The sequence below is a fragment of the Emys orbicularis genome, chromosome 14 (genome assembly GCF_028017835.1).
Source record: "Emys orbicularis isolate rEmyOrb1 chromosome 14, rEmyOrb1.hap1, whole genome shotgun sequence".
NCBI lineage: Eukaryota > Metazoa > Chordata > Testudines > Emydidae > Emys > Emys orbicularis.
The window spans coordinates 36,039,800-36,182,711 of NC_088696.1; the positions used below are offsets into that span (position 1 = coordinate 36,039,800).

At 45.2% G+C, this 142,912-nt stretch overlaps 4 protein-coding genes across 5 annotated transcripts; 1 reads left to right on the forward strand and 3 right to left on the reverse strand.

Moving 5' to 3' along the window:
• Positions 1-765: 765 nt before the first annotated feature.
• On the reverse strand, positions 766-41,597 carry AMFR (autocrine motility factor receptor). 2 transcript variants are annotated; one of them, XM_065416469.1, is made up of 14 exons: positions 41,373-41,597; positions 36,693-36,785; positions 33,041-33,205; positions 29,435-29,587; positions 25,457-25,497; positions 24,847-24,979; positions 23,893-24,026; positions 21,241-21,351; positions 18,835-19,025; positions 16,655-16,758; positions 13,953-14,069; positions 12,871-12,954; positions 4,358-4,542; positions 766-2,748 (listed from the first exon to the last, which is right to left on the reverse strand). In XM_065416469.1, the coding sequence occupies exons 1-14, from the start codon at positions 41,595-41,597 to the stop codon at positions 2,601-2,603; spliced, it is 1,884 nt and encodes a 627-aa protein (XP_065272541.1). In that variant the 3' UTR covers positions 766-2,600. The 2 variants fall into 2 exon arrangements, with proteins under 2 accessions (XP_065272541.1, XP_065272540.1); XM_065416468.1 differs by having other exon boundaries at positions 13,935-14,069.
• A 6,315-nt stretch (positions 41,598-47,912) lies between these two features.
• NUDT21 (nudix hydrolase 21) lies at positions 47,913-57,241 on the reverse strand. Its single transcript, XM_065416863.1, has 7 exons — positions 56,986-57,241; positions 54,695-54,895; positions 53,581-53,644; positions 52,133-52,222; positions 50,035-50,110; positions 49,144-49,258; positions 47,913-48,203 (listed from the first exon to the last, which is right to left on the reverse strand). The coding sequence occupies exons 1-7, from the start codon at positions 57,099-57,101 to the stop codon at positions 48,182-48,184; spliced, it is 684 nt and encodes a 227-aa protein (XP_065272935.1). The 5' UTR covers positions 57,102-57,241; the 3' UTR covers positions 47,913-48,181.
• Positions 57,242-57,531: 290 nt separating this feature from the next.
• On the forward strand, positions 57,532-72,900 carry OGFOD1 (2-oxoglutarate and iron dependent oxygenase domain containing 1). Its single transcript, XM_065416792.1, has 13 exons — positions 57,532-57,688; positions 57,832-58,025; positions 59,941-59,987; positions 62,668-62,768; positions 63,671-63,787; positions 64,400-64,491; positions 66,289-66,417; positions 66,872-66,985; positions 67,822-67,901; positions 68,047-68,339; positions 69,603-69,725; positions 70,796-70,854; positions 71,535-72,900. Exons 1-13 carry the CDS (start codon positions 57,532-57,534, stop codon positions 71,694-71,696), a joined length of 1,668 nt encoding a protein of 555 aa, XP_065272864.1. The 3' UTR covers positions 71,697-72,900.
• A 4,882-nt stretch (positions 72,901-77,782) lies between these two features.
• Positions 77,783-108,023, reverse strand: BBS2 (Bardet-Biedl syndrome 2). Its single transcript, XM_065416689.1, has 17 exons — positions 107,907-108,023; positions 99,355-99,582; positions 97,721-97,846; positions 97,366-97,428; positions 95,271-95,348; positions 92,231-92,335; positions 90,794-90,880; positions 89,327-89,462; positions 86,968-87,107; positions 86,015-86,159; positions 85,310-85,481; positions 84,087-84,216; positions 82,524-82,655; positions 81,603-81,740; positions 81,014-81,126; positions 79,424-79,572; positions 77,783-77,962 (listed from the first exon to the last, which is right to left on the reverse strand). Exons 1-17 carry the CDS (start codon positions 108,021-108,023, stop codon positions 77,856-77,858), a joined length of 2,166 nt encoding a protein of 721 aa, XP_065272761.1. The 3' UTR covers positions 77,783-77,855.
• Positions 108,024-142,912: the final 34,889 nt, after the last annotated feature.

Here is a 142,912-nt window from a genome sequence, read left to right on the forward strand (position 1 = left end):
CATTGGGGTATCCCCTCAGTTGTTGAAAATTATTTACCTCACAAAGAATTATGACATTGTGATTAGAAGTTATTTACATTAGAGGAAGGAGCCCCACACCATTTTAGCTTCCCCGTTTGACTAATTTGCATCCCCCCCTCATTTCAGGTCACTCAGTGTCCCACACTGGGGCCTCGGCAGGCTGAGAGATGGTCTTGTTCAAGTACAATTTATTGGCACCACCTGTTTACCTTTTCATGCCAGTGTGAATGTGCGAGGATCGTGTATAGGATGAGTTCCACAGAGGTAAATTACAAGAAGAATTTTGTACATTATATATCATAACAATTGTCCCTAGCAGGCAAACTGTACTAAGCAATTGACAGGCTGATGCTGTCAGAGAGCAGCGGCTTCCCAGTTGACTAAGAAATAAGGGATGGACTCTGCAGTAGTGCTCCCAGGCCTTAGTATATAGCGGGGTAAGGAGCCTGGCCCTCAGCGCATGCAGGAGTTCTGATTGGCTGTCCTTTTCCTGTGAGGTAGAGGAATGGAGACAGGCAATAAATCAGATGACGATGTCTCTGCAGACCCACAGCAGATATAGGAAACCCTTCTGCCTGGTTACAAGGAACTCCAGCTCCCCAAAGGCAGATAGAACGAACTCTTCCTCTCATATCAGCTTGCAATGGAAGACTGAAGAGCCTGAGATTTTCCTTGCACCTGACTTGTGTCACCATTTGAACCTGGGAATCTCTGCCATTTGAGAGAAGACACATCAAATCTTAAAACTCAAAATATCCTTTAATTGAGCTCAGACTAACATGAGGTTCAAAAGCTGCATTCTATGCAGCCTCCCTGGACAACACTCTAATCCTCCTCCATCACTTTCACGTTTGTAGCACTCATGGGTTCTAGCACCAACAGCTTCTGCACAGCTGAAATCATGAGAAATTCTCCAAAAGCCTGGAGTTGAGCAAATATGTTCCCTCTCCTTTTAGCAATGGAGGTGACCTTACTTTAACTGCTACACAAGACCTAAACCGGGCTACCTGTATAACAGCGATGCACTGGGAATAAGGAAAGTTGCATTAAAGAAACTTCAGGACAATTTCCAACACTGATCAAGAAGGGTGGGTTTTTTTTTTAATTTTTTTTAAACAATAAAACAAACAGCTGTGCTCTGAGCAAAACCAAATCTCTCTTACACACAAATATTTTAAAGTTTACTAACAGCATTGCAAGGTAAGGCATTCCAAAGAGATTTATCAAAATAAATTATCTTCACCAAAACATTTCTGCGATTCATCCTTTCATTAAATTCACTTAAATGTCCTAAAAACCGGCAGTAAAAAAAAAATTACCAATAATTCTAGATAATACTGGGCTCCTTCCAAAGGACAGTGATACTAGAAGACACTCCTCAAAACATTTAAAATTAAGCCACTGCCATGTAAAACTGAGCTATATAACCTAGGATTGTAGGTTTCAAATGTGTCTAAAGTCAAAAGGTCTTTAAATTTTTTGAGAAAAGTTGGGGGATTTGTTCACAGCTAACCTGAAGTCCAGCAGCCTTGATTCTTCTTGTGTCTGTACATTCGATTAAACTAATGGGTATATTACTACACAATGCAGGGTTAAAAAAATAAAAAGCAAGATACTGTAGCTATCACTCATCTCTTCAATAAAGTCTGATCCATCCGTGTATGGACCCTTCTTTGTATGTCACTCGAGAGACCAAACTTGTAGGTTTCAACTACATTCCACCAACATATTGTAACACTGATTTCAAACGTCTAATCTATTTGCCTTGTGACCCCTTTTTAGCTTTATTCTTCTCAGCCACCCATCTGCCGCTGGCAATGAAATGCATAGAAAAATAAAAACTCCAGGGAGTGAGCAGAGCTAGAAATGGGAAGCGAGGAGGAGCTCAGAAAGGGTCAAAGAAATTGTTTTACTGAGACCAACATGAACTAGCACCCCACTGTACAACGCATGCTTTACTTTTCAGTTTCGTAGCTAGACAGCTCTGACCATCCACTCTAAGAATTCGCTTCCCAGCAGCACGCTGGCCTGCTTGCTCCCACATTCCAGCATTTATCGAGGTCCGAGCAGGCCTATGTAACATTTTTAACTCATTCTTGATATGTACAGTAACTTGGCCGTGGCTGCCTGCTGACTTAAGATGGGGTTCACTGTGCATCTCAACACTTCAATTCTTTCTTCTAATACTCCCCTTGGATGATCTCAAGCTAAACACGCAAGCACCTTCAGTGACCTATGCATATAGCTGTTAATCTAGGCTGCAGCCTTTCCCTTGCCTCTGCCACGGGCCTGCACCTTATGCTAGCAGCAGAAATCACGCCCAAGCTTTAAAAACTGCATTTGTTTGTGAAGGGGAGAAGTGTCACATAGAAAATATTACCAAACGAAAGGTTAATCTGTCAGCTGTCCAAACACTATTAGACCACATGCTTTATACAGCAGAGAGGCAGCCAGCTCACTCATCAGCACAGCTAGCTGAGCTTGGAAGAGAGACTTCCTGCTGGTATGAAGAGTGCAGGGTTTATTTATTTATTTAAACATTGCTCATGAGGCGGCGGTGGTGGCAGCAGCAGAGTGCGCTAAGAGGTCTGTTGCAGCTGCAGTCTCCGTTCGGCAGCAGCGGCTAACATTCTGCGGCGCACGGTGACGGGGTCAGAGGCAGCACCCTCAGACAGGAAGGGGCTCTCGGAGATGGAGTCCTCATCGGAGCTTTTGTTTAAATAACGCCTACAAGGATAAAGGGAGAAGATGGTGAAAATAGACTGGCTTCTTTTGGCTCTGAAAAGGGGCCGTTCAGGGTTTACCATTCAGAAAAGCAAGGGCGGGTTAGGGAAAGTGGAAAAATACCTCATCTGCAGATCCACAAGCAGCATAAACTCAGACTCTTGCTATGCTGACCAGAAAGAGGACTATATCATCTACCACGCACTTTATATAGTTAACTTTATGGTTAAAGCACGGAACTGGGAGTCTAACGATCCAGGTTCTATTCCAGTTTCTCACACCAATTCACTGTGTGGCTTGGGGCAAGTGACTTAACCTCTCTGTCTCTCCATGTCCCCTTCTGTAAAATGGTGGTAGTACCTATCTCACAAGGATTAGTTCACTAACATTTGAGAGTTCTAGGAGAGCTTTGGATGGAAGGTGCTCTAAAGATGTAAAGTGTTAGATTATCAAAAATATACAAGAAAGCAGCTTCCAGAGATGACATCCTGCTGCATTTTAAAATTAGTGTTAAAAGCAACAGTTTTGAATCCAACGGATCTAAAGATACAAGAAGTGAACTAGTAGTTTTAAATAGGAAATAAAAAATAATTTGCCTCGCTGAGCAAAATTTAGGATTTGAAGGAAGATGTGTCTGGGGACAGGTATATTTGAGAACAAATTTCTCAAGAGACTCTTAAAATGCACCCACAAGTCTTCAGGCTATGTCCCATTTGAACACAAAAGGAGGTATTTAACATGCATACACTTCTTGCAGGCCCTTTAATGTTTTGCTTGTAAAAGGTTGGCACAGAAACTTGTTCAACAGAAATGAACCAAACACTAAAAAATAATAATAATAATAATAATAATCTTGTTGTATGGGACTCAGTCTCACTGGGCATCAACAACTGATGCTCACCTGGCATTTATCAGAATTTATCAAGCTTCACTAATATGAACAGAATGTATTAAAAAAAAAAAGTTCAATATGCAAACATTTATTAGCAGCCAAAAGAATCAGTTTACAACCAGTCACTATATTTTGTGGGGCAAGGGAGGGGAGTGGGGTTGAACGATGTGTAGAGTTTTTTGTAAGTGGTACCATAATTGACCTATGTCACTTGGTGTTTAGCAGAAACAAAAACTTGCTCGACACTTGAAAACAACTGTGTTTGACATGGGGTGTCAGACATAGTAATGTATGTATGCAGGCACAGCCACAGCCTCTGCTAGGAGGCAAGATGATAGTTTACTAGACTCAGCAGACTTGTAAACAATACTGGGTTCTCTTCTTTATAAAGGGCCTGATCCAAAGCCCACTGAAGTCACTGGAAGTCATTCCACTGATTTCAATGGGCTCTGGATAAGGCCCTAGGTTAGGAGTTTATATTCACATTTTGTTGAGAAATGGGCCTAAGTCATCACTTCACAACTGAGTTTTTGATAATGATGCTGTATTAGACAGAGTCCTGATCCCGCTGCAGCAGATACAGCTGTTGCTCTCACTGTATTTTGCATAAACACATAAAGATGGGGGGGGGGGTCAGTGGTTACAGTCCAGACAAAATCCACTTGACAAGGTACCACTCTCATTAAGTGGACAGTACTGTGTGTCAGGGATTGAACATACTTGCGAGCTTGCTGCAGCAGGTCTTCCTTCCGCTGAACTAACATACGCTGCCTTTCATCAGCTGACTTGGAGAAGCGACTTCCTCTGGCCTCAAAATCTTCTGTCTCACTGGGCTCTGCTTCCATTTCACTGAACTCCACCATCTCTTCCAGTCTCGGACTGAGTTCAAATGGCACTCTCTCCGTCTAGGATAAAGATAAGAAAGCAAAGAAGGAATTTATAGTAGAGTGTAAAACTTGATAACAGGGGGTTTCTATATCAGAACAAGCTACAGCCTTTCGGCGCTATTAATAAGTGCAGGGGTTTTCAAGGAATTTAAGGGAAAAAGGCGCCCAATTTAGGTAGCTAATTCCCTTAGGCTTCTTCACAAATTCCAGTCAGAATGTGCAGCAGGTCAAGTCAAAACATATTTAAAAAGCGTCAGAATTCTATAAAGCTGCAGCACCTCTAAGCTGTCAGATCATTATTTTGGTTGTGGATTCAGATAACAGACTAGCTATGAGATTGGTTTAATTTCCAAACGCAAAAATGTGGCACCTCTTGCCCTATTTAAAAATAAACAAAACAACCAACCCTCAAATCACAGCTTTTTACAGATGATTAAAAAGCCAAACACAAAAAGGTGCTGTAATGAAGGGTCTTGTCTGACCCACTTTACAGCACAGAAGCAAAAAATTCAAAGGCAAAGAGAGTTCACAGAAAATCTCTAGATAGGGCACAGCAATGTACTTCATACATTGTTTGTAGACCACCCCCAACGGCAATTCACTCTTGCTAAAACACGATTTCATGAGTACTAGCATTCACCAGTTCCTTGGGTCTCAGTCTCATGCCTTTAGATTTAGAATTCTTAGAGCCTATAGACCATATACACACAAACTGCCACTGACTTCAACAGTTTTCCAGGAGAAAATCTGCAGAATCAGGCCCCTGTTTTGTAACTGACCAACAAGAGTGTGATAAAGGTTATAAAAGGAACTCTAGCCCATCTACCACTAGTAGTTTGTTGTTGCATCTCTATTTCCTGCGTATCTTCAGAATCAGATCTTCCCTCTACTCTGTTACCTGAATTGTACCGTGTGTGCCTTTAACTTGTAAGCTCCTCAGGGCAGGAATTTCAGTCTTGGCATTCTATTTAGCATATTATACACACAACCTGTTGTAAAGGACTGTGTAAATTTACAATGCTAGCTAAGTTAGAAACCATTATATGTTCTGTTTACTGCAGAGTGAGCTGGATCTGCTTAGTACGTTGAACATGGAAGAGCAAATGCACCTCAGTGAAGCTACCTGTATCTGCTATCATTTATCAAACTCTTGATTAATGCATCCAAGTTGCCAAGAAATTCTATTGTAATTATTCACCGAAATATATAGGCACAAATGACAAAGCTAGATGATCAAACATCAACTGGAGATAGCATTTAAATATTATTTTGACTTGTAAACTGAGTAATAGCAACATTAAGCTCTTTTTTACAGTCACTCTTCTGATGATAAAGGCATTTTACTATATTTCTTGAAATCAGCAATAATCTCAATCCCTGAAATACTGCAAACTGAGAAATCTTGCATTCCACCATGGAGTGGGGGTATCATAATTAGATGAAGGTTTCTAATCATAGAGGATTGAAGTTCTGGAACAGCATTCCAAGGGGAACAGTGGGGGCAAAAGACCTAACTGGCTTCAAGACTGAGCTTGATAAGTTTATGGTGGGGATGGTATGATGAGGTTGCCTACAACAGCATGTAGCCAATCTGTGACTGTTGGTAGCAAATATCTCCAACGGCTGATGATGGGACACTAGATGGGGAGGGCTCTGAATCACTACAGAGAATTCTTTCCTGGGTGTCTGGCTGGTGGGTCTTGCCCACATGCTCAGGGTCTAACTGGTCGCCATATTTGGGGTCGGGAAGGAATTTCCCCCCAGGTCAGATTGGCAGAGACCCTGGGGGGTTTTCGCCTTCCTCTGCAGCATGGGTCACTTGCAGGTTTAAACTAGTGTAAATGGTGAATTCTCTGCAACTCTAAGTCTTTAAAATCATGATGTGAGGACTTCAGTAACTCAGCCAGAGATTATGGGTCTATTGCAGGAGTGAGTGGGTGAGGATCTGTGGCCTGCAACGTGCAGGAGGTCAGACTAGAATCACTAGATGATCGTGATGGTTCCTTCTGGCCTTAAAGTCTACGCGTCTATAATAACAGCACCACTTAGCTCTTACATAGTGCTTTTCATAGTTTAGTGTCATTATCCCCCATTTTACAGATGGAGAAACTGAGGCACAGAGCGGTGAACTGACTTATCCAATGTCACCCAACAGAGCTGGGAATAGAACACACTCTCCTGAGTCCAATCCAGTGGTTACACTATCTCTCCAGACAGAACTATTTCTGTTTTCCCCCAGAAAGAACTATTCCAGATAAACAGGAAAATCATCACAGGGACCCTAATTCTGCAAATTGTTTAACACTCTCCACTCTCAATGATTTAAGCTAAGCAGCCACAGCTCCTTGAAGGAAGCATTCACCACACCTTGCAGGACCGAGCCTTAAGATACAATAAATTCAACCCCAGAATTTTTCTTACCACCAAAATGCTTTTAATAATGAGCAATACAAGAAGAAAAGGTTGGGACAACTTAAACTAAATTCAAAGCTAACAATAGGTTGACTGAGTAATTCTTTTACTTGCAATACCTTGCAGAGTTTGTTATGTTAAGGGCTGGTCTACACTGGGGGGGGTCGATCTAAGATAGACGGGAACAGCGTAGCTGAAGTCGACGTATCTTATATCGACTTACCTTGGGTCCTCACGGCGCGGGATCAATGGCCGCGGCTCCCCCGTCGACTCCGCTTCCGCCTCTCGCCCTGGTGGAGTTCCGGAGTCGACGGGAGCGCGTTCGGGGATCGATAGATCGCGTCTAGACGAGACGCGATCTATCGATCCCCGATAGATTGATCGCTATCCGCTGATCCGGTGGGTAGTCTGGACATACCCTTAGTGATGGTGGCATATATTGGCCCCAATCTTCAAAGTCTCTAATGCAAAAGGACCCAGGTACACCAGCAACTACATCTTCATCTACAACCCTGCCAAGACACTTCTGGAAAGACTCCGATTACGAAGTCCAGGAGTAAGGGCATGAGAGCTGGAGATAAAGCGCTCTATGAGGTGACAGTTGTGGAATGAGCTTCCGGAGATCAGATTAATATAGAGGCTGACCACTTTCCAGGTACTCCTCTGACACAGCAGTTCCAGTATGATGATGGAATGTATTCTCCAAAGAGTCTCCTTGCTCAGAGAGGGAAGAAGAACAGAAATCTCCATGAAGTCTGCTAGGGTCTCAGCCTGGAGATTTAATTTACATGGGAAGCACTTAGATACGACTGTGACGAGAGCTACTGAGCACCACACATTCCGGAATCCAACCTTCATCTCAAAACGTGGCATGAAGGACTCCACTGCTTCCCACTGTAATTTGAGGGCACTGCACAAAGTTGTTGTACCGTATTTGATGACAGTCTTGGAGACATAAAAAATTAGTTGCTTGTAATAAGAGCTCTCTGAAAGCAGGATCCTCTAGTGAGCCCATTCTTGCATGCTGGCACAACAGTAAAGTTTAGAATCACCATTCTGATGAAGCAGCTGTGAACAGGACTGCAGAGGGTACATAAAGCTCCGTAAGCTTAGGACTGGGTTGTCCACAGCACGACTTGCAGGATTTCTGCAGAGGCTGTGGTTTGAATTCTCATGCATTTGGGAGAGTTTTCCAGCTTTTGCAACTGAGCAAAGTAGTCAAGGAACCTGCCTCGACTGTCACTGCTAACAAAGCATTCAGTACTTCACCCCCCTTGACAGATGGCCTACCAAAGCTCACGTGATAACTGAGTTGATGAACAATGACACAGCTAAACTGCTTTAAGTGAAGTAATCAGCCTATACTGATCATGTCCTATCATATCAGGTCAGCATAAAAAAGGAAGTTACTAGCTAGTGCTAACCATGGTAACTTCAAGAAATGCATTACCTGAGCCAACAGCCTAAGAGCTTTGGTATCATTTGCCATCCAGGCAGACTGCCCTGACAACTGAAATGCATCAGAGAGGTAATACATTGTTCATGGCAGTTTCTACAGCCTAGCTGCTATGACTCCAAATCATCAACTGCATCTATTTCAACATCCAGTTGTGCTGATGGTAGCCTGCTGACAGTATAAATCTCCAGTTTGGACATGTAAGCTGTAAACTGTGGAACGCATAGATTTCAACAGCTGGTGAGCAAAACAAGTCATTTTTAAACCACAGGGGACAAATCAGTGCACCCTTCTTGTTGATACCAATACCTTCGGAGCATAAGCAGCAATGCATCAACCAATCTGATGTCAACAGAGGCCTATCAAACATGAAACGTCAACAGCTAGATCACATAATGATGCTGCTACTGCAGCAACCTTAAATACCCTCTTTATGAAAACCAAGACATGACCTTCTTGGGCCATTTAACAGTATGGAGGGGTTTATATCATTAGCGGTCCTTGCATACATCACTCCTCCACCTCGATGTGTAACAGAACTCCGTGGTCCCCTCAGAAAGCCTTGGAACAAGTGAGCAACCTCACTTTCTTGGATCTCCAAGATGAAAGAATGGAAGCCCCCTAGAATGATCTCATCCACCTCAACCAGGGTCCACAGGAGAGTCACCACAAACCCACAGCCAACAGTCTCAAAAGATGAGAGCAGACCTAGAAAAATCAGTATGGACCCCCGCCTCCCGCCTTTTTGACCTTTACCCATGGCTAGGAAGTCATCAGCCAGTGAGACTTAGAATCTATGCCATACTGAAGACTAAAGCAAGACTTAAAAAAGGGGAGGGAAAATGAAAGTAACCGAGGGTAGAAGAATACCGTGCCAAAACCTTCTCCCTGTTACTCAAAAAATGAAAGCTGAGACAGGCAAGACCATCAACATCAAAAGTCTGTTCTTCGAGCTGGGGACCGACAACTGTTCTTGTAGGAAGCTGGTAACCTAACTAAAATCTCAGCCATTGTAGCATATGAGAGCGCAACATCCCAAAACACAATAATAAAGGTTATGACAAGCCAAAAGATCAGACCAGCACCCAAATTAAACCACTTCCACACTTCAGAATCAATTCCTCTTACAGATTTCAAGAGGAAAAAATTGTTAATTGCACTAGGAGAATTTGTGATGCCTGCCAGGGTTCTCTGTAGCACTCATCACCACAGGATCTAAACATTACCAGTGCATTCACTTCTCAAGGCATGTCAACTGTGCCATCAGAGGGTTTTCAGCTTTACCCTGAAATCTCACTATTAAGTCAGTTCCTAAAGATCTATGACAATCTCTTTAGAGAGGACACCTACCTTTGGAGACTGCATTAATTTTCTTAAACTAGGTCAATGGATTTTAATGTGACTGGAAGTATAAGCCTGAAGGAGCTGACTAGAGTCAGGGAGACATGAGACACTTCAACACTTTTTTGTTGGGCCAAGAGTGGAGAAAAACCCAAGAGGGAAAAACTACACAATGGTGAGGAAGGAGAGAGAAAGGGAGAGGACCATTGTTTGCACTGCTGATCTCACTTTCCATTTTGATATGATCCCACAAATGAAGCAAGCATGTCGCCTTACAGAGAGGATAAAGGCCTGGCCAGATTTTCAGGGGGAGCGAGCGATTTTGGGTGCACAGCTTGAGGCACCTGAAAGGATCTGATTTACAGAGGGCAGGTGCTCGGCATTTTCTGAAAATCTCCTTTGAAGTATTTCAAGTTGGGCACCCAAAATCACTAAGCCAAGATTTTTAAAAGCAACATCCCCCCTGCCTAAAGGACCTTATGCAAAGCAAATTACGATGTACCGCACGGGGAGAGGAAGGCTTACACTTCCCTAAGTCAGGAGGTTGCTTGTTTTCAAGTGTATTTTAGTGCCCTTAAAAAACAGGATATCCAATAAATGGAAATTCTGAGGGCTGGTGAGGGAAGGCGAGCCATTGTCAGAGAGGTTACACAGGCAGTATTTGGATAAGGAAGAGAAGGGTGTGTGATGTATGGGATGAAAGAAGGAAGGCCCAGGCAGAGGGTAGCACCATCAGAGCTAGAGAGTTTGCAGAAATCACTCTAAAGCTGTCACCCAATAGCATCAGGGAGGAGGCAGATGAACAGGCTGCTGTGTCTCGTTGGGCGTTTCCCCATGGTGCTCTGTGCCACAGGGTTTGTCTTTAAATTTAAATACTTGTTGGAGGTCTGAGTCCCACCCCTAGGATACCGCTGGGTATGTGAGTTGGCATATTACATTCCCTCTGCACTAAAGCAGCTTTTTAAACACAACATGAACCTCGTAAGAGCCACAAGCATTTCTATGTCTTTACGGATACACAGATATGGTAATGTGTGCTTCTGGCAAGATGTAGAGAGAGAAGGGACTGCACCCATAATGTACACGTTACCCCATCAAGCAAGAAACCACAGCTAAAAGGGGATGAACATAATCAAGAAATCCCTGCAAGACATGGCTATTCTCTCTGGGCCTACCACTCTGAGCCATGAAAGAATTAACATGGAACTGGACACCCGGACTAATAACCAGTCAGCAATCTGCCATCCTGTGTAGCTGTCCATGGAAATATAATACAATCATAGAAATGTTGCCTCAAGAGGTTATCTAGACCAGTCCCTTGTGCTGAGGCAGGATTAAGTAAACCTAGACCATCCCTGACAGGTGTTTGTCTAACCTGTTCTTAAAAATCTCCAAGGACAGGGAGTCACAACCTCCCTTGGCAAACTATTCCAGTGCTTAACTATCCTTATGGTTAGAAATCCAAATCTCCCTTGCTCCAGATTAAGCCCACTTCACACTACCCCAGCGTGATTCAAGCCTAACCTGATGGAAACACATATGGAAGTTGGGAATCTCCGTGGCCCATTTACTGGTTTTGGCCTCTAATAAGATTGTCAGAAGTGCTCATTTTGCACTGTGGATGCCTGTCCAGTAGGAAGAGGCTGGAGACCACCAACTCACTTCCCACAGCCATCACTGATAACTTTCAGTCACGATAGACCTGGGATGAAATTCACATCCAGTCACCTACAGGAGAAAAGGTCCCTAGATCATTATCCCAAGCCCATTACTAACTCTGCAAGTGAGCCGACACATCCTCCCCCAAATCAATATGCTCAGATTAAATGTTTGAATTGGGGTAAAGTTCTGTATTTTAAATCAGACCAAGAAGTGTGCCACTTTTTGAACTTGCACTTTCAAAAGCATCGCATATACATGCAACTTTTAAAGCTTTTCAGGTGGGTTAGCAAGACAGAAGATCTGCATACACAGATCCAGAATGTCAGTACAGAAAACAAAAAGGTTCAAGTTCAACACAAAACATTCAAAGCTAGAGCAAATTTGTAAAATGATGCTCCTGAACATGAGATGACAATCCTTTAAAAAGATTTTACTAACACACCAAAAGAAATCAGAATAACCCAAAAGAAACATGGGATGAGGTTTCCTTAAGTCACTCAAGAATAATCAAGTACTTTATAGCCAACTCCAGATTTTCCACCTCTGATTTTTCTTCCCACTTGAAACTCATGCCTGTACTGACCCTGTTCTATCTTCTACTTCAGGGCTTTAAATATAAATAAAACCCTATGCTACCTCAGGGTCTACTAATGGCAAACTGCTGCACCTTGCCTTTAAATTAGCCACAGCTGGGCTATTCAGATTATTAAAAACTGCCAGGGGCCAGAAGATGCTGTATCTGATGATTCATTCCCTTCTAAATCCAACTACAGAGGAAGGTAAAACCACTTCAGATCAGGGAAAAACAGAATCTTAAAAACCAATCAAATAAGAGACTCCAATCTTTCCTCCAAGCTTTAGTTTAGCCGACTTGCACCATTCTATTAACTCCTTAAAGAGGGAAAGAGATGTTTTTCCTTCTGCTTCTGGGGAAAGTCAGCAAAAGGAAGAGAGTTAACTACCTTCCTCCCCTTCCTCTCCCCCTGCATTTGTATCCCATTCACTCATCGGCACCCCATGCCCCCTAGATCTATCTCCCTCCCTGCCCTCCACAACCACATGAAAAAAAACCCATACCTGAAAAAAATCCACTCATTAAAGGGACAACATCCCCAAAGTCTCAGAGAAAATAAAGAGTGGAGCTCCCACCCTCCCCTTTAAGTGATCACTCTAAAGAATCCAGGGATAGCAAGAAACCCTGCTCTGCAACTCCCCAACAGCCTTCCTTCCTCAGACATGAAACAAGATGAAGAACTCCTTGAAAAACCATCCTGTCCCAGTCACATAAGACTACTGTGCTTTAGAATGGAAGCCTGACATTTTCTGTACAGGTGTCACCAATGTGCACCAGCAGCCCAGGCATTGTAATACCCACCGGCAGAATTTACTGGTACCCTATGCTGTTTTGAGTTCATTTCTCCGTTAATTTGGTTTCCTTTTACTATCGTGCTCCTGTGCTTTTTGTGCCAGCTTACCTGGGTAGCAGTTTCTGCTTCCTCCTGATCGGAATTATGCCTTTCCACTGGACTGTTTGTCGCAGGTCTAACACTATCTGGACGCTGCAATACAAGCATCACAGATTTAATAAGCTACATGAAATGCATAAATAAATACAAGGCAAGTTCTAGAATAAATTCAAGATCTGCCTTACACCCCATAACACGTTGGGCTTTCTTTAAAAAGATAAGTTAGCAAGAAAGAGAATACACATCTGAGAATGAGAGAGACAGAATGACAGCCACTTCCCCACACACACTGATTGAAGGTACATACCAGGTAACCCACCAGTATCTGATGTGTGCAGCACCAGAATTAGATATTCTTACTAACAGAAACGGGGTTCCCAGGTTGCTTTATTGCAGTCCACAATAAGTAATAAGACCTGGACATTATTTTGCTTTCTTTGTAATACCTCCGCCCCTCCAATGATATAGCTCAATCATACATCAGCAGAGAAAGCAGCTGCAAATGTTACGATGCTACAGCAACGTGACCAAGGAGGTGCTTTGTAACATTCTGAGCAAATTACCATTGAAGATGAATTTCTTATGTGTGTTTTTAGCACATATACGGTATTTTTGCTATATGACAGCGAAAAAATGGTGTATCTGTAGCTTAAAAAAAGCAAGGAAATTCCATGAAAAAGCTGGGTTAATACAACAATACATTTGAGATTTTATAGGCACAGAAGTTGAGATAATCGCAGTCACAAAACCCACAGGATCAGGATGCCAGTCAATTTTACACAGTACAGTAAGACATTCAAATTAAATCCTATCTTTAATACTAAATGCTATATTCTGTGCAAGGGCGCCTGAGTTAGGCTGGCAGTAGGAATTTCCTGACTTTTATGCAGGAGAAATCTGAACAATGATGTTGCATTAACCCAACATTTGATACTGCTAGTGGATAATAAACAAGGAAGAACTGAAGAATCAACGTTACATTTTCCTAGTTCGTTCTTAACAGTCTCATCCAGGTGATGAATCTAGACAATTGGTAAAGTATGGTCCTGTCAGAACATGATCTCATGACTGACCTGTGTTGGGAAAGGTACCTGGATGCGCCCCTCTAATATGTTGTCAGTTGTTATTTCTACTGAGCGTGTCAGCTGCAGATCCTGTAGAACTATATGGTAAGGAACCTGAGGGAACATCTCTTGAATCTGATGGGCCTGTAAAAAGCAAAATTTATAATGTGAAAATCTGCATGCAAAATGCCTAAAAAAAAAAAAGTCATAATGGAAGGTTGAAGGCCCAGATTTTCAGAACCGTGCATACATATGCCTAGTTTGAACCTGTAGTGACAGCAATTCCATTCCAGTTGCGGTAAATGTGCATGCAATGACAATAACTGCAAGAGCAAATTGGACACACCAGTTCTGGGTCTCTCTCGCTCTCAGAAAAACATCAGAACAACTGTACTGTTTGACGGCAACCTTGTGCATGTCCCATGTTCCCAGGAACAAGAGATGAGAAGCTGTAGCTGTCACCACTTTGGGAAATGCAGCAAGAAAAGTTACAGGAATAACACACTAGAGAGGCCGGTAATAACTTACATCCTGATGCAGAAAGATGAGACCAGGCTGACAATTACTTACAGAATGAGGTGAGATTCTGATGCCACTACAGTCAACGGCAAATCTCCAATTGACTCATATGGAGCCTGGATTTCATTATGAAACTTAGCCCTTGAAAGAATACAGGCTTCGAAAAAAACCTCCCATATACTCTTTTAATCAAGGTATTTTTTCATGAGTGTTTATACCATCAATATTTTAACTTTCAGTGACTGAAAATTAACTCAATGTTTAAGATTTACTATACTCGATCCCAGATTAACGCCAACATGGCATTGATAACCCAAGGGACTAGTAGTGTCAGTTTTAAATAGTCTACTCTCTCTCTCTCAAGCTGTTCAGGCTAGAAACGGATGTTTTATCATCATCTGAAAGCCTGAGAAAACAGCTTTCAAATGGATTAAAGCATGAGCAACTAACAATTCATTGGATTTCAAGCTGTTTAAATGATATACAACTGAAACAAAGAAAGGCAAGAGGGCAATCAAAATAATGTGCTTTTAAAGGTCCAAAAAGTCTTGATAAATGCCAGGGCTAAAAAACACCATGACATGACCAGTACAAGTGCTTTCAGGATCAGTAAACCTTTCCAATGCTCAGAAAGAAAGAAAAAACATGGCAAATGGTATGTTGGATAGTGGGGAGAAAACTAGGCACATACTGGATGGCACTTTCAAATAGCTCACAAAGCAACAACAGAGGTACAGTACACGTAACAACAACTTCCCTTTTTATTAATAATATATGGAGATATACCTATCTCATAGAACTGGAAGGGACCCTGAAAGCTCATCAAGTCCAGCCCCCTGCCTTCACTAGCAGGACCAAGTACCAATTTTGCCCCGATCCCTAAATGGCCCCCTCAAGGATTGAACTCACAACCCTAGGTTTAGTAGGCCAATGCTCAAACCACTGAGCTATCCCTCCCCCACGAAGCAGAATTTTGCTTAGTTTCCAATTTAAAATGCATAATGCTTGGGTTTACTAACACACTGGTCTTTTTCCTTACATTAGGCAATTTAAAGTACAATACTGAAATATATTCAAATATGCATGACCCTTAGACATTATTAGTCATCCTAAATATAACTTCCATCCTGTCATCCTGTTCAGAAAAAAAGAATAGCTGGCATCTGCTTAAATACTCTGTGCACATTTAACTTGAATAAAGTTATTACAGTCGATAGTCTGCAAACCCAAAAATATTCAAAAACTGTGGTCTCACCCCACACAGATTCAATAGCAGAGGTGGCACCGCCGTCAGGTCTTGTAGCAGGTAGATGTCATTCTTTTTACAAGATACACTGATGAACAATTGCTAATATGCTATGAAATTGGGTATCATACATAATTCAGGTTAAATGATTGTCCGATTAAATGAACTAAACACATTTTGTAATGTAATTTCCTTGACCTTTTCTATCATGTGCTATCTTTTATGCACTAATCAACAAAATCTGGTAATTTATAATCAGTGTCCCAGTCCTCAATGTGAATTAGCAAGGTTCTGCTGTACTAAAAGAGCACCATCTCATTTGTACGTGTTTGAACACAAAGCTCTATGTAAGTGCTCAGTACCATTAATAACGGTGATGAGAACTATAGTTCTAAAAGAAAAGAAACATACAGAGACGGTCTCTCTCTGAGAAGGACGAACACGGCTACAACACTACTGCAGAGATAGTTTTGTCAGTTTGAGGCCTGATTTTGCTACCACTGACGTCAATGGCAAAACACTCAGGATGCAGAATCAGAACCTTTGTTACTATGAACTGTGTGTGGAATGAAGTACTGGAGAGGACCATAAGAAGGCAACACCAAGCAAGCTCAGAGAAGCAGCTTTATGTCCCAATCTCTGAAGTCACACCAATCTATCTATCCTCATCCACTACATCTGTTGCAAGCAGTGCACAATGTTAACACTGACTTATGGTCTCCCCTCACTTCAGTTTCCTCCACTGTCCATTTATTTTCACCCATTAGCACTGCTAACATGCAAACCCAGCTCCAGACGACAACGGAGCTGCACCCACTTAAGCTAGGGCGTCTCTGGGGTGAAGCCTTGAGCTTGACACCTGCTAGAGATTTCAATGTCTCCACTCACTCTCAGTCCACACACATCCCTTTCACTCCAACACAGACTGGCAGGCATAGGAGTACAAGCTATTAATCGGTCTTACCATAGCATTGAGCTGTGAGTTGCTCGCTTGCGCAATACCCAGGATATTAGTAGTGTGCATCACTTCCACTGAAAAACTGGGCAACCAGCTAGCGATACGAGAGCCTGAGAGCAAGAAACCAAAAGGAAGGTCAGGCAGGAATAAAAGAGGTTTTCAGCAATCTGGGCTTTTCCATGTGTGTTTAATTCCATCATCTCGAATTACACAAAATGAATAAGGTGAATTCTATAATGGATTCCATTCTAAGCATGTCTCCCAAATGGGGAGAAAGTAGGAGCAAAGACAAACATATCCCTCTCACCATAACCGTCACTATTTGTTTGAAATGTACATATAAACATTTCACTAAACCAGCCACTACTGATCTGCAGCTGATCTGTCACAATATTTTTACTTTTAAACAAAAACCGGTCGGGGGCGGGAGGAGGGAGTGTTTAATAGTTTGGGGGCTATCAGGGAATCAACAGGACATGAACTCAGTTACAGCACCAGTAACCTACAGGTAAGTTCTAAGTTGTGGAGTAAAAATACCTGCTCAAAGACAAAGGGAAAACTCTAAGGTCAAATTCAGCTCTGGTGTAAGTGGGTGCAACCCCACCAATTTCAATAAAGATATGCCTGCTTATAAAGAGCTACCTTTGGCCCCTACTGTTTCACAATCATACTGCCGTGCAAAAGCCTGGAGCAATCGCGCTGAGTGATCCTCCGCCTCTTCCTGTGGCAATTACAGGATCAGGCCGCCTTGAGTATGGAAAAGGGATAAATCCTCATTCCCATTCCCTTCCTCATTTCTTATTTCTCTGATACTCAGTCCATGCCTTGCTCTAAGAGCAGCAGTTGCTGTCTCCACTGCAACCTCAGTGGTCTCTCATATGAGAATGTGGGGGAGGGGAGCTTCTACTTGCAAGTGTCCTTAGGAGAGACAAAATCAACCCAGAAAATGGAGACTGTGCAGGACGCTGTCCGCAGTGAAGTGCCTGGATGCACCCAACAGGGACCAGCCTTTCTTCTCTTGGTTTTCTTGATTTGAAAGATATGAGATTACAAAAACAGAACGGATAAATAAAGGTTCATTGGGTGACAGTGCAGCATCTGTTAGAAGGCCCAATCGCAGCTGCCTGCCAATGTGGACACACAATTAACTGAAAAGGCTTTAAAATTCCCCACAAGTGACAAAATTCCCCATCAGCTGGGGAAAGAAGGCATATGCTGGTGTCAAAGCTAACAAAAATTTGGAAGAACCTTTGCACTAATGAGCTTTTTCTGCACCAGAAACAGCTTTTGTACCAGCATGCTGAGGGAACAGCATGACCCAGGACCACTGAGAAGTCCATGTGCTTTGTGCATATACCATATGATATATTAATGAAGCCACCAGGACCACCTGATCAACTCTATTTTGAACGTATGCTTTTAGCTAAGACCAAACTTTCTTAGGCCTCTATAGGATTTCATATGACTCAGGTCTTGCAAGGCTCTTTCAAGTTTTGGCTGATAAATGGGGACTAGATGGTTAGTATAATTTTGGAGAAAGCCTTCAACACATGCCTGGTAAGATGTAAAACAGTCTTTCAAAAGCGGCCACTAATTAGCAAACAATTTGGGTAGGCAGACAACCCCAAACATTTCCTGCTCTGCCAATGGGAATGAGAATTTATGGAACAAACAACAGTTTTAGAATTGTTAACCCAGTAGAACTCTAAGTGGCTACTCCCTTTTCCTTGAGTTACATACAGGAGGAAGGGAGCTTTCAGAAGTCTCTATAGCTTTGGATGGTCTTAGAAACGTATGTTCAAACCTCTTCAGAGGTGTGACAAAAGCAAGCGTAGACATATCTGAGCTAGCTTTTAGCTAGCAATAGCTTCACAGTGAAGCCCGCCTGGGACCCTGGGTACATATTCGAGCAGCTAGCTTGTGCTGCTTGCTGTGGCTTCATTGTTATTGTTACATGTCACAACATGCTGCAGTCACACCTCTGACTGCAGTGCAGACATACCCTATGAACCGATAGTCACCTGTAACTAGGAGAAGGAACGGTCTGTCTGAGAAAGCTGAAAGGGAGAGGAAATTTTTGTACAGTTTAAGTTTATACTGGACCACAATGAGGATCCAGTTACACAGAAGGCTGCTGCTCTTCTGTTTTTCTGGATAATATCCACTGTAAAACCTGGTTAACTAACCATCAAAGTGGAAGAAGTGATTGTGCTGGTTCAAGCGAGGTCTGCCTTCTGCTACTGCCACAGGTACCAAGTTCTCATCTAGGTTCTCCCTCTGGTGGTCCTCCCTAACTCGGTGGTTGTCAGTGATATTGAGAGACATTCTGCAGGTGGGGCAGGATGTATCCTGTTCAAGCCAGGAACGCAGGCATGAGCTGACAAGAAACCAGGCAACAGAAAACCATAGTGAGCATATACCATTTGTCTGAGATATCAAGATCACAGGTGCAAAGAGAAGCTGCAGTGTAACAATCACACCTCACAATATTCTCTGCAACACATTAATATGTCTGATTGCTGTTCCATTTTACAGTTACCTGAAGTGATCGACTATCTGATTAGCTTCTGATGACCACATCACTTGATTTGTTTTCAGCTGAAGAAACCCAAGTGAAAGTGTTCCTACCTTGCTTTTATACCCATGCTTCCAGACAGACCCTCTTCATGTCTAGAGAAGCCTTGCACAGATTTACTTGCCCAAGTAGCCCAGAGCAAGTAAATTTTAGTTTGGAAGGGGAAGTCAAATGATCATCATCATAAAGAGCAGGTGAGTAAATTTTGTGGCTGTGGTGGTAAATCTTTTTAGCCAGGCTGGTCTGGAGTTATCATTCCAAAGAACTGTTCAAATTTTTCTTGAGACAGTTAACCTTACTTATATTATTGACAAGGGGCCTATTACTGTGATAATTTTATGGACTAAGATTTATTGATGCAAGCAATAATGCATTTATTTTCTAGATTCATGTACATCTACAACTCTTGGGGTCCCAGGACTTACAGGGATCCACTAAGCTCTTTGTCTGCTTTCTGATTCAGACTGCCTAGACTGCAATGAGAAATCACACAGAATTCAGAATTGTATTCTGTTGCAGAAATTCAATACAATTTCTTAAAACATATACTTAGTGCTCATATAATACACTTAATCAGAAGCTCTCAATGCACTTTACAGAGTCTCAGTATGTGTCATCCCCATTTTACAGACAGTGAAACTCAGGTGAAAGAAGACTTGTTCAATGTCAAACTACAAGTCAATGGCAAAGTCAAGAATATAACCCACTAGACTCAGTGCAAGGCCCTATTCCAGTGGATCAAGCTGTCCATCTACATATGATGAAGATGTATGAATAAATATCTAGATATGATGGTGATGAGCACACTAGTAACACTAAAGTAGATATAATGAAAATCTAGCCAAATACATCAGCTTACTCCTCAGAAGAATGTACCAAGAAGCATGTTAGTGGTGCCAATGATATAAAGTCATCACTTACTGTAGCAAACAAGTGCTGGATATTGTAAGACAGTGAATTCAAACAAAGTTCTAGTAAAAATTAAAGATGGGATTTTCAAAGGAGCATAAAGGAGTTAGGTATATAACTCCCAGTGAAATTCAATAGGATTTGGGCTAACATGATTTGACTCCTTTGAAAACCCAGCTTAAAGGCACAAGGCTGATCTTAACCATGTGAATCTGGGCTACCATCTCTTTTTGTACATCTTGCACATATGCGGACGCAGTTTATGATTTTGTGCGAACAAAAGCTATTCCACCACCTCCCAACTCTAAAAATAAAGAGCTATGCACTCCCACATATCTGAGAACAAGAACGAAAGCTTCATGTTTAGCTTGCTAGTAGCAAAAAAAAGGACAATGATGAGAAGAGATAATTAATTCTTAGAAGGTATCAAGGTTAATTTATTAGATCAGGTTTTTACACCTGAGTTTAAGTCATCCAATTTAACATGTTGCCTCACACACTAATTACCTGGCACCATGCAGCTCAGAGTAACCTGAGTTCAGAAAGAATGCAAAGATACCATTTTAGATACATGGAAAACAACTTTCTGAAGAGAGAGCCTCTGCTTCTCAAGTGCATGGCTGGTGATTAAATATTCATAGGGTTCTGTAGCTTTGTAAAAGGAGTTTCTGCATCAGCGACAAATTATCTCATTAGAGGCTTCATGGAATGCAAATAAATATTTATGAAAAGGTTTGCAGTGAATAACAACAAATTAGCCCCTGATCATAACCTCTGATTTGATAACTAACAGCCAGGAGAGAGCCAGGGAAGGAACTATTAGCAAAAGAAACATGATCATACAACACATGGACAAAGCATTTAACTGACCCTTCAAGTTAGTCAACAGGTACTTCAGAAAGCCCCTGCCTCCCTACCCAACTCCCGCTTTGTTTGTTTTAAGCACAAGGGTAAGGTGTTTTCTCTGGTTTTTCATCTACCACCCAAAAAATAATAAATCTTCTTGGAGGAAACAAAGGTGGAGACAGAGGAAAAAAGCTGAGCTTGCTCAAACCAAGCATCTATATACAGCAAGGTACTTTCTGCAATCAATTCGCCAGATACATACTTGTGGAAGAGGTGCCCACATGGGAGTTTACGGGCAGTCTGCATGGAGTCCCAGCAAATGGCGCAGTCATCATTATTGACAGCTAGCTCTTCAGGAGTTGCAACTGCAAACCTACAATGGGAACAGACAAAACAATGATCACATCAACCCCAGCACAGCTACACACCTAAAAGTTCTTCCATTAGAAACCCTCATTCATTGCACTAGCCATTCACTATGGGTTGATGTAGAGCAGTAGTTTGCAGCTTTTTCCATAACTCGACCACAGTTAGAAGAGAAGAAAGTTCTGGAGTTCATTGCATCGGTTTTGAGACCCCTGTCCAATCTAGTTATGAAAAGGGAAGGTGTCCATGGACCTCCTTGCTACTCCTCCAAGACTCATCGTCAGGCTGAGGACACACAAGGTATAGCATGCAGAGCCTTGGCTTAAGAATAAGTTATACTTTTTAAAACCAAATTCAGCTGTTTACATCAAAGTGGAAGTTCTTCTCTTATCTGGTGTAATCGTTTGTTGTTTCAGGCAATTTTACACTCCCCCATATACACTTTAAAAAAAGTTTAAGATAGAACTCTATGCAGACAACTAGTTTCTAGCAGCCAAGTGCAGAGGCTAAGGTGATGAGTGCCATAGGAAAGCTTTTCAATGAAATTAGTGTAGAATATGCTGTTTTGAAGATGTTAAGTGACAATCCACAGATAGGCATGGTGCAAATTTAAATTGGCAGTTTCATAAAGATTCTGGCAATATACTAGTGCTCTCACAAAACAGTCATATTGACACAAAACACTGTATAGACTAAGGGTCCAGTCCGTCACCACAAACTAGAACACCCCAGAAGCAATCAGAGTCATTTAGGTCCATAGTGAGGACACTCTGACTATAAGGAAGGAGTATCTGAAACACTTTTAGACTCAGTACCACCTCAATTCAAAAATTCTTTCAAAAAAATTAAGCCTACAAAAATCACTGATAAAAACAAACTAAGAATTTTATTGAAACCCACCAACGAAAATAAGGAAGACCATTGTGAAAAGCTCATGTAATCTTTGGTGATTTAACATCCTACAGGCACTTTTCCTATTGGTAATGGTGTGGGTTAAGGATGGAGCATCAGGCTTCTCTCTGAACATGCGTTAGCCCTGGAACCAGGGGTGAAAGTGAGGCGGTAGGGGCCGGTGCTCCGTACCGGTGAGAATCTGCACCGGCCCACACTCAGCCCACATTAAAGCGCTGCCGCGGCAGCCCTTTAATGTCCCAGCCCCTTTTGCCTCCCCTGTCGGCAGCCCTGCTGGTAGGGTCCGTACCGGCAGGGCCGCCGACGGGGGGGGGAAGGAAGGGGCAGCACTTTAAGGACGATCCTTTGCCGCAGCAGCACTTTAAGGATGGTCCTTTGCCGCAGCAGCTCTTGGACGTTGCTGCGCCCCCCCCCCCCGACGGCAGCGGGACGTCCGGAGCAGTGGCGTCCGGAGCCCCGGACCCTTTAAATCAACACACAGGAGCCCCAGGCAACGCGGGACAGGCGGCCTGGAAGGGCTGGCTGGGAATGCTGACCCCGCAGCCCCACCCCTTCCGCCCGAGGCCCCGCCCCTTCCAGAGGCCGGAGCCGCCTTGCCCCGTACTGGTAAGTGTCCTCAGTTACTTTCACCCCTGCCTGGACCTATGTTGATTTAAAACCGGATTTTACATTAATTTAAAACCGGATTAGTGCAAACCCCCACAACAGAAGTTCTTAAACCAGTTCACACCTTGTTTAAATCAATTTAGCTTTAATTGGTAAATTACCAACATTATGGGGTAGTATTAGTTACTTCACAGTTAAGATTGAGCAGAGCTATTTAAGATTTTGATTTAGCCTAAATCAGTAACTTACTGACACAAACTAAACAGTTTAACCTTGCTTAAATTGGGTTTCAGAGTGTCAATGTTAGGAGTTTAACTGGATTACTTTTAAAACATTTTAGTTAAACCAGTGCATTTCTAGCATGGGCAAGACCAAAACTTGACAACTGAGAGTTAAAACTTTGAAGCTCTTGCTCCATTCCTGATTCCAGTGTTTTAAAAAACACCCTGGTTTCACTGTAATTTGGTTACTGCTCCCACTGCTATAACAAAATCAATCTCAGATTTCTGTTAGGCCGAAGGCCTGGCCTACACTAGAAAATTAGGTCAGTTGAACTACATTGATCAGGGGTGTAAATCTCTCCCCTCTCCCTCCCCTCCAAGCATCATAGTTAAGCTGATCCAGGTCCTCGTGTAGACAGCGCTAGGTCGACAGAAGAATTCTTTCGTCGACCTAGCTACTGCTTCTTGAGGAGGTAGATTACCCATGTCGATGGAAGAATCCCTCCTCTCAGCGTAGGTAGTGTCTATACTGACCCGCTGCAGCAGCGGCGCTGTGCCCCTGTAGCATTTTAGGCGTAGACAAGCACTAAGAGGGGTCTACTTCTAACAGAGGGGATGGGGAAACAAAGAATCAGTATGATGACATAGTATAAGTGAGAAGACGTAACAGCTGGATTAGCAAATTTGTCTTTCACAAGCTCTTTATATTAACACATGGTAAATAATGCAACCCCCTCACACCCATTTGTTTATCAGGAGGCTCTTCAGGATCCAACTCAGCACTTTAAACTCACTCATCATTTGCTCACCTAGCTTCCATGTTTCCAACCACACGCAGGTAGTTCTTGTGACGACGGATTCTACGCTGAACCTCATGGAACAAATACCGCAGCTGCATAAAGATCACCAGGCTGGCCATCGACAACCAGATATTGCCAAACAGCTTTAAAACAAAACAAAACGGTGCTCAGAAGTGAATACCAAGACGCTAAAGAGAAGAACTGAAAAATAGCAGCAAATGCAATATACATCGTACAAGTCACTATGGCTAGCAAAGTAGAGCGTTCCAGTCTGAAGGGCTCAGAAAATTCCAATCTGGCTGTTCCAGAAAAACCCAAACCATTATCAGCTGTTCCACCCTCAGACATGAAAATTTTGCCTGTAATTTATGTTTTCAGAGAAACATTTACCCAGTCTTTACAACCTGGGGAGGGAGGAAAGCTTCACTTAGAAGATTATTTGTGACAATGGGAATTGGATCAGGCTCTTAAGAGCAGGAAGAAAGATCTAAATACAGAGATAAACCAATATAAGCCCAGGTTATTTTGTGTTCCAGGTTCAAATACAATCACAAGAACCACCTCCGGTTTACATTGTTAACACTACTTAGATAGTAAAGTATTTACAACAACAAAAAAGTTACATTCACTCCTGACCAATTTGATGTCTCTTGTTGGGGATGGAAATAATTTATTTTTCTTGATAATTCAAGCCTGACATTACTCAAGTACATATCAATTTGAAGTGAAACATCTGCGAAACATAATTATACAGAGAGCTAAAATACCAAAACAAAATGGCTTCCACGGAGTTCAATGATATAGGTAGAAACAATGCCTACAGAGCAACATTACATTTCCATCTCTTTACTTAAACACCTTCTGTGTAACGTTCAGTCCGTTATAAATTAAAAATGTGCATGGCCAGGTCACTTTATATTAAGACAATTCTGTTTACTTAGCACTGACTTCAATGTTACATACCAGCATGTGAATATGATGCATCAGGTCCAGTGAAAGCAAGGTTAGCTCCATGACAAAATCTGTATAATACACATACGTTCCCTTGCCCTCCCAGGTTCCTTCATGGTTGAGATCCCAGAGATGAATTACATAACTGTAAGAGAAGTCAAAGTTATTTATAAAAAAGTTTAGAAACTGAACTTGATTCTAACAACATTGTTTACAATTTTTTCCCTCTCCTGCTGCTGTTTCTCCTCTTTCCATCACACTTAGGTCTTTCTTATTCACCTGACTAATTAATCTCAATGATTTCAACAGCACTATTCATGATAAGCAAGGCAATCAGAATTTAGCCCTTGGTCTTGGGATATCTCAGCCTACTTTAAGCCCTGTGTGGTTATATTTGAGTCCATGCTTCAGATACACCATTATTAATAACTTCCTTAGTTGTATGCTCACTACTGTATTACTGATCTTTACTGAAAAATATGATCTACAATAAATAATCTCTGTCCCTCTCAAAAAGTCCCATTTGCAAACAAACAAAATAACTAAGCACCACCTTCGAAGTGAAGCACCTATCTGCACCAACATCTTGGCATGGGTATCACCTAAAACATATGCTACTTACCGTAAAATCACATGAGCAGTTCTCACTGTCACAAGTAGAGACTGTAAGGAAAAAAAGGTCAATCATTACTATAATTCCTCCCCGTTTTACAGATAGGGCTACTGAGGCAGGGAGTGGAAGCGACTAGACAAGTCACAGTGAACCAGTGGTAGAGCCAGGAATAGAACCAAGGTCTCCTGACTCCCAACTCTTCACCCCTGTCTTATCGACCATACTGCCTCCTTAAACCTTAATGCTCTAAAGCCCTGTCTATGCTGGGATCAGAACTTTGCTAGCTCCCTGCAGCCATACATAGCCCAGTTCTCATCCCACTGTGGGCAGGAACTAAGTATGAAGCTCAAGGAAACACACTGATGCTTATTAGTAGCTAGAAGTTTCAAGTGGGACTAAGAAAGCACCTCTAAGTCATTTTCATTCCTTTTGTTGAGGCGGACATAATCACTGCAGGAATAATTTCTGTCTCTAGTGTTATGTAATAGTAGATACAAGAACCTGCATAGAATTACATCTTGTACCACACTCCTCATTGTAGAATCTGAGTGCCTTCCAGTAGTGCATTAAGCAACATAACTAATGTATTTGTTCTTTCATCCTTTTCCCAGAGGTAGAAGTAAGGGGAGTATATTTTGTTTTGGGCTGTTACAGCTGCCAGGGGAATGTAAATGTCCTTTTCTACATTTAAAATTTCAATCACAGATTTGCATTAACCAACTATATAATATTTTGTTTTCAATGTAGCCTCTCTCATCCTGAAAGATCAGTGTGTGTTTATGGATTCTACATACAATACACAGATCACTTAACCCAACTCTCAATTGGCCAATTGGATTAATTTTGCTGTCCTTGCTGCCTGAGCACTGAAGAGTACAAATATCTTTACAACAAAGTGGTGAATTAAAACAAGATATTTAGACTCCATAGCACACAGCCCATCGTATTACAATTCTTACAGTAGCTAAAATATAGGGCCTAAACTCTTCGGGTTTTCCCTTGACAGATGTTTTCCTTATCAGGCATTTCATGCCATGTCCTGGCTTTGACATAAATCTGTGCTCAACAGTTTATCCATCCAGCAGATCTTATAATCATTCTGTTTCACCAGAAGGATTTAATTTGTGTGTTACATTTACTTTTGCTCATTGGCTTGCTCATAAATTTTCCCTGTAGCTAGAAGACCTCTTGAGAACAAAGTACAGTAACTTTTCTGTTTCTGTAGTTTGGTATGTGATTGCATCAGCAACGTAGGAAGGTTTAATTGTCATGTATGTGACAGGAGCAGATTGTGTGGCTGACGTAACTTTTTATGAAAGTTGGGTCCTGATTAGAACATGAGACGGTACTGAGCGATTTGTTGACATTACTTGCTTTCAGTCTGACCTGTGTATGTTGCTTGGATGATTTGCTGATCATAAAATATGAAGATTTCAGTCAGACAAATGGCTGTATTATTGTAAAAAAAATAATCCTAGAAATGTATTCCAAATGTATCAGACAGGGTGTTAACTTGAATGTTTTACTATTCACATGCAATATGACCAAACTACGGTTGCTGTCCGAACCACACCTGAATGTCCTGCCTTTCATATTTGAAAATTTCAACCCCGTGTTGCATTTATGTAATTTTTTTTTTTTAATTAAATTTCCTTTAACTGAAGAAAAAAAAAAAAGTCATGGGGAAAAATGGACTCATTTCACAGGATATGCTTGGTTGTGTATCTGGAGCATTGCACTTTAGCATTTGAAATGTTTATTCAGAAGCAACATACTGCCCTTTATAGATCATAGAATATCAGGGTTGGAAGGGACCTCAAGAAGCATCTAGTCCAAGCCCCTGCTCAAAGCAGGACCAATCCCCAGACAGATTTTTGCCCCAGATCCCTAAATGGCCCCCTCAAGGATTGAACTCACAACCCTGGGTTTAGCAGGCCAATGCGCAAACCACTGAGCTATACTTGCCAGGCCCTTTCAGAACACAACCTACTTCCCTTACCACATTCACATCCCTCCCAAAACTCATCTCTGTCATCCTGCTGAGAAGAGGAGGGGCTAGGCAACACAAAGAGAAGGAAGAAGCCTGGCTAAAACCTGAGAATCACATTCACATCACTGTACTGAAAACACAGGGGAATAAAGCTAAATCAATGTTTGCAAAGTCAGGAAAGAGACTAATAGGGTACTTTTAAAAATCCAATATAATTACATATACTCAAATGCAATATAGTTGGCAGTGTCCATTTTAAAGAGCATCAACTGGACTGTCAGCAGGAAAACATTTCAAAAGCCTTTCACTGCAGTTTTACTACTTTTTCCTTTAAGTTCAAGGATCACCACTGGATGTCAATGTTAGGAGGCATACAGAAAAGAACACGAGTGCATCTCCTGAGGCTCAACTTGCAGACACGCATGAGTAATTTCACTCACATGAGTACAGGCCCACTGAAATCGAACACTCTACTCATGCAAGTAAGTCCTGGCAGGACAGTGCCCCTGGTTTGTTAATCAGATGCCTAAGAGCTATATCAATTCATTTGACATCTGATTTTTCAGAACTTGTTTTTAAAAATAAATTGGTATGAGACAGATACATCTGTGTTTATCTCAGTGTTAAACTTAGGGCTGCAAATCATCTTTGCTTTAAGAGGTGGTAGCTATGATAAATCCTTTCAATGCTGCCTACTTTCGGCACAGTTGAAATCAATACATCTGTGTATGAGAAAAACTAATGAGCGTGCTTCTTGAGAAAGAGCAAGAATTAGCTGAGGTGCCTATTAGAATGAGAGAGGCAATGTTAGAAAGAGCTCAGCTATCAGAAACATTACTGTGACAAATCTTCAGTTCCATTTCACTCTACACGCCGTCTGGCTCATTTTTGTGTTCAGGTCAATCTTAGCTGAAACTTTAATACAAGTGCCAAATATTGAAATGCCCACAGCCCTGCAGTAGCTGCCTCTGCTCTAACTAGGTGTCTCCAACTATCCCCCAGAAATCCCCAATTGTTTCCTCGCTCCACTATGTCTGGCAGTACTAGATCCTCCTACTTCCAGCTTGGATTGATTTAATATTAAGATGGTCCAGATAACCACTATGTGGTACATGAACTAAGGAAAATATATACTTGTCCCACCCCTAATAAGTAAAGAATAAATGGAGAAATACAGGTTGAACCTCTCTAATCTGGCACTCCCTGGTCCAACACTCTGTGGCACAGGCGCCGACTCTGTGGGTGCCCCTGGGCTGGAGCACCCATAGGGAAAAAATAGTAGATGCAGAGCATCCACCGGCGCCAAGCTCCCCCCTCTGCCCTCCTCACCCAGCGCCTCTCACGCGCTGGCAGCCCTGCGCTTACCAACTGGCGTGGGGCTGGTGGCCAGGACCCCAGGTGGCAGCAGGGCCCCCAGGCGGGGGGCCACGCTGGGCGCAAAGCCTGGGGGTGCTGCAGCACCCCCTACACCCTTACTTCCCGCGCTTATGGAGACCCGCTGGCACTCTGTATTGACCTCCTGTAGTTCGGCAAATTCTCTGATTCGGCACCGGTCAGGTCCCGAGGGTGCCGGACTAGAGAGGTTCAACCTGTACTACATTGGAGAAATTGATTTAGATAACTATTCTAGTCCACATTGAACAGGAAAAATAAATACATTCTAACAGACACTTCACCTAATTCTTCCTGTATTTCTCATGAAGCGTGCCCATTGGTTTTTCTCATATACAGATGTCTTGATTTCAGCTGTGCCGAAAGTAGGCAGCATTGTATGGATTTATCATAGCTATCACCTCTTCAAGCAAAGATGATTTGCAGTCCTAAGTTTAACACCAGGATAAACACAGATCTGTTGGTTACTTTGCAATAGGACAGTACTTATTTTAATTCTTTCTGGCTGGAGACTTTCAAAAACCAAACTGCAGAAGCCCCCAAATAAACCAAAGTTAAGAGGAAAACCAAAGTGCAAATCAACTTGCATATAAAGTCCGTCTCACCTCTGCTGCCATGAAAGCTAGAGTGTGCATTCCATTCGTATAGCCGATAACGCCACAGATAACTGCTAGACCACAACAGGAGAGTAACATGGCAATCAGCAGAGTCAGGACTCTGACGTGGCTGCTCATTGGGGTGGTGGGAGAGAAGGAAAGCTAAAACACATAAATACAAAACAGTGTTAACAAACTGGTCCTCTCCCTGTTGCCTTCACCCACCACATATTCAATTGAACCTAATTACTTCCTGAATATAACCAATGTTGCAACCTCAACCAGCTAACCCAAGCAGCTATGAGGGCAGGGAGAAAGAAAAAAACCAAAACGCGCACATACACTCCCTAAGGCCTTGTGACTCTAGCTTTCATTTATATTCACAGATTTTAAAGCCAGAAGGGACCATTGTCTAGAGTGACCTCCTGCATAACTTAGGCTGCAGAACCTCACCGAGCAATTTCTGCATCAAGTCCATAACTTCTGTTTGAGCTGGAGGGTAGGATGACTAGGTGTCTGCTTTTCGACTGGAACACCCGGTCAAAAAGGGACCCTGGTGACTTCGGTCAGTACTGCCGACTGGACCATTAAAAGTCTGGTCAGCGGTGTACGGCAGGCTAGTCCCTACCTGTCCTGGCTGGCACCGTGCTGCACCCTGGAAGCGGCCAGCAGCAGGTCTGGCTCCTAGGCAGGGGGGCCACGGGGCTCTGCGCACTGCCCCCGCCCTGAGCACCGGCTCCGCACTCAGAGCTGGGGGCAGGGGCGGTGCCTGCAGGTGAGAGCAGCGCGTGGAACCTCCTGGTCCCCCTGCCTAGGACCTGGAGCTGCTGATTGTTTCTAGGGTGCGCATAGCACGGAGCCAGGACAGGCAGGGAGCCTGCCTTAGCCCTGCTGCGCCGCTGACTGGGAGCCACCCGAGGTAAGCCCACACCCCAACTCTGAACCCCAACCCTCTGCCCCAGCCCTGAGCCTGCCCCCCCCAAACCCTGAGCACCCTCCTACACCCCAAACCTCTCATCCTTGGCCCCACCCGAGCCCTCAGCCCCCCCTGCACCCCAACCCCCTTCCCAGAGCCCCCTCCCACATCCTGAACCCCTCATCCCCAGCCCCACCCCAGAGCCCTCCCCCCCTCCTGCACCACAACCCCCTGCCTCAACCCACAGCCCGCTCCTACACTCCAAATCCCTCAGCCCCACCCCCCAGCCTAGAGCCCCCTCCTGCACCTCAAACCCCTCATCCCCAGCTCCACCCCAGAGCCCACACCCCCAGCTGGAGCCCTCATTCCCTCCTGCACCCCAACTCCCGGCCCCAGCCTGAAGTCCCCTCCCACACCCTGAACCCCTCATTTCTGGCCCCACCGCAGAGTCTGCACCCCCAGTTAGAGCCCTCACCCCCTCCTGCACCCCAACTCCCTGCCCCAGCCCAGTGAAAGTGAGTGAGGGGGGAGAGCGAGCCACCAGAGGAGGGGGAATGTAGTGAGCGGGGGCGGGGCTAGGGTGTTCGGTTTTGCGCGACTAGGAAGTTGGCAACCCTACTGGAGGGTATGTTTTAGAAAGACATCTAGTCTTGATTTAAAGATGTCAAGGGATGGAGAATACACTACTTCCATAAGCAAATTGTTCCAATGATTAGTTACCCTCGCTGTTAAAAAATTGTGACTTATTTCTAGTTTGAATTTGTCTAACTTCAACTTCCAACACTGGATCTTGTTATGCCTTTTTCTCCTAGATTAAAGAGCCATCAGAAATCTCTCCCCATCCAGGTATTGGTAGACCATGCTCACCTTTTGATCAGAAGACTGAAAAATATTTCCTTTATATTATTTAAGATTACATATAATTTTAACTGAAAATTCTTATATGCTTTGCTTATAGATTATACCAAAAATAAAGTTATCTTAATTTAAGGATGAAACTCTCAGTCTGGGGTGTTTGGTTAATTATTAAGTTGGCTCACATATTTCATGCATTCAGTTGCTAAATTCATTCTTCTTTCCCCATTTGAGTTGGAGTCAACTTCATAGTCACACATTTATCAAGAAAAGTGTTATAATCCAGACTTTAATGTTTTCCTTCAGCAAGAAAGGAAGTCCCAGTACCAGAGCTCCTTTCTTAAGAACTCTCGCTCAAACGCAATAAGCATTTCTACCTTTAGAGTCTGCTCTCTCTTAGCCTTCTAGAAGATAACTTCAGTACACCAAGAACTGCTAGATAACCTTCCTGTTGATCTCTGGTTTAGTTATTCCACCCCACTCAATCTCATTTCACTCAAGGCCACTATCAAACTGCTGGAAAGGTAACCCTTCCTGGGTGGTGAAATGGGAAAAAAATGGGGAGTACAAGAGGCCTTAAAATATAGTTTGGGGTAAACCAGCGAATTCAGTCTGGCTCAGGCTTTTATTTAATGACACTGAAGCAAAGAAAGCAGCACGTACTTTATAGATATTTAAGTGTCTACAATTACTCAAGTACAAAGCTGATTTTTCTAATCTCAATAATAGTCCATAAAAAAGGAGAATTAAAGTGCTTGTCAGGTAACATATATTGTGGCACACACACTACCATGTGAAAGCTTTTAATTTTGTAATCTACATTATATCTCTAGTCATATGTCCAGCATAATAAACAGACCTGGCCCAGTTCGAGGGATCAGATTACAACAGTGTGCGTAAGGGTCAATTTGTTTATTTAACTAAAACTGAACTGACACTTCATTCATTTTAAAACCCCTATCAAATGTGCACTCCAATAACTTACTCAAAGGCATTGTTTCTCACTACTCTGCTCCATATCCTTGTTTAGAACCATCTTCGCTCTCCATAGTCTCATTGCTATTGGTGCAAAAGCCATGTCCTCTACAGCTCCAGCCACCTGGTACGGCCTCCCTGCAATCCTCCATCGCATTTAATTTCCCAGATGAAGACTGTCTTTCCTCCTCGCCTGAGCCTATTCACAGTCCCCCTCTGTGACTCACTATTTAACTCTCTAATCCAGATATCGTTTGGGATACAGTTTATAATATACAGTACATATAAAGATGCATTGTGTGCCATCAGTTCTTGATAGAGGCACAATGATCATAACTATTTCAAAGCATGAAAACTGCACAGAAACTATAAATACGCAGTGAAATCCAATTCCTTTTGCTCTATTCTTTGTAATTTAACTTTGAGAGATCAAAAAACTTTCAAACTACCCTCAGAAAACTACCTAACTGGGCATCAAACTGAGGGCGATTTTCTAGAATTCTTAGCTAAGGCAATTTGAGGAGGACACTTTTTTAAAAAGGAGATTTATAGCAGTAATTCTAGGCCAGGCAAGAACACACAGAGCTTTACATCTGAGGATCTTTCAGCATTTTATGAAAAAGGATAAATATCATTTAACATGGGATGACCATTTAAGATAGGAGAACTGTAGCAGGGAGGTTAAGGACCTGATATTCAGAGGTGCTGAGGATTTGCAGCTCAGTTTGAAGTCAATGGGAGACATGAATGCTCAACATCTCTGAAAAATCAAGCCCTAAGTGACACAACCAAGGCCACACAGTGAGTCAGTGCTGGCACTGGGAGCAGAACTCACATCTCCCAACACACAGGCATTAGGAAAAACTTACATATTCAAATCGATCCTTGCACAGCTGAACCATGAGGTGGAGAAACACAAGCCCAGAGAACCAGAGGCACCACATGACCACCTCTTCCACTGTCTGAACATTCAGCACACCAAAAATAAAGATAAACTTGTAGAAGATGAAATTCCAGAATTTGTCCTTGAGATGCTAAAAAGGAAGATATTTATTTCTGTAGGTAATCAAAGTAGTTACACAAAGCTCAAATACAAAATTATCCACCCCGGCTATTTTATTAATAAAAAACCCTATAATAATTTGCACTTATGCAGTTTCTTCATCTGACAATCACGACATGTCTCACAATTATTTAATCCTCATGACGCACCCATGAGACAGGGAAGTATCCGCATTTCACAAGTAGGAAACTTGCTACACAGCAAGTCAGTGGTAGAATGGGGAGTAGAAACCCCAATTCACATTCACTTGCATTACCTGCTACTATCATTTAGCAGTGCTTTAGAACAGTACTTACAAGTCCCATTGTGCTAGATATTAGAGAGAGTAAAAGGACAGTCCCTGCTCCAGGGAGCTTATGGTCTCAGTTGAGCTAAGAAGCAAAAGATGAGTGCAACAGATAATAGGCAGGAGGGAAGATGAAGGAAACAGAAGTATGAAAATGTGATAGGCCAGCTATAGGGACAGCTAGATGGGGATATTTTGTATTATTTTTAAAATAACAGGATATGAATAACACAAAAATGAGAAATATTAGAAATTCCTGCCATCAAGGTGGATGGATTTAAATCACCAATTTTAATGATTTGCATTTGTACTTTTTAGTTATTTTTCTAAAGAAGGCTGATTCCCATTGGTTGGTAGCCATTAAAACATGCTTATTTGCAAACAAATACAGCCTTTACACTAAATTTGGTGCTTCTTTTTGCTAACCAGGAGGATACACTATAAAAACATTAATTTAAGCAATTAAATTACTTAACTCACATTTATCCAGATAATTTAAAAATATAAAAATTAACTATGTTAGAAAATTGTGATTTTTTTTTTTAAACTTGGGATTTGTGTCAAGCTCTATTTGGATGGAAAGTCAAATACAATTAAAAATGCACAAAACCAACATTTTTTTAATTAAATAAAACTACCTTAACTGTGCTGGATACATAAGAAACACGTTTATCAAAACATGTTTTGCATCTAAAACTGATTTATTAAACAGGTTCTCTCTCTATGTAAACTATTTATCTTTAATTAGAAAATTGAACTGATTGTTTCTGGTCACCATGCCCTTCAAGATTTTAGAACTGGTAGATCTCATCCTCTCAAACCTAATTTTTGTTCATAGATTGGAAGAAGAAAACAAGCTTTCCTGTGTTTCCAATTCCCAATTGATTTCTTAACTTGAATGAACCTGTCACTGAACTGAACTTGAATACAATGAAATGAAGAAAATATTCTCTCTGCACCTGCAAAAGAGGCTACTGCTGTCAGTCAAAAGCTGCTTTAGCATGTCAACAAACTTTGGTTCCAGGCTTTTAGCCAGTCACTCCCACCAGCTCAATGAAGTTTGACTTTCTTTAAAACATGGTGACAAACATGTTCTAATATTTTTTTAAATTATTTTAAGTGATTTAAATAGATTATAGTAAATTTAAGCCTTAACATAGGTTATCATCCATTTTTATCCATGCTGCCTGTCATCTACCTAGCCTCCACTAGACACCCCTTTCTCTTAAGGTGTATTGACTAAATGATCTTCCTTTTGTACCACTGCAACAAGACAGTGCAGCATTGTAGATAAAGGTTTTTTTTACTATGTATTTCTACAGTGCTTAACACAATGGGGCCTTGATCTCAACTGGATCCTCAGTATCATAGCAATGTGGCTGCGAGGCTACCAATATTGCCATTTTCATTTCTGGATTGCTGGTATATACATATTAAACCTTTCTTCTGCCATTGTAGGAAATTAAGAGAAAGTCACAAAAATCTAACCTTCTAAAAACACTCAATGTATAAGATGCTTGGTCTCCAACATAATGGCTACATGCAAGAAGGGAGGAGATGAGCAACAGTGGGACAGGAAAATCATTCCCACACACATGCAATCAGACAGAAAGACAGTACACTGGTTAGTTACTACAGGATAAAAGCCACGGTACAATTTGCAGGGCATGGGGAGGCTTTATAGAAAAAAAAATATCAATCCTCTTTATAAAAACACAATGAAATCATCAGCAAGACAGCTAGAACAGGCTAATAATTCCTTCAGGGTGATCGCATTTTTGACCTACCAACATATATAGCCTGTCTTTCAAAGGAAGCTGTCAAAGTACATTTCAATTTTTAAAGGGACAGTGAACACACTAGAAACTAGCATTGACACTGCTCTGAATTCCATGTCCATATGGTCACCACAGACAACTGAAAAAAATCTAGCGCAAAGCCCTGGGAGAGTGCCTCACTTTTAAAGCATAGGCACTGCATTCAGAGGTCTTTAGGTTTGTGAATCACCAATATGATAGATTGCAAGAGATCTATGAACAAGTAAATAATAGTGCGCCATTTGCACTGCATGCCTGTTACATTAAAACTTCTATGGCTTAATTTTTTTCAATGACTGCATGTGTGTGTGTGTGTGTGTGTCTGTATATATATATAGAGAGAGAGAGAGAGAAAAAACATATTTTGAAGGGACACAGTCAACTTGATTTTTGAAAATTAATTTTCAAAATAACTCCATTTTCTGATAGAACAGGTTTTAAATAGTATGTCCTGAAATCTTTTTTAAAATCCTTTAAAAAATGTTTTTCCTGCTTCCTTGCTGATGTTTAGAAGAGGGGCAAGCCTAGGGCCAGTAACAAACGGGCTTGGGCTCAGCTCTCCTGCCCTCTCTGTGCACGTGTCTGCCGACTGCCACTGATGGGAAACCTCCTCTTCTTGCAGAGGCTGAAGGTGCATGAGAGTTATGTCATCATGGCAGAGCATGAGGAAAGAGTTGTAGCTGACCAGTACTAAAACAGTGAAATTGACTATGTAAAAAAGTACTGTCAAGTGCACAAAGTAAACTAAAATCAAAAATAGAGAATTGTTTTCCTCTAATTCCCTTTAAAATTAAGAGCACTTGTAAGCTCAGGAACAAAATTTTTGAAGGAAGTGTAATTTCTTAGTTGATAGGTGTCCTTTTAAAATAAAATAGCAGCTCACCAAAATTAAAGCTCCTCTTCAGAAACAAGCCAGAAGATTTATGGATGCTTATATATGAACTGAGTAGTTTACCCATAAGAGAACTGCAAAGGGCTTCTTGGTTTATTTTAAACTTCCATACATTTTATTGAATGTGCATTTTCAAAATATCAAAAGGGGATATCTCCAAATCATGGACAAATCACCTTCTAAGCTTGGGGTTAAAAAGGGAAGCAATTTTGATGGAAAGATGGGCAAAATCAATCTTACTTTTAAAAAAATCATTGTAAATCATAAGAGCTACATTTGTATCTCTAAAAAACTGTTAGGGTGCTAAAAGTTAATCTGTGCAACTCTCAGTATTCCCAGATGGGATATTAAAACCATTCACCTACCAAAAAAACCCCATGTGAAGATAAATAAGAGACAGATTAAGAAAACAAGTATCTGAGAGCAAGGCAATTCGTCTAGAAACCTCATATGTTTTACTTACCTGCTTCTCACTAACACGAAGAGGACCAAACACCGCACACTGGATTAGTTTAGCAATCAACATCAGGAAACAGCAGGCCGTATTTACCAGTACCTAAAAAGAAATTAAACATATTTTAGTCCTATTCATAAAAGAAAGCACTATATCTCACCCCCTTGTTATTGTGCAGTACAGTATTTGTTTCAGTTAGCCTGTAAAATATGCCCCTTCCTAAAGCCTAACTTCTAGGCACCGTACAGTAGAATACATGTCATTATCATTTCATTTGTGGAAACGCTGATCTGTGTCATTAAGAGCAACAGCATCATTATGCAGATAACCAAGCTACCACACCTAAATTTGCAAGGAAACTGATTTCTTTACCCAAGTTATCATTAATACCTTACATCATTAAAAATGAAATGTCAGAATTTGATTTTCTTTTCACTATTTATTTAGTTTACTTATTTTATCCATCTCAGCTTAGACAATAAAAACTGACTAGTCAAATTCACTTTTGTTCCCAGTAAATTTTACTTTCTGGTTTCCACTGGCTTTAAGCTTTAGCAACAGCTGATTTATGATGCCCCACATCATCAGGTCAGTGGCATTCAGAAATGATTAATGAGTCGTTCAAAACATTTTTAAATCTAAGAGCGTAGTTTAGATTAGCAATCATCATTTAACTGGACCGGTTTAACATATCAAAAACTTTTAAAACTGCATCAGATTTACCAGTTAGTACAAATTATTGTGAACATTTTCTAGAATAAAGTTCATAAACTTTAACATTTTAAAAATACAGTACTTAAAAGGCAACGAGGAGTCTGGTGGCACCTTAAAGACTAACAGATTTATTTGGGCATAAGCTTTTCTGGGTAAAAAACCCACTTCTTCAGATGCATGGAGTGAAAATTACAAATACAGGCATAAATACATATTGGCACATGAAGAGAAGGGAGTTACCTTACAAGTGGAGAACCAATGATGAAGGCCAATTTAGTCAGGGTGGATGTGGTCCACTCCCAATAATTGATGAAGAAGTGGGTTTTTTACCCATGAAATCTTATGCCCAAATAAATTTGTTAGTCTTTAAGGTGCCACCAGACTCCTCGTTGTTTTTGTGGATACAGACTAACACGGCTACCCATCTGATACTTAGTACTTAAAAGGGACACTGTCAATTTAAAAATCATATATGCTGCAAACAAATGTATATCTTATTATAAACACCTTAATAGATTATTCAAAGTTATCATTTTTAAAATCCATTTACTTTTCACTGTTTATGCTCTGACTTTTTGCTTTTCTCTCAGCCCAGACAATAAAAATCAATAAAGTCAGTTTCCCTTTTGCTTATAGTCAGTGTCATTTCCAAGTTCTTAATTTTGGAATATTTGCCACTCAAAACACACAGAAGAATACTCATTTGTTTAAAATACACTGTTTTCATTTGAACTTTTTTTTTAAATTGTGAAATATTTCCGTTAGTCTCAGGGTTGATAAAAATATGCTAGCAAATTTTAAATTTGGGGCCAAATTTAAATTGACAGGGTCCTTTACAAGGAATTATTTTTAAAATGATCAAGTTGTTTCCCTCCTAAATTACAAATGTATATTTTAGTTTCCAAAAAAAACATTTTACAGAAGCCATAAAAGCTTGGTTATGCCTGATGCCAACATGCAAGTCTAACTACACACTTGTCACAGGTAATGCTTTGCATAACATAGACATCAAGCAAAATTAGGCTCTAGGTTGGTCTGTGCTGAAATTTTCTAAATCTATCTCACCTTGATATTTAAATTGCTGAACACAAGTCAGAATACTCCAGTCTGAACATGTTCACAGTGACATCATTCATACCAGGCCTGAAAATCTAATAAATAAAACCTATCTGCTTTCTGGAACTGCGCCAGTTAAATCTCTCTGGGATTATAGCTCTTGACAGCCATTTCAATGAAAATCGTAATGAGTAGAAAATACTGAATCGCTTAAACTGTTTTCTCGGTTTTTTGCCAACCAATCCTTTTGATTAACTTTTGAACTATATAGGACACAAGAAGTGAGAAAAGAAATGATGAGAGGATACATCCCAATAACACAGCACTTTAAAGGGACACGGTACAATTTTTCAAAGCGCCTAACCAACTTGGGAACCTAAATCCCATTTTCTAAAGGGACTCAAGAGCCTTTAAATGTCTTTTGCACTTTTGAAAATTTACCCATAGTCAATTAAAAAATCATATATTGTTTACCTACAGATTGGTAACACCACCTTGGATTATTAAACACAAAGGAATTTAAAAATCTAATATACCCAGTCACTATTTATGTTCTTCGTTGATGTTTTTTTAATCTCAATAGGCACGGACAATGAAAATCAATGAAGTAGGGATAGTCTTTTTATTCTGTTTGTACAGCACCTCACACAGTGGGGTCCTGGTCAATGACTAGGGCTCCTAAGTACTATGGTAATACAAATAATAATAATAAATTGTAGTCATTTATAGTCACTTCCATTTTCAGGTTCTCATGCTGCATGTTTTGGTTTCTGACACTGCAGGTGATTTTTTTCTTTTTAAGATTATGGAAAGATTTCTACTCGCCGTAGGTTTTGCAAAATCTTGTTTTTACAACTTTCAAAATGTTGGGCAAAAGACATAATCCTCTCTTACAAACATTTATTACTGAGTATCATGTTTAATGTTTTGAATTGTCTCATTGGCTAATCCCAAAGCGTCACAGGCATAGTAAACAGTATTGTTTTGTAGTGTCCGGATACCTAAATTGACAACATCCCTTTAAAAATTTAACTTTAAAAATAATTTTCATGTAAAAAGAGAAAGACATTAAAATATTAAATTGAGCACAAAGCATATACTTTATCCAAGTACAAACTGTGGTATTGTACTTGGATAAAGTACACGGATAATACCACACACGGGTACGCTGCCATAAATAACATATTACTATCTTAGTGACCACAAAGACAGTCTACAATCTCACCTTTGTTTCGTTTTACACCGAGTTCATGTAAATTAACACAGGCTGAGTCTTGCAAAGCCATTGCAGAGCCTGGAGGGAGGGGGGTGTGTGTGTGTGTGATCTTTAAAAGATCAGTAAAGACTAGTAAACCATGATTTCTTGATCAGGGCCCAAAATTAAAAAATTGGGTCCAAACCAAAAGAGTGAAGTATGTTTTTAACATTAAAACATAAGATTAACTGGCTTTAACTCCTTTTTTAATTTATAAACTGAAATCTGCCAAACTGACAGCCAGAGAGAGAAATCTCTGCTTAGCAACAGAACAGATGCACTATGAACATGGTGTCCAGATTGCTTCTCCCAATCTGACTCAATACAGACCTGGAGGGACCAGTTCTAAGGGCAAAGTGAGTTACATTCCTGTGGAGTGTTCACACTCTTTGTCCTCTCTGCTGAAGCGAACAAGGGAGCCTAACCGGGGAAGCAATTTTTTGTAATGTAGACACTGGGACTAAATTCTAGGCAAGTTTTCTTCCAGCCTCCAGCATGCAAGGCCCAATACTGTATAGAAGTTTCTTAATGTTGCTAGCATTGGCTCAAGTCCACCTGTTTTAGCAACACGGGAAGCTGACAGCAGACAGACCATTAGTGTTTAGACCCAAACCAGCACTCAAAACGGCACTCCGCCTACTCTACAGCTCCCAAAATTGTGAACGCTGATGAAGCCAAAATGGTGTTAGTAGCAGCGAGAAATGTTGAACAATTTCCCTAATGAATGCAAGGTCTAAAACTAAAGTTTACCAGTGCAAACTTGCACCTATTTAACATGTAATTTACACCCCCTCACATCTCTTCTGACCCAGACAGTTTAAATCCTGGTGTAAATCACACTAATGGGCCCAGAAACTGATAAAGAGGACTTCTGTTTAGTGACTGAGTCTAACCTCTATAACTGGACCTTGGAAACCAGACTCAGACCATCAGATTCACTTCAGACAAACCAATGACCAGCCTCATCACACAGTCGCAGCTATCAGTCACTACAGACCTAGTCCAGATTCAATCCATTGACCAGCGAACTACAGCAGGGTATGTTTGAACCATGGCTGAGCTATTTACACAAGAGTCTGCTAGTTGGGGGAGGGAACTATTTCCTCCAAGTCTGGGGGACCCTGTTATCCCCAGAGGGAGCTGGAAGTCAAGCCAGGCGTCCCTGGGGCCTGGTCCCTGGGGCATCAAGGCAATCGCACCCCCGGGATCCACAGGTCACCCTCCCGCAAAGCGAGCCCCCCCAACATCACTCATTCCTTCAGGAATACTTAGCCCTCCCCAGCTCAGCTACCCACCCCTCAGCGCTCTCCCCCCCCCCCCCCCGACCTCCAGCCCAGCTACCTGTCCTACAGGACCCTCTGTGTCCCCAAACCACTACCCATCCCCAGGCCCCTTTCCCCCCATTCCCGCCCCCCCCCCCCCGCCTGACTGCCTGCCCCCCAGCCTGCCCCAGGGCCCATCTCCCACCACTCCCGCCCCCCCCCCCTCCCGGCCCCCCAGCCTCACTGCCCGTCCCAGGGCCCGTCTCCCCCCACTGCCCGCCCTCCCCCCAGCCCCAGGGCCCCTCTCCCCCCACTGCCCGCTCTCCCCCCAGCCCCACTGCCCCTCTCCCTCTACTCCCGCCCCAGGGCCCCTCTCCCGGCCCGGCCCAGCCCCGCTCTCACCCAGACGCAGAGGCTGTCCGACAGCAGGTAGTAGGCGATGTCCAGGGGCTGGGGCCCGGCTCCGGGCGCAGACTCCCCGTCAGACGGCGGCTCCGAGTGGCCGGCGGGGCCCTGGCTGAGGGCGCGGTAGGCGCTGACGACGCTGCCGAGCAGCCCCAGCGCGCTGAGCCCCGTGTAGGTGCGGAGGCTGGGCCAGGGGAAGCGCTCCAGGAAGAGCAGCGGCATCGCGGCCCCGGGCCTCCAGCGGCCCCCTCCGCTTCCCTGAGCCGGGCCTGTCCTCCGCGCCCCCGGCTCGGCCCGCGGCCTAACGCTTCCTCCCGGCGGCTCTCCCGGCTCCGCAGCCGCCGCCTCCCGCTCACACTCCCGCGGACGCAGCTACGGGCCCCGACTCGCTGGCCCTCCGCGGGCTCCTCCTTCCTCCCTGCGCCGGGCCTGGGCGGGCGCCTCCCCCTGGTGCTGCCCCAGCCCCGCAGCAGCGCTCCGGGCCTGCCCGCGGCCGCCGATCGCCCAGCACCGCCCCCGGCTGGAGGGGATGTGGATGACTCGGGGGGCCGCGGGTGTGAAGTGTAGCTGGGGGGGAGGGAGGCTAATGGGGGCTAGGGAAGGCGGATGCGCTTTGATTTCCTTCAATAGGCGCCGCAAAGAAAACGGCAAAGGAAAGTCTCCCCTGTCCTTTCTCCACACACCGGGGTGCAGCGGCGGCGATTGATTATCCCAGTCGGGGCTGGCTCCTTCGAGAAGCTGCAGCCTGTGTGTAACGCGGGGTAATGCAACGCACTGGGGCAGCGCCAGGGCCGAGAAGTGAGAGATGATGGACGGGGTCTGGAAGGAAAAATGAGGATGTGAAAGACTTCGAGGTTTTTCAGACTATTCCACACTAGGGTGAACTCAGGGTCAGCTTTTGAAAGGTATTTAGGTGCCTAAAGATGCAGATGGGCACCTAGCGGGGTTATCCAAAAGAACCTGGGTACCTAACTGGCACCCAGGTATTTTTGAAAATCCCACTAGGCCCCCATCGGCATCTTTAGGCCCCCAAATACCTTTGAAAGTCTGGCCCTGAGTCCTTTGGAGGTTAGCAGGTATGGCAAAGGCATGGAAGCCAGACCTAGTCTCTCCCTCTCTAATTAGGCCTGGTCTACACTACGACTTTAATTCGGATTTAGCTGCTTTAATTCGAATTAACGCTTGACCCGTCCACACAACGAAGCCATTTAATTCGAATTAAAGAGCCCTTTAATTCGATTTCTGTACTCCTCCTCGACGAGAGGAGTAGCGTCAAAATCGGTATTGTTAATCCGAATTAAGGTTAGTGTGGCCGCAATTCGATGTTATTGGCAATTAGATGTTATTGGCTACCCACAATGCAACGCTCTGGAAATCGATGCTACTACGGTAGCTTGGACGCACACCACCGAATTAATGGTGCCTAGTGTGGCCGAATACATTCGAATTTATAAAATCGGTTTCCTAAATTCGAATTATATAAATTCGGATTAATCCCGTAGTGTAGACATACCCTTTGTGTGCTTCAACACTTCTTTATACATTATAGGTATAATAATGTATAAAAAATAATAATCCAAACCATCAAGAAATCAGTATCAAATCTACCTATTTGCTGACAATCAGTGTTGAGATGCTGTTATAAAAAATCTGGACTTGCTGAGAGCAAATAGCGTTATTTCACAATCCTTCCCACTTAACACCCTTTAAAGTACTGGTTCTCAACCTTTCCAGGCTACTGTACCCCTTTCAGGAGTCTGATTTCAGCCACAGGTGGCAAAGCTCAGTCTTCTGCCCAGGGATGAAGCTGAAGCCAGAGTCCTACCGCCTGGGGCTGAAGCATGTAATTTAGCTCCGCGGGGCCCACTGTGGTGTGGGGCCCCAGATAATTGCCCTGCTTGCCACCCCCTAACACCAGCCCTGCACTTGCAACTTCCCTAACCCTATCCCAGGTTGAGAAACACTGACATAGTATATAGAGCAGTATAAACAAGTCATTGTCCATATGAAATTTTAGTTTGTACTGACTTCGCTAGTGGTTTTTATGCTGCCTGTTGTAAAACTAGGCAAATATCCAGATGAGTTGACGTGCCCCCTAGAAGACCGCTGCATACCCCCAGTGGTATGTGTATCCCTGGTCAAGAACAGGGATACAAAATATAATGTGTGTCAAGGTGCTGGCATGACAGCCATGGAGAACTGAAGTTTTTCCACTAAACGTGACAGTGGTTTTTCCACATACAGCCGTACCAGCGTGCCTCAACCTGGCCCCGAAGGAACCACTAATAGGGGTGAGGAAATAGCTGTCCTGATTAGTCTCTGTCCTATGAAACATCATTGAAACGAGTGAAATCTCCATTGTGAACTAGACGGATATCCAAGTCATTTCACATAGGCCAAACCACCACCAGCTGACTGTCAATTAATCACAGTTAACTCACGATTAACTCAAAAAAATTAATCATGATTAAAAAATTAATAGCGATTAATTGCAGTTTTAATTCCACTGTTAAACAATAGAATACCAATTGAAATTTATTAAATATTTTTGGATAATTGTATATATTTTCAAATATACTGATTTCAATTACAACTCAGAATATAAAGTGTACAGTGCTCACTTTACATTATTTTTATTACAAATATTTACAGTAAAAATGATAAAATAAATAGTATTTCTCAACTCACCCCATACAAGTACAGTAGTGCAATCTCTTTTATTGTGAAAGTGCAACTTACAAATGTAGATTTTTTTTTGTTATATAACTGCACTCAAAAAACAAAAAAATGTAAAACTTTAGAGCCTACAAGTCCACTCAGTTCTACTTCTTCTTCAGACAATCACTAAGACAAACAGGTTTGTTTACATTTACAGGAGATAATGCTGCCTGCTTCTTATTTATAATGTCACCTGAAACTGAGAAACAGGTGTTCACATGGCACTTCTTTAGCTGGCATTGCAAGGTATTTATGTGCCAGATATGCTCAACATTCATATGCCCCTTCATGCTTCGGCCACCATTCCAAAGGACATGCTTCCATGCTGATGATGTTCATTAAAAAAAAGAATGCATTAATTAAATTTGTGACTGAACTCCTTGGGGGAGAATTGTATGACTCCTGCTCTCTTTTACCCGCATTTTACCATATATTTCGTGTTATAGCAGTCTCGGACGATGACCCAGCACCTGTTGTTCATTTTAACAATGCTTTCGCTGCAGATTTGACAAAATGCAAAGAACGTACCACTGTGAGATTTCTAAAGATAGCTACAGCACTCGACCCAAGGTTTAAGAATCTGAAGCGTCTTCCAAAATCTGAGAGGAACGAGGTGCGGTGCATGCTTTCAGAAGTCTTAGAAGAGCAACACGCCGATGCAGAAACTACAGAACCCGAACCACCAAAAAAGAAAATCTTCTGCTGGTGGCATCTGACTCAGATAATGAAAATGAATGTGTCGGTCTGCACTGCTTTGGATTGTTATTGAACAGAACCCATCACCAGCATGGCTGCATGTCCTCTGGAATGGTGGTTGAAGCATTAAGGGACATATGAATCTTTAGCACATTTGGCATGTAAATATCTTGCGATACTGGCTACAACAGTGCCATGCGAATGCCTGTTCCTACTTTCAGGTGACATAGGAAACAAGCGGGCAGCATTCTCATCTGCAAATGTAAACAAACTTGTTTGTGTGAGCGATTGGCTGAACAAGAAGGCAGACTGAGTGGACTTGTAGACACTAAAGTTTTACATTGTTTTATTTTTTTAATGCAGTTTTTTTGGTACATAATTCTACAATTGTAAGTTCAACTTTCATGATAGAGATTGCACTACACTACTTGTATTAGGTGAATTGAAAAATACTATTTTGTTTGTTTTTTACATATTTGTAATCAAAAATAAATATAAAGTGAGCACTGTACACTGTGTTGTAATTGAAATCAATATATTTAAAATGTAGAAAACTTCCAAAAATATTTAAATGGCATTTTATTATTGTTTAACAGCGCTATTAATTGTGATTAATTTTTTTAATCGCTTCACAGCCCTAGCTTATTTTTAACTCCCATGTGCAAGGTTTGTGTGTTGAGTTTTCTTAGCTTTTAAAATGGTCACCTAATTGCTAATTCGGAGGAACTGGGTTTATGTTTTTTGCCACATGGTGGCACTAAAGCCGTAGTCCATTTTGCAATTTTATTTTTGCAGTCAATATTGGTTAGCCTCCACCATAATGGAAAAAATAATTGGTTGTTCCTTTAAATTAGCAGATCATACCACATCATCCAAGTATTTAAAACTAAGTAGTCTCATTTTCTGTACCACTGTGAGGCTCATGTAATATTAAAATGCCAACCATTCTTAAGCTGTTATGTCAAACTTAATTACATGTATCCATCATGGCAATTCTTGACTTGAACACTCAGTATTTATTTTTAAATGCCATTTGTAAGAATTTATTTGGCATGCAGCTTTGGCTTTTCCAGTTCTCTTTTTTGCTTATTACAGTCCAGCAATAGATTTTCCTTAGCAGCTACATGACAACTTACACTCCTGTTCAGGTCTAGAATGGTAAAAAGTGTGAATTAAAAATTGCAACAGGTATTATGTAGACCCTCTCAGACAGCAAATGTACAATACTAATTCCAAAAAGCATAGTATGTTTAATCACCTACCCCTTAGTTTAGGCCCAAGTTTATCTCCCTTGTTTTTGTATGGTAAATCATTCCTCAAAAATGTTGAATCAGAAATTGAGGATCGTTATTACATTAAGTTCATACTAGGCTTGGGCTTTTCAAAGGGTCAAAGATTTCTCTCTCTCCTTGTTACAGAAGTTACTAGATACTCTTTCCACTTTGTGTTCATATTCCCTCACCCTGCATCAAACATCCACACAAAATACCCTCCACTGTAACTCCCACAGTGTGCAGGACTCACTTGCCCAGCTCATCATCACAAGACAGATCCTCCAAAGTTGTCAGGTTAGCAGAAGGTGCACATTTCTCACCTGTAGCATTTGGCTTTGGAGCGGAGCCCAGAGCTGGAGCGCGGGCCAGTAGGTTATCCAAAGCTAGAAGCTGGGACATAGACTGTTTGCTATTGTAGTTGTCCCCAGAAGAATTAGCTATCAGCTTCTGTCTTAGGGAGCAATACAGCCAAAACAGAATTTAGAATTAATCTGTAAGTTTAATACCCCAACTGGGGGTTTCTCCCAAAATGCTGCCTCTACTTACAATGTTTAGATGTGGAGGAGTAAGTACAGTAGTAACTTAAGGAAAAGTGAGACAGGGAAGAGACCTCCTAGCACAGGTTCATGATGGGGCAGGAAGCCAAGGGCAGTTTTCAAACCTGGGTGCCTAAAATTAAATTCCTAAATAGAAGTGACTTGAGATTCTAAGCAGCTGCAGTTCCTATGGACTTTTGTGAGTGCTCTACACCTCCAAAAATAAAACCAATTCATTTATTCAGGAGCCTAGCTTTAGGCATCAAGTCTGTAGTCAGTTTTTGTTTGTTTTTTTAAATAAAGTTCTTACACAATGGAGTCCCCGTATCTCTTCCCTCCAACATTTCAGCACAATATATTTTAAGGCAGTTTTGTTTAAATTGTCTTATTTGTTTCTAGTGTAGCTCAGACAGTGTAAATTAGCCATTAGTCCATACTATGGATGGATATGGTACCATTAAAATAATACATGTCCAGTGATTTCCTAGTGTACCCTTTTCCCCAATTTTTAGAAGATACCTTTAAAAAAATAATCTGACACACCCAAATAGAGAAATCCTAGTTGTTTGGATATGTTTAATACTGGCAGTAGATTGAGGTAAACTGAGAAAACGAGATCCCCGAGTCTCAACGATCCTTTCTAAGAAGAAACAGGTATACAGTTAAACTATAAGAGCTCTGTTCAGTAAGGAGACAGCTCCCAGGGATTGGGCAGATAAATATTTCAATGCAGTTACCAATCTAAATTCAGTTCTACAGCCCTGCCCCCATGACCGATCAGAAAAGTGCTCTTTTAAGGCTCTTTAGGGTATTTTCATATTTTACCTGGATCCCATTAGTTAATATAGGACAGTCCCATGAAAGGTTTTCTGACTGAAATCAGTTGTGTTCTAGATAACTCCATTGAGATCACCAGTAATGAGCAGTCAAGTTCCCACACCAGTCAAGGTCAGTTTCACTTATAGCAATGGCCCACCTTGCCACTTAGCATTTCCATTCTAATCATAAGGCAGATTACTGGGCTACTGTTTTTTAAGTCACTCATACCTTGACTTTGAGTACTATTTTTTCTTAAAGGTTTCAGACTCTCATCAGGATAGTTCCCCCACATGCTCTCTGCTCAGGAAAGCACAAGCTTGAATGCTCAGTTAACATACTAGGTCCGCCCTGAAATGTTTCTCCCCTCCCCCCTCCATTATCTAGACCTACTGTTGCCTTCAACCCGTACCTGGAAGAAAGCATTAGCTTTAATTTCTTACCCACCTTCAGTAAGATATTCCAAATTGCTATTATATAAGAAATAGACAAACAATCCAATTTAGTTTGTTTAATGTTGTACAAAAAAAACTGGTGACTATTACAATGAAAAGTGATTAAAACACTGAATCACATTCGCCATCCCACTATCTAAACAGTTGAGATTCACTTTGCTATTCAGACAATAGAAAGTTTAGCGGTTTTCAGGAAAAAAAAAAGAGACATAAAAAAAAATTCTTGCGTCACATGTATTCTTCCCTCTACATCTTAAAGCTGTGCTCACAGAGACGGCTTCTTCTATCACACTCTTCAAGTATATGGGAATTCAGTTGTAAATAAAATTGAATCTAAAATAAAAAAAAATTGCACCATGCAAGAGATTTATTTTCATCATTTATATGTAGAAAGTGATTAAATGAGTTGTGTGCGCAATATTTTATTTCTGAGCTAAACAAACACGCACCTGACAGAAAGCAAAGATGAGATTTCCAGTCAACAAGTAAACTTCAACCAGTAATTGTCTACACCAGGTAAACACTAACCTCAGCTTTACACACAAGTATACTAAGGGATCCAATCCTACAGAACTAATTTTTCTTGAACCTTCAAAATAGCTTCTCTGGCAGAGAAAAGCCAATGTGAGTTTTGTTTTTGTACTGTGTCAAGTATGTATTGATCTCAATTTTCAGATGTCCTTGCTTTTAACTGCTTAGGATCCAGGTTTAGAGATTTGAGACTTCATCTCTGGTTAAGCTATTGAAAGAGTAGTAATTAACAGTAATACAACCTGTGCCTGCTTAAAGATCAGCATTTTGTTAGTTTTTTGGAAGAGACTTCCTTTGTAGTCTTTATATAGGAAAATTACACCAGCAGTTGCAAAGGCTGACAGCAGATAAATTGGGAGATAAAAATAAAGAGTAAGAATGGTACAAGCCTTTTAGGATGCTACCAGTTCTGACATCTCAGAGATTTTTCCATGCAAGCAGGTGGATGTGACTGGTAAAGAATAGAACCTCTTTCACTGACAGTTGACAAATTAACCTGTGGGTTGCATGGCAAGTTACTTGAGTAGATGCTCAGCGACACCACAGGCGACACAAAGAGTAAGATCACTGAGCTCTCAAGCCTGATGAGGTACAAACTATTTTCAGTAAAGGAGAAGGCTAAGGAATGCACATTTCTTATCTGAATGGCAGTGATGCACCTCAAATATATTATAAAAAACGCTGAGAAATTTATTAGTCAGCACAGTAGTTGCTTATACTGTGAATCTGCTGCATACTATACCTGCTCAAAAGCTGAGGAAGGCTGGAAATGATAGGTCCATATCCTGGGGCATTGTCATAGAGCTCAAACAACGGTGCAGCTACCAGCTTGTAATTTTTTGGGACCGCAAACAAAGCTAAAAATGAATCCAAGATTGAAACAACTTTTCCATTGTTAATACTAACAATTTCGAACTAAGGTTTCACTTAGGGTCCCTCCCCCCTTTAAATACAAAATCACTTCACTGTCATCCAAAACGACAGTGTTCCAATGGGCTTATTTTATACAATTAGAAGTGGAGCTCTTATGCCGAGACTTTGTACATATGCACGCCTATCCCACCTATTATCCTGGCAAAGGATCCCAGTTTATGAGGACTCCAAATCAGGATGGATTAAAAAAAAAAAAAAAAAAATTGGATATTTTTATTAAAATGATATATAAATATCCTATTTACAATTAAATTTGAAAGTGGAAGATTGAAAGCTTCTCTCTTTCACCCACAGATATTGGTCCAATAAAAGATATTACCTCACCCACTTTGTCAACCTATGTTAAGGCCTAAAATCTTCTTATAATCTATTAAAATAATTTCAATTAAATACAAAAAAAAATAAACAGTACATGCTTGCTGCCAAGTTTTAAAGAATACTGACTAGTCATTTTCTTTGACTATATTTTAATTATTTTGCATTCGGGGCATGAGATCCTTTATTTCTCTCACCCCATTCACTTTAGCAGAACACTTATTAAACTTTGTTTATGGGCCTTGCTTTACAGATGACAAGCTTGTTTCCATTAAAATCAGTTTAACACCACATTTGTTTTCAATATGAAATGTGAAACTGTTGTCTCAGTAGTTGCACACAAAAAAATAGAACACTGATTAGAATCTCTGCTACAAATGCTTACCCTTTTCCTGCAGCTGAACCAAGAAGAGCTTTTTGTGCTCTTTAGGTTTTGTAATATGAGCTGGAATATAGGGATACTGAGGGAGAAAAAAAAAAAAAGATTAATTAGTTTGTACATGTCATAACTATAAAGGGAAGGGTAACAGCCCTCCTGTGTACAGTACTATAAAATCCCTCCTGGCCAGAGACTCCAAAATCCTTTTACCTGTAAAGGGTTAAGAAGCTCAGGTAACCTGGCTGACACCTGACCCAAAGGACCAATAAGGGGACAAGATACTTTAAAATGGGGGGGGGGGGGGCCTTTTGTTTGTGCTCTTTGTTTTGGGGGTTGTTCGCTCTTGGGACTGAGAAACCAGACATCAATCCAGGTTCTCCACATCTTTCTGAACAAGTCTCTCATATTTCAAACTTGTAAGTAAACAGCCAGGCAAGGTGTGTTAGTTTATCTTTGTTTTCTCAACTTGTAAATGTACCTTTTACTAGAGTGTTTATCTCTGTTTGCTGTACTTTGAACCTAAGGCTAGAGGGGGGTCCTCTGAGCTCTTTAAGTTTGATTACCCTGTAAAGTTATTTTCCATCCTGATTTTACAGAGATGATTTTTACCTTTTTCTTTAATTAAAAGCCTTCTTTTTAAGAACCTGATTGATTTTTCCTTGTTTTTAGATCAAAGGGGGTTGGATCTTGATCCACCAGGAGTTGGTGGGAGGAAGGAGGGGGGATGGTTAATTTCTCCTTGTTTTAAGATCCAAGGGGTTTGGATCTGTATTCACCAGGGAATTGGTGAAAAGTTTCTCAAGGCTTCCCAGGGAAGGGAATTAGCTTTGGGAATGGTGGCAGCGGACCAGATCTAAGCTGGTAGTTAAGCTTAGAAGTTTTCATGCAGGCCCCCACATTTGTACCCTAAAGTTCAGAGTGGGGAAGCAGCCTTGACATGGTGGCAGAGCGGTGGGATCATTTTAAACCAAAAGCCAGTAAGATTTATTTTCCCCCCTCCTTTCTAGCTGCTGGAAAGCAGAGCTGAAGGTAGATGCATATCTTATCTCTCCTTGCCTGAAGGCAGAGGTGTTAAGTTTCTTTTAAACAAGGGTCTTTGTTAAGAGAAGGGTTCAATCAATGAGCAAACAGAGATAAACACTCTAGTAAATGTACCTTTTCCAAGTTGAGAAAACAAAGATAAACTAACACACCTCGCCTGGCTGTTTACTTACAAGTTTGAAATATGCGAGACTTGTTCAGAAAGATGTGGAGAACCTGGATTGATGTCTGGTCCCTCTCAGTCCCAAGAGCGAACAACCCCCAAAACGAAGAGCACAAACAAAAGCCTCCCCCCTCCCCCCCAAGATTTGAAAGTATCTTGTCCCCTTATTGGTCCTTTGGGTCAGGTGTCAGCCAGGTTACCTGAGCTTCTTAACCCTTTACAGGTAAAAGGATTTTGGAGTCTCTGGCCAGGAGGGATTTTATAGTATTGTACACAGGAGAGCTGTTACCCTTCCCTTTATAGTTATGACAGTACAGCACTCTGAAAGTACACAGTGATCTGTAAGTGCTTCTTAAAGAATCGGGAATGAGTCACAGAGAAGGACATCACCACATGATGAAAAGAAACTACATCTGATACACCTTTATTCACTTTTAAAAAAAACTATATTATAAAACATTAAGAAAGACATTAAGCCCCCACAGTTCAATTTTCAGAGTCTAGAAAGTGTTGGCAGTCTCAAAATGAGATTACCACATTGAACTAGGAAACAGGTAAGAACAATCAAGGACAGCAAGAGAAATTGAACCACATTGCCAAGCACGTTATCATCACTAAACAATTAAGCTCCCTTTAAACTTTTATTTTTATCTTCTTTACAGGATAGATGTACTAATTACACCACACTCTGAAAAACTAAAGGCCCAGCTGTAGTTTGAGTCTCTAGTGCAGCCAGCAAAAGGAACAAATCTTCAAGCAAACAAAAAAAACCAACAAAGGAAACCTGACATGCCATGGCTGCCCAAAAAAGTTGATTAGTAAATGGACTCAGTTTTTTGCAGAAACACACCTTGCTAATTATTTTTAATCATCAAAATTTATGCAGGCATGGACACTCACCTGTGGAGGTTCAAAGTTTGGTCTCCACCAGTTACCAATGCAGTCATCAATCACCCAGTCTTGCTGAACTCCATCCTGACGTCCCAGTATCTGTCAAAATCCAGTTGCAGTCAGAAAACCTGTACATGCTCCATTGCTAGTACTCTTAGGAACCAGATACTGGAAGCATTAAGGGATGCTGTAATAAGGGTTTAATGCAATTCAGAGCCAAGCTAAAGTAGTCTTATATTAGAGTTAGAATACGTATGTACGAACCGATGTACTGATGTAAGTCGTCCTCATGTTCCAGACAAGGTATAAAACTAGGCTTAACTACATCTCTCAGGGTGGTATTTTGCACACCCCTGAGAGAGGCAGCTATGCTGATGTAACTTTTCAGTGTAGATCAGCCTTTAGAAACATTTTTTGAAAATATGGTTCACAAATGCAATTGAGTGTAATTGACCCCAAGAGCTAGAATATAAAGCCATTTAAATCAGAACTCACAGGAGTTGTCTAAGTAATGGATTGTCCCTGGTGTATAAATTAAGCACCTAGTTCAGGATAGCAGAGGACAATTGAATTGGATGCAGAGTTATCCACAATGAGTCCCTTATCATTGACTGGGTCTGTCTATCATCACCACCGTATCTGAGCACCATAATCTGATTTATTCTCACAATACCCCTGTGAGGTAGAGAAGTGTTAATCCCATTTTACATATAGGAAACTGAGGCACAGAGAGGCTAAGGGGAGACTTGTCTAAGGTTGTGCCAGGTCACATAGGAAAGTCTGTGGTGAACAGGGAATTGAACCCTGGTCCCTCAAGTCCTAGGCTAGTGCTCTAACCACTGGACAACTCTGCTTCTCTCTGGCAGAGGCAGATTGCAGTTTTCTGAGGCCCCGGGCCAGGAGCAAGTGGAGGCCCCCTGCTCCGCCCGCCCAGCTTTTGCCAGGGACGGGGCTTGCCCCGCTCCGCTCGCCACTCAAGCCAGGGACGGGGTTGCAGGACAGGGGCCTGCCCCGCTCCGGTCGCCACTCCTGCCAGGGACGGGGTCACAGCACAGGGGCTTGCCCCACTCCCCAGCGGGAGCGCCGAATGGTTAGAGTGAGGCAAGCCCCCGCGCCTGGACCTGTTCCCACAGGAGCACCAGGCGGGCAGAGCAGGTCGCCCATTTTTCCAGGACCCCCAATTGGCCGGGGCCCCTGGGCACGGGCCCTGTTCGCTCAGTGGCTAATCCACCACTGCTCTCTGCCACTATCATAATACAAATATACAAATGAAGTAGTAGATCATACTATATGAACTACCAGAAAGAAGTTAGTTGGGAATCACTGAAGCACTCAAAAGGCTAGGAATGGCAAAAAGGCTATTTATAATGTTTTGTCCAAAAACGTTCAAGAACAATTCAACGTTCAATTGCATTGGAGATAACTGTAACAACAAAAGAAAAATGAAGAAAATATACCTCTGTCATTAAACGTTTGAGACCTTCTACCTCATCTTCTCCTGGATTGAGTTCACCACCTGGTCTGTGAAAAATTAATGATGAGAGCTAATGTTATATCTTTTATTTTATTTATAAATATATTCACAGGTAAGTTTAAGGGAGTCTCAGTTCTTCAGTTTTAGGGATTTACAAACTCACTTTCAAGCTCTTGACAGAGGAAATAGAAAAAAGAGTCTGAACTTTCAAATTTCACCTTGCTGGATTTATTACAACTTCAAAACTAAATAGGGTAGCATGCATGGTCACTATGATTTTTTGAGGCGATCACCTCCAATTTATTTTTTTCATTGCTACAATGACTTATTTTCAGTAAGACGTGATAAACAATAATGTGTACTGCTCCTACAAGGACTTTTGAAAAGGACACGGTTTAGCTACAAAATTTAACAGAAAGGGCCTAATGATTTTAGAAAAATGCAAAAAAAGGAAACGGGTAGGTTTGGCTGTAGGAATTGTGCCTTCATTTGTTTTAACCCCAAAAAAAACACTTGTAGGAGTGCACAAAAACTAGAAGGTAACCCATTGTGGGGAGATAATCCTGCACTAGTCTGGTGGTCCGGATAACCCAACAGGTATTTTCCACCTCTAATTCAGAATTTTGTGAAATTTACAAGAATTAGTCTACTTTCTCTTTCCATATCAAGAAAAGCATAGCAAGGAAACAGGATGATCTATAAGCAGCTAGATTTTTAAAATTCAGCCTCAATGATTTAACATGTTAAGTGAGTGTGTTTATACATGATTTCCCTTCATCATGTCCCTTCATTCAGGGGCAATAATAATTACTGGTGATGAATTCTAAGAACATCGCCTGTTGATAATGTGTACTACAGTGAAGACTAAAAGTCAGCACACTTAATAGCACATCATCAACTTTCTGCAGGAAAGAGATGATTCAGAATGTTTCCCCATATAAACATTTGCAACAGCTAGATCTCACACTTCAATCCATGCTCAATTAGTACAGCTGAGCAGCCTGCACACTTGCTGTATGACTAATCTGTTATTTGGTAATGCTTTGTGATTCTACTAAATGTTACTGCCATGTCAAGTTCCAACAATATACACTTACAGTTTGAAGAACGTTGTACCTAGCTGCAATAGTAACACATGGGGCAGCCTATGCTCGTGTACAATCAGAACACCCTCTACAGTCCGCCTCATTCCAATCTTGTCAAATTCTTCCCTCATGCGCTGAAACCGGGCTGCCACTGAACTGTCCTTCTCATAAAGGGGTTCCTTTGTGCCAAATGTATAATTTGTAAGTGGATACCTAGGAGGGGAAAAAAACAAAACAAAAAAAAACACATATTACTATATCATGAAGACTAATCCAGATCTCACATGCACAAGTGCATAGTACTTAACTTGAGGGTCAGCTACTGTAGTTGCACAGTTAGCAATCACGGATTTCAAAATATTTATGATGAAATAGTCTCATTAAATTATTTGGGCTCCACTTATGTGAGAGACTGTAGACTGTCCCTCTCCCACCCAAAGAGTTAACTGCTGGGTCACACTCAGTAGCTGGTCCAGGGTTTGAAGCTTTCTGCAAATGGCAGTAAGAGACTCAAGTAAAGAGCCCATACCTCTGTGACCAACTGGATCTCAGCACCTGCCTGAGTTAGGAGAGATTTTAAACTTGTGGTTTAAAAATCTGTTTAACAGACTTTTGAACACTCATTCTAATAACAGGGAATAGGTTTGTTAATAAGCAGGGGATGTTCCATTATATTTTGATGATTTGTACTTGATTTTATTGATCTGTGGTATGCAGGTGCTTTGATGAAATATGCCAATATACATTTCTAAATAAGTCTCATTTCAATGTGATGACTATTAATGTAATTATAAACATTCAACTTGAAATCTGTCTTTTTTAGGTTCTTCTTTTCTACAACCTTAATCTTAGAGACAGCTTCCCAAATTCAGTGCTACTTTGGAATTCCCTCCACCCCTGCCCCCCCCGCACAGAAACCACAAAGGCTAGCACTCTGAATACCATAGCTTGCTCTCATGCATACTGCTATTCTATAAGCAGCTCTAGTTTTAGAAGCTCTTAATGAACATCCTCTCAAATCCAGGTCCCTTGTTTCTGATCACTGGTGTCTTTATTACCCGCATTACCATTTTCTTGCATTTTCTCCTCTTTATCTGTAGCTTTAGGATTTCATCACTACTTTCTTCTTACACTTAATTTATTCCAAAAATCTTAAATTCCAATTCAGTCTCTAAAATAAGGTTATATTTACCAGACAGCAATGCTGTTCACTTTATAAATGTGTCATTCTTTAACCTGGGTCCAAAAAAAATTCCACCTGTACTGATAACACAAATTCCAAAGAATTATAGCTTCCTGCTGATATTTTTTTTCCTCCAGAAGGAAACCCTGAACATTAACATTTTCACTTTTTAAAATGAGTCTTATCCCTTTGGGCTGTGAGGATAAACTCGACTATATAAAAAGTGATGCATGACTGTCTTTTTGAGTTTGTAATTGTTAACTGTTGAGTATTGACTATTACATTTGTTATTTGCTGTTACTGCAACTTCACAAATCTACCTATCAAAGAAGAAAGTACCAGAATGTGCTGTCCATTGTAAAGCAAAGCTTGCTTCAGAATATGGCCCACTAAGGCAGTTACATAAAGAAAATATTTTTATTGCACATTAGCACTTGCATCTTTGATACTCAGTGTAAACCATGTTGCATCCTGCAGCTCCCAGTAGTCCAAATATTAAATATTTTTACTGTACAGTCAGCAAACACGAAACAGTGAATACACGTGGGGTACAAACTTCTATGTCCCATATTCAAGCTCGGATACTACAGTGGTAGATGCAGCACAAAAACCTTAAGTAGAACAGATGTGCAGGGCTCCGAAAGTAACGTGCTCTTCAATTTCACTAGATAGCAGCACTATAGCTACACCTCCAGCTACTCAGAGGTGGATGGTCCAAACGCCTCTATTCACAGACTGAAGGTCTCTTCCAGACCAAGAGATCTTCCCAGTTACTCGGAGTTCAGTCCTCCCCAGCGTGAGCGGATAGGGTTAGGAGGGACCTACTTCCTGCGGGCCGGGGGGTCCCCCCAGGGGGAGGTGGGGCTGAGGTATAAGCAGGGGGATGGGGAGGAAGAGTTGATGCCTTTCTCCAGCGTCTGCAGCTCCCGGGGACTGAGGGGATTTTCTCCCGGGGGAGATCTACGGGGCGGGTCTCTCACAGAGAGAGAAGGGGTGTCTCCCCCAGGGAGGAAGGGGGGGGGTCTTGCCCCCGGGGGCCAGGCACTCACAGGCGGACGGCCTGGTCCCACAGGGGCCGGGGAATGGGGCGCGGGGGCCGCCCGCGGGGCCGGGCACTCACAGGTTGATGGTCCGCTCCAGCGTGAGCGGCTTGGTCTGCTGGATGTATTTGTTCCCGAACTGGTTCACCCCGCGGGGCCAGCCGGTCTGCGAGCGGTTGGGCGGCACCACGGACATGGTAGCGCGGCGGGCGGGCGGGGGGGGCTGGGTCACTGCTGCTCAGCGGCGGGAGCAGCTTCCACCATTAACATCCCCGCCAGGCCTCACACACCGCCAATGGCTGCGCCGGAACCGCCTGCCCGCGCGCCGGAAAGGGGAACCATAGAGACTGAAGCACAGAGCGCCTGGACCATAGAGAGCGGCAACGGTTCGTCTTCCGCCGCCCGTCCTTCTAGCCGCTAAACCCATTCCCAACGCAGGACCCCTACGCGTCCCTATTGGCTGCTGTAGCCTTGCCCTGCCCCATCCCCAGGCCTATCAGAGCTTTGCTCTGCCCTTCCCGGCTCATGCCGATTGGCTCCGGTGACTGCGCGAGGGATGCTGGGAGTTGTAGGCGCCTCCTCGGGCTTGCTGTAGCCCCGCGTGCCGGAGCGGGGACAGTTTCACCATGAGCGGAACACGGGCCCGGGACCCCGCACAGGGGGAGCCGGGCAAGAAGCGGGGCAAACGGGAAGTGCGCGGGGAGTTCTCGGCGGCCCTCCGGGAGCCGGCGCTGAAGGAGAAGGCGGGGGCCGCCTGGGGCTGCAGGGAGCCGCTCAACCACGGTACCGGGGCCGGGGACTCGCTGAGGAGCGCGGGCAGGGCCCGGCCCGGGGAGGAGGGGGCAGGGCAGGGCCCGGCCCGGGGAGGAGGGGGCAGGGCAGGGCCCGGCCCGGGGAGGAGGGGGCAGGGCAGGGGCGAGCGCCAGGGCCGAGGTGGGGGCTGAGCTTCACCGTGTCTCATTTACCGCCCTCAGAGGCCATCGCGGTGGACCCTGTTCCCTTCTGTCACGGTGTGATCCCCAACTTCGTCCTGTGCCCGGGCTTCCTGGACGGGCTGCAGCGGGAGCTCCTGGACCTGGATTGCCACCAGAAGTGCAACGACTTGTACAAGTTCAAACAGGTGCTTCTCCGGGACAGGACCTCTGCGTCTTCATCCCCAGGGCACAAATCGGAGCGCGACGCGGTGCATTTCCAGAGCCCCTTTGTCAGAGCCTCGTTAAGTGCTTACAAACGTGAGCTAAGCCGCCTACCGCTCCTGCAGAATGTGTGACTGCCACCACGTAACAGCTGGCAACGCTGTGAACTGATGAGCAAGACCACATTCTAGGGCTAATCTTTTCAAAAGCTGCCACTGACTGTGGAGTGGCTCCGTTTTCAGATGCCGGATTTGAGGTACTTTCAACCTTATTTTCAGAAGTGCTGAGAATGCGCAGCTCTTACTGACTTTAATTGAAGTCTGGGGTGTTCATTATCTCTGAAAATCAGAACCAAGCAGTTCTGAGAGTTAGGCACCCAAAATCAGTGACTGCTTTTGGAAAACTTGGCTATATCGATCTCACACGTCTAGGCTTGGAAGGATTCGGTTTTTATCAGTAAATTTCAATTTCACCATACACAAAAAACCAACAAAAATATTTCCAATAATAATAATAATAGAAATTTACAGATAAGCAAAGTAAGAAAAATGCTGCTTGACAACTTATTAGAGTTTGACTTAAGGATATTTACTTGGTATATTTTGACAAGTGACATTGACAACTTGTGTTTTAATGGTTATAAAGCTTTAACTTTTTGAATATCAATGTCTACGGTCATTAAATAATTATTGTCCAATCCCATTCAGTTTCCTGCAATTGGGAAAATTCAAATGAATAAACATTGGAAAAAATCTTTAAATCCCATAATTTTGCACCACTGTAAAAATTTAAATCGATATAATAAAAAAATCTTTAAAATCAATATCAGTGGCTCTCAAACTTTTTTACTGGTGACCCCTTTCACATAGCAAGCCTCTGAATGCGACCCCCCCTTAAATATATAAAAAAGTGTTTTTAATTTGTAACACCATTATAAATGCTGGAGGCAAAGTGGGGCTTGGGGTGGAGGTTGACAGGTCGCGACCCCCCCCATGTAATAACCTCGCGACCCCCTGAGGGGTCCCAACCCCCAGTTTGAGAACCCCTGATCAATATTATCTGTTGAAATTATTTTTTTAAAATTTGAATTCTGCCAAGCCTACATATGTGCCATGATTGTCTCTGTGGTCTGTAGGGGATCTCAAGTTAATGGCAAAGCTGGGAGTGAAACCCCTTAAGGCCTATGTCCCAGTCTTCTGCTCTGATCATATTACCAGCTCCCTCCTATTGCACTCTGAAGTTTATAATTGTAAAGCAGTCTAAGGAAGATTATTCTTCTTGGGGTTGTTTGTGCTGTGTTGCTTGTCTGTCTATATCCATATGAACATGAAATAGTATTTACTGATGAGTCCATCTGCAGCTCTAATTCTGCAGAACTGCAGGAGAATGCAGGTTTAAACCTAAATACTAGACAGTAGTAGTTCTTTTCTGGTTTCTCCACCCCTGGCCCTCTGAAAATTGGCTGTCACTCCATCTCTGTCATCTGAATGAGAAATTCCTATGTCTACGTCCTGTACAATGCTGAACATCGAGGTTCTTTGGAGGTGTGGTAGCTCTAGAATATAGATACTCTCCTCCCAAGTGCAGACACTTCTTTGGCATGTCAGTGACTCAACCTTGCTACACAGTCTTGGACTGGTGCCCTGAGACCTTTAACTTGCATCGGTGATGGTGGCATTGTGCCTAATAACTTTTGGGTTACTTAATTCCACTTTTGCCTGTGAGGGCCCTCTGCTATCCATTCTGCACTCCTGTTCCCAGAATAGTCGCAGAAAAGTTACACTGATGATGGTCCTAGAAATATTTATTTTAAGTGCTGTCCTTAGTTATCATTTCAACTGTAACTTAGAGCACAGTCTAAATGAAATAATTGTTCTTATTTTCCATGCATGTCCATAGTCTGATGATCTGACGAAGAGAAAAGAGCCTCACATCTCGGCATTAAGGTAAAATAGCTCCTGTAAATCATGGCAAATGATCAGGCACCCTTTTCTAGAAAAGGGACATGGCCAGAAAATGAAAATCATTTTGTGAAAAAATTGTGAAAAATCCTGTTTCAGGGTTGTTCAAAATGGACTCTCTTACGTAAATGTTTCGTGATTATTTTTCTGATATATTTTTAAGTGGATTGGGACCGTTTTTTAAAAGACTATTGCTAGAATTTTTTGTTTACCAAAAACTTTCTATAACTATTTTTATAATGTTTACAGTAAACATTTCAGGAAAAAATACCAGAAAAAAAGGCACAGTTAAAAAAAAATTATCAATATTGTCAAAATTTTTGTGAGCTTTTCATTAAAATTTCATTTTTGGGAAAAGGCAGTTTTTTTCCATGACACAACATTTTGTTCAAAACATTTCAATTAGCTGTTAGTGTAATACCCTATTAAAGAGACACGTGTTACAGGGGAGTACAGTTCAGGCAAAGCAGAGAAGTTGTGCATCCCTCACCTTGTAAGGTATATGTTAATGAATGGATCTAACGTGATAGTTTGCCTTAACAGATCCAGCACTGGCTTTGCCAGTTTGATTATCTCACTCTTTTGTAGAGGTGGCTATAACAGCAGGCAGTTGCTAAGGAAAGATTGGATTTGATGCTGGACAGGTCAGTGAATGGAGCTTTGAAGGGAAAATCTAAGACGTAGATTGAAAGCTGAAATCCCTCTTTGAAGTGACACCGAAGTGAGAGCTTAGCCCGGAGCAATGCTGTAGTGAAGAGTTTGCAGCATTTCTATTCTCAACTTCTCTTCTGACAGAGGGGTTTAATAGCCCAATGGGCTTTAAACTCAAGGGTTCCTGTTCAGATCCATCCCGAGTCTATATTAATGGAAAGTCCTTGGCATTAGATGGCTGGTCAATGGCCTCCCACACCACAAAAATCATTCCTGAGATTGCTCACAAGATAACAAATTAGTACCAGTCTGAGAGAGGCCAAGGGTGGATTTGGTGTTAGAGACCATTTACTTCTGGCCATTTCAGGTCAGGAAGAGGTGTCACAGTTCAGGGCAACTGCACCTGTATTTCCTCCTCGTGGTACCACTAAGCTCCCAGCTCCTCAGCTGTCACTTCACTTGGGCAGAGAACTGCATCTCTCTCCCTCCTGACTGGGGTTTTCCCAGGCTGCACAGTTCCCTACCTATACTGTGATATCCCCAGCAAATCAGACTGCCTAAACAGGGCTGCTTTGCTTTCTCCTAAGAGGCTATAAACAGTGTAGTTGCCCACAGTTATAAGCTACCACACAGCCCTTTCTAAGCATTTATTGTTAAGGTGAAAGCATTACAGAGAAAAGTTATTAACATATTAAAACATATTAAAAACATTTTTGCTAATAAGCTTACCAGAAATCACCTCCCAACTCTGAGGGCTGTGGCAGGTGATCAGTCCTTCAAATCCCACCAAAGGGGTTTCCTGTGGTTACAAGTTCATAACAGCTGTTAGGTCCGAACAAGAACCCCTATGAATCATTCATGCTTTTCTTTATACGGTTTGGGCCTTGGATCTTGTTCTCGTCTAACAGGTGAGCAGAAGACAAAGGTGCCTTCCTCAGGGTGAAGTTTCAAAAGGCTGAGTTCTTGCATAACCAGAGGGGACATATTTGCATACGCCTCTCCCTAGAGATTTTCTGCGAAACCCACGTAGCTTTATTATCCTAAAAGTGTGTTCTTGTCTGGCACATTGTTTAAAATAGACCTTTGAAGCTCATAACACTTCCCAGGGTTTACACTGGCTACGTCTCTCCTCTAGAGAAGTTACATACTATCCTACAATAATACATCACTCCAAAGCTATTTAAACTTAATTCAATAAGATCTCGCAAAGATATTTCAGGAAATTGCCATATCTGTCAAAGGAGGCTGTCCCCTCTCTACTTCCCAGTGGTCGAATAAAAAATAATTTAACTTGCTAATTGAGGGTCCCTCCCCCCCCCAACCTGCTTTCATAACTGACATTTGTATACTCAGAAACTTACAAAATGTCCAGGGCCCACACAAATCCTTTAGATGGGGTAAAGTGGCATGTCACTTCTGTGTATGTGATCATTTTAATTATATTTTGCCATGTTAATGTAACCGTCCACCATATCTAACCTGCCTGATGCATCTTTTTGGTTTGGTTTGGTTTTTCTTGTTAAATCTAACATCGTCTCTTAACAAAAACCCCATTTATCTCCAAACTGTGTGGCCAGTTAACTCAAGCTGTATACTATATGCTTTACTGTTTTGGGGGAGGGGGAAAGAAATTGCATAGATTCCCCCATCCACCTAGTTCTAATGATCATCTCAGGTTCCTCCTTGATTGCTTCCCCATTAGCATTTCAATCCTCTCACCCTCCGTTCCCCCAAAACACTTATTTTTTAGCACTGTAAAATTGTTGTTTAGAAGTCTGAAACTTTCATCTCTTTCTTTACTGACTAATTCCATCCTCAACTGCTTTGTTGCTGTAAATGTTTCTCAGCAGCACAGGGGCTGCACTCCTGGATGTTTGTTGTAGGGTTGCCCACGAATGCAGGACTCCTGGCAGGAATTATATGACAATGTACTCGGTGCTGCAGCACCTCAGCCTAGGAAACCTTTAATGCTGAGGAGCTGCATGTCCCATTTGCTGTGTGCTTGTCTTCTCAGGAAAGTTCTGTTTGAAGAGTTCCGGGAGTGGCTGTCTGCAGTTACCCAGGTGGAGCTGGAACCAACCATTGACCTGTCCTGTGCTAAGTATGAGTATACAGGTGAGTGAGCAGGGTGCCCTCTCCTCGGAGGGGGTGGAGAGCATTGCCAAGGGGACCCCAGTTTCAAAGCTCCCTGGGAACTCCTGCTCCTGGAAGCTGTCATCCAGCAAAGCAAAGATTCAGGCAAGAAGCAAGTCGGGGCCAAAAAATGGAAGAAGTGACATACCTGGGTATTTTTGCTGATAATAGTTTAAACTGGGCCCAGTGAACTCAAGAGCTTCCCCCCGCCGCCACCCGTCTTTGAAGAAATCCAGTGTTTGTGGCCAGTCCAATGGCCCCAGGATGGCTAGGAGTTCAAATTCTAGAAGTTAAGGTTTTTCTGGTGTTTGTCACGAATATCTTATCTTGTCATGTGGGTCCCCGTGCTGGCCCAGGACGGAGTGGGTCACAGACACCAGACTCCCCCTAGAAGTGGTTCTCCTGGACTAAGATTGAGTCAAATCGATGGAGTGGAGAGAAGGAAGCTTGCGCTGGTACTGCCCATGCTGTCCTGGCTGAGTAGACCTTCAGTCACCAGCACTGTCAGGACAGCATTTCTTGCCAGCAGGGAACTCGCTCAAAGTGCATTTTGATGCCACTGTGGCTTTAAGAGACAGTGTTTGAATCATTCAGGGAAGCTGAGCAATTTCCTCTCACTGAGCAGTAGGGAGAGGAGAGGAAGGTGGCAGGAGGACCCTGTAGCTACGCACTTTGATGGACGGGTTCAGCTGATGTCATTGTAATGGAGTCCAAGGAAATTACACCTACGAGGTCTATGAATCAGATGGGCTTGTGGCCAGGTGAGGATGCAGCCCCAGGGAAGGGGGTGGATTTTCTTTCAAAGGTGCAGGGATGGGGAATGGCCACTGAAATGAATGAATTCTGCAAACCCTATGCAAGTCTGCTAAAGCTTGTGATTGCAGATGCCCTGCTGTGCCATGACGATGAGCTGGAGGGACGGAGAATTGCCTTCATCCTGTACCTGGTTCCGCCGTGGGAGAAGAGCGACGGGGGCACTCTGGACCTGTACAGCACAGACGGTAGGCTCATGGTCCCTTGGCTCTGTATGTCTGAGGATGTCAGTTATAGGGACGAATTTGGAACACTTTGCTTCTGTGTGTCTTCATAGCAGTCACCGTTAAGACACCGTTAAGGGTGAGGAGAAGCAGCTTCGTTCAGGTGGAGGCTGGTGTATTGCAGTGACCAATGTCTCAGAGTGAGACAAGTGAAGCTGTCACTCGGGATTGTGCTACTGGTGATGGCTCAATTTGAGGACTAGCCTTTGGGGGATGAAGCAGATGTGGGGGGGGACATGAAGTGTGTAGATGAAGAGGGCAACCTTTTGTTTCTGACTCGTAGCTGCAGAGGGAGGTGAGGGTGGCAGGATGGGGGTGATGCCAGTAGCCACACTTCTGCCCAGTACCCTCTGTGGACTGGACTGTTCAGTGACTGAGATCCAGGCAGGAGGAGATGCCCACCCTGATGGGCATTTAGGCCTCCCAGGCCAGCTTCTTACTCTGGAGCTCCCTCCTATGTGGCCTGCAGACTTACCAGTCCCAAGTGGTTCTGGAACCAGCACAAAGGGGCTTGTGGGGGCAGATGGGGATTTCATGTCTGACTGTAAAGAGCATGTGCGGTCTTTTCTTGCTCAGGCCACTTTCAGCCGCAGCGGGTCGTCAAGTCCTTAGTCCCTTCATGGAATTCCCTGGTCTTCTTCGAAGTGTCTCCTGTCTCTTTCCACCAGGCAAGGAGCTACTCTTCTTTCTTCAACCCAGTGTGATTGCTGTAAGCATCCATTGTGTGTATTGTGGTAGCACCCTAAGGAGCCCCAATCAGAACGGAGGCCCCATTGTGCTAGGTGCTGTACAACCACAGAGCAGGACAAGGGCTCTGAATAACATCCTGGCTCCAGTGTCAGCCGTCATGTTCTTTCTGTGAGTTCTAAATAAAACCATCTCACGGACACCAGAAAATACCACGGGGTGGGGCGCGCAGCAGCAAGGGGTCGGAGGGGAAACAGCAATGAGAATGTGTTAACATAGGCCAGCCGTGTGCTCAGCTCTGTGGCATAGGGTTTTATTTAAGATACAAGTGAGATAAATAACAGAAAGCCCTACTGGTCATTCCCCGAGCTGTTATCCGTTGGCAACTTATTGTAGGCATGTAAAGCCATGTGAATTCATAGCTTAGCCTTGTGACTGCCTCCTGGTAACTGAAACTTAGTCCCGTGTTTAGCAACATTCAAAGTCCTGCATTCAGTCATTGACACTGTTAATATAGGCTTTAAAAAACCAGCTGACTGTATTGGGAGTGCTTTTGTCAAAGGCTCCCAGACATAGAGTTCACCACTTATCCCCTAGAGTACTTGTAATCGTTGAATCTCTTCATTTGACCCTTTTATTGATGAATCTAAGTGCCTTTGTGTTGCCATTGGATGGCTGAGTGAGGGTCAGCATGATACAAACCCCTCACAGCAGAAGCCAGCAAAAATCCCTTTTCTCAAACATCCAGCAAGGAGCATTTTGCTGTTACTTCCAAACACATCTCTGAATCTTGGTCCAGGCTTCCCTTTTTTCATAGTTTGGAAGTGAGCTGGCATACAAGAGCACCTCCTAGCACAGCAGTGACCCACCACACTTAGCATATTGGTGGCATCTTTGTTTTCTATCAAATGGTTTGGGGAGTTGTTGCCACCACCCCAAATTACTCAAAGCCCCCTAGGACACTATATTATCCTGAAATGTGGAATTAACACCTATAGTTAATTTCACCCTAAGCCACATTGAGGTGACTAGCTCTTGTCAAATTTTGCACTAATCAGTCGTCTCATCACAATACAGAAGCCCCTGACTTCCACTGACCAGTCTGGAATTCACCCCAGTGCAGGGAGCCTATTAAAGTCTATTAAATGCCTGGGTCTTTTGCACAGAGGTGAACTTCGCCCTTAGCAAGTGGAACAACTGCATCCTGATGAGAGAGGGTTCTACAGTATATTTTTAAAGGTAAAAATAAACATATGTAAATTACCGTGTGGCTATTGCTCATGAACTGTGACTGCTTCCCATAGTACCTGTCCTGGGCACCCTATTTTGTGTTTCCTGGCTAGCCACATCACAGCTGAGTTTTGCAGATCATGGTAAATAGTAATCTAGCAAACCAAGCAGCAAAAAATTTATCCCATAGTTCTTGTTGGCTCCTGCTCTGCCCCGGGAGTAGGGGCTCTAAAGATAGTTCAGGGGTTAAGGCTCTGGACTGGGCCACAGGAGATTGGGGTTCAATTCATGGTCCTGCTACAGACTTGAGCAAAACACTTAAACTTACTTCGTTTCCCCCATCTAAATTGCAGACAATAATCCTTCCTGTCTCCAGACCTTTGTCTGCCTAGACTGTAAACTCTTTGGGGGCAGGGACTTCTCTTACTAGGTGCATGTACAGCACCTCGCACAATGAGGCTTTGAGCTGAGTTGGGGCCGTTAGGCATTGCCATAATACACACATACTAGATGCTAATCGTAATGCGATTCTCACCTTTTCCTTCCAGGTGTCTGAAGTTCTGACCAAAGGGAAGTGCCGCTTGTCTGTGAGTGGTTGGTTTCATGGCCCGTCGGTGGCAAGGCCTCCCCGCTACATTGAATCCCTCTTGCCCCGGAGTCCCCATCTCCCATACGATGTAAGCAAAAAGCAGAGATCTGCTCGCCCCCACCCAGCCTCCTTCATGTCTGTGGGATACTTAGAAGGCACACAGTTGAGGCAGTGGGTTCCTAGAATTTTACAACTCCCTCTTTTCCTCACTGTTTTCAGCAATCTCTTGGATGCTTAAAACTGAACCGTTAACTTCCTCCTCTCCCCCATCCATTCATTGGCTTTGAGACCAAGGATGAAAAGTGCAAGGTTGTATTAGTAGCGACTGGTTTGGGGAGAAGGCTGGAGAGTTCCATTTTGGTGGTGGGGGTAGGTCTAGTGAGAGCTTTGTGTAAGGAATTCTGTGCCCATTGCAAATGTCTGCAGCAAATGCCGTGGGCAATAAGGGGATGGTCCAGCCCTACGCCATTGTGCGGGGGAAGTCCCATTATCTGTGTAATCTCAAATCCAGCATTCAAACTGAGATGTCGTTTCTATTTCAGCATGAAATCTTGTATGAGTGGATCAACCCAGTTTACTTGGACATGGATTCCCAAGCCCAGATCCAGGAGGAATTTGAGGAGCGATCAGAGCTTCTCCTGAAGAACTTCCTTAAGGTGGGTCCAGGATGATGTGCTGTGTGTGGGCTTGTTCCCCAGTTGTGGTCCTGGTGGGCATTGCGTGGAGCACGAACTGGTAGTGAATGCGGTGGGTCATTTGTGCAGCTGAGAAGCCGAGATCCAGCTGGTCTTTCTTCCTCCTCTTAGTGGCTTCAGGCAGGAATGGAGGAAATGGTGGCTGCAACCCCCCCGATTTATCCTGGTGAAGTTATATAGATTGTAGCCCCTCCTCTGCACAGGGACACCCTGACTGAACCACAAACACTGCTCCAACTCCTCGTGGTCCTTTCTCTCGTCCCTGCTCTGCCGCCTGTCCCCTAGCCCTGTTTTTGGTGGAATCCCTACCCTGAGTCCCTGTGTCATATAGGCTAGTCTCCTGGGCAAGAAGCACTGGGTGGGAGGAAGGGTTGCTACACCACTTGTGAAATACATGACCAGTAGAGGCTATGCTCTGTGACTTGGCATCCCTATGGAGGCTGTGGGTCCTGGGTCTGATTCACCCTGCCTGGCCCTTTGTGCAGTCACATATACCTGTGTAAAGTGGGGAATGCGCTCACCTGTGTGAGTGCAGAGGATGCTAATCTAGTAGCATTTCATGCCCGTTCTGCACAGGTGTAATTGATAATACAAGCTGCAGGGCAGTGGAGGATCACAACCACCACCCCAGCCCCCTGATTCATCTAGCCACGGCTGGGCTGTGGGGGACAAATGCAGTTCAGAGAACTAAAGCTGGATGCCTCACACAACAGCACTGAGCAGCTACTATTAATGCACCAGGAAAGCTTGTGGAGCAGATGTGTGTTAAAGGGTTCTGCAATGTGTTTGGCTCCTAGGGAGAGAAATTTCAGCTTGTGTGTGAAGCTCTGCAGAAAGAAGACATCAAATGGAGCAGCCGAGGACCCCCCAATAAAAGGTAGTGTTGTGTCTGTGCTGCTGACTCCTGCTGGTTAACTAGGTCAGCCATGTTCTGCTGGGGAGGTGCCTACCAGGTATTCTCCTTAGTCTGAATGTTGGAGCCTTACCAGCTATCTGCTCATCACATCCTCACTCTCCTCCAGATGTTATGAGAAGGCTGAGGAGGGGAGCCTTCCGGATGTCCTGAGGAAGTGCCTGGAGTTATTCCACTCCGAGGCCTTGTTCCTGCTGCTCTCCAACTTCACAGGCCTAAAGCTGCACTTCCTGGCTTCCTCTGATGATGAGGAGGGAGAAGAAGGAAGAGCTGCAGATTGCACTGGACACAGCTCTTCCAAACCCAAGCAAGGAGAAAGCAGTCAAAAGGCCAACGACGGTGCTGACCAAGTAGATCAGCCTGAAAATGACCCCCAAACCAAAGAAAGTGATACAGAGAACAGTAAGTAAAGCCAGCAGGGCTGGAGTTAAAAGAACTAGAGTGAAAACCTGGTCCCCATTGACATCAATGGCAGAACTCCCATTGCCTTCACCCCTAGGCTACAGTCAGCTTAAGAGTGGCCTCTGATTTTGAGTGCCCACCTTAAGCCTGATTTCCACAGCTCCCATTGACTTCACTGGAAGTGGTGAGGCTCAGCACCTGTGTCAATCAGGCTCAAGATGTCTGAAGTTGGACACCCAAAATCAGTGGCTGCTTCTGAAAGCATTTGGCCTGAGTCAATGACTTTCTGCAGGTTACACATTTAATAACAGTATTTTAAAGTGACCTCATCAAGTTGAAATCTAGTCAAACTGTTTAGAAAGAGTTAAATAGCTTCAGGAACCACACCTGTCCTGAACCCTTTGCCACTTGTAATGTGGTTTTACACCCACATTTTCCTAGTACATTTGTTCTGTGAAAGACCCTGTTGCACCCTAAATTACCTAAGATTCCTGGTGGGCACTGGTGGTGATGGAAATCAGTTTCCTCTTTTACACTCCTAGCCCATGGCCTCCACTACTTCCATTCCTCCCCTTCTGTGTTTTTAACCACTCCCATTCATTCTGGCTATTGTGAAACATTGTGATTGACTGAGGAAGCAAGAGGCCATGGGGTGTAGGGGAGGGAGGGTGCGAATAATAAACTGGGGCTGCCAAACCCTCAGAATCGGAAGGTCTCTCCACATCCTGAGGGATCCCAAAGCACTTTCCCCAACTTGATCTGCACATCCCTGGGACGGCTGAGTATTACACCAGTGCAGGGAGGGGAGTCTGGGGCAACACCCTATTCCTGTTGAAGCGCCTGGGTGCCCATACAGAGGATGCTGGGTTTGAAGTTTTGAGCTGAAAGCCCCACAGACAGGAAAGCCACCTGGAGCGCTTCCATTTTTCAGAGGCTGGTAAGAGCATTGCTGGACTCCATATGTTAGCCCTGCCTGGGTTTATCACATGGCAGCTCCTGGCCCCCCTCAAACATGGCACACGCAAGGCACATGCCTGCGGGGACCTGGGAATGAAATTGATGGTGGCCGTGGCCTTTTCCTCTCCTCATCTCCCACTGGGGCTTCCGGACCCAAATCTATCTGCTTTACAGAGGAGGTATTTCAGAGGCTAAATAAAGATGCAGAGCTTGTTTGCCTGCCTTCTTCTTTGGGGCGGTAGATGTTAGCTCTTGTGCAGCTGCTGTATCCTCTCAGGCTGGTTAGACTCTTGCTTTCCTACCTAGGCTCAAGTGTCCCCATGTGCATGGGGGAGCTGAGGCACTGGACAAATGGCCATTACACTCTAGTCCATGACACCCAAATCACAGAGTTTGCCCTGGACCTGCTGTTCTTCTGCGGCTGCGAAGGTATGTGGGGAGATCCAAGCCTTCCCTTTCCTTGCTGCCAAGGGGAAAGAAAAGGGACTTCTGTTAGGAATCATCTAGCCTCATCTGTTACATTTTCAGCAGTTTTGAAGCCACCAAACTTTTCATGCTGTTCTCTAAATAGAAGGCTCCTTCCTACTTTTCTCCCAGTTCTAAGTGATGTTGCCTGGCGTCCCTGCTCATAGTCATTCGCAGCAGGATTCGGACTGCTGACGTAGGCCAGTCCCACAGTAGTTGGCTCTGTACTACCACACAGTAGTGCTAGGTTACTTCCCAATGGATCCTCTGACTCCCTGGGCCGGGCCAGGCCAGGGCACTTTGCCAGCCCTCTGGGGAAACAAAACACGTCTTGCAGTATTATCCAGCTGATTAGGGGGAGTTTCTGAGGGGAATCCTGACTCAAGAGCATGCGGCTGGGGGACGAGGCCACCCCCAGGGGAGTAGAGAGGCTGTTCCCTTGGAGACACTTCATGTGACACTATCACTAAATTCATGTGTAGATTTTTTTAAAAAAAGACAATACTGAAGCCTGCATTTTTCCAAAGTAACGAGTGAATTTGGGGGTGGGAGGTTATCTGCAGGGCTAGCTAGTCAGGCACTAGCTCGTCACTTTTGAAAACTGAAGCCTAAATGGTCAGAAGTATTTTTGCGTCTTGGTCAACTGCCAGCAGCCCTGGGGATGCACAAGCCAGAGTCAATATGAGCATGCTGCTGGGACCAGCAGGCCTATCCTATTCAATGTCCTAGTTGCAACTAAAACCTTTGACTCTTTAAATGACTGGGAGGTGTCTGTTCCGTGTGTGTGAAACCCACAGAGGGTCTAGCTGCTTCTTCCTGGGTGTGTGGGGTCCTGGTGGGTAGTGAGGGATACTGATTCAAGCCCATGTCTCTGCATGACAACACTGGCCATAGGTAACTGGAGGTAGTATGGTACCCAAGAATTTTGGAGAGCAGGGTGGAGATGCTACTGATCTAAGTGGGTCAGTGGGAGTATGGGAGTACGAGAGTGCCCTGAGCTTTCTAAGTCTCTCTCTTCTATTTCACCTTTTCAGATTGGGATGCAGAGTATGGTGGCTTTACATCCTACATTGCCAAGGGTGAAGATGAAGAGGTAAGAGTTGAACACACCATGCTACTTAAGCCCTGGCCAGCAGTCCTGTTCCTAGGGGCATAGTGCTAGAGCAGCACTGAGGTTGCTCTAACCTACACTGGGGAGGTGGAGAACATCGAAGCAGTTCCAGGATTGGGGAGCAATGAAATACTCCCCATCTTGGCTGTAGGCTGTGATTATTGTGCACAGCTGGGCCCGAAATGTGTGTGTCTGTAAAAACTGCGCACTTGCCATGTTTTCTGAGGGTTGCTTGTCTTGGTCCCAGCCCCGAAGAGCTTACACTCTATCTCTGCCTTTGTTTCTGTACAGCGCCTAACACAACAGGGTCCCAGTCCTGTTTGATGCCCCTGGGTGCTTCCATAATAACAATGGTAATATTGGGTCAGTGCTAGGCCCCTTTTAGATGAGGCAAGTGACAACTGTCTAATAAAGAACCTAAGCTGATGGGTCTTAATATGCAGCAGGCTGTGTCGTTTATTCTCAAGCTTCTGCTGGAGTCATGCCTTGGTGGCAGTATTCAGCATAAAAGCTCTCACGATATTCTCCAGCTGATTGCTGTAACATAACTTATTTTGGCGCTGGTTCTGATGTGAATAAGATCTTGAAAATTGTTTTTGTGAAAATAACTCCTGCTTCCTCCTCCAAGAACACCAAAACAAGATCTCCCTTGTCTGTTCTAGCTGCTGACGGTGAATCCAGAGAACAACTGCTTGGCCTTGGTTTACAGAGACAAAGAGACTTTGAAATTTGTGAAGTATGTTAACCATCGTAGCTTGAAGCGTCCAAAAAAACAACAGAGCAGAGCTGGATTCTGGGACTTCTCTTTTGTCTACTATGAGTGACGGCACTTGGCATGGTCATGTTCTGAGAGGGAATGGCTTAGTGATACAGTAATGGGTTTGGAATAGGCTCCTGGACTGGCTTCTTAGTAGCAGCATCTGTAATGCATGGATCGGTTGGCGCCATTTGATGAGCCTAGATTTGATTTAGGCTGAGAGCAAACTTCACCTGACAGCATATGAGCTGTCATGCTGGTGCTGAAGTCCAAGTGACTTTCATAGGTGTGGTTTTTTTGTTTGTTTGTTTTTTTAAATAACAAACGGAAGCACTGTTCTGCTGTCCGATCTTAACTCTTACTCACTCTCACATTCTGGTGCTGCTCCACCAGAGGGAGTCTTACTTGGATCCGTAACACTCCACTCTTGAATAGCTGCTTTGCATAGCGTTCCAGCCCAGCTCTCCTGAAGAGCCCTGCAATGAATGTACATCTTGCCATGAGGCACATCAAGACTTTATGTAACTCCAAATTGGTGACTGCTATGAGCACTGCACAGATTTATACTCCAAAGCCTTCAACTGGTCATCAGGAGGAAAGAACCAGGCTTTGTTCCAAACCAGGACTTCCTGACTTTCCCCGCTGTGCAAGCCATATCTCTTCCGGGGCCTGATTGTTCCCTCTGCAGTGAGAAATAGTACATAACTGCTGTATTATCTAGGAGCTGGTGGGTACAGGAGAGAAGCTTGTGAAAATGTCTGCCAAAAACATGTGGTTTTTTTTTTCCCCCCCAATGAAAAAAGTGAAACCTTGTATATCTGGGAAGGGACGAGGTGGGGAGAGATGATAGTTGAGGGGGAGCCTTCAGCCTCAGTCTACTTGTACTGGTACAAAGAACAAACCCAGAGGGTTTTGGTGAGCAGGGAAAGGGGAGTGGGAGGATATAAGCAGGGGTTAAAATAATGTGGGCTGGTGGAAAAAACATAGTTAAGGGCCTATCCACCCTTCTTGTCTCCTTGGCAAATACAGTAGGTGGGGTTGCCATCCCCAGTGTGTCTTCTCACCATCATCCTTCAAGCTGTGGCCTAATTCTAGCTGGGCAGAGGCGTGGTCTCCATCACTCTCGTAGCCGAATACCTAATTTTGCATTCTGCGCAGCTTGTTCCATCTAGTCACCCCAGGCCCCTGGGGTTGCAGTAGGCTAGTTAGGACACTGGTTGCTCAGCCATGACAGGAGCAGTACATGCTTTTAAAATAAAATCTTAAAAGCAGATTGGCGTGACCTGCTGTCCCCATGTGAGGTGCAGTTCTGACTTTGCTAGGCGTGCCACGTTGCTGAAGCGGTGAGGCATTATCCGCCCACTCACTGGTGCTGTCACACAACGTGCTGGCTCTCAGGAAGGAACCGTGTGTCTGAGTTCTGTACAGCTGACTAACTACTGCTTTGCACACGCTGGTGCTGAGCTTATTTTGCATTGCCTAGAAGGTGTTTTGCACCTTCAGTAGTAACTGACTTACACACGTGTGCTTTTGCTGCAATTAATGCCTTTGCAAATCCATCTAAGCCATGGAATATAGCCCCTGGGCTTGAGCTGGGGTGGGAGAGAAACATGCACGTCCATGCCTTCGCATACCGACTCGGTGTGGGATGAAGCAGCATGGGGAGGGAGCCTGCTCCCCCCCAACCCTCCCCCCCCCCCCAGTTTCTGTGGAGATCTGTGACTTCCTCGGGGTATGTAACCCAGGACGGTTATTGGGCTCAGAAATGGCGAAGTGCTGGAGCACAGCGAGCAGTTTGCTCTCTGCACATGATCTAGCTTTAGCCAGAGCTTTGTGTAATTAACTAACTTGCTTTCATGATCTGGTTTCTCTGTGCAAGGTAGAGACTGGTTTCATAGATTCCAAGGCCAGAAAGGACCATTGTGATCATCTAGTCTGGCCCCCTGTATAACACAGGCAAGAGAACTTCCCCCAAATAATTCCTGTAGCAGATCTTTTAGAAAAAAATAATCCAAAAGGCTTTCTCAGCTGGTTTGAACGTTTAAACCATGGTGCTGTTTTAAGCCAGTTGTGATGAGTATAAAACTAGAACCAAACCCTAATGGAGGTCAGGACACTTTCCAAATCTTGAATGGGTACTTTAGGGTAAATGCCAAGCCAAGCTGCATTTCTTCCGTGTTGGGTATCACTTCCTGGTCTATAGTTATCCTTGAGAAATCGATTCTGTCCAGTCTTTGAGATGCCAAAGCTGAAACTACTGTGCAGTGCAATTTTCCATGCATAAAAGGAAAGTTGATCAAGTGGCTTAAAATACAAGGGAGAAGCACATCATCGCCTACAAGGATGTGAGGGCTGCAAGCACCAAGAGTACAAGGAAATGTTTAGACTGCAGCCAGGCATTGGAAATAGAAGTGAAAGGCTGATTGTATGGAAAAGCTGATTACTCTGTGTAACAACTACTTTCTCCTAAGGCTGAGCTCCAGCAGTCTGTGGAATAGCCTCCCACAGGACAGGCTAGAAGCTGAACCTGTGTGAAACCAGCCTAGATAATGCAGTGGAGGGAAACAAGCCTCCAAGGGCTGTACTAGATAAACTAACCTCTGTGCTCTATGAAATATCGGTGCGTCTCAGCTGTATGGCATAAAATAACTTTAGAAACAACTGGCACTGAGGGAGCTAAAAATCAACAGCTCCCCTTGCTCCCTGTAAGCTGGGCCTTGGGGTGGAAAGCTGTGTGCTGGAAAGAACAAGTCCCAAGATTACTTGAAATGCAGGAGGCAGGCACTTGGCATTTACTGTATACAGGATTTTCTAAGTGGTGTTTTAAATCACATTAGCTAATGTTTAAATAAAAAAAAACATTTTGTTTAATCTTGACAAAGACTATCCAGCAAATATCCCTAGCTACAGGCTCTGTTTTCTGATACTGAAATTCTGGCAAGGTAGTTCAAATTGGCCCTGCTTGTAAAATGCACTGATCCTCAGAAGAAAGATACCATCAATGTGAAACGTACCCATGCCCCAGAAGGGAGTAGGAAGAGTGACACAGAGGAAGAACAAAAGATGCAAGTGACTAGCAGTTACATGAACAAAGTGGGACATGCTGTGAGCTGCAGTGAAGGGATACGTACCAGGCAATAAACCATTATGCAACATTTAAATTGCTCAGACTAATGATTCTAAGAGGACATTCAGGCTCCTCACCAGATTCCTCCACTGCAGAAGAGACAAGAGTCCAGCATTTGACACTAGAAACATACAACCTGGCTTCTGGGTAATTCAAGCATTGGCAATGCAGCAATTTCATTTGTATTAGATGGAAGCAGTTTTGTCAAGTAGCTGACAACAAAAGGACCACTTTGTTATGGAGCAAGACAGAGCAAAGTAGCTATAGCCTAGATTGAAGGAGACTTAAAAAAAAAAAAACAATCCTCATTCATACACACATCATAGTGGGTGTCTGATTTTACATCTCTTCCTGATTGAAACGAGGAATAAGATAGCACAGCATCCTCAGACTTGGAGAAGTCAGGACTGGAACTGAACGACCTTTTGTCAATTGTCAGTTCTAATTACTTCCTCCAAGCTGAAACTTAACTGGAGACACTGAAAAATCACTCGTGCGTAGATGTTCCTGTTAAGAGGGCACTGGTTCTGGTGCAATTTCTCATCAGGTTGCTGTAGGAGAGTGTGGGGGGGAGAAACATTTGTGCTCTAAAGACAAGCTTGCCAGGTTTTTCCCAAGAGTTCTCTCATATGGGGGTGGAATGTAGGTTGGGGTGTGGAGAAGTGCTAGTCCCTTGTGCAGTTATGAAGCCACAGTACAGTTTAATAGGTTCACACACACGTGCATGTAGTGACCAGTGTGTCATTCTAGCATTATGAATTCCTGGAGGTCACTGCAGGTTCCACTGAACGCTGCTCTTCTTATCTTGACCTGTTGCCTACTTCGGCATCCCAGCTGAGTCGCTTTATTTCGGTGCTGCATAGCTTGGCTCATCCTTTAGGATAAGAGATGTTAGGCAAGAGGAGTTCAAAATATGTTCTTACAGCAAGTATCAAATCTCCTGTCTTCGTACCAAATACAGGTGGGGAATTGGCCAAGTTACAGATCTGGACTATTAGTACTGAGGAACTGACAATGCTACGGGAATACAGCTTGCCCACAGATACAAAAATGGAGACAGGATGGCGTGAAAGTGCATGGTATGTAGCTTTGATAATCAGCATGTCCGGCTACAACAACATGGTCTGCCTGCTGATCAAAGCCACTGTCTAGCTGTTGAACAAACTGCACTCACTATAAAACTAATCAAGCATGAGGAATTGGCAAGTAGAACAAGAGAAGTGAGATTGGAGCTATGGGAATCTTTTCCTCCAAATACAGTGGCTGGCGGAGATCCCAAGACTTATTAACCCTAGAGATTGCTCCATAATAAAGTTTTAAAATTCACCAACCCAGAATGGAATGGGTGGCTCATTAGACCCTGTTAATCAGAAATGGCAGATTTGTGTTTGCCAGCACAATTCATACTGAGGGGGATGTATTAATGACAGGGGCCGTTCTCAGGATTAAAACAGATTTCAAGAATTAATTTCCTTTTTAGCCAGCTATGGGCTCCCTAGCCTCCCCATGGTGGATGATGCACCATTGTCTCTATTTCAGAGCTTGCATAAGAAACCTGTTAGTTACAGAGGAGCTATCCAAGAATCCCCTTCCATGTGCGCATATAACCCCACAGAGATAAGGGACACCTCTCTCCCTGCCCTGTTGTATGCAGATACTGATAATTACATAGGGAAGGGGCTTGCTGAAGCAGCATGAGGAAACAGATCCTGAGGATGCAATTCAGGTCAGGCACATCAATTAACTGTTTTAGCTCATAGGAGAAATCCGCTTTGGCATAAAAATTTACACTCCAATCCACCATCCTACTGCATTATTTAAACCCACCTTTAACTAATACTGGCCCAAAATACTGTTTCTTCTGACAGTTCTTTGTGCCAGAGTCCAAGAGATTTTTCTCCCTACCTCTTGTACCTAGATACTTCTCCCTGCTCCCCTTTTTATTCCTGCACGTGCTGCTACCAAGGATCAGTTTGCTCCTTCATAAAATACATGCCACTTTCTTGCTGCCTTCCCCCCTACCCACTCAGCATGTGCTCTTTTATCCAGCAGTTGCAGAGAATGAATAGTTAGAAGTGGAATTTCCACCAAGCAAAGCAAGGCTCAAGTGTTAACTTTAGAAAACTGACCAATTCCTAGCTTCATGGAACCTAGGAACTGGTTAATTTCCTTGTTTTTTATAAAGCCAGCAAGGGGTGCTGTAGTTGGGACTTCTGCCTGCAGTGACTCCTCACCTCACCTCTCCCACCTGGCCTTCCCAGTGAGACCTGTCCTGAAAGGAGCGGCTAAAACCAGGGATTCACTGACATAGAGCAGCTCTGTGCTGCACAGGTCAGCAGCTGATAACTAGGGGTAGGAGCAAACTGCACAAATCAGTTATGGATCTCGAATACCCCAAAGTAAGGGTGCCTTAGGAGCCAAGGTTTTGGTTTAGACCCACTCTGAACTCAAGGTTTTTGAGCTGAAAGGGTAGTGTATTAATAGACAAGCCTCTTGCTTGGTATATTCTGTGATCAAAATATCTGACAATTATAGAGCAAAACCTGAAATGTGTTTCATGAACATAAAATAAGTAACAAAAATAACTCTGCATCTCTTCAACTGAACACACATACTGCGAAAGTCTGACAGTTCTGTTTTTTAATGGAAAAGCTGATACCATAACTGCAAAATATATTAAATTCCATAAATAAGTTACAGTAAGAAAAATAACTATTCCAGGACTATACAAATGTCTTGAGTGACTTACATAAATACCACATCTGCACTTTAAAACTCTGAGCCTTTCTCCATAGATTTTCCTATCCTTTAGCCTCCAAAGTAGCATATCCCAACTGATGGCTTACTTTAAAAAAAAGCGGACTATCTTTCCATTTACTTCATTCTACAGTGGGGCTGCAGGCTGATTTAACTGCTTCTCAGTATTGGTACCTTATACATTGCTACACATCAAGTTCCCTGCCTTTGTCTCCCAACGGCTTACTTGGGGAACAGTCGGAAACAAAGTACTACAGGGTATCTGCTCCTATACATCTGTTCATTTGTCTAGGATCACCTGGTGTAAGGAAGTACCATCGCCAGGCAGTCACTATTCCCCTTTTACGAGGATGCAGTCCCCACTCGCATTATCCTGAAGAGCATATTTAGGTTGTTGTTTCTAATGGCATCCCGGCACGCAGTGATCACCTGCGTCTTGGGTTTCCCAACTGGAAAGAAAAAAAACACAGAATCAGCACTAACATATTTAAGTAACTGAATGAGACATTAAATAGACATTTACAGGTCAGAGCTGGTCTCTCAGAATTTAGATTTTGTAAAAAAATTAATTGTCGTTTGGGTTTTTTAAATAAAAAAAACAGTAGGACTATTTTCCCTTTTTCTTAATTCCACGTCAAAGGGGAGGGGGCTATTATTTGTATTACAAAAGTGCCTTGGAGCCCCAACGTGGCTGGGGCCCCATCGTGGCAGGCACCATACAAACATGCAGTAAAACAGTTCCTTCCCCGAATAGCTTAAATAAGTATCTCCCTATTTGCAAAGCAAGAACTGGAACATTGTGCTTGTGTATGTACAAGGAGAAAAGCATAAAGAAATCACACAACAGCAAAAGCTAAAATATATTTAAAGGTCAGTTTTAATAATTTAAGGTGTTGCTAGTAATGTAGGTAAACTTTACAATAGTCTGATTTAACCTGAGAGTGTCCTCCTTTAAACTTCTGGGCCAGAAGTGAAGAATTCAAATTTAACTTTTAATGTTACATTGTAAAAATGGTTTTAATAAAAGCAGTAAGTCTTACACGATTCAAAATGCTGATAACGGCTTTGAATTGTTGCCCCAAAGTCATGCTGAGCACCCATAACTCCCTGACTTTCCTAAGAATCTAGGGTGCCCAGCAACTCAGGGTCAGTTCATTAGCAAGTAATTAGTGTCATGGAAATACCGAGGGACTGCACTTGGTGCTTCTTCCAGCCAAGTAACTAGAAAAAAACAAATGAGGGTTGATATTGAATTTCTGTCCTCAGCCCAGCAATTTCTCACCTACCTCCATGTTTTCAGAACATATGCTATCGAATTTGAGTTCGCACGTGTCAATAGTGATAGGGCTGATGACTTACCAAGTTGGACAAAGCTTAAAAATAAATGTACGGTAGGGTTTAGAAAGAGAATTTGGACTGATTTTCAGACTGTATTTATGGTTTAGCTCCCGTATGTTTTCTGTACTTAGCCATACTTTGAAGTGTCAAGTTTCATGGGCAATAGAAAGAGAGGTGCTAATTTGGAAGCTGCTCTGCACAGGCTGACCCCAATGCCACGCAGTGCAATTTGCAGGATCTGGGCCAAAGGCTACCTACTTTTGAACAGCATTTCCTGGAACCCTTGAGATTAGGGTATATCTCTTATACCTTGTAGAGATAATTTGTATTTGTCTTTTAAAAATGAGAGTAACACTACAGTTTAAACAAGTATGGAGAGATTTCATATTCCTCTGTAGCTGAAAATTGAAGCAAGATTCCCACTATTAAGTCCTGGACCATACAGCAAAATTTATCTGGCCTTCAAGTCAAGCTCTAACAATCCTGCATTTGCTCTTTGATGTGCCATTCTCTACCCTGGCTTGTTGAGCCAAAAATGGAGTCCCCAAAGTAGAACCCTGTCCTGGACTTACCACGCAGCTGCCCTGCTCGCTGGATAGCTTGATTTACGGATTTGAGATTGTTTAACAGCTCGGTGTGGTTGGTGCAGCGAATTTTATACTCATTAAGTAAATCTCTGTTAAGATCATAGAGTTCCATGTACCGTTTCTTCATATTTCTCCTGTGAAAATGAACAATAGAGACAAGGGAGACTCAAGGGACAAGGAAACCAGGCGACAATTCATGTTTTGTTAATGTAAAAAAGCAATAATATTTAGTTACTATGGTTACGGTGGCTACCTGCTGTTCTCAAGTTGTCTGAAGCTAGAAGGCTGAATGCATCAGAGATAGATGGGTATCCAATATAACTCCACAGCTAGTCATATATGTTATTCCTCATTACTTACACCAGGAAAACAAAGTCACTCAATATATTTACTCTATTCTCTCTCTCTCTTTTTCACATCCCTCCCCCCATTAGCATTGTGCTCCTCAATACTGGATATATTGGACTTGGAAAAGGTTCAGAAAAGGGCAACAAAAATTATTAGGGGTATGGAATGGCTGCCATATGAGGAGAGATTACTAAAACTGGGACTTTTCAACTTGGAAAAGAGACGACTAAGGGGGGATATGATGGAGATCTATAAAATCATGACTGGTGTGGAAAAAGTAAATAAGGAAGTGTTACTTACTCCTTCTCATAACACAAGAACTAGGGGCCACCAAATGAAATTAACAGGCAGCAGGTTTAAAACAAACAAAAGGAAGTATTTTTTCACACAACGCACAGTCAACCTGTGGAATCCTTTCCAGAGGATGTTGAAGGCCAAGACTAACAGGGTTAAAAAAAGAACTAGATAAGTTCATGGAGGATAGGTCCATCAATGGGTATTAGCCAGGATGGGCAGGGATGGTGTCCTTAGCCTCTGTTTGCCAGAAGCTGGGAATGAGCGACAGGGGATGGATCACTTGGTGATTCCCTGTTCTGTTCATTCCCGCTGGGGCACCTGCATTGGCCACTGTCGGAAGACAGGATACTGGGCTAGATGGACCTTTGGTCTGACCCAGTATGGCTGTTCTTATGTATGTTCTTAGTGACTGGAAGCTCTGGGAAAAGGAGTTAGTTTCCCCAGAAGAGTTAGTCTTGCTGATCATTAGCTGCATTAGATCCGTCGACTGCTTGCAAATAGACAGTTGTGATGTGGACATTAGCCCTTAGCTTCAGGAGGACAGAGCTGTTCAGAGCAAAAGATTAATGCCCTGAAAATACAGGGAACAAACTCTTCCTCAGCCTCCTGCTCTGAGTCCTTCCCCACCCTGCCCAGCTACTGCTCCCTTCCTCTTCACACAACGGACTCCCTCTGGCCCAGCTGAGAGCTTGACAACACTACCTCACAGCTGATTCACACTGCCCACCCCGCACCGAGTCATCCGCCTGCTGGTTCTCAGCCTAAAGAACAGGTCAGGAACCCAATGATCATGTGTAAATAATATGCACCTAGATTTAATGCAGCCTTGATCCACGCAGCTGTTTCTATCTAAAGGTGCTCTTCTCTACCAAAAAGCTATGACTGGCCACCAAAGCCAGAGAATTATACAGAAATGCAAGGGCTGCTCACATGTCTCCCATGAGGCGTGAATCTTCTGCTCGAACCAACATACTGCGGATAAGGTTGGAGTGGTCCGCCATGTCGGCAGTGAGTTTCTGATGGACTGTATGAAATTCATCCACCTATCAAGAGTAAAGACACCCAAGCACTTTGTGAAGTCCATGCAAATCGGAGAGTTTCGCTTTGAAAGGTAGAGACTGCACCAAGTTAATAGGGAACAGCTTCCTATCCCTCCGCCTGGATCCTTACCCAGGAAGAGGAAGGCTAGATGAGACTTTCAGGGCCTATTGACCTCCCTGATTCACACCATCAACTTCAATGGATTTTGAATTTCCTGGCCAGTTTACAGAATGAGGGAATTGCCCTAATCATCAACAGCTAGGAGGGGACCTGACCCTGTTTTGGATAACAAGACATTTTGGAAAAGGGGGGCTGTCACCTTCTCTAATTCACAGCACAGTAAGCCATGGTTGCAGGTTTAAATGGCAGAAAGCCACAGAAAGTTTAGACATAGAAAGAGAGAAAAAGTCATCAAATCCTGAAGCCACCATCCACCACCAAATCAACCCCCATTTAGACATGCTTGGTGCCTCCTCACCTTAACTAGCACTTTCCGCAACTCCTCAAAGTACGCAGGGAAATCTGCTTCCACCTGCAAGTCTTCAATTGCCAAGAAGGAGGCCATTGACTGGATAATGTCACCGGCTAGATCTATATCATCCGTGCTGATAGAAATCTAACAGGTATAAAAACAGTAAGTTTCAGATTTCCCCTCTCTTCAAAATTCTCCCTTCACAACCATTAAATAGGACCCCTTTTGCAGCATATTCAACCTAATGCTCAAAACAGTTAATACTGCAAGATTTCCATTGGAAGGCCTATTAATCTGATACTACATTTTGCTAGAATTAAGCACTGTGGGCTAGATCTGAAGTATATGGGAATCTTTCCACTGACTTCAGGGGACTCTGGATCAGGACCTAAGGGAGAAATGCATCGCTATGCAGAGGGCCAGCACAAGGATCATGCACTAGTTACATCCCATCTAAACCCTCAAAATAGGGCTTAAGTGGTGGAGAGCCTCTGTTCTGCCTCTCTGCACCAGAGTGAATTTCACCATAATTGAAGGGCCACCACGCTGTATTGTCCATATCACTGGCTGAGCTTGGAATTTTACTCCCAGATAGGAAAGTGGGCACTGCCATTGAGGACAATATCCTGCTTAAAACACTAGCATTTCATCTGCCTGTGCAGTCACATAAAACCATGAGACACTTTGATGCTATGATAATCAGAGGAGCAAAGAATCGTAGGACTGGAAAGGACCTCAAGAGGTCATATAGTCCGGTCTCCTGCACTCCTGGACTAAATATAACCATTCTTAGCTGGACAGAAATAGCGTAAAGCTAGTGGAAATATTAATGGCTTGGTCCCTCCTCCCCTTTGTACCTTTCCTCCCAGTTCCACTGCTCTTTGATAAGATTAGAGCTAAACAGAGTACGGTAAGAGTAAAAATTACCTCCCCATTGGGTTTGATTTTTATGCACAGCTGTCCTGCATCACGCAGGGAAGTGAAACAGACTTGAAAAGGTGCGCTTTGGAGCTCTGCATCCTCTGGTAACAGAAAGCTCTGGTTCAACCACATGACAACCTAGAAAAATTAATTCATAACATAACCCTTCCCATGGAGAAACTGTCTGCAATATATTTGCTCTAGTGGATATTATGGGATACACTAGACAAGAGCTGCAGAGCACCCAGCTCAGAGCATCTTGTGATCATATGCACAATCCTACTCTGGGTCGTGGAATAAAGTGTCTCTATTAGAAAACAGAACCCAACTGGGAGTTTATTAGGATCACAGCACCCCCACTGGACAGGACAGGATGACTCATGATTAATTTTGCTCTCTCCCATCTAGTGGAATGGAGACAATTTGCTATGTTATACGTCGGCTGTTCAAAGCATGATTTTGTATAATATTATGAATAAGAGAATCAAGTATGTAAGAAAGTCACGTAAGCCCTTCGGGGCAGGCACCATCTTTTTGTTCTGTGTCTGTACAGCACCCAGCACATTGGGTCCATGACCAAGGTTCCTAGGCGCTACACTAATGTAAATAATACATAAGAAGAAATTGACAGAGGAAGGATTGTTCAGTGGTTAAGACAGTAGCTAGGACTTGGAAGGCCAGGGTTCAAATCCCTGCTCTGTCACATACTTCCTGTGTGACCTTGGGCAAGCCACTTAGCCTCCCTGTGCCTCAGGTCCCCATCTGTAAAATGGGGATAAAAGCACTGCCCTACCTCACAGGGGTGATGTGAGACTAAATACATTACACATTGTAAGACGCTCACGTAACGGAAGCCATAGAAGTACCTAAGATAGATGGAGCTCAGAGGGGCAAGGCCAGAAAAGGAATACTTTTCCTTAGAGAAGAGTATTACATCTGATCAATCTGCCATCAACCACCAAGTTAGAAGTATTTTTGTCCCAGGAATTTCTATGCAATGAAAGTTACGTATGCGCCAGAGAGCCTCACTAAGCCACTCCCAAGAACTGGCCAATTTTCAGCCCAGGCTGTAGCGAGCTGCCATCCCACCATATTTCCAAGACACACTACAGAACATTTACTGATCCATTGTGAATTTGAGCTGAATTGAACCCATGAAGTAAGATGAATTATCTAGATACTTTAGATATTGCACTTTTCCCCGTTTGCTAATTTACAAAATTCAGTCATTCACTCCGGGGCCCTTTCATTAGTGCAAGTTGGCCAAGTTCTACTAGATAAAGTACAATGAAGGGACGAGTAACTACTAGAACTTCTGGGCTTAAGCAGCTATTTCCTGCAGATGCATAGAAACTCTGGGAATGTTTCTGCTATGCCAGCATTTAAAAAGAAGATGCATGAACTCAATCTGTAAGCTGTTAAACACAGACTCTTATTGATAGTAGTGGAGTAAATTACATTATTTCCCTTTGCTCTAGGGATTCCCAAGTTAATTACAAACTCTCCACCTTATACAAAAGCAGCAACTGTACTCAGAACCAGAAAATAAGATGCAGAGCATAAACTCACCCTTTGTACCCTCTCACTGATGGTAAAGTTAACAAAGCTTAGAGGTTCAGGGGCCGAGTCGGGGCTGCTCAAAGCATACATTGAAAAGCGGGGTAGCTGTCTTGTCAGTTCAAAGACATGGAACTGTGTGCTGGAAGGAATCCAAAGGAAAAAGAGAGAGAGAAATTTACCAACAGACCAGTGATTTGTCTATTGCACCCTTCCATTAACAAATTCAGGATGATTCACTTTACATCACAGATTCTGTCACCACAATCCCTGCAATGAATATAATATTCATAAGGACTATACACAGAATATATAAAACTGGAGACTTTTTATTAACAAATACAATTAAGACTTATTAAAAGTAACATTAAAGATGAATGGAACCCCCTGAATTCAGTTCTCTGCATTGCTCCTGCAGTGGATTGATGGCCCCTGAAACAGTAAAGGAAGCTCTAGTCCAACCATGCCTTACGCTTTTGGTAGAGATACCACTAGCTGGAGCAGGGGAAATAGAACCTTGAACTCTGGTCTTGGCAGGCAAACGAAAAGACAAAATGATTCTCAAACGTTACTTCAGATGCATTTTATTTTTATAGTGATTTGTACAAATTCTGCGCTCAAACATGGATCCAGGACTTGTGCTGAAGTCAAAGGGAGTTGAGGACAGTCAGCAGCTGACAGAGAACAGCCCATATGCAATCACAGAAATGTAGGGCAGGAAGGGACCTTGAGAGGTCAAGTCCAGCCCCCTCCGCTGAGGCAAGACCAAGTAAACCTAGACCATCCCTGCCAGGTGTTTGTCCAACCTGCTCTTAAAAACCTCCAATGACAAGGATTCCACAACGTCCCTTGGAAGCCCATCTCAGCATTTAACTACCCCTAGAGTCAGATGGTTTTTCCTAATATCTAACCCTTGATGCAAATTAAGCCTCCATTTTCAAACGTGCTGAGCACTCACGGCTTCAGCTGAAGTCATTGGGAGCTGCAGGTGTTTAGCACCTCTGGAAATCAGGCATCTCATTTGTGTTTCTAAAGAAGCATTTCAATTCTCTTTTAAATAGGAGTCAGAATGCACAGGAACTAGGTCTGAAGAAATTAACGACTGTACTTGCCACAGACCTTCTACCACGCAAGGGCACAGAAAGCTACTGAGACTACATCATTGCTACATTTCACACCAAACGCTGCTGACGTCAGAAATGGGGCTTGACGCTGTACTATACTGCAAACCTTACCTGCTTCTGTAACCCACAAAGGCTTTGATGTGTAAATCCACAGGGACATCTTTGGGAGGAGTAAGGGGAACCTGAATGCGACCCGAGAGGTTCTGGAGACTGGGATGAACCACATGGCTCTCGCCTTCAAATATCCCTTCAGCAAAGATCAGCACGGCTCGGATCATTGTGTCTTAGGAAAGGGGAGAAAGTGGTTTATTAATTAATAGTTCTCCACTGGCAATAACTCTGCTTCACTTTCAAAATTAAGTAGGGGAGGGTTTTCTGTGAGAGTGGGGGAGAAGATATTGGATTACAGACATTTAGCCTCCATGCTGAGACCCAGATTTGGCAGTTTGCTCAGCCTCAGGTTGGCACACAGCTGCATTGTTCTCTAGCCACTCCTACAGGTGACATGAGGAAGGCGGCAGGGATCAGCAAGACCAATTTACTTCACTTCACGTATCAATTGCATGGAAGAAGGAACAGGCAGTAAGGAGGTAACAAGACTTCTGGATACCGTGGTGATGAGGGTCACAGAAGAACCTATTCAGATGGATGGAACATTGGTTGATTCAAAACTCTGTGAAAGGAAGGCACCCAGACAGAAGAAATTGAGAATGACAGACCAACTAGGGGAGAGGCAAACCACTGGCTAAATGCACCAAAACATTTGCATGTGAGGTTACAAGAAACCATCATCATCAGCTGCAAATTATTTCTCACCATTAGATGTGGAAATACACAACTCTACGTGGGCAGCCTGACTGTCAGAGCCCAGGTTCACTGACAGGGCTGTCTGCAGCTGGGTGTTAGCTGGAATCACTCCCCTCTGCCCGTCAGCTTCGTTCACCTGAGCGCTCAGTTCAGCCTGCTGCAAAACACACACTTCCAGCTCAGCATCACAAGAGCAAGGTTTTCATTAAAGCAGTTCTGAAGATACAGCCAAGAGCCCTCCACCACGGGAAGGGATCTATTACAGCAGCCTTCATACATTTTAAACATCTGTGAAGAATGTTTTGATTAGGCTTCTCCTCAAACGCTCTTGGCTGAATCTGACTTATACAATGCCTTGTTGCCAACTGCGATTCTCTTTAGGAAAGCATGAGAGGGGTTGCTTGGGACAACCCTAAACTTTAAGCACATCAGCACATACTTAAGTGCATTGCTGAATCCAGGCCTTAACCATTACACCTACAGCATGGATCTACTCTTCCTTCTGCCTGTTCTCAAAGCTCAACATAACTCTGTCCTTTGCTACGTATCCCGCATTTGTCAAGGTTGCCCTGATCCACTGAACTCTGCCCATGTTCCCAACCACAGCCGTTTGTCAGATTCCCACCCAATCACCTCTGTGCCCTCTTCTTCTCACCCATGCATTACCAACAATAAAGATCCTGCAATCAGAACTTAAGTTAATCATTCAATTACATGAGCCAGAAGAGAATCCAGCTCCCTCTCCATTAGCTCTGCAGAGCCAATGTATTCAGTAGAGTAAAAAAGTACGGAAAACGTTAGGTATTAAAGTAAGAAGAGCTGGCGCTGAATACACGCAAGGAGCAGGCCTGTTGCATCCGATGTCTCTATTGTACATTGTCACTGCACTCTAATTCTTCTAACAGCCTATGGGTCTGGGGGAGAGACCAGAGTCAGGCCCTACATCTTGTTTTGAGAAGTACCTTTGAGTTTTCCTCATAGTTTCGTAATTCCAGCAGCAGATTTTGTTTCTTTTGACTAAGTTCCCGAATCAGATCCTGTTCCACACTGGTATCCATCAAGTTTCCTTTCATCTCCTGGCTTCCTGGCAGGTAGCCACGTACTGCACAAAAGTAAAGCACAGAGCATTTCAATCAAGTCTTTAGCAGCAATCTCTAGACTTCCACTTTTGCAGCATGAATCACTACTAACAGATCGACTGTAGAAATAATATCGGGTCAGCCCCTCAGATGGCATAAATGGGGGTAGCTCCACTGAAGTAAATGGAGTTATGCTGACTTACACCACCCGAGGACATGGCCCACTATCCTTACCATGACAACGTGGCTGGACATTTAAAGGGACACTGATGACTTCTAGTGCATTTGGAGACTTCCATGAAAGTGTCTCCTGCCTCCTTCAAGCTGACTCTCACTGATCAGAATGAGTAACAGAACAATGTAGATCTCTCTTTCTGAATTCTTTTAGTTTATTTTATAGTTAGTTTAGTTTAGGTGAGGTTTAAGTTACTTACAAGCAACTCTCAACATTACTCCATCCTGACCAAGCTTCTGTCTGGGAATTTTACAGGGGCCAAGTGTTCTTGTTATGGTCTTGGTATGAATGCAACTCGCCATTTCCATCTATTCGAGCTAGCCAACCCTCCTAACCTAGCTCCTATTTTTTGCTCAGGGAGACTTAGCTTCAGGGCTAAGATTTGTTTCATAATGGTCAGGATGAACGGAGGGTTGGATCCAGCCAGGCAGGATCCAGAGGGAGTCCCTGCACCCAAGAATCTGGGAAGGGATACTGAGGCAGGAGAGTTCAAGTAGCAAGCTAGGAACCACAGAACTGCTTGCAAAGGCCTTTCATTTTACAACAGGTCTGTTCCCTGTCCTTTCTGTTAGTTCTGTTTGTAAGAGAAGATGAAATCCTCAGCGCTCCTGTTGAATGTTCTGCCTGACTGTGCAGTGCCAAGAAAAAGGTATGGGGAAGCTGAAAATCTCAATGTGATTCTGAGTTTAAAGGCAGACCGCCCCAATGAGAAAGAGAAACACACACATGAAGGAGGGAGGGAGACAGGGAACACTGAAAGACAGAAGAACAATGGCCGTGATCTTGCAACTGGCTCAGCATGACTGGATCTTGTGCCCATGCAGAGCCCCAATGACTTGCATGAAGCCCTGTGAGGGTGTAAGGTTCTGCGCACATGCACCTGATTGCAGGATTATCATCATTTAGTGTCTGTACTACAGTAGTGCCAAGAGGCTCCAATGAAAATAAAGGATCCCACATTGCCATGTATTGTGTATATATAAATACATGCAGCAAGACAGCAGCCCATGCCTCAAAGAGCAGGATCAAGGCCTATGATGTTAACCTATAGGGCTTATTTAAGATAAGTTGCCTTATTAATATGGCCCTATTCATTGGTTCTTTACTCCGCAGCAAAAAAGGCTTACATGCCCAAACATAAGCAGGGGGTTCTCCTGATGACGTTTGGTAAAAGCACTCAGGAGTACGCATAAAGAGTGGTATGCTGTGCTACTTTCTTTAATATGTTTGGACTTGTGTTCCAAATAGGTTGTGCCAGGCTCATGTGTTACTGCTGAGCGGGTTTCAGATGGTTAAGACAGTCACCTGTGAGCCTTTCCTTTGACCCCCATGCTTATCTGTATATTCAGTTTGAGAAAATTTATTTAAGTAGTTTGAATAAAAAAATACCTCCCATCTCAACTAAGTTTCACTTCCTTAGAATCTGACGATATAAGTTTACAAGATCTCCAGTCAACCACACTGTCTTCCATAAAACACAAGGTTGTTATTTCCTAAATTGCTAAATAAAAAAAACAAGCAAGAACATACATATTTTTAAAAAATAAACCTCTTTCAGATCTTCTTTATCTATCATGAAGAAGCTGAAGAGATCCCGCACATATTTATTTTTTCCCTCGCCATTCAATTTTAGCAGCATGGCTTGAAGTATCCCTGCATATATGGAGTACAATTCTGCTTCACTCTTAGTGGAAGATCACTTCTGCTAAGCAACTGAACTTTGTAGGCCCACAGGTCATCATATAGAAAACAGGTTTGATTGTTTATCGTCCAGGAGGCAGTATTCAAAATCTTGTTTGTGGAAAGCTTGACCCTTCTATTCCCTGGATTTTGCAAAGGACGATGACAGATTTGGCAGGCAAAAATACATGCAAACTCAAAAGGCATTTAGCAGGTATCGTAACAATAGAATGTATTAGTATTAATGCTTTGTGGGTAACGCTCTTGGCATTTCTGCTTAGCTTAAACTAACACACTGATGCGGCAAAGGAATTTTCATGCTCTTACCTTCACCATCAACTGAACAGCAGATTAACTGGGTGTTACCATCCATTCTATAATCCCCCTCTACCACTCCTGCAATTGAGGAAGCAAAGTTGTCCTTAAAGATGACCTCCCCAGTTCGGTCACTGCGTGCGTCAACCTGGAAAAGAAGAACATTCCCAAGACACAGGATGGAAATGAAAGCTAACCTCACTGGATAAATTATGCAGCACTCTGGGACATTAACTGAGGGATCCCGCTGCACTTATGGAACTGCAGGTGAACTTGCAGCTCCGTTGATCAGATAAAGAAAACACCACCAAAAATTAACTAGCAATGAAATGACAGATCCAGACACACACGTAAAAGTGAGCCGCTCCTCGGAGAGGCTTTCCCCTGAGCAAAGTAAAAAGAGAAAGAAAGAGGGGAATTGCAAGCCTGTGCTGTCAAGGTGATACATACTATTGAAGCAGCAATGACAGGACCAAACTGTAAGTAACCTTAAGGCAGCATTTACAGTCTCCAGCCTTATTCATAGTCTTTGTCTGATGAAATGTATTACTTTTATGCACAAATATCATGACCTTTAATGATCATTCCATGGGGGGATTTTTCAGTTCTGCATAGCTTTGCTCTTCCAAGGCACAGGACACAGCAATGTTTTTCTAGGAGCTGGAGTCTTTCAAATCAATGACCAGTGAGGATACTGTAAATGAAAGACTAGACAAAGAAGGAATAAGTGTGTTGAGGTTTCCTACACAACAATGTTGTATAAAGTCTAGCAGCTCCACACCAAAGGTTCCAATGAATCCTGGGGCTCTAGGTTGCTAACCTGAGGCAAATGAAATCAAATTCTCCTGAGATAATGAAAGAAGACATTGTGAAAGGAGTGTAGATTTACAAGAAAACATTGGCAAATGGTGTCCATGGGAGACCTGGCAGCTAAATCAGCCATTTCTAGCAAACGACAATGCTAAGCAACTGGGTTAAAAGGGAACGGAATTGAGTTTTATATAATGAGTTTACATATTAATTATATTATCCAATGTATGATGGATTTACTATGGAGCGGTAATAACCCTTCCACAGTTAAGATTGACGCTACCTTCTCTATTATCTAATACGTTTCCTTCATTTGTCATTTAAGAACATCCAGGAAACACGGGAGAAGGATACTAGGGTGTTTTCAATATACAGAGCTGGAAGTGGAAGTAGCACCTCAGAAGAACTCTGCAATCTCCACTACCACAGAAATAACCTACTACACCGTAGCGATTGATTTTGAAAATATTCAGGGGACTGTTCTTCCTGTAAATGATGGAGTATTTGACAGGGTATTCAGAAGCTGAGCTAGGCTCATTGTAATATTTCTTCAGAGCTCAGTCTAGTCTTTTGAATAGTTTCTCTGTTCAGCCTTGTACAACTAAACAGCTTTGTCCAAATGCAATCTCTCGATTCACAGCTACTCATTTTCTCTCCATTTGAACTCACCTTCCCATTGGACCATCCAGTAATCAATTCACATACTCCATCAGAGTTAAGGTCAAATGCATGTATGCTCATTGCATGATTTTTAGACTGGGGAAAAAACAAAGAACAAATGCATGAAGCTATTGCTATTGGTACTGGAGTACGTATCTATATAGATTATATACAGGAGTAACAAGATGTCTCCTAAAAGAGTGTCAGGGCATCCATACCTATAAATCATGTACCTCTGAAATCTGAGCACCTGCATTACAGATACAGGCCAGTGTTCTCCAAGGATGTAATCTTTCCCTCCAATATGTTTCCATCCAAGAAGATGATCAATGCCCACCTCCTCCCACAAAAACAGTGGACTGTACAAGAGCCTGATTCTCTGAGACAAGAGTTACAGTCCCAGAGTTCTTATAAATCTCGTTTGCAGTTGGGAAATACCCTTAGCACAAAGGAAATCATTTCCAAATGATTTTTTAATAGCACAACTTCTCCAGTCAGTGGCAATAAGAAATTTACACTGAGTATCCGAAAAGGATCTTCCTAGCAGCAAGATCTATTAGGCTGTGGAACAGTCCCTCAACGAAACTTGGGGAAGCCCCATTACTTCAGACATTTAAAACTACCCTGGCTAGAGCACTTGGAAACATACTGTGCAGGGAACAATCCTGTGCTGATCTCTGGGAAATGGACTAGATGAGCTAGTAGGTATTTCCACCTGTCCATTATCATTTAGTTTGCTGTATTCTTGTTAAAACACATTTCATTTGGTCAAATCAACAGCAGTCCAAACAGAAACACATTTGTATCGAAACAATCTCATGTCAAGTTGTGCAAGGTGGGTGGAATCCTAAGATAGGAGACCAACCTGTGTTCAGAGAAGTCTTGGGAACAGCAGCATTCTGCTATCTGGCCTTTCCCAAAGCCTTATCTTTGGGCATTGTAACCAATACACAAATCATACTGAAGCTATTATGTGAGACCTCTCACCTCCTTTGTGGGCAGAATAGTAATACAAACATGCTTACTTCCTGATCACCAGCACACCTGCCAGCAGCACTGATGTAGTTACAGAAAAGGCTGCAAATCCCTCACAAATCCCATGTAAAATGACGGTACCTCCGAAATATTTGTCAACAGTATCTCCACTGAATGAATTCAGTATGAACAAGGAACTCAAAATCCCCCATATGATTGCAGTCCTAATGGATAGTCCAATAGCAATTGGCCCAGCAAGGCAGATGTTAATAAATTTTGTATAGTGACATTTTATACATATAAAATAAACCAGTTCCATAGTACACATAGGCTGCGATTTCCAAAACCAAGAGATTTGGACACCCAATTCCCATTAAAATTAACAGGGCACCCAAATCTGCAAATTGGCTTTGAAAATCTCAGCCATAAGGTTCCAATTTCTTTCTTTAGAACGTATTTGATTGTACTAACTTTAATCCTCCAGTAGCGGGCTGTCTTGTCATAAACGCCTACTGTACCATTAGATAGGGCATAGCCAAATCGACTGCCATACATGGGGCTCAGTGCAGTGATAGTCTGAAAAAAGAATATGTAAGAGTTAGAATGCATCTCTACTTCTAGAATTTAAAGTAACTGATAATAGAACGCATGCAATTTCTGTACCAAATTAGCTGTTTTACACATTAATTAATTGGGGATAACTTTCCCCCTTAAAGAACATTACTACACTAGGTATACCAAAGGTTAGTTTAAAATCACTATGGGCTCATCCTTCTTACTAAGATTCTTTGGCAAAAGTTTTGTGCCAGTGAGAAAACGCCTGTGGTCACTGGTGTTTATAACATGGTGTCATTTAGACCCGCTGTGGTTAGACAAAACTCTCTTTAAAACACAAATGGCTGTGGGTGCCTAGTCTAAACTAGTGGCCCAATGTTACTAACACTGATGGAGCTGGCCAGGTGCTATCAACAGTGGGAAATATTTGCCACAGATCTCCAGGCCTAAATCAATGAGATAAAACAAAGGTCTGTTTCCAGGATCAAGCTCTTGTACAGGAAAGAACACTGGTGAACATCTATGGCATTACAGAAATAATAAAACACTAATAAACATAAATGGCAGAACCAGGGAAGTGCCTACAAGACCATAACTCTCCCGTAACTCAACTTTTTTTTCCTTCCTAGGTGCACCACATAAGTTAGCTATTAGAGTAGCCCCTCAACATGATTATAAGAAGTGGTCTGATGCTAAATCAGAGTTACAGACGCATCAATTCCAAGATCACAAGGGACTACGGTGATCATCTAGTCTGACCTCTTGCATAACACCAACCACAGGACTTCCCTGAATTAATTCCTGTTTGAACTATAGTGTGTCTTTTAGAAAGACATCCAGTCTTGATTTAAAAATTGCCAGTGATGGAGAATCCATCACAATCCTTGGTAAGTTGTTCCAATGGTTAATTACCCTCATTGTTAAATATTTGCACCTTCATATTCAAGTCTGAATTTGTCTAGCTTCATCTTCCAGCCATTTCGTCTTCTATAAGTTTGTCTGCTAGATTGAAGAACCTTCTATTATCAAATTTCTGTTCTCAATGTAGGTACTTGTATACTAATCAAGCCACCTCTTAACCTTCTCTTTGATAAGCTGAATAGGTTGAGCTCTTTGAGTCTATCACTATAAGGCATGGTTTCCAATCCTTTAGTCATTCATGTGGATTCTCTTTGAACCTTCTCCAAGTTATCAACATCCCTCTTAAATTGTGGACACTGGAACTGGACACAGTATTACAGTACCGGTCATACCAGTGCAAAAACCAGTGGTGATATAACCTGTCTACTCCTACTCCATATACTCATTTACACATCCAAGGATCATATTAGCTCTTTTGGTACAGCATCACCAAAAGGTTACGTATTGGTTTGTTATGGACCACAAACAATATTTAAAAAAAAGAACACTGCAGTCTTTTAAAATGAGTACACTATATAAAAGCCATCATGCAAACATGTTGCACGGAATTTACCTTCCTCCAAGGAAGAGTTTGTGGAATGTTGAGTGTCCCTTTAATTTAGAACTATAAGATAAGAACAAGCTTCTTAAGGAATCTGTAAGCATGGCTTTAAAACATGTAGGTTAAGAAATAAATCATGTATGAGCTTGATCTACTTTTAACTCTGTACAACTTCCCCTTTAACTATAAATCACAATATTACTCCAGAACATAACTTTGAATTAAATACCAGGCTTCAGGTATTGACCAGCTTTAGGCATTTTAACAGATATTCTCTGCTGAATGCTACACAGCTTTGCTAGCTAAATCATGGTCTTGCTGCACTGGGAAGTGCTGAAAACAGCTAACCTAGCAGCCAGACCTAACTGTTTCAAAAGTACAAATGGCATAAAATATTCCAGGCCAGGATATCCTGTTAAATTCTAATTCTAGCCACCCTCATCTAACAAAAGTGTTCTTCTTTAGCTTTAATAGCTCTTTCATAAGTGGTTTAGTAGCTAAGCCTTTTATCCCTAACTCCAGCAGTGAGTTTCCTCACACAATACAGTTCTCCTCAGATTTTCGAGGAGGGAAGTCTCTAGGGTGTCCTTCCCACTCCACTGCAAGTGGCAGAATTAAGAATATTCCTAAATTCAACCACAAGGCGCTTTTCCCCCCTAAAAGCAACTAATCCCTAATAGTGGGGATCCTCTCTCTGCCACTAAACTGAAGAGTGACAACCCCACACCCTTTTACATTCTACCCATACACATTCCCTCCCTAAAAGCCTTCCTGTCCCACAACTGTAATTTAGGCCCTGTCTATGCTACAGGTGCAGCCATGTTTTTTAACTGCTGCATGTCACTCTTATCTGACCTGGTTACAACAAACAACCTTCAGTTATGTCCATACAGCATAATTTTTTTTTTAAATGTAACCTTGCTTAATCTGTATTTGTGCATCCACAAGCTGCTTACTCGTGTTTCTGTCAATGCATTCTAGAAAAATCTTGCGCCACTAATCTGAGACAATACCAACATAAAATACTGAGGTTGTCTTATTAACTACTGAACTTCTTGCCCAAGAGATACAGGCACTGACTTCTTAGCCATGATCTGACCCTACCTATCCTACGATTTTTGGGGAAAATATTGTAACTGAATGAGCTCTCTTGTTTACAGCTTCTGACTGAGGGTCAGATCCATAGCCAATTGACGTCAATGGGATCATTCCAGTGACTTCAGGGTGGTTGGATGGAGCCCTAATTTTCTGACAAACAATATTTTCTTTTTAAAACCTGGCAGACTATCTGTAAAACAGCACAGCAAAAATCACACTCCAGATGGCTTAAATCCATTATTAAATTGTAACTTTTAAAATGCTAATAAAATAGGTAAGATTAAATAATTAACTCAACTGGTCATCATAGTAAAGCTAAGCCACTGTAGATTTATGGTGGGCAATATTTTGTACTCCATCTGACCATACAATAAACACTGCTTAGAAATAATTTACCTCTGTTTCGGACATTTCTGCCACAATCTCATCTTCTTTAAAAACCCTGATGTCAAAATCCTCAGACCCAACAAGAAGCTAAAAAGAAAGAAATAATCTTAAAATAGTTTATTTAACTCACAGTAACAAAAAACAAAGACACACAAGAATTCAGAGGCAAGCAGAAAGTTTTTACTGAGTAAACAAATACGCTAGGCCCAGGCTTCAAGAGTATTTAGTGGTGATATGAAAAGTTTGTAAAGTGCTTTGGGACCAAAAGGTGCCACAGACTCTCTTTTTGTTCAAGTATTATTTACATCTGTTTTGGCAGTGTAAACTCTAAGAACACATACTAAAATACCTAAGGCAAGGATGAGGGAAAGCACTCTAGTACTGCCAGGATATATTTTGGTCTCACTGTCCACAACTCAGTATTAGCATTCATAACTGTAGTTCCATACATAAGAGAAACTATATCCTCTGTATTGGGGTAGGGAATCTGCAGCTGAGTTGCTGCTCTCTAAGAGCCATGTGGATTCAAATAGATCATGACCTGCAATGCCAAGCGTTAACCACGCTCATATGAGCAGACAGATGAATGCCATTTTATTTTATAGCACTGATCATCCCACAATCAAAGGCCTCTTGTTCTATGCTGACCCCAAATCAGCTAATCCGAGGGTCCAGTTCATTGTTGCCCTGCACCTTAGTGCTTTACACCAGTGCAAAAGTGGGTGCAAAATGCTACCGTTCTGATTTAGCGTAAATGATTGCATGAGGTGCAGGACAATGTTGACTTGGGCCCTGGTTCTTACTGCTCATGCACTCAGTTTTCTCAGTTCCTTTCCTGCACCCGACTTGTTGGAACAGGGAGTGTTAAAGAAGGCAATGTGGAAAACCATTTTACAAATATGGGCAAATGTCATCACCTCCAGGTTATAGAAACTGAGAAGTTGAGTGACTTGTCCAAGGTCACACAGTGAATCAGTGGCAGAGCCAAGAATACAATTCAGTTCTAACCCCCTCTCTGGTGCCCTTCTCCACTGGACCTTGCTAGCCTAGAATCAGCTCCAGCATTGCTTAGTACATGCCTTTACTTGTCCATCAGCCTGCTCAGTTCCCGCAAATAAGATGGAGGAAGAGAAGTGAGACTGTGACACCAATCCTGCAAATAGATTGCTTCAGTGAGACCCCTATAGGTGAATGGTCTGTATATTTGTAAGACTGCATCATGGGTAAGCAGAAGAAACTTGGATTACATCTGTAGTATGCACAGGACAATGGTACAAGTCCTTAGCCCACTAAAAATGAGGTTTTCCCAGGTAATAAGGAGGAAAGAGGAAGTGATCATTATAAAATTCAAAGATCAATAAGAGACAGAAACGCCGTTTTTTAGAAACTAGAAGTTTGCACACTGATGTAATAGCCTATACACACACTGTCAATTGCGCCAGCTGGGCATAACAGTTTTCCTTACCCTTGTCTTACATGGTCCCAACAGCAAGAAGCTTGTTAAAATTATTTTCAGTCTTACACCAATGCAGTGGGTAACAGTTAATCATTGTGTCATTATTGAAAAGATGCACTGTGATTGGCTTTGAGAATGGCTACATCAAAAACAAGTTCAACCATAAATGAGATTATTTGTAATACACTTTTACAATTGTCCACTATAATGAATAACTAACTAACGGTTTCTTTGCCATTTAAACTATATCTAAATATATCAGTCATTAGGGGGTCCAGCAATCTGTCCGCTTTATGTATTTTTTACATATATTTAATTGGATTTGAGAGAAAATACACACTGTAAACTGCAAAGAACTGCTTCAGAATTATGATTAGTGATCAACACATCCAAAGCAAGGCTCCAAATCCTGCAAAGACTTATGTCACGATGACTAGTTGCATTGAAGTCATAGTGAAGTTTAATACGTGCATAAGTGTTTGCAGGATCAGGGCCTAAGAAAGAACTATAGCTCCAAGCAGAGTTAAATCTAACCAGCAACAGAAAGGAGTCAAATATGATAATTCAGTTATTTTCTTTCAACATAAATTCACCGCAGGACAATACTACAGCTGAATTCACAGAAGAACCATCCACAAATAAACCAACCTCTTTTTTCCCATCACCATCGAAATCACACAATGCTAATGAACGAACATTGTCCCCAGTAACCTAAAATTAAAAGAAAGGAGTCATCAATACTTATGCTAGTTTAGCCTATGACAACTACTTTTATGTTCTGAGTTGCCAAGAGAACAAAGACTATTAGAATATAGTTGGTTCAGGCTCAAATTGTTGTATTTACTGAATAAATTACAAATACACATAGTTTATCATGAATCTTAAATTAAGAAAGATTTCTGAGCTATTCAAAAATCAAATTAATATTGATTTTATTAAACATAATTTTGATCTATCAAAAATACTCTTGTAGCAGCATCAAAAGGACTGTGTGTATCTTTACCGTCCAAAAAAGATCATTTCCTTCATGATCAAAGCCCTGCAGAGCACAGTTTCCACCAATAATAGCAAGAGGAGATGAAATATCTCCTAGCATTCCAAGCACTATCGCATTAGCTCCATCTGTAACCTGCAGAGAAACATTAAAGGAATATAGAAACATAGCAAAGATTCAGATATACATATGCATACTGTACCTGCAAAGAGAAAGCATCCAGCATTACATTAACTTAATACTGTATGTAATAACTCAGAAGTTATTCATCAGTTACTATAAAGTATTTGTAGACTAAAAGGTTGAAGCAATAACCAGAAATTAAACAAAATAGAGATAACCAACTGCAAACTTCAAACATAAACAGCAAAATCTGTGCTGTATTTAATTGTACATGATGAAGGTTGTATGTAAGTCACTTCTACGGCTTCATGATAAAAATGCAACTTTTAGGGTTTTTCATAATGTTTAACACTCTTTATAACCTACTGAGCATGTACTCCATGTACTCTTACGAAATTGGCTCTGTTTACATCCACTGTAGTGGAGTAAGAGAAAGTAACCTGAACTGTTACATTTTTAGTATCTCTTGTTTTATCATACCCAAAACAGTGTTACCTGTGAAGTGCTTAGCAAAGACATGCTCACTGCCCCCAAAGAATTTATAATCTAAAGTCCCAATCTGACAACGAGATCTGTGCAAGTGTTCCCCCAGGCATGTGCAAAGGCCTGTAGACTTGAATGAGACTTGCGCACGGGCAAACCCTTTCACTCCTAGCATCTCATTGGGGGATGGAGGCCATAGGAGGCCCTGACCTTGTAATCAAATCTCCATGGGTTGACCCCTGTGGCCATACAGATTCAAGGGCAGGATTGGGGCCTAACTATAAAATGAGACAAGTGAGAGTAACAAACAAAGGGGAGAGGTTACAGTACTAAGGTAGGTCAACCCAGTTACTCACGTTGGCTAGGATGAAGGTTACAATAAGGTCAGTCTGCAATTACTCAGGCTGTTTGTTAATCTTATATGTACAAACTCCTTTCCCCACTCGCACACCCTGTTAGTCTTTTTTTAAATCTATAATTTTTATTATCCTGTTCCTATTTTTAAAAGAAACAAAGAAAATGGTGAAATATTTAATGAACTAGTTTTAGATATTTAACTGAAAAATAAAGAATAGTATGCCCAGAATAATGTAATGTTTTAAATGTTTCCTACAAAATCTGTGAGTCAATGATAAACTCACGGCTTTTCCAAAATACTGTTCCAAGCAGACTTAGTTAGGATATCAGATTGGAATATATAATTCTACTCTAATGATTTTATTTCAGCTCTGAATATTTTCAAAGGCTTTTAAGTTTTGACTTGCAACTGGTATAGCATATTATAAAAAAAAAAAAAACCTCACTCGCTCTCAGACAGTGTGTCACATTAGCATTAGACTGTCCTCTTAAAAATTTAATACTGATTTTCAAAACATGCAAGTCCTCTGCTCAGAAAGTCCTGAATCTAATTATATCACTGATATGCAAAAAGCAAAGCACGGCAATTGAATAAATTAACTTAGAATTTATGACTCCTAACCTGGTTTATAGGAAAGAAGGAAAGAAAGACATGAAGACTAAGAGTGAAATTAACTTGCCTCTCTGTAAAACAAATCCGAGTTGTTGTACACATCGTAAGCCAACAAGTTAGTCTGTGTTCCAACTAGAAGACAATCATAGCCAAGCTGGGGATTCAGCACTCCGGCTGCTAGGCAGCTGACTCCCTGGTTAATGTTGAGAAGAGAAATATCTGAATCCTGGCTGCTTTGCATCATACGATTTGCACTTACATGCTGGCCACGGGCATGAGGATTATGAATAAAAACCTGTAAAAACAAAATGTACATTTCAAAGATTGTTCGAAATCCTGCTAGCCACCACGTATATTCAGAAGCAGTAAAACTTACAGTCCTCGTATTCAGGCATGGGTTCTAGAGTCTAACAAAGAGACATAGACATGTTAAGATTTTTATTTTTTTGCTGTTGCTGTTTCTTACAGCCCCTTTTAGGTACCTTCTTCACTACAAAACCAGCAATTTCCAAAATTTGTTACAAGCACAATTGTGCCAGCTTTGCAGAGGTGTAATGTTGTTGAAACCATTTTGAAAATTGAGACTGACTAGTATTAAGAATGTTGTATGCAGTGTAGTTGTAGCCATGTTGGTCCCAGGATATTAGAGAGACAAGGTGGGTGAGGTAGTATCTTTTACTGGACCAACTTGATGAGAAAGACAGGTTTTTGAGCCACACAGAGCTCTTCTTCACATCTGAAGAGTTCTGTGTGGCTCAAAAGCCTGTTTCTCTCACCCACCTAGTCTCTCTAGTATTTAGAATGATTATTTTTAAAATATTAAGAAAGTTATGCCCCATCTCTCCTGGTAATGGTATTAGCAAAAACAGGGCTATTAGAGTAATTTATGTGCTATACGCAAGTAGCGCAATATCACATGAGATTGGAAAATCATTAGCCTCCTTTTTCTGTACTTATCTTCTTCAAGGTTAAATGCTTTAATAGTATAATTAATCCAAGCCCAATTAACACAAATGCCTAGAAGCAGTGTTTACCCCCAACGTTTCTTGTGTTAAAACCCAAATGAAGTTTTACGCCACAATCCTGCAATTGGATCCATACAGCCAAAGCACTGTGCCTGTGTCGAGACCCACTGTAATCCAGGGCCCTCTACGTGTGCAAAAGGGTTCACTCAAGCAGATCTGATTCAGGGCCTGGAACCTTGGTTTGCAAATGGAACTGATGGATTTAAAAGCAGAACTATGAAGACAAAGGTATTATACTCCTACTCACACATTAGAATACCTTTGCTACAGTTTTTTTAATAATAAAATACCCACCAATCCCCATCCCCTTCAAAAAGGAAGGGAAAAAAGGCCATCACTCTGTTTGTATGTTATTCATAGATTCTAGGACTGGAAGGAACCTCGAGAGGTCATCGAGTCCAGTCCCCTGCCCTCATGGCAGGTCCAAATACTGTCTAGACCATCCCTGATAGACATTTATCTAACCTACTCTTAAATATCTCCAGAGATGGAGATTCCACAACCTCCCTAGGCAATTTATTCCAGTGTTTAACCACCCTGACAGTTAGGAACTTTTTCCTAATGTCCAACCTAAACCTCCCTTGCTGCAGTTTAAGCCCATTGCTTCTTGTTCTATCCTTAGGGGCTAAGATGAACAAGTTTTCTCCCTCCTCCTTATGACACCCTTTTAGATACCTGAAAACTGCTATCACGTCCCCTCTCAGTCTTCTCTTTTCCAAACTAAACAAACCCAATTCTTTCGGCCTTCCTTCATAGGTCATGTTCTCTAGACCTTTAATCATTCTTGTTGCTCTTCTCTGGACCCTCTCCAATTTCTGCACATCTTTCTTGAAGTGTGGTGCCCAGAACTGGACACAATACTCCAGTTGAGGCCTAACCAGCACAGAGTATAGCGGAAGAATGACTTCTCGTGTCTTGCTCAAAACACACCTGTTAATGCATCCCAGAATCATGTTTGCTTTTTTTGCAACAGCATCACACTGTTGACTCATATTTAGCTTGTGGTTCACTATAACCCCTAGATTCCTTTCTGCCATACTCCTTCCTAGACAGTCTCTTCCCATTCTGTATGTGTGAAACTGATTGTTCCTTCCTAAGTGGAGCACTTTGCATTTGTCTTTATTAAACTTCATCCGGTTTACCTCAGACCATTTCTCCAATTTGTCCAGATCATTTTGAATTATGACCCTATCCTCCAAAGCAGTTGCAATCCCTCCCAGTTTGGTATCGTCTGCAAACGTAATAAGCGTACTTTCTATGCCAATATCTAAGTCGTTGCTGAAGATATTGAACAGAGCTGGTCCCAAAACAGACCCCTGCAGAACCCCGCTTGTTATACCTTTCCAGCAGGATTGGGAACCATTTATAACTACTCTCTGAGTACGATTATCCAGCCAGTTATGCACCCACCTTATAGTGCCCCATCTAAGTAGTATTTGCCTAGTTTATCGGTAAGAATATCATGCAAGACTGTATCAAATGCTTTACCAAAGTCTAGGTATACCACATCCACCGCTTCTCCCTTATCCACAAGACTCGTTATCCTATCAAAGAAAGCTATCAGATTGGTTTGACATGATTTGTTCTTTACAAATCCATGCTGGCTATTCCCTATCACCTTTCCACCTTCCAAGTGTTTGCAGATGATTTCCTTAACCACTTGCTCCATTATCTTCCCTGGCACAGAAGTTAAACTAACTGTAGTTTCCTGGGTTGTTTTTATTTCTTTTTTATAGATGGGCACTATATTTGCCCTTTTCCAGCCTTCTGGAATCTCTCCTGTCTCCCATGATTTTCCAAAGATTATAGCTAGAGGTTCAGATACCTCCTCTACTAGCTCCTTGAGTATTCTAGGATGCATTTCATCAGGCCCTGGTGACTTGCAGGCATCTAACTTTTCTAAGTACTTTTTAACTTGTTCTTTTTTTTTATTTTATCTGCTAAACCTACCCCCTTCCCATTAGCATTCACTAGGTTAGGCATTCCTTCAGACTTCTCAGTGAAGACCGAAACAAAGAAGTCATTAAGCATCTCTGCCATTTCCAAGTTTCCTGTTACTGTTTCTCCCTCCTCACTGAGCAGTGGGCCTACCCTGTCCTTGGTCTTCCTCTTGCTTCTAATGTATCGATAAAAAGTCTTCTTGTTTCCCTTTATTCCTGTGGCTAGTTTGTGCCTTTGCCTTTCTAATCTTGCCCCTGCATTCCTGTGTTGTTTGCCTATATTCATCCTTTGTAATTTGTCCTAGTTTCCATTTTTTATATGACTCCTTTTTATTTTTTAGATCATGCAAGATCTCGTGGTTAAGCCAAGGCGGTCTTTTGCCACATTTTCTATCTTTCCTAACCAGCGGAATAGCTTGCTTTTGGGCCCTTAATAGTGTCCCTTTGAAAAACTGCCAACTCTCCTCAGTTGTTTTTCCCCTCAGTCTTGATTCCCATGGGACCTTACCTATCAGCTCTCTGAGTTTACCAAAATCCGCCTTCCTGAAATCCATTGTCTCTATTTTGCTGTTCTCCCTTCTACCCTTCCTTAGAATTGTGAACTCTATGATTTCATGATCACTTTCACCCAAGCTGCCTTCCACTTTCAAATTCTCAACAAGTTCCTCCCTATTTGTTAAAATATATTATATTCCTTTCCCTATCCTTTTTCTAAATAGACCCATGTCTATTTAGATTGCAAGGTCTTTGGGGAAGGGACCATTTACTGTACAGTGCCTAGCATAATGAGTCCCTGTTCTTGATTGGACCCTCGTCACTCCCATAATGCAAATAAATAATAATACTAACAGAAAGCCTGGGAACTACAGGGGTGAACTGTGTGCAAATTGCAGCAGCCTAAGTGCATTTCTATGCTTTTGTAGGTTTGTATTTCAGCCTATGTTTTATTCTAACATAACTGTGTTAAGCTTCCTTTGTTGGGTTTAAAACTGTTGTAGAGCTTGCACGTAATAAGGTTTTCCAGTGTTGCAAAGTAGTCATCTGAGGATTTACAACAAACATGCATTTCCTTTAACACTGCAACATCTCCAGAGTTAAGTCAGTGAGGATGCTAATGTCCATTACAGTAACTGAGAACAGTATAACAAAACACATAACTTGAAAAATTACAGTTGCCCGCTTACCAATAGAAAATTATAAACTTTCTTTGATGAGTGGGGTGGGGACTTGTCATTCATTTTTGCAGAATTTTACCTTTCATTTAAAAAAATTAAGTCTCCAGTGTTGTCTTTCTATGTTTGCAGATAGCTTCAGTGCCTCTGCTGCTGCTAATGGCTTTCCCCCAGCAGCAGAGCAATGAAATTAACAAGACTCTAGTCCTTTGCAGGGCCCTTAAGAATCCTGTGGACATCAGTGACAATTTCATTCTGCAGCTGCTATTTCAAAAAAGCTAGGAGCACTAACTGATACAGACACTGGAGGAAGTTACAGAAAATCAGGACCCAAAAATCTTGATATAAGCAGCTGAAGGTAGGTCTGCTTTTAGCCATACCAGAACTGAAAAAAAGCTTCACTGATTTAAATGTACATATTTTATAACTTGTTAAAATACAAAAAATGAAACATCAGAAGCAATCAAAATATTGAATTATTATGGGGTAAACAAACAAGTTAAAATGTGAGAAAACAGTCCCATGACCTTCCAGAATCTAGAGTCTAATCTAACAACATACATTAGCACAAATCTTTAATATATCGCTAAGATGCCAAATGAACTAAAGTGACATAGGTACATTGATTTAACTGTTTTATGGCCCGATCCTGCTATGTGCTAAACATATTCCATTTGGTGCTCAGCACCCTCAGTTCAGGCAATGGGGGTTGCAGATACTAAGCACATTGCAGAATCATGCTCTTGGGGGAGGGGGTCAACACTAGCCTTTACGTGCACAACTCAATCTCCTCACTGTGGCAGCTCCACTGGAGGCAGCAATGGCTGGGAGAGCTAATGCAAACCAATCACTGGTGTTTTAACTAGTGTTTCATCTAATGCTGCAGACGATACAATGGTTAAACACCAGCAGAATGCAACAGTGGGAAATTTTAGATCAATAATTCTAGTGTAGACAAGGCTACTGTAGGGCTGCAGTGTTATTGCCAAGATTCAAAAGCCAAATATATTAATGGTAAATAGGAGCTTCTGGCTATCAGCCTGTATAATACTGCACAGGCTGCTAGAAAAGAGGTGGTTTTGAGCATATTTATTTATTTTATGGTTTCACATTTCCATCTTCTAAGAATGAGTCAATTTTCAGCAACCAGGAGGTACGATAAAATCAACCACAGCAAATGGCAAATCTTTCCAGGCCCAATCCTGCTCCCACTGAAGTTAAAGCCAAAATTCTCATTGGCTTTACTGATTGCAGGATCAGCTCCCTGGTCCTCAAGTGACATCCTTTAAAGCAGTGGTTCTTAACCCTGGGTGCACGCACCCCCTGGGGGTGCAAGATGCCCTTTCTGGGGGTGTGAGACATGCCACATTTTTTTAGAAGGTAAATCATTGAAAACACAAATTAAGCACAGGCACATAAATACAACTACTTTGTTTCATCAAACCTATGTATTTATTAACATTATACATTTTTAACGATTACTGTAATATACAAACAAAAAATATATCTAGGTTTAAGGGGTGTGAGAACATATTTTTTAGGTTTAAGGGTGCAAGAACATATTTTGATTTTTGATAAGGGGTGCGAGAACATATTTTGAGAACCAAAGGGGTGCAGGCTGCAGTAAAGGTTAAGAACCACTGCTTTAAAGGGGCGAGAAGAGGAAAGAGGTGTGTGTGTGTCATGTATTTTTGCTGAGCTGGCTTATGCAACACCAGACTCATCCACAAGCAGCACTGCTCTGCAGTACAAGCTGTATGAAAGCAACATCTCATCCTTCTTTCTGTAAAAGGCAAGCCAAAGCCACTAGGGACACATCAGGGAGAAGAAAAGGGAGGCTTGTAAGATTCATGTGCATGAAAAACAAGGCTGACACTAAAACCCTGGCAGACATGAGCCAAAAATCATTTTCAGATTAGGCGTTTTCATTTATTCTTGTAGGAGCATTGTTCAGTTTGGGTTTTTCTCCCCTGGAAGTTACTGTGTATGACAAACAATGAAGAGTCATTTCACAGCGAAGGGTTTTGAGGGAAGGTGTGGCAGCTGACATCGTATTTGTGCCTGTTGCCATTGGCATGGAAAGAAATGGGTTTGTGTTTGTTGCTCCGACCAACGCAAGCTTTGCAAGGTTTACTGTGGGTATGAATTAATGGTCTGATTTTCACCAGTCATGAACACCCACAGATCCCACTGAAGTCAACAGATGCCAGGGGAGCGGGGAGACTCTGTGCCTAGGGGGTGTGGTCCCTGTGCCTCGGGGTGCCTCCGTGGCAGGGACTGGGGATGCCGGAGTAGGTGGGTGGGGGTCCCCGTGTCTATGGGTGTCTCTGGCAGGGATTGGGGGCAGTATCCATAGGGTAGGGTGCCCGTGTCTATGGCTGTCTCCATGGAGGGGTCCCTCTGTCCAGGGGTTTCTCCATGGAAGGGACTCGGGGATGTCTCAGGAGGTGGGTGTCTCTGTGTCTGTCTCCATGGGGGTCCACATGGCAGAGAGTGGGGGCAGTCTCAAAGGGGTCCCCATGTCCATGGGGGGGTGGTCCCTGTGTCAGGGCTTAGGACAGTCTCAAGGGAGTCCCCGTGGCTGGAAGTGGTGGCAGTCTCGAGGGGGTTCCCATATGCAGGAAGTGGGGCTGTCTCCCTGGGGGGTCCCCGTGTGCAGGGACTGGGGGCAGTCTCAGGGGGTCCCTGTGGCAGATAGCGGGGGCAGTCTCGGTGGGTTCCAGTGTGCGGGGCTGTCTACCTGGGGGTCCCCTTGGGGGGAAGCAGGGGCTGTCTTGGGGGGGGGGTGTCCCCCTGGCAGGAAATGGCAGCAGTCCCAGGGGTGGTTCGGGGGATCCCTGTGGCAGGGAGCAGGGGTAGTCTTGGGGGGGTGTCCCCATGGTGGGGAGCGGGGGCAGTCTGGGGGGGTCCCGTGACAGGGAGCGGGGCAGTCTGGGGGGAGGTTTCAGGGGGGCCTGTGGCAGGGAGTGGGGGCAGTCTGGGGGGGTCCCATGGCGGGGAGTGGTGGCAGTCTTGGGGGGGGTCCCCGTGGCGGGGAGCGGGGGCTGTCTCGGGGGGGAGGGTTCAGGGGGCCTGTGGCAGGGAGCGGGGGCAGTCTGCGGGGGTCCCGTGGCAGGGAGCAGGGCAGTCTGGGGGGGGTCCTGGTGGCAGGGAGCGGGGGCAGTCTCGGGTGGGGGCCCAGTGGCGGGGAGCGGGCAGTCTCGGGGGGAGGGTTCAGGGGGGCCTGTGGCAGGGAGTGGGGGCAGTCTGGGGGGGGGTCCCGGGAGCGGGGAGCGGGGGCAGTCTCGGTGGTCCCGTGGCAGGAAGCGGGGGCAGTCTCGGGGGCGGGCCCAGTGGCGGGGAGTGGGCAGTGTCGGGGGGAGGGTTCAGGGGGGCCTGTGGCAGGCAGTGGGGGCAGTCTGGGGGGGGGGTCCCGGTAGCGGGAGCGGGGGCAGTCTCAGTGGTCCCGTGGCAGGGAGCGGGGGCAGTTTCGGGGGCGGGCCCAGTGGCGGGGAGTGGGCAGTGTCGGGGGGAGGGTTCAGGGGGGCCTGTGGCAGGCAGTGGGGGCAGTCTGGGGGGGGGGTGTCCCGGTAGCGGGAGCAGTCTCGGTGGTCCCGTGGCAGGGAGCGGGGGCAGTCTCGGGGGGGGGGCCCAGTGGCGGGGAGTGGGCAGTGTCGGGGGGAGGGTTCAGGGGGGCCTGTGGCAGGGAGCAGGGGCAGTCTGGGGGGGTCCCGTGGCAGGGAGCAGGGCAGTCTGGGAGGGGGGTCCTGGTGACAGGGAGCGGGGGCAGTCTCGGGGGGGGGGCCCAGTGGCGGGGAGCGGGCAGTCTCGGGGGGAGGGTTCAGGGGGGCCTGTGGCAGGGAGCGGGGGCAGTCTGGGGGGGGGTCCCGGTAGCGGGGAGCGGGGGCAGTCTCGGTGGTCCCGTGGCAGGGAGCGGGGGCAGTCTCGGGGGGGGGGGCCCAGTGGCGGGGAGCGGGCAGTGTCGGGGGGGGGGCCCAGTGGCGGGGAGCGGGCAGTATCGGGGGGAGGGTTCAGGGGGGCCTGTGGCAGGGAGCGGGGGCAGTCTGGGGGGGGGTCCCGGTAGCGGGGGCAGTCTCGGTGGTCCCGTGGCAGGGAGCGGGGGCAGTCTCGGGGGGGGGCCCAGTGGCGGGGAGCGGGCAGTGTCGGGGGGGGCCCCAGTGGCGGGGAGCGGGCAGTGGCGGGGGGGGGGGCAGTGGCGGGGAGCGGGCAGTGTCGGGGGGGGGGGCCCAGTGGCGGGGAGCGGGCAGTCTCGGGGGGAGGGTTCAGGGGGGCCTGTGGCAGGGAGCGGGGGCAGTCTCGGTGGTCCCGTGGCAGGGAGCGGGGGAGGTTTCGGGGGTCCCCGTGGCGGGGAGCGGGGGCAGTCTCGGGGGGAGGTTTCGGGGGGCCCGTGGCGGGGAGCGGGGGCTGTCTCGGGGAGGGGTCCCCGTGGCGGAGAGCGGGTGGCGGCTCCGTGCCGACCGGAGGCAGCCCGTGGGCGGTTACCTTGCCCGCTTGGGTGGCGGCCGCCAGGCACGGGTGGGTCCCATCGTACTTGCCCAGCGCCACCATGCGGGGCAGGATCCTGTGGTTGAGCTTCAGGGTGAACACGGGCACCAGCATCTCGGCGGGGCAGCAGTCGGGCCAGCGTCACTCGGGGCCCGCCCGCCCAGCGCGCCGCGGCCTAGCGCTGCCTCCGCCCCGCTCCAGCGAGGGAAGACGCCGAGGCGATGCCGCAGCGTGAGCCGCGGGGCGAGCCGGGCTGCGGGGGGGAGCTGGCGGGGGGGTAGGGAAAGGGGGCATTTGGCTGCGGAGGCACCGGGCGGGCACTGACAAGGGAAATGGCCGGGGGGGGAGTTGGCCAGGAAAGCAGGAGGTGGGGCAGTTGGCAGAGGGGTGGGGGCAGTTGGCAAGGGAAGCGGCAGGTGGGGCAGTTGGCAGAGGGGTGGGGGCAGTTAGCAAGGGAAGCAGGAGGTGGGGCAGTTGGCAGAGGGGTGGGGGCAGTTGGCAAGGAAAGCAGGAGATGGGGCAGTTGGCAGAGGGGTGGGGGCAGTTGGCAAGGGAAGCGGCAGGTGGAGCAGTTGGCAGAGGGGTGGGGCAGTTGGCAAGGAAAGCAGGAGATGGGGCAGTTGGCAGAGGGGTGGGGGTAGTTGGCAAGGGAAGCGGCAGGTGGGGCAGTTGGCAGAGGGGTGGGGGCAGTTGGCAAGGGAAGCGGCAGGTGGGGCAGTTGGCAAGGAAAGCAGGAGGTGGGGCAGTTGGCAGAGGGGTGGGGGCAGTTGGCAAGGGAAGCGGCAGGTGGGGCAGTTGGCAAAGGGGTGGGGCAGTTGGCAAGGAAAGCAGGAGGTGGGGCAGTTGGCAAGGGAAGCGGCAGGTGGGGCAGTTGGCAGAGGGGTGGGGGCAGTTAGCAAGGAAAGCAGGAGGTGGGGCAGTTGGCAGAGGGGTGGGGGCAGTTGGCAAGGAAAGCAGGAGGTGGGGCAGTTGGCAGAGGGGTGGGGGCAGTTGGCAAGGGAAGCGGCAGGTGGGGCAGTTGGCAGAGGGGTGGGGGCAGTTAGCAAGGAAAGCAGAAGGTGGGGCAGTTGGCAGAGGGGTGGGGGCAGTTAGCAAGGAAAGCAGGAGGTGGGGCAGTTGGCAGTGGGGTGGGGGCAGTTGGCAAGGGAAGCAGCAGGTGGGGCAGTTGGGGCAGTTGGCAGTGGGGTGGGGGCAGTTGGCAGAGGGGTGGGGGCAGTTGACAAGGGAAGCGGCAGGTGGGGCAGTTGGCAGAGGGGTGGGGGCAGTTGGCAAGGGAAGTGTCAGGTGGGGCAGTTGGCAGAGGGGTGGGAGCAGTTGGCAAGGAAAGCAGGAGATGGGGCAGTTGGCAGAGGGGTGGGGGCAGTTGGCAAGGGAAGCGGCAGGTGGGGCAGTTGGCAGAGGGGTGGGGCAGTTGACAAGGAAAGCAGGAGATGGGGCAGTTGGCAGAGGGGTGGGGGCAGTTGGCAAGGGAAGCGGCAGGTGGGGCAGTTGGCAGAGGGGTGGGGCAGTTGGCAAGGAAAGCAGGAGGTGGGGCAGTTGGCAGAGGGGTGGGGGCAGTTGGCAAGGAAAGCAGGAGATGGGGCAGTTGGCAGAGGGGTGGGGGCAGTTGGCAAGGGAAGCGGCAGGTGGGGCAGTTGGCAGAGGGGTGGGGGCAGTTAGCAAGGAAAGCAGGAGGTGGGGCAGTTGGCAGTGGGGTGGGGGCAGTTGGCAAGGGAAGCGGCAGGTGGGGCAGTTGGCAGTGGGGTGGGGGCAGTTGGCATGGGAAGCGACAGGTGGGGCAGTTGGCAGAGGGGTGGGAGCAGTTGACAAGGGAAGCAGGAGGTGGGGCAGTTGGCAGTGGGGTGGGGGCAGTTGGCAAGGGAAGCGGCAGGTGGGGCAGTTGGCAGAGGGGTGGGGCAGTTGGCAAGGAAAGCAGGAGGTGGGGCAGTTGGCAGAGGGGTGGGGGCAGTTGGCACGGGAAGCGGCAGGTGGGGCAGTTGGCAGAGGGGTAGGGGCAGTTAGCAAGGAAAGCAGGAGGTGGGGCAGTTGGCAGAGGGGTGGGGGCTGTTGGTAAGAGAAGCGGCAGGTGGGGCAGTTGGCAGAGGGGTGGGGGCAGTTGGCAAGGGAAGCGGCAGGTGGGGCAGTTGGCAGTGGGGTGGGGGCAGTTGGCAAGGAAAACAGGAGGTGGGGCAGTTGGCAGAGGGGTGGGGGCAGTTGGCAAGGAAAACAGGAGGTGGGGCAGTTGGCAGAGGGGTGGGGGCAGTTGGCAAGGGAAGCGGCAGGTGGGGCAGTTGGCAAAGGGGTGGGGCAGTTGGCAAGGAAAGCAGGAGGTGGGGCAGTTGGCAAGGGAAGCGGCAGGTGGGGCAGTTGGCAGAGGGGTGGGGGCAGTTAGCAAGGAAAGCAGGAGGTGGGGCAGTTGGCAGAGGGGTGGGGGCAGTTGGCAAGGAAAGCAGGAGGTGGGGCAGTTGGCAGAGGGGTGGGGGCAGTTGGCAAGGGAAGCGGCAGGTGGGGCAGTTGGCAGAGGGGTGGGGGCAGTTAGCAAGGAAAGCAGGAGGTGGGGCAGTTGGCAGTGGGGTGGGGGCAGTTGGCAAGGGAAGCAGCAGGTGGGGCAGTTGGGGCAGTTGGCAGTGGGGTGGGGGCAGTTGGCAGAGGGGTGGGGGCAGTTGACAAGGGAAGCGGCAGGTGGGGCAGTTGGCAGAGGGGTGGGGCAGTTGGCAAGGAAAGCAGGAGGTGGGGCAGTTGGCAGAGGGGTGGGGGCAGTTGGCAAGGAAAGCAGGAGATGGGGCAGTTGGCAGAGGGGTGGGGGCAGTTGGCAAGGGAAGCGGAAGGTGGGGCAGTTGGCAGAGGGGTGGGGGCAGTTAGCAAGGAAAGCAGGAGGTGGGGCAGTTGGCAGTGGGGTGGGGGCAGTTGGCAAGGGAAGCGGCAGGTGGGGCAGTTGGCAGTGGGGTGGGGGCAGTTGGCATGGGAAGCGACAGGTGGGGCAGTTGGCAGAGGGGTGGGAGCAGTTGACAAGGGAAGCAGGAGGTGGGGCAGTTGGCAGAGGGGTGGGGGCAGTTGGCAAGGGAAGCGGCAGGTGGGGCAGTTGGCAGAGGGGTGGGGCAGTTGGCAAGGAAAGCAGGAGGTGGGGCAGTTGGCAGAGGGGTGGGGGCAGTTGGCACGGGAAGCGGCAGGTGGGGCAGTTGGCAGAGGGGTAGGGGCAGTTAGCAAGGAAAGCAGGAGGTGGGGCAGTTAGCAGAGGGGTGGGGGCTGTTGGTAAGAGAAGCGGCAGGTGGGGCAGTTGGCAGAGGGGTGGGGCAGTTGACAAGGAAAGCAGGAGATGGGGCAGTTGGCAGAGGGGTGGGGGCAGTTGGCAAGGGAAGCGGCAGGTGGGGCAGTTGGCAGAGGGGTGGGGCAGTTGGCAAGGAAAGCAGGAGGTGGGGCAGTTGGCAGAGGGGTGGGGGCAGTTGGCAAGGAAAGCAGGAGATGGGGCAGTTGGCAGAGGGGTGGGGGCAGTTGGCAAGGGAAGCGGCAGGTGGGGCAGTTGGCAGAGGGGTGGGGGCAGTTAGCAAGGAAAGCAGGAGGTGGGGCAGTTGGCAGTGGGGTGGGGGCAGTTGGCAAGGGAAGCGGCAGGTGGGGCAGTTGGCAGTGGGGTGGGGGCAGTTGGCATGGGAAGCGACAGGTGGGGCAGTTGGCAGAGGGGTGGGAGCAGTTGACAAGGGAAGCAGGAGGTGGGGCAGTTGGCAGAGGGGTGGGGGCAGTTGGCAAGGGAAGCGGCAGGTGGGGCAGTTGGCAGAGGGGTGGGGCAGTTGGCAAGGAAAGCAGGAGGTGGGGCAGTTGGCAGAGGGGTGGGGGCAGTTGGCAAGGAAAACAGGAGATGGGGCAGTTGGCAGAGGGGTGGGGGCAGTTGGCACGGGAAGCGGCAGGTGGGGCAGTTGGCAGAGGGGTAGGGGCAGTTAGCAAGGAAAGCAGGAGGTGGGGCAGTTGGCAGAGGGGTGGGGGCTGTTGGTAAGAGAAGCGGCAGGTGGGGCAGTTGGCAGAGGGGTGGGGCAGTTGACAAGGAAAGCAGGAGATGGGGCAGTTGGCAGAGGGGTGGGGGCAGTTGGCAAGGGAAGCGGCAGGTGGGGCAGTTGGCAGAGGGGTGGGGCAGTTGGCAAGGAAAGCAGGAGGTGGGGCAGTTGGCAGAGGGGTGGGGGCAGTTGGCAAGGAAAGCAGGAGATGGGGCAGTTGGCAGAGGGGTGGGGGCAGTTGGCAAGGGAAGCGGCAGGTGGGGCAGTTGGCAGAGGGGTGGGGGCAGTTAGCAAGGAAAGCAGGAGGTGGGGCAGTTGGCAGTGGGGTGGGGGCAGTTGGCAAGGGAAGCGGCAGGTGGGGCAGTTGGCAGTGGGGTGGGGGCAGTTGGCATGGGAAGCGACAGGTGGGGCAGTTGGCAGAGGGGTGGGAGCAGTTGACAAGGGAAGCAGGAGGTGGGGCAGTTGGCAGAGGGGTGGGGGCAGTTGGCAAGGGAAGCGGCAGGTGGGGCAGTTGGCAGAGGGGTGGGGCAGTTGGCAAGGAAAGCAGGAGGTGGGGCAGTTGGCAGAGGGGTGGGGGCAGTTGGCAAGGAAAACAGGAGATGGGGCAGTTGGCAGAGGGGTGGGGGCAGTTGGCACGGGAAGCGGCAGGTGGGGCAGTTGGCAGAGGGGTAGGGGCAGTTAGCAAGGAAAGCAGGAGGTGGGGCAGTTGGCAGAGGGGTGGGGGCTGTTGGTAAGAGAAGCGGCAGGTGGGGCAGTTGGCAGAGGGGTGGGGCAGTTGACAAGGAAAGCAGGAGATGGGGCAGTTGGCAGAGGGGTGGGGGCAGTTGGCAAGGGAAGCGGCAGGTGGGGCAGTTGGCAGAGGGGTGGGGCAGTTGGCAAGGAAAGCAGGAGGTGGGGCAGTTGGCAGAGGGGTGGGGGCAGTTGGCAAGGAAAGCAGGAGATGGGGCAGTTGGCAGAGGGGTGGGGGCAGTTGGCAAGGGAAGCGGCAGGTGGGGCAGTTGGCAGAGGGGTGGGGGCAGTTAGCAAGGAAAGCAGGAGGTGGGGCAGTTGGCAGTGGGGTGGGGGCAGTTGGCAAGGGAAGCGGCAGGTGGGGCAGTTGGCAGTGGGGTGGGGGCAGTTGGCATGGGAAGCGACAGGTGGGGCAGTTGGCAGAGGGGTGGGAGCAGTTGACAAGGGAAGCAGGAGGTGGGGCAGTTGGCAGAGGGGTGGGGGCAGTTGGCAAGGGAAGCGGCAGGTGGGGCAGTTGGCAGAGGGGTGGGGCAGTTGGCAAGGAAAGCAGGAGGTGGGGCAGTTGGCAGAGGGGTGGGGGCAGTTGGCAAGGAAAACAGGAGATGGGGCAGTTGGCAGAGGGGTGGGGGCAGTTGGCACGGGAAGCGGCAGGTGGGGCAGTTGGCAGAGGGGTAGGGGCAGTTAGCAAGGAAAGCAGGAGGTGGGGCAGTTGGCAGAGGGGTGGGGGCTGTTGGTAAGAGAAGCGGCAGGTGGGGCAGTTGGCAGTGGGGTGGGGGCAGTTGGCAAGGAAAACAGGAGGTGGGGCAGTTGGCAGAGGGGTGGGGGCAGTTGGCAAGGAAAACAGGAGGTGGGGCAGTTGGCAGAGGGGTGGGGGCAGTTGGCAAGGGAAGCGGCAGGTGGGGCAGTTGGCAAAGGGGTGGGGCAGTTGGCAAGGAAAGCAGGAGGTGGGGCAGTTGGCAAGGGAAGCGGCAGGTGGGGCAGTTGGCAGAGGGGTGGGGGCAGTTAGCAAGGAAAGCAGGAGGTGGGGCAGTTGGCAGAGGGTTGGGGGCAGTTGGCAAGGAAAGCAGGAGGTGGGGCAGTTGGCAGAGGGGTGGGGGCAGTTGGCAAGGGAAGCGGCAGGTGGGGCAGTTGGCAGAGGGGTGGGGCAGTTGGCAAGGAAAGCAGGAGATGGGGCAGTTGGCAGAGGGGTGGGGGTAGTTGGCAAGGGAAGCGGCAGGTGGGGCAGTTGGCAGAGGGGTGGGGGCAGTTGGCAAGGGAAGCGGCAGGTGGGGCAGTTGGCAAGGAAAGCAGGAGGTGGGGCAGTTGGCAGAGGGGTGGGGGCAGTTGGCAAGGGAAGCGGCAGGTGGGGCAGTTGGCAAAGGGGTGGGGCAGTTGGCAAGGAAAGCAGGAGGTGGGGCAGTTGGCAAGGGAAGCGGCAGGTGGGGCAGTTGGCAGAGGGGTGGGGGCAGTTAGCAAGGGAAGCAGGAGGTGAGGCAGTTGGCAGAGGGGTGGGGGCAGTTGGCAAGGGAAGCGGCAGGTGGGGCAGTTGGCAGAGGGGTGGGGGCAGTTGGCAAGGAAAGCAGGAGGTGGGGCAGTTGGCAGAGGGGTGGGGGCAGTTGGCAAGGGAAGCGGCAGGTGGGGCAGTTGGCAAAGGGGTGGGGCAGTTGGCAAGGAAAGCAGGAGGTGGGGCAGTTGGCAAGGGAAGCGGCAGGTGGGGCAGTTGGCAGAGGGGTGGGGGCAGTTAGCAAGGAAAGCAGGAGGTGGGGCAGTTGGCAGAGGGGTGGGGGCAGTTGGCAAGGAAAGCAGGAGGTGGGGCAGTTGGCAGAGGGGTGGGGGCAGTTGGCAAGGGAAGCGGCAGGTGGGGCAGTTGGCAGAGGGGTGGGGGCAGTTAGCAAGGAAAGCAGAAGGTGGGGCAGTTGGCAGAGGGGTGGGGGCAGTTAGCAAGGAAAGCAGGAGGTGGGGCAGTTGGCAGTGGGGTGGGGGCAGTTGGCAAGGGAAGCAGCAGGTGGGGCAGTTGGCAGTGGGGTGGGGGCAGTTGACAAGGGAAGCGGCAGGTGGGGCAGTTGGCAGAGGGGTGGGGGCAGTTGGCAAGGGAAGTGTCAGGTGGGGCAGTTGGCAGAGGGGTGGGGGCTGTTGGTAAGAGAAGCGGCAGGTGGGGCAGTTGGCAGAGGGGTGGGGGCAGTTGGCAAGGGAAGCGGCAGGTGGGGCAGTTGGCAGTGGGGTGGGGGCAGTTGGCAAGGGAAGCGGCAGGTGGGGCAGTTGGCAGTGGGGTGGGGGCAGTTGGCAAGGGAAGCGGCAGGTGGGGCAGTTGGCAGAGGGGTGGGGCAGTTGGCAAGGAAAGCAGGAGGTGGGGCAGTTGGCAGAGGGGTGGGGGCAGTTGGCAAGGAAAGCAGGAGATGGGGCAGTTGGCAGAGGGGTGGGGGCAGTTGGCAAGGGAAGCGGCAGGTGGGGCAGTTGGCAGAGGGGTGGGGGCAGTTGGCAAGGGAAGCGGCAGGTGGGGCAGTTGGCAGTGGGGTGGGGGCAGTTGGCATGGGAAGCGACAGGTGGGGCAGTTGGCAGAGGGGTGGGAGCAGTTGACAAGGGAAGCAGGAGGTGGGGCAGTTGGCAGAGGGGTGGGGGCAGTTGGCAAGGGAAGCGGCAGGTGGGGCAGTTGGCAGAGGGGTGGGGCAGTTGGCAAGGAAAGCAGGAGGTGGGGCAGTTGGCAGAGGGGTGGGGGCAGTTGGCAAGGAAAACAGGAGATGGGGCAGTTGGCAGAGGGGTGGGGGCAGTTGGCACGGGAAGCGGCAGGTGGGGCAGTTGGCAGAGGGGTAGGGGCAGTTAGCAAGGAAAGCAGGAGGTGGGGCAGTTGGCAGAGGGGTGGGGGCTGTTGGTAAGAGAAGCGGCAGGTGGGGCAGTTGGCAGAGGGGTGGGGGCAGTTGGCAAGGGAAGCGGCAGGTGGGGCAGTTGGCAGTGGGGTGGGGGCAGTTGGCAAGGGAAGCGGCAGGTGGGGCAGTTGGCAGTGGGGTGGGGGCAGTTGGCAAGGGAAGCGGCAGGTGGGGCAGTTGGCAGAGGGGTGGGGGCAGTTGGCAAGGAAAGCAGGAGGTGGGGCAGTTGGCAGAGGGGTGGGGGCAGTTGGCAAGGGAAGCGGCAGGTGGGGCAGTTGGCAGAGGGGTGGGGGCAGTTGGCACGGGAAGCGGCAGGTGGGGCAGTTGGCAGAGGGGTAGGGGCAGTTAGCAAGGAAAGCAGGAGGTGGGGCAGTTGGCAGAGGGGTGGGGGCTGTTGGTAAGAGAAGCGGCAGGTGGGGCAGTTGGCAGAGGGGTGGGGGCAGTTGGCAAGGGAAGCGGCAGGTGGGGCAGTTGGCAGTGGGGTGGGGGCAGTTGGCAAGGGAAGCGGCAGGTGGGGCAGTTGGCAGTGGGGTGGGGGCAGTTGGCAAGGGAAGCGGCAGGTGGGGCAGTTGGCAGAGGGGTGGGGGCAGTTGGCAAGGAAAGCAGGAGGTGGGGCAGTTGGCAGAGGGGTGGGGGCAGTTGGCAAGGGAAGCGGCAGGTGGGGCAGTTGGCAGAGGGGTGGGGGCAGTTAGCAAGGAAAGCAGAAGGTGGGGCAGTTGGCAGAGGGGTGGGGGCAGTTAGCAAGGAAAGCAGGAGGTGGGGCAGTTGGCAGTGGGGTGGGGGCAGTTGGCAAGGGAAGCAGCAGGTGGGGCAGTTGGGGCAGTTGGCAGTGGGGTGGGGGCAGTTGGCAGAGGGGTGGGGGCAGTTGACAAGGGAAGCGGCAGGTGGGGCAGTTGGCAGAGGGGTGGGGGCAGTTGGCAAGGGAAGTGTCAGGTGGGGCAGTTGGCAGAGGGGTGGGGGCAGTTGGCAAGGGAAGCGGCAGGTGGGGCAGTTGGCAGAGGGGTGGGGCAGTTGACAAGGAAAGCAGGAGATGGGGCAGTTGGCAGAGGGGTGGGGGCAGTTGGCAAGGGAAGCGGCAGGTGGGGCAGTTGGCAGAGGGGTGGGGCAGTTGGCAAGGAAAGCAGGAGGTGGGGCAGTTGGCAGAGGGGTGGGGGCAGTTGGCAAGGAAAACAGGAGATGGGGCAGTTGGCAGAGGGGTGGGGGCAGTTGGCACGGGAAGCGGCAGGTGGGGCAGTTGGCAGAGGGGTAGGGGCAGTTAGCAAGGAAAGCAGGAGGTGGGGCAGTTGGCAGAGGGGTGGGGGCTGTTGGTAAGAGAAGCGGCAGGTGGGGCAGTTGGCAGAGGGGTGGGGGCAGTTGGCAAGGGAAGCGGCAGGTGGGGCAGTTGGCAGTGGGGTGGGGGCAGTTGGCAAGGGAAGCGGCAGGTGGGGCAGTTGGCAGTGGGGTGGGGGCAGTTGGCAAGGGAAGCGGCAGGTGGGGCAGTTGGCAGTGGGGTGGGGGCAGTTGGCAAGGGAAGCGGCAGGTGGGGCAGTTGGCAGAGGGGTGGGAGCAGTTGACAAGGGAAGCAGGAGGTGGGGCAGTTGGCAGAGGGGTGGGGGCAGTTGGCAAGGGAAGCGGCAGGTGGGGCAGTTGGCAGAGGGGTGGGGCAGTTGGCAAGGAAAGCAGGAGGTGGGGCAGTTGGCAGAGGGGTTCGGGCAGTTGGCAAGGAAAGCAGGAGATGGGGCAGTTGGCAGAGGGGTGGGGGCAGTTGGCACGGGAAGCGGCAGGTGGGGCAGTTGGCAGAGGGGTGGGGGCAGTTAGCAAGGAAAGCAGGAGGTGGGGCAGATGGCAGTGGGGTGGGGGCAGTTGGCAAGGGAAGCGGCAGGTGGGGCAGTTGGGGCAGTTGGCAGTGGGGTGGGGGCAGTTGACAAGGGAAGCGGCAGGTGGGGCAGTTGGCAGAGGGGTGGGAGCAGTTGGCAAGGAAAGCAGGAGATGGGGCAGATGGCAGAGGGGTGGGGGCAGTTGGCAAGGGAAGCGGCAGGTGGGGCAGTTGGCAGAGGGGTGGGGCAGTTGGCAAGGAAAGCAGGAGGTGGGGCAGTTGGCAGAGGGGTGGGGGCAGTTAGCAAGGAAAGCAGGAGGTGGGGCAGTTGGCAGTGGGGTGGGGGCAGTTGGCAAGGGAAGCGGCAGGTGGGGCAGTTGGCAGTGGGGTGGGGGCAGTTGGCAAGGGAAGCGGCAGGTGGGGCAGTTGGCAGTGGGGTGGGGGCAGTTGGCAAGGGAAGCGGCAGGTGGGGCAGTTGGCAGAGGGGTGGGAGCAGTTGACAAGGGAAGCAGGAGGTGGGGCAGTTGGCAGAGGGGTGGGGGCAGTTGGCAAGGGAAGCGGCAGGTGGGGCAGTTGGCAGAGGGGTGGGGCAGTTGGCAAGGAAAGCAGGAGGTGGGGCAGTTGGCAGAGGGGTGGGGGCAGTTGGCAAGGAAAGCAGGAGATGGGGCAGTTGGCAGAGGGGTGGGGGCAGTTGGCACGGGAAGCGGCAGGTGGGGCAGTTGGCAGAGGGGTAGGGGCAGTTAGCAAGGAAAGCAGGAGGTGGGGCAGTTGGCAGAGGGGTGGGGGCAGTTGGTAAGAGAAGCGGCAGGTGGGGCAGTTGGCAGAGGGGTGGGAGCAGTTAGCAAGGAAAGCAGGAGGTGGGGCAGTTGGCAGAGGAGTGGGGGCAGTTGGCAAGGGAAGCGGCAGGTGGGGCAGTTGGCAGTGGTGTGGGGGCAGTTGGCAAGGGAAGCGGCAGGTGGGGCAGTTGGCAGTGGGGTGGGGGCAGTTGGCAAGGGAAGCGGCAGGTGGGGCAGTTGGCAGTGGGGTGGGGGCAGTTGGCAAGCGAAGCGGCAAGTGGGGCAGTTGGCAGAGGGGTGGGGGCAGTTAGCAAGGAAAGCAGGAGGTGGGGCAGTTGGCAGAGGGGTGGGGGTAGTTGGCAAGGAAAGCAGGAGGTGGGGCAGTTGGCAAAGGGGTGGGGCAGTTGGCAAGGAAAGCAGGAGGTGGGGCAGTTGGCAGAGGGGTGGGGCAGTTGGCAAGGAAAGCAGGAGGTGGGGCAGTTGGCAGAGGGGTGGGGGCAGTTGGCAAGGAAAGCAGGAGATGGAGCAGTTGGCAGAGGGGTGGGGGCAGTTGGCACGGGAAGCGGCAGGTGGGGCAGTTGGCAGAGGGGTAGGGGCAGTTAGCAAGGAAAGCAGGAGGTGGGGCAGTTGGCAGAGGGGTGGGGGCAGTTGGTAAGAGAAGCGGCAGGTGGGGCAGTTGGCAGAGGGGTGGGAGCAGTTAGCAAGGAAAGCAGGAGGTGGGGCAGTTGGCAGAGGAGTGGGGGCAGTTGGCAAGGGAAGCGGCAGGTGGGGCAGTTGGCAGTGGTGTGGGGGCAGTTGGCAAGGGAAGCGGCAGGTGGGGCAGTTGGCAGTGGGGTGGGGGCAGTTGGCAAGGGAAGCGGCAGGTGGGGCAGTTGGCAGTGGGGTGGGGGCAGTTGGCAAGCGAAGCGGCAAGTGGGGCAGTTGGCAGAGGGGTGGGGGCAGTTAGCAAGGAAAGCAGGAGGTGGGGCAGTTGGCAGAGGGGTGGGGGTAGTTGGCAAGGAAAGCAGGAGGTGGGGCAGTTGGCAAAGGGGTGGGGCAGTTGGCAAGGAAAGCAGGAGGTGGGGCAGTTGGCAGAGGGGTGGGGCAGTTGGCAAGGAAAGCAGGAGGTGGGGCAGTTGGCAGAGGGGTGGGGCAGTTGGCAAGGAAAGCAGGAGGTGGGGCAGTTGGCAGAGGGGTGGGGGCAGTTGGCAAGGAAAGCAGGAGATGGGGCAGTTGGCAGTGGGGTGGGGGCAGTTGGCACGGGAAGCGGCAGGTGGGGCAGTTGGCAGAGGGGTGGGGCAGTTGGCAAGGAAAGCAGCAGGTGGGGCAGTTGGCAGAGGGGTGGGGTAGTTGGTAAGGGAAGCAGCAGGTGAGGCAGTTGGCAGAGGGTGGGGGCAGTTGACCAGGAAAGCAGGAGGTGGGGCAGTTGGCAGAGGGGTGGGGCAGTTGGCAAGGAAAGCAGGAGGTGGGGCAGTTGGCAGAGGGGTGGGGCAGTTGGCAAGGAAAGCAGGAGGTGGGGCAGTTGGCAGAGGGGTGGGGGCAGTTGGCAAGGAAAGCAGGAGATGGGGCAGTTGGCAGTGGGGTGGGGGCAGTTGGCGCGGGAAGCGGCAGGTGGGGCAGTTGGCAGAGGGGTGGGGCAGTTGGCAAGGAAAGCAGCAGGTGGGGCAGTTGGCAGAGGGGTGGGGTAGTTGGTAAGGGAAGCAGCAGGTGAGGCAGTTGGCAGAGGGTGGGAGCAGTTGACCAGGAAAGCAGGAGGTGGGGCAGTTGGCAGAGGGGTGGGGGCAGTTGGCAAGGGAAGTAGCAGGTGGGGCAGTTGGCAGAGGGTGGGGGCAATTGGCAAGGAAAGCAGGAGGTGGGGCAGTTGGCAGTGGGGTGGGGCTGTTGTCAAGGGAAGCGGGTGGTGGGGACAGCTGCCAAAGGAAGCATGGGCAGAGTTGGGGAAGTGTATGATGTAGAGGGGAATTAAGAGTGAGAAGTGGAGTTAGGACAATAGAGCCAGCTCTGCTCTTCCAAATTACTCAGGTACCGATTTCAGGACAATCTCCTGGTAACGTCCATAGCATTCTTCCCAATAGCCATATCCTAATCCAATCTAGAGCATCATGATGCCGAGGCTGGCAGCCAGGGCCAGTGGGGTGACCATTCAGAGACAGTGCCCTGGGCTCTTGCATTCTAATCCTGACAGTGTATAACCTGGGGCAAATCACTGACCCTCTCTGTCTGTTTCCCATCAGTAAAATAGGTTAACAAAACCTCCTCACAGGGTAACATTTACTGACAGTATTCACCTTTTTACTGGCACTCCATCTTTCTTTATTGAGAAAATTTCAAGCCAAGAAAAAAGCGAGTAGAAACAGATCGTGTATTAAAATATACCATATAGCCTGGGAAAGAGCAACTTCAAAGCAATTTTGCAATTATGCTGCTTCTGTTTATGAGGCTATATGTCGATTTTTACAGAATCCATAATATCTAGCATTAGGAAAAACTTATACATCTAGATTCCATAGGGCAAGTACTCAATATAAATCTGAAGAGTTATATAGATTAATAATAGTACTTTGCACTTCTGGGGCTCCTCCCTACTGCGGCCCTCAAATAACTTTACAGACATTAGGGGGCAATTCACTTGCTCACATAAAGCCCAAATACATAGAAGTGGAGAGGTGAAATCCAACCCCAACCCAGGGCCAGGATGGACGGCTCCCTGCAGTGCACCCTCTGGCTGCTGTTCCTTCAAGCCTATTGGACTGCAGTAGCAAACACAGCCCCTCCCTCCACAAGCAGTTGCCCAGGTTAAGGTCGTATTAACATGAATCAGTGGCCCTCCCTGAGTCCATCCACAAAGTGACCTTTCATCAGGGCCGTAGCAACAAAGAACGTGGCCCCCTCCGAACGGTGGCCCCCTCCGAACATATGTCCGGGCGGGGCCCCTTACAATGCAGAAACTGGCATGCGGTATTTATTTTGCCACTTTTAGGGGCCCCCTTCCTTGCGGGGCCCCCTCCGGTCGGAGGGTACGGAGGGCGCTCGCTACGCCTCTGCCTTTCATGATGGCATATATAAAGCCGATATAGGGACTCTTGCCACAGCAGGAGCACTCGTCAGCAGGGATCCTATAAATGAGTTTGCCAGGGAAAAACACAGAATTTGCATTTTTACAGAGAATCTTTAGTTTTTACTACTGCCGCCTAGGGCTGACAGCCCAAGCCCCAGTCGTCTGGGGCTGACCACTCGAGCCCCCATGGCCCATTTCATTATAATCGTGGATTTTTATGTTTTTTTATCGGAGAATTTTGGGTTTTTTAATCACAGAAAACTAGGATCCCTGCTTATCAGCCAGATGTGTCTATGCAGGTTTTCAGTGGAGTGGAGGGCCTTACTCCAACCATCTGTACCAGGGTAAATTTCACCCTCATTGACTTAAGTCTCACAATGTCCCTATGTGCTAGGAAAGTATTATCCATATTTTACAGACAGAAAAACTGACACACACAGCTATTTGGTCCAGATTCAGTGAAGCACTGAAGCAAGTGCTTAACTTTAAATATGTGAGTAATCCCATCCCTAATCATTTCTTAAAGCATGTGCTTCGCTGCTTTGCTGAAATGGGGCCTGAATGATTTTCCCAAGGTCACACAGCGACTTGGTGGTACAGCTGGGAATAGTACAAGCTTTAACAATGCCCAGTTCTGTGCTTTAGCCATCAAACCATCTATTCCTTAGCTAACCCACCTTTCAGAGCCATATATGAGAACATTTCAACATGATGTTGCCATTTTTTACTGACAGTTGTTGTTCGCCTACCAACAGTCAATACAGAACATGAGCATGTGTTCTTGGGACAGGATTGAAACACGGCACCTGAACACATAAGGGTGAGAAATATGTCGGTGCAGGTATTCACATTGTGTACTGGATTTGAAGTAAAAAACGTTTGAGGGTCCAGAGACAAATTGGGGTAGAAAAAATAACTGATTTATCAAGAAGCTTAATTAAAATGCACAGGCAGAAGAGCTGGAGTCCAATCTACTCTCTGCAGCGAAATATCAAGGAATATTTTTGAAGCAGAGCTAGGAGGCAAAGGTCTGTTAAGCAAAGCCAGGTTATGGGGTTGGCTGGCAGGAAAAATCAGGCCATCCAGTAAGGTTGGGCTATGAAGAGCAGTCTTTATAAGGATTTTAGAAGTGATCTGAAATGCTTTGAACAATAACATGGTTAGGTTTTAAAAAGAACAGAACAATATAATGACCATGAATAACTTTTGTAGCTGACATAATTATAAGGGTATTCAACTCTCAGGCTTTAGGGTACGAGTCAGTTGTCTGCAGAGATCAAGAAGGAAAATTTCCTCCATCTGCATTGTACAACTGGCGAGGTGCATTATGGAAGGTTTTCATCTTTGTCACAAGTATCATCTGTTGGCTTCTGCCAGAAGCACTGTACCGAGCTCGATAAACTAGTGGTCTGGTCCACTGGGAAAAGTCTTTGTTCCTACTCAATTTTTCTTCCTTTCTCTAAAAAGACTTTCAAATCACTTGCATGAAAAAGTTAAGTTGCTTTTAGAAAAGCCAGTTAGTACTTCCTGATTCGCATCTAGAAATAGGTAGCATATAACCCCCTGGTTGCTAATTTTATGGACTATAAAACCCTGTGATTTTGTGTTTGTAGGACACTGGTCAACAGTAGCTGTACTGTTCTGAATTTGAATGATAAGATCTCAAAGGGAGCATTCATGTGAAAAACAACAAAACAAACAATACAAACTGGGTTGCACGTTGCAGGCCTGGCTTTGGTTCAAGTTTAGGTGAAATCATGCGACTCTAAATGTGGAAACAAACTTTTGCTTTTTGAATAGTTTTTATAAAGTCTTCTGGAAACTATCTAAATGTGTCACTATGTTGTCTAATAATGAGGCATATGCTGTATGTAGCATATTAAAGAGAAGTTTCCCTTTTTTGTAACTGTTGTGGATAAGTACAACTTTCAAGTCCAGTCTTGCAAACTGTTGTAGCCAATGAGATGCCTTGTGTGAGTAAGGGTTTGCATAACAGTCTATGGGCATAATGTCAGCATAAACTCTAATCATCAACAGGTTGTTTCAAAAGTCCAGAAACTACTACTGTCCTTTCAGGGAATGTAACAACAAAATCATTAGTTCAAGCCCTGGAAATTTGGAGTATGTTCTTTCAGGGTGGTGTAAAGCCAATCAAGTGGAGCTATTAAAAGGAAAAAGCTATGCTAACGTAATATTACAGATAGGTACTATTTTAAACACATAGAAATTCAAGGTTATAGTGTGTTCTCGCTCTCTCTCTCATTATATAAAATATGGCCTAACATATATATTATTTTGTGTCACTGTTATAGGATGTTAACTTTTAGACGTTAATGTATATAATCTGGATGAATTATGGTTGCTCATAGAGTTGTAATTTAGAATTTCCAGGCTTTGTGGCTTTTAAAATCCAAACCGTAATTTTTCTTTTCTGTCATTTTTGAATTTATTTCCCTTGGTTTAAAAAGTGTAATCCTGTATACATATAAGAGCAGTCAGCTAAATGCACGTGGCTATCTTAAATGCAGTATCAATCACAGTTCTGCTAGGCTCTAAGCTTGCATCTGGATCTGGGCAGGCAGACCCCTGTTCCCACACAGATCCAGTTGTAAGACTGGGGTCTTAGTTTTTTATTCTTTATTTTTTCCTATGAAAATAAATGTCAGCTATTGATTTATAAATATGACACCATCCTGATGTTTTCTCAGGTGTGAGTAGTTGAAATACCACTCTGGAACCTAAAATGGTTTTGCATTATTGCATTATTATTTATTGCATTCAAGCAGGTTTTGGTATATAAGTAGGTGCATTCAAATCCATTGGCTGCCTCCATACAGATATCAGCATCTTTAGTTAGATAGCACTCATGCAGCATCTGGGGGGAAAATTGGGAACGTGGGCCGCAAAGACACAGCTCCCCTCAGACATGAGAAACAATGGAACTAAGGGCTGGTCTACACTGGGGGGGGGGGGGGTGTCGATCCAAGATACGCAACTTCAGCTACGCGAATAGCGTAGCTGAAGTCGAAGTATCTTGGATCGAATTACCTGGGGTCCAGACGGCGCGGGATCGACGGCCGCGGCTCCCCCGTCGACTGCGCTACCGCCGCTCGCTCTGGTGGAGTTCCGGAGTCGACGGTGAGCGCGTTCGGGGATCGATATATCGCGTCTTAACGAGACGCGATATATCGATCCCGGATAAATCGATTGCTACCCGCCGATACGGCGGGTAGTGAAGACGTACCCTAAGAGAGAATCTATACCAGCTAGCAGTTGTAGCAGGCTTTTATCTGCCTTGTAGGTAAGCCAGAAGAGGGAGACGGTCACAGCCATGTGATCCGGTAATTAATTGTGTTAAGAGAGAACAGCCTACAAAATACATACCATCCATTGTTTGCTGAAAATAAAATAATTTTAAAATATTTTCATAGCTCTACAAACAAAATGTTAGAGGGACATACTACATAGGAAAAAGGTGAGGGTAAAGATTCTACATGTGTTTCTCATACAAGACATCTTTGAATAAAAGGGTTTTTTTAAGTGTCTCTCAAAACAACTGATTTTTGTCCCATTTAAAAAAAATAAATTTGTTAATTCAATTCCAGAGCTCAGTCTTCTAATCTATTAGGCATTGATTTCATTTTTTTAAAAGGTTTTCATATGAAATGTTATCAGCTATTGAACTGTTCTAAATCACAGCGTCTATCTAGGGACCTTTCTCCCCTACTTTTATTTCCTTTTAAATCCCTAGAGAAGCCTTTAGGCATCAGCTTAGAGAAAAGGGGTTTACTGTAGCTTTGTAACAGAATATCCCACAGCAAAAGCAAAGTCATTGCTAATATAGTGCAAGCCTATACCTCGGAAGCAACTGAACCAATGTAATGAGATTTTTAAACGGCTCAATGTCCTTCATGAATTCACACCATGGTTCATGGTGCTTGTACTACCTCTATTGTAGTCTTTACAACAGTGACAAGTGTACCACCCAGGACCAAATCTTAAGAGTGAACAACCTGGGCTTCCCATGCACTTGGGGTACTGTGGTGATGATTTGCAAAGGATATAGCGACTTGTAATGCTGTAACCTGTGTCAGAAGATTTCAAAGTGGAATTGGAATTATCTCATGTTATCACTCTGTGGTGGGAGTGTTCTTTCCCATATAGTGCTGCTTTGCTATTTTATACTAGTGTGTTCCTGTTCTTGTGATTGAAATAAGTGGATGATCTTGTCACCTGTATTTTATTTCTTTTGATTTCTAAAATTTGCTTATCAAAAACTCTGTGAGCACATGTAGATATTAGCAAATGTATTAATTAACAAACTGGCAGGCAAATAAAGGACCATGACTAATTAAACTACTTGGGCGTGTATCACAGTATGTATAGCACAGGGGTCGGCAACGTTCGGCACGCGGCTCGCCAGGGTAAGCACCCTAGCGGGCCGGGCCAGTTTATTTACCTGCTGACGCGGTAGGTTCGGCCGATCACGGCCCCCACTCGCCACGGTTCGCCGTCCCGGGCCAATGGGGGCGGCAGGAAGCCGCGGCCAGCACATCCCTCGGCCCACGCCGCTTCCCGCCGCCCCCATTGGACCGGGACGGCGAACCGCGGCGAGTGGGGGCCGCGATCGGCCGAACCTACCGCGTCAGCAGGTAAATAAACTGGCCCGGCCCGCTAGGGTGCTTACCCTGGCGAGCCGCGTGCCAAACGTTGCCGACCCCTGGTATAGCACATGCCAGCACTTGCAATATCAGTAACAACAGCGAGAGCTTTCCAAGAAAGCTTGGCAAAGTGCTTCAACCCTGACCTGGAGGGACAATCTCCAGAGGTTACCAGGGCTGAGACTGAGGTGCCAGTTGGGTTGGTGTTTCAATCAGAGGTGAGGGCTCAGCATTTCACAGGAGGAGCTCAGCACCTTACATGCTCAGGGATACCCAGTTCATCAAAGGAGGTTGTAGGATTGGACCCTATATCTATGCTCTCACTCCCCTCCTCTGTTTCGAGCCTACACAGTGTCACAGTTCAGGGCAACTTCATCTATACTCTCCATCCATAATGCCATGAGGGCACACGCTCTCAGCTCCAGGCTCCTCACCCGTCACCTCTCTTGGGCAGAGCCCCGTTGTGTCTCTCTCCCTCCTGATCCGGGTTTTTCCAGGCTTCACAGTTCCCCTGCTACACTGTGATATCCCCAGCAAGCCAGACTGCCTAAAGAGGCCAGCGTCTGAGCTTTTCTTTCTCTCCAAAGACTATGGTGATTGCCAGCAGTTATAAGTTATCACACCGCCCTTTATAAGCAAGCACATTTATTCTTAATGTGAAAGCATTACAGAGAAAACATAATAAAACAATAAAAGAACCTACAGGCATACTAATAAACTTACCAGATCTCTCTCTCACACACACACACACACCTGCCAACCTCTCCATCAAGGGCTCTGGTAGGAGTCAGTCCTTCCAACCTCAGCAAGGGTTTTTTCTGTGGTTACAGAGTCATAACAGCCTCAGGTGAAAACAGGCACACTGACTGGGCAGCTTGACATGTTTTTTTAATACAGCTTTGGCCTTTGATCTCCAGCTTTCCGGAACAGGAAATAATAGACAATCACCTGCTCCTCCAGGCATAGTTTCAAAAGGCCGAGTTTTTTGCATAAGCAGAGGTGGGAAATTTGCATTCACCTCCCCCTAGATATTTCCCAGGAAAGTCACTACATACGTATTGTCATAAAAGACCATTCTTGACTGCCACATTGTTCAGTATAGTCCTTTGATCATTCAGACCCATAATAGTGCATAACCTTTGCGTTTAATACAATGGACTCCAAAGATACTTAAACTTAATTCAGTAAGGTCTCCCAAGGATGCTGCGGGAAATTGCCCTGTCACACACAATGTCCCCGATTTTAGTGAAAACATCTCTAAAGCCACATCTGTTGCAGGAACCAATCCAGCACGTTCCTATCTATCTCAAAAAATTCTTGCATGAAAGCTACAATTCCAAGATTTCTTGTACACAAATTGTCTCCTTATATTGATATGGCTATCTTTTCCTCTTTATTGAAACATGTTTCAACTTTCGTACTTGTTGAAAAACGCACTGACCAGCTACGCGTTGTCATTAGAGTCACAAGGGACCCAACTATGTGGTTATTGCAAGGGAGTTCATTGGGAATGACTAATGGCTGATGGTCCTATATCACTTTAGCAAAGATTTAATATAGTAATCTTAAAAAGGGCCTTGCAGGATCAGGTGAGTGGTAATAGGTTATTAAGTCTTTCACCCCTAGGTCACTGTTTCCATTCAGACCCTGGATATCAGAGCTACGTTATGGAAGTTGTTACCATCTAATGGCTGTTTAGTGTCTTCTAATAAGTGAGTTGCCTTGTATTAGTCTGGGGATTAGATTTTTATCAGTAAATGTTGATTTCACCGTACTCACAAACCAATGAAGAAATATTTCCATGGATAATTGACATTTATAGATAGGCAGAGTAAGAAAAATGCTGCTTGTGAGCTTATTACAGTTTGATTTAAGGATATTTACTTTGTGTAGCTTGACATATGATATTGACCATTTGTGTTTTAACGGTTATAAAGCTTTATCTTTTTGAATCTCAACATCTACTCTCATTAAGTAATTGTTGTATGACCACCTCATACTTTCCCACAACTGTGAAAATGCTTAAAAATAAACCTCAACATTATCCAACAAAATTATAAGACCATAAAAATCCAATTCTGATAAGCTTACCAATAGAACAGGTATGAGAACTCTGCCTGACCAGTAGTTATTGTTCCTGGGCAAAGACACCAAATAAGGGCTAATTTAATGTTTTCAAAACTTTTTTCCCCAAAATTTGTCAACTCAGGAGATGCATTGAAACCGTCCCTGTTTCGTGAACAATTTCAGTTTCAATGAATAGGCATTTTTCAGCCCAAAAAAATAAATAAATAAGTTGTTGAAAAACTCCCGACCATGAAAACCTATGCTTTCCTTTTTGACTGGCAAGGAGCAAGGGATCCTGATGTTTGGTCTCTGTTGAGATCTTACGCCTTGTAACGTGCCCACATATCTTGGTGACAGATGGCTAAATAAATGTAAAACTAATAATCACTGGCCTCAAAGGAGAGATCTTCTCAGGAATAACCACCTGGGTTGAGAGGAGTGTGGGAAAGTGAAAGACACTAACTATGCACCTCAGTGTTCTTTGTAATATGTTCTTGCCTGAGACTGTGTCTAGTTAGTTTCCCTTGTTCTGTTCAACAACTTAGGCTAGAGTGGAGGAATGTAGGGTTCCCACTGATTTGTATATTTAGGGCTCTGATCCTGCTCTCATTGAAGGCAGTGGCAAAATCTCCATCAACTTCCATGGACATATGATCAGGATCATAGTTTGTAAGAGCTTTGGTCATTTTACAAATGCAGAGTAATGAAGACATCATGGAGTATATTGTATGCACTTTTTTTTATTACATTGAAAGTGCAGAGTAATGAAGACAGCACAGAGTATATTGCATGCAAATTGGAGTATTTTTTACGTTGGTGTTTTACAAGCTCAAACAAGCATCTTCTCAACATTGTAAAGTTTTATTGAATTGTTTGGGCTTTTTACAGGCTGCATATATTATGAAAATTAATAAGTAGGAAAAATAAATAAATGCATCCAGTGTAACGATACTGGGAAGCTTCAGGTCACGTTTCAGTCAGGAGAGAACTTTAATGGATGAGTTTGAAGTCTGAACATGGGAGTCTATAAGAGAGGAGGGGAAAGAGAAGAACACAAGGGAAGAGCGGAAAGTAAAAATCCTACACAAGGAGAATGTCAGTTTTATAAGTATATGGTGGCTGAGGTTAAACCCCCAATCAGACTGGAGTGTCATGCAGTGGTGGCAGGGCAGTCCGTAAGCCACCACTAGCCTGCCAGTCAGAAAGCACCTGCTGCCATAAGACCCTACCAGCCTGCCCATTCTCTATTGCTCCTGCCCCCAGCGTGATGCCAGAAGCAACGAGGTGCTCAGACTCTACTGTTATGAGTACCAGTATACAAAACCTAGATAGATAGCACATAAGGAATCAGATCAGGACACTGCCAGCCCTGGCTCCCACACTCAGAGAGACACATGGGGCGAATGCAGTTGAGACTTTCCACCAACGGCGATAGATCCTAAGAGTAGAAAGGGGGGAAGTCCCTCTTCCCCCTATGTACCTGTCAGTGGAGAAGCTGGGCAGAGGGTGGGATTGGGGATTCAAGTGAACAGGGTTTCTCAGAGAATCTAGGGAAGGAAATTCAAGCAGCAGAAGAGGGCTCTCGGCAGTGGGAGGTAGAAGAGAGATTCAAGCAACCCGATGTGGAAGGGGAATTCAAGGACTAAGCTGGATGGATGATTTAAGAGTAAGGGAAGTCAAGCAGCAAAGGAATAGGGAGTGAAAGGAGACACAGTCAGGACTGCAATGGCAAACCTTTTCTTTTTGGTAGTCCCTTCCCCAACACTAGTTTCTTCAGCCACCTGGAAATATTTTGTGGCTGACCTAGCATCAATCCACCCTCAACTGATGCCAAGCCAGTGACTGGAGACTGAAATGGCAGCTGGTGGGGACGGAAGTTCATAAAGATGGAATACAAGGTAAATTCCAGGTCTACATTTTGTCTACTAGAGGCTTTTCCAGCCTCACTCCACCTCCTTTCCATATGGGGGAGGAATTAAATTCTCCCCTCATCAGGCACTGATGTAACTCCCATTAACATGAGAGTTACATGCACACATCAAAGGAAAAATAAATACTTTAATCAGCGAGACATGTCCAAACCCACACTACCCAACCCAGAAAGTGCTAATGACAGTATAGCTCTAGCGAGGCCCATCTCAGTTGTTTAGTTGTTTCACTATACACACCCTATGCGCACACACAAAATGCCATTACTGCAGAAAAGGTTTGGACCCCCTTTTGTAGCATCACAAGAGATGAGGCAAGTCTCTGAGGCCTAGAGAAAAAAAGTTCAATGTTTTCCCTCTAGATCAAGTAATCAGTTCATCCCTGACGTAACTAACTCCACTGACACAGAGTGTGAATTTGCTTTCTCCTCCTAAAAGAGAATAATAATTATTATTGCTCTCTAAGCGCTTTTGTAGGGGGATAAGCACCCTGATCTTCGGTTTGCAAACCGAAGTGCAGGAAAGGTAAAGTGACTTGCCCAGGGTTGTAGAACATGTCAGTGATAGAGCTGGGACTAGAACCCAGGACTTACGTGATTCACAAGCCTGCGTGCAATCTGTTGGTTCACACTGCAAGTACTTAGTAACCCAAATAAAATCAAAATAATATGTCGTATTATGCTGCACCCTGAACTGTTATTTATGAACAAATCATTGATTATATCCTTCGTACAGTAAAATATTGCTAATTTGCACTAAGGACTGGGAGACCCATTGTGAATTACTGGGTTTTGAGACTTAGTGGGGGAGTGAAACAACCACTTGTGTGGCTTGCTCATGCATTGAGTAAGTTTAGTTTAGTTTTAATAATAATACTTCCTAATTTGCTAGCGAATATTCACTAGTACCTTCTTCCTTGAGTCAATCCCATCAGAGGGGTCTGCTCTACAAGTCCTCTTCCTCCAAAGTGCTCTGTTCAACGCCATGTCCTCTATAATGCCACATGCTAACATGTCTTCCCTTATGACATCCCACCACTTCTTCTTAGGTCAGCCTCTGTCTTTTTCCTTCAGTCTTCATTTGTTGGACTCTTACACACATCATTGTGAGGAACGTGCCAGACCATAACCAAACCATCTGAGCCTGCACTCCCTCATTTTTTCATGTATGGGTGTTACTGTGAACATGTCTCTAACATACACATTCCTCATGTGATCTTTCTTGCTTATACGATTCGTCCATCTCAACATTCACTTTTTTTTCTTCTTCTTTGCTGCCCAATGCTCAGTGCCATATTAAAATTGGACAGACCACCATTTTTTAGACTTTCCCTTTTAATCTTACTGGTATCTTACTGTTACATACTACACCACTTCTCTCTCTCCATTTGAGCCAAGCATTTATTATCTTGGCTCTAATTTCATTCTCCATGTCACCATTTTCCTGATGCTTGAAACATTGCATTTTAGGTATTACCTGCCCATCTAGTTTCAAGAATAATTCTTCAGTGTTCACATTATTTAAATTACATTGTAAAAATCAAGAAGCCTTAATAATAGATCATCTCTTTACAGCTCCAACCTCTGCTATGAATCATGCCTAAGGGGTCGTAGATTCATAGATTCCAAGGCCGGAAGGGACCATTGTGATAATCTCATCCGACCTCCTGTGTAACACAGGCCACGGAACTTCTCCAAAATAATTCTTAGGGCAGATCTTTTAGAAAAATATCCAATCTTGATTTTAAAATTGCCAGTGGTAGAGGATCCCCCGTGATCTTGGTAAATTGTTCCAATGGTTAATTAATCTCACCGTTAAAAATTTACATCTTATTTCCATTCTGAATTGGCTAGTTTCAATGTCCAGCCATTGGATTGTGTTACACCTTTCTCTGCTAGACTGAAGAGCCCATTATCAAATGTTTGTTCCCCCATGTTGGTACTTCTAGACTGTAATCAAGTCACCCCTTAACCTTCTCTTTGTTAAACTAAATAGATTGAGCTCCCTGAGTCTATCACTATAAGCATGTTTTTAATCCTGTAATCATTCTCATGGCTCTTCTCTGAACCTTCTCCAATTTATCAACATCCTTCTTGAACTGGACGGTATTACAGCAGCAGTCACACCAGTGCCAAATACAGAGGTGAAATAACTGCTCTCCTCCTGCTTGCGATTCCCCTGTTTATGCATCCACCGATCGCATCAGCCCTTTGGGCCACAGCGTCACACTGGGAGCGCATGTTCAGCTGATTATCCACCATGACCCCCAAATCTTTTTCAGAGCTACTGCTTCCCAGAATAGAGTCCCCTGTCATGTAAGTATGGTCTTCATTCTTTGTTCCTGCATGCATACAGTTAGCCATATTAAAGCACATATAGTTTGCTTGTGCCCACCTTACTAAACAATCCAGATTGTTCTGTAGCACTGACCTATTCTCTTCTTTATTTACCACTCACCCAATTTTTGTGTTTTCTGCAAACTTGATCAGTAGTGATTTTGTTTTCTTCCAGGTCATTAATAAAAATGTTAAATAGCACAGGGCCAAGAATGAATCCCTATAGACTCCCGTTAGAAACACACCTATTCAGTGATGATTCCCCATTCACATTTATATTCTGAGACCTATCAGTTAGACAGTTTTTAATCCATTTAATGTGTGCCATGTTCATTTTATATTTTTCTAGTTTTTTAACCAAAATATCATGTGGTACCAAATCAAAAGCCTTACAAAGTCTAAGTATAGTACCTCAACACTGTTAACTTTATCAACCAGCTTGTACTCTCACCAGAAAAAGATATCAGCTTAATTTGACAGGATCTATTTTTCATAAATCCATGTTGATTGGCATATATTATATTACTGTCCTTTCATTCTTTATTAATCAAGCCCCGTATCAGCTGCTCCCATTGTTTTGCCCAGAATTGACATCAGATTTACAGGCTTATAATTACCTGGGTCATCCTGTTTACCTTTTTCAAATATTGGCACAACAGGAGCTTTCTTCCAGTCTTTGGAACTGCCATGGTGTTCCAAGACTTATTGAAAACTAACATTAACGGTCCGTTGAGCTTCTCTGCCAGTTCTTTTGAAACTTGGATGCATGTTATCCAGACCTGCTGATTTAAAAAATGTCTAACTTTAGTAGCTGCTGTTTAACATCTTCCAGAGATTGTAGTTGAATGGAAAGAGTGTTATAGGATATGAATACATCATCTGTTTTTTCCCCCAAATACAGAACAGAAATATTTATTGAACACTTCTGCCTTTTCTGCATTATTATTGTTAATTCTACTATTTCCATCTAGTAATGGACCACTACAATTGTTAGGATCCTTTTTGTTCCAATATGCTTAAAAAAACTCCTCCTTATTGTTCTTAACTCTGCTGGCCATAAATTTCTCCTTTTGTTCCTTTGCTTCCCTTATCAATTTCCTACAATTCCTAGCATCTGATTTATTTCCATGACTGTAAGGAGTTTGGACTCACCCCTGCAGCGCCTCCTGCTGGTCGTCCTCAGGAATTAGCTCATTTTCCAGCCAGGAGCGCCCTCTGCAGGACAGTGATCCGCCTTACCTCACTCTGACCCCCGTGTCCCTCCCAGGACCCCAGTGCCCTTTTCTCTGGGTTGCTGCCCCCCTGGCAGTACCCCCACACTCTGGGTCTCCCCACCCACTAACCCCACCTCAGTGTAAGGCTACTGCCAGTCACCATCTAGCCCCACTCCCTGGGGCAGATTGCAGTATACGCCACTCATCACAGGCAAGGTTGGGTTTGGACCTGCTGCCTTTGCCTACCCCTGGGCTGCCCTCTGCAACCCCCAGTGCCCCTTGGCCTTCTGCTAGGCCGCAGCCTGGGGCTTTCCAGGCTGGAGCTCCCCAGCTCTTCTGCCTTTCCCCAGCCCTGTGCCACTCAGGTACCCTGTCTCTATCTCCCTACAGCCAGGCCCTTCTCCCTCTACAGCTAGAGAGAGTCTGTTGAGCTCTTGGCTCCCAGCCTCTTATATAGGGCCAGCTAAGGCCTGATTGGGGTGTGGCCCAGCTGCGACTGCTTCCCCAATCAGCCCAGCTTTTAGAGCTGAAGCCCTTTCCAGGGCTGCTTTTACCCTTCAGGGCAGGAGCGGGTGCCCACTTCCCGGAACCCAATATGTACAATGACTATCAACTTCCCCTTTTTCCATTTGTTATATTTTATTTTTTTATAGCTGCCCACTCTTCCCATCTAAACCAAGTTTCAGAGTAGCAGCCGTGTTAGTCTGTATCCGCAAAAAGAACAGGAGTACTTGTGGCACCTTAGAGACTAACAAACTAACTAAACTAACAAACAAACTAACTAAACCAAATCATTTTTTTAAACCAATACAGCCTTCTTTCTCGATTGTGGGGTTTGGGCAGCTAGTAATTTGAAATTGTTAAGAACACTTTATCATTCACATTTTTTTTCTGATTCAATTCTTCCTCCCACCTGATTTGTCTCATAATTGTTTTCAGCTTTGTGAAATTGGCCCTTTTAAACCACCAGCATATATATCACTGGTCTGAACTTTATTCTGTTTGCACATGATAAATGTGATCAAGACATGTTCACCTGTACCCAAATTCCTCTCTATCTGTCATGTGTAGACTTGTGTGTGTGTGTTGCCTAGCAAGATCGGCCAGTTCATCGTTGCCCTGTATCTTATCTCGTCATTCGCTCCGAAGTGGATGTACACCCACTTTGCACTGCTGTAAATGACTAGACAAGCTGTAGGGCAAGGATGAGTTGGGCCAGTCTCCCTAGTCAACACTCCCACAATGCACAGCAGGTATCCCAGAATACCATGATGCAGTGGGCCTGCAGGCATTGTGCGGGACACAGTGCACCATGCGTACAGCTGTGTGGACACAAGCCTTGCGACATGGGCTGGTCCAAACGGCAGGTGTGAACAAACTCTGCAGAAATAGTTTTTCCAGTGGCACTATACCAGTAACTCCTATATCAGTGCCACTTCTGCATGTAGACAAGCCCTTAGGCCCAGATCTTCAGAGGTATTTAGGTGCCTAACTCCCACAGATTTCAATGGAAGTTAGGCGTTTAATTACCTTTGAGGATCTGGGCCCTAGTGTCGGTGCTCCAGTAATTGATGGGCCATATGCTCAAGTTTTGTTAGTATCACCTAAAGTGCAAAAAACATGTATTGGTAAGAATATAGCTTTGGGATGCTATGCACCAAGGTGGTTTGTGTGACAATTAGATGGTCCTACAATAGGTGCATCCTTCACTTTTACTTGCTCACATGCTAGCCTGGTTGCATCATTCTGGCCTTTAGTTTTATGGCTGATAGCCACCAGGCCACAGCCAACCCACTGGGGAGCATACCAGTCAAAAGCACATATGGCATAGCTCATTCCAGCTAGAATCGAAGTTATGTCATCTGTACATGATGTACATGGTAGGAAGTATCTCCAGAGGAATGTCCCGAGAGGATTCATAGAGTGTCCTCACACTGAGATGCATTCCACACCTAAGGGAGTGTGGAGGTTGATTATGGTGATATCTGTGTAGGCAGGATGAATGTTTATTGTTTACAATAATACACCTCTACCTCGATATAACGCGACCCGATATAACACGAATTCGGATATAAAGCAGTGCTCCGGGGGGAGGGGGGGCGGGGCTGCGCACTCCGGCGGATCAAAGCAAGTTCGATATAACGCGGTTTCACCTATAACACGGTAAGATTTTTTGGCTCCCAAGGACAGCGTTATATCGAGGTAGAGGTGTATGTGAAAAGCATTGGCTTTGTGTGTTAACGTCCAGAGATCACCTGTATCGATAGCTTGTGCATGTTACAGAAGAGCTGACACAATAAGGATTAATGATGACAGCAATAGCAGTTTCATTATTCACTGTTGGATGAGTGCCAGAGTATGTCAGTACTACTGGGCTCTGTGAGTGCATAGGACTTCTGAAAAAATCGGCTATAAGGGCACAGTCCAGCTCCCATAAAGCAACTGATTTCAGTTGGAGTTGGATCAGGCCCTTAACGTCTCGTCTATCTTAGACATCAGTAAATGACACTGTAGTTCAAGCAGGAGTATCTGTCTCCATGGAACCTCACTAAGGCCACAAGCCTTAGTCCACAATGGAGACTTTTATCATCTCTCCCACAATCACTTGTGCTCATGCATCACTTATTACATGGTTGTGCATTGGGTGTTGTCCACCTGGCAATTGTCATTGCAAGAACCATAACTAAGTCATTGCTGTATCGATCGCCATCTTGTCATTTCAGACAGTCTTGCCACGTCGTTCCATGCCCCTCTCTATGTCTGAAACCACCTCCCAAGTATCATTTGCAGAGCTCCTCCTCAAAAGTCACATATTCTGTGTCACATGCCAAATGCACGTTCCCTTGTCATTCTGTTTCTCACATTGTTCTGTTTATTTTGGAATGCCCTGGCATGTAGCCTTCAAAATAGGCTCTTTGAGGCAGAGACTCTGTTATTTCTCTGGCACAAAATATTTGTCCTACTATACTGTACCATGTGAACCCATGGTTCTATATCAGTAATAATAAATATTAATATCTAAAGGCCTAATCTAAAGCCCATTGAGGTCAATGGAAAGACTCATTGGCTTCAATGAGTTTTGGATCAGGCCCTAAGCAATATTCTGTGGTTCTGTGGGATCCACATAGCCTGTGAATTCATCCATTAATATTTCCTCTTATAGACAAGTTTGCACGGTCAATATGTGATCCAGCTACTCAGCTGCAATCTTGGTTCTAGAGGTCAGACGTGAGTCATACCTCTAATGAAGATGAGTCTTTCATGAAATAGGGCATGCAAATGAATATATCCAGCAAGGTGTTGATGCTGATGGACAATGAAACAGTACTTCATTAACATACTGAAGGGGTCCCACCGTGTCACATAAGAGTGGTGATGTGATGGTGTGTGCCTCAATGGTATGAAATGTGAGCGGGTCTTTATCAATCCTCAAGAACATACATGCTGAGTTGGACTTCAGACCTATCTATTGTCTATAGTGGGCATTGACAGAAGGATGTGAGCATATGACTGGAGGAAGTAATATGGCTAACAGAAGGTGGAGCTGAGACCTATTTCCACTCGGCTTCCTAAGAACTCAGTTTGACTCCAGCCTTTGTCACTTAGGTAGCTTTATCTGGCATACAGCAGTGCTACTCTGAGTTGATCAGACTCAAGTGCAGGGGAGATGGATGCAGGGTACATCACAGGTTCTCCCTTTATATACATTACACATCTCATTGCATTTACTATAGGTTGCATCTTGGACTGGCTGGGTTACTTTGCAGGAACCAATCCCTGTACAGCAGGCACTGTCCATGCTTCAACTTCCTCTTTACCTCATCTCTACATTCCTAACTTATTTTGTCCCTTGTTATCTAGTTCATAGTAAATAGTGCCCTGCATGTTCTCCCGCTTATCTCAGTTGGCTCAGAGATTCTGCCTTCTTAGCCTGCTAACCTATTTATTTAGCACAAACATTCTGTTTTCAAACTGATGATTCATTTATGTCCCTAGTTCTATCTTCCAAAAAATGACGCCTCCCTCCATGTGTTAATTATTCATTGCAGGCCAGGCCTCAGCTATAATCCATAATACCAGTAATGTGTTCCAGTCACTGCATCTAGGCATCTGTTCAGCCTCCTCCAATAACCAAACTATGGTCAAGAGTGACTATTGTCTAGGTAACAAAATGCCTCCCAGAGAATATTGCCAATTGGCCCATGATGAGATTACGGCTACTTGAAAGTAATAGTGCTATCAGGTCCAGCATGCTATCTCAATAATGATTACAAGAGTAACCTGTCCATACAGACTGAGTGCGCAATGCAGGCAAACAGAACTGGTGTGATATATACAGAACATCAGTACAGAGCTGCGCAGAATTATTGAGCGGATCACCATGGATTTATTATGATGACGGTTTAATTTGTATTTTTTTGCTTTTCTGCCCAGATACTTTGTGATGATGGGTATGCAATCAGTAAGTCAATCATTCAATCACCTTGTATCTTTATCCATGCATATCCACCACAGAAACAGAATGGAAGGTTTAGAAAATTCTGCTTGCCTATTTGCCTTGGACAAGTTATTTATTTAATTTAATTTATTTATTTATTGGGCATGCAGGCAAAATATCAGAATTTTAGTGAGCAGATTTTGTATCTGGCCTGGTACATTTTAATCCTAGTTTGACAAGGCAGTATTCCAGCCATGCTCTTCTGAATAGCTTTGCAGCAGATAAGTGCACATGGTTCATTGTCTGACTATGTGTCCCTCAGATCTACCTATGAGTGGCTGGTGGTGGGTTGCCAGCCTTCCCTTGATAAATTTCTTGATGCAATATTGTTCACAGACTGTGTCTGTTGTCACCATTGGGTTGTTGATGGCTTTGGGTTGCTTGTGGCATGATCACATATTTGTATGCATCACATCCAAACACATAGCATCCTTTAACATGTACTCTAGGAAACTCCTCTTAACAATGATGTCTCTGTTATGTGAAAACAGGTTGCCAGCAGGGCTTGTAACCCATCAAGTGGCTGTGCGGTAACATGTCCAACAGCGATCAAGTGGCTCAGGGCAAGGGCATGGCCCAGTGAATCATGGTTCTTAGTGCATTTCAGCGTTCCACCAGATGCCAGGTATCTGGTAGACATCTGGGCATCAGTGTCATACATGCTTGTTCAGTGCATGCAGCTATCATATGTAAGTGTGAGCAAACAGTCGCAACATGCAGCCGTTTATGTGTTAGCACTGACACAGCAGTTAGCAGCGTCCTTTCCAGTGGAGCCTTTCCAGTGTGTGACTCACAGACTCGTTCTAGTTAATCTGCACAGCAGTCAGAAAAGAGGCTCTTGGTGATACTTCAGTCATGATTGCTGGAGCCCCACGTTTTTCACAAATGTGAAATAACATGAAAGAAAATGATAAATACATAAAAAACAAACAAAAGACCTGACACACAGGGTCGCAGCACCACTCAGGTTTGGCCCGGCTGCCCCTCCATCGTCATGATGGACCGGTGGCTTGGCCAAACTTGAGCAGCGCAGCAATCCCATGATCAAATCACAATGCCTGGAGTGGGGAGCCCCACCCAGTGCTGTGGGATGATCTCACTCTCCAGCTCCCTCCCCCACCCCAGGGCCCTCCCCTCCTCACCGGGAATTTCAGACATTTCGTTTTCTTTTGTTTCATCCCCTCCCCAGCCCTGCCACACCCCCAGAGGGGACAAAACAAAATAAAATGTAATTCCTGGAAGGTAAAGTAAAATAAAAAGAATTTCCTGGGGCTTTCATAATTGCCATAGAAATGCTATAGATTTATTAGTTGTATAAAACTTGTAGGCATACATGGGATGTATCCATCAGGATATATGTGTGACACCCTGGCACCCTAGTATTCACCATTGTCATGTAATTAGGATATGTTTTGTACAAAGTACGCCTTGTGAGGTATCATTCTAAAAGTCTTGATCGGCTAGACATTAATATCTCGTTGGATTGTATGTGCTATCGTCGTATGTGAAGTTATGAAGTTTGGCTATGTATGTGTTACTGAAACATGTTGTAAGGTTGAAAACACCCACAAGCAGCCTTTCAGGTACAACAGTAAAAAGGCCAAACAATGTTAATGGCTTATTGAGGAAATGCACACAAGCACAAGGATTACCCCAAGAACTGTGTACAATAGAAACCTCTCAAAGATATTACTACACAATGGGAACTGTTTGACCCAGGTCACAGCAAAAGAGCTTTCCAGCAAGGGGGAGAAGATATAAAAGGAGGAAAATTACATCATGGGGGTACCTCATTCTCCCTACAACAACACACCTGGAAATACCTGAGGAATAAAGACTGAACAGGGGGGACCTGATTGTCCCAGGCTAAGGGATTGCTAGCCTGGGTATGAAAACCTGGGAAACCCAAGGTGCAAAGCCAAGGCAGCTTGTGCCTTAAGAATCTGCCAGCCTGTTTATCACTCAGGGTGAGAGTTTGCTAATTCATATCCTACTTATCTAGTGGGTTAAGCTCAGTTTGCGGTTTTGTTTATTTACTAAGTAATCTGCTTTGATCTGTTTCTATCACTTATAATCACTTAAAATCTATCTTTTAGTAGTTAAACTTATTTTATGTTTTAATCCAAACCAGTGTGCATTTGACTAAGGTATCTGGGGAAAATCTCAGCTTGGTTACCACAAGTCCTCTTCACATTGAGGGAGAGGCGGACTGGGTGTTAAACCCATATACTGGCCAGATTTGACCAGGGAAGGACGGTACTGCTCTGGGGTTCTAGGCTGAGAGGCTGGTGGTTAGGGAGCCTGTGTGTGACTGCAGATGGGTGTGTCCCTACCTGTGTGAATGCTGGTGAAAGTGTAAGCTTGGAGGGCTTTGCAACTTGTCACAGCAGCACAGTGTGAGAGGGAGCCCAGGTTGGTGGGTCAGAGGGCTCAGTGGTACCCCAGTTCCAAGTGGCACCCGGGGGGAACCTGTCACAATATGCTTCAGAATTTACAAAAAGGTTCTCAGATAATTTCCACCACTGTTCACATAGATGTGCTCACAGCACCCCGGGAGGTATATCAATCTTGATTAAAAGTAGGGAAACTGAGGCACGGAGTGGCTATGATTTGCCCAGGGTCACTATAATGGGGTCGTCTATCCCTTTAAAAGCCAGGGAGCAGCTGATGTGTTCTGGAAAGGGGCCCAACAGGCAGGGGCTGAGAATCATCTGAACCAGCTAGATAATAGCATCAAGTGATTTGGGTCTGATTATTCCTAGCTGGGGAATACAAAGGAGGGCCCCCCTCTCCGAGGGAGCCTGGGACCAGGAGAGGGTTGGGAGTGGATTCTCCTGTGGCAGCAGCAGAAGTCTGCGAGATGACAGGCAAGCACTGAAGACCACCCCCGAGGCTGGAGAAGATCCAGCCCATTAAGCAAGAGAAGGCCAGAGAACCTCACAATCTCAGTGAAGAATGGGACTGTGGCTTTTTGTTATTGTTCCACATTCCCTTTTTGTGACTAAACAAGGCCCTGAGGTAAGGGCTACAAACGGAACTGGACGTGGCCAGTTCTTTGTCCCAATCAAATTCACAGCAGAATCAAGAACAGAAGCCAGATCTCCTAGGTCTTGATCCAATGCCCTTTACAATCAATGAGAGTCTTTCCATTGGCCGCAATGGATGCTGGATTGGACCTCTAGTGCTTTAGCCACAAGATTATCCTTCCCCCTAGCTCGTTAGTACTGTTTGCTGATATAACACTGGTGCGATATATCTGTTCATGAACCCTTGCCTAGGCCTGGAGCTGTGCTGTGGTTGTATTGCAGCACACTCAACAGCCAGTGTGCAGGGAATGCAGGCCATGCCATAGTCTGTAGTGGTTCATAACAACGTAATATTGTAATGGTTCCTATAGATATTTCTGATCACACGCTAATGGCATAGGATTTTGCCCTAAACTCCACATGAGACATTGTGCCTGGCCCCAGCTGTTGTTCCATATCCTTTCATATCCCCTGTTTATCACTGAGTCTTACAGGTAAGGGCTGTGGTGTGATTATTGTATGTCATGTTTCCTACTGCCTCATACACCTGTTCATGGGGTATGTGCAGCACAACTGACCATTGGTGCCTCACCAGGCCTCTTCCCACATCCTAGTACATGACTGACGGTGGCGGAGGGTTAGGGTAATCAGGCAGACAAGCAGTTGTTTATGGAGTACCTCTCCATTGGTATCCTACAGGTGTGGCCTACTTTCCTGCCTCTTGCAACATCTGAATGGTAATCACATGGTAATGATCTTTTTCTGTAGGCTACAGCCACGTGTTATTGTGAGTGTGGGTTGTAGTCTACCCCCACAACATGGCTTGGACAGAGCTAATGCAGGCTACCACCTTTGTTGGGAGAACACTACTTGTGTTAATCCTTGTGGTGCTTTCTATAATTGCAGAAACGTTGGTCATGACTTGTGCACTGCCTTGTCAGTCTGGTGTTCATGGAAATCCCTGGTTCTCTCTGGATTATTTCCTGGTAGTGTACAAACGGGGAAGGGGGCCGTGTATAGAACAAGAACTTGCACTCCAAGGTAGCTTACACTATATGTGCATTTCTGATTCTCAGTACTGTGGCTGGCTACAGCTGCCCTTGTTCAGTGCCCGGTTGTCGCTGCCTTTTCCTTACCAGCAGTTCTTGCTGTCAAATTCTGTCCAGTGATTAACAGCCTTTACTTTAGTTTTGTTTGCAGTGTGGGGGTGGCTGCTTTGGTCTCAGGGTATTAGAGAGAGAAGGTGGGGGAGGTGATATCTTTTACTGGACCAATGTCTGTTGGTGAAAGAGACGCGCTTTGGCGCTTACACAGAGTACTTTTCCCAGACCTGAAGAAGAGCTCTGTGTAAGCTCCAAAGTGTGTCTCTTTCACCAACAGACATTGGTTCAATAAAATAGATCACCTCCCCCACCTTGTCTCTTTACTATAATGTACTGATCTCTAGGAATGCTTCTGAGCTAGGTGATTCAATGTCCTTCCCAGTGCTGATTAGATGAGCCACCCAGCCAATCTGCTGGAATGATGCCTACTTAATATCAGGGCTAACTGAATGCAAGTCTGCGTCACACTTTTAGACAGGAAGCTTTTCTGTGGGTTCATGGCTCTTATCACCCCTCAATATAGATATTAGAAACAAAGCCCTGAATCCCTAGATTGGTCATAAGATCTTTTATAGCAACTGTCAAGCAGTATAGAGTGGCTCACAAGTATAAAGACCAACCTCAGGGCAGACTGTGAAGTAGGAGGGCACAAACCCAAAACTGGTTGTGAGTTCTATACTTAGATTTCACTAACCACGTATCAAATGTGAACTCCTCAAGTGCTATAACAGCCTAACCATAGAATCACAGACAGTCCCCTTGGGCACTCCAGTCTATCTTGCCACTCAGGCAAGCTTGCCTTTGCGATAGATGGTCCCTTACCTCAAAAATCACAACAACATTCAAGTTACTCCCAGAAGGTCCAGTCACTTATCCCAGGCCAACTGCACCTCAGCTCCTATACCAAAGGCAATGCTTGTAGGCCAATCATATAATAAATTAACTAAAAATATATTAACTAAGAAAAAGAAATGAGACTTATTTAGAAGGTTAAAACAGATAAACATACATGAACAAATGAATTA

What these genes read in the sequence shown, in the direction of transcription:
- NUDT21 (XM_065416863.1), bottom strand. Translation starts at nt 57,101, where the DNA reads ATGTCCGTGGTGCCGCCCAACCGCTCGCAGACCGGCTGGCCCCGCGGG. An exon ending in CTGGAGCGGACCATCAACCT is followed by an intron (nt 54,896 to 56,985) that starts GTGAGTGCCCGG and finishes TTCCCCTCCTAG; the next exon opens with GTATCCACTTACAAATTATA. An exon ending in TCAAACGTTTAATGACAGAG is followed by an intron (nt 52,223 to 53,580) that starts GTATATTTTCTT and finishes GGATTTTGACAG; the next exon opens with ATACTGGGACGTCAGGATGG.
- OGFOD1 (XM_065416792.1), top strand. Translation starts at nt 57,532, where the DNA reads ATGAGCGGAACACGGGCCCGGGACCCCGCACAGGGGGAGCCGGGCAAG. An exon ending in CAGGGAGCCGCTCAACCACG is followed by an intron (nt 57,689 to 57,831) that starts GTACCGGGGCCG and finishes GGCGAGCGCCAG; the next exon opens with GGCCGAGGTGGGGGCTGAGC. An exon ending in AGAAAGTGATACAGAGAACA is followed by an intron (nt 68,340 to 69,602) that starts GTAAGTAAAGCC and finishes TTTCCTACCTAG; the next exon opens with GCTCAAGTGTCCCCATGTGC.
- BBS2 (XM_065416689.1), bottom strand. Translation starts at nt 108,023, where the DNA reads ATGCTGGTGCCCGTGTTCACCCTGAAGCTCAACCACAGGATCCTGCCC. An exon ending in GTGTATTTCCACATCTAATG is followed by an intron (nt 85,482 to 86,014) that starts GTGAGAAATAAT and finishes CCCTTTCCTAAG; the next exon opens with ACACAATGATCCGAGCCGTG. An exon ending in TGCGGAAAGTGCTAGTTAAG is followed by an intron (nt 81,127 to 81,602) that starts GTGAGGAGGCAC and finishes TACTCTTGATAG; the next exon opens with GTGGATGAATTTCATACAGT.
- AMFR (XM_065416468.1), bottom strand. Translation starts at nt 41,597, where the DNA reads ATGCCGCTGCTCTTCCTGGAGCGCTTCCCCTGGCCCAGCCTCCGCACC. An exon ending in GTTGGAAACATGGAAGCTAG is followed by an intron (nt 21,352 to 23,892) that starts GTGAGCAAATGA and finishes TTCCCATTGTAG; the next exon opens with GTTTGCAGTTGCAACTCCTG. An exon ending in AAGCAGAAACTGCTACCCAG is followed by an intron (nt 4,543 to 12,870) that starts GTAAGCTGGCAC and finishes TCTTTATCCTAG; the next exon opens with ACGGAGAGAGTGCCATTTGA.